At 40.6% G+C, this 135313-nt stretch overlaps 1 protein-coding gene across 2 annotated transcripts; it reads right to left on the bottom strand.

The window, feature by feature from the left end:
- Positions 1–14455: 14455 nt before the first annotated feature.
- gabra3 (gamma-aminobutyric acid type A receptor subunit alpha3) lies at positions 14456–134329 on the bottom strand. 2 transcript variants are annotated; one of them, XM_076889017.1, is made up of 11 exons: positions 133854–134329; positions 101908–102005; positions 66267–66388; positions 60698–60765; positions 40842–41062; positions 32828–32910; positions 31891–32034; positions 29595–29747; positions 27029–27234; positions 19285–19323; positions 14456–19139 (listed from the first exon to the last, which is right to left on the bottom strand). In XM_076889017.1, exons 2-11 carry the CDS (start codon positions 101988–101990, stop codon positions 18831–18833), a joined length of 1428 nt encoding a protein of 475 aa, XP_076745132.1. In that variant the 5' UTR covers positions 101991–102005; positions 133854–134329; the 3' UTR covers positions 14456–18830. The 2 variants fall into 2 exon arrangements, with proteins under 2 accessions (XP_076745132.1, XP_076745133.1); XM_076889018.1 differs by lacking the exon at positions 19285–19323 and having other exon boundaries at positions 133854–134328.
- Positions 134330–135313: the final 984 nt, after the last annotated feature.

Raw genomic sequence — 135313 nt, 5'->3', positions numbered from 1 at the left:
TAAAATCATCCTGTATACTAGAGTGCCATTATCTGATCATTCATTTCTACTCCAGCTCTGTTTTAGCCACATTTATCTATCTTTTATTATTATCGGAAAAGCCACGTAAAAATGTAACTAAGCAGTATGGAAACAGGTTGCTGTGGAGACAGGCTTCTATTCAGGTACCAGAGAAGCTGCTCACATTTGATAAGGCAACTCGGCAGAGCCTTTCTCACAGTGCTGTCCAGGAAAATAAACTGGACCCAATTTTCAACATCGTGAAAAGGGTAATACAGTATGTTCTCTCAGTCCCACGAGGGAAAATGCTCTGACTCAGTTTACAAGCTACAAAGTCCAACAGGCCTCGCTTCAGGATGTGGAGCAGAGCGGAAAGAGGGCTAAAGATCAACTGGCCTCCTTGCACGTGATCTCAAGGGGAAAAGAGTGAAACGTTTTCCTGGCTTGAGATCAGAATCAGAATCAGGATCAGAAAGGGTTTTATTGCCAAATGTTGAGCAGGTTTACAACATTAGGAAATTGCTGCGGTACTTAGTGCAAACATACTGTCATATAACGCTTAAATAGACATAAAAGAATTAAAAGTGCTAAGTAGATAGAGTAGATAGATGCTGAACACCTCAAAAAAGAAAAAGAAAAGAAAAAGAAAAGAAAAAACAGTCAGATAGAAGCAACTTAGTGAATCTAACCCTTTAGGCCTGCTGGAAAGAGATCATTTAGATGAAACTAAGATGAGCAGGAAACAGGGAGGAAAACAGAAGCCTGGCTTTTGTTACAGAGAAAATGGATTTCGGGACTGTTAATGCACCTCTTCTTATTTGATGACTCAGGTTCAAGGCTGTGTGGGTACACACAGAATATCAAAGCTTAGGAAGAAAACTGAAAAGAATATTTTTGGTCAGAAGCTTTTTCAACAAAGCTGCCATTTTAACATTAGCCTGAGATTTACTTTGCACCGCTAAACACATGTTTTTCCTCTCAAGGTTCCCTCCACGATACATTATCTGCAAAAAGAAGAATTTGTGTACCGAAAAGTCTTTAGAATTCGGACGCTTTAGGATTTACATGACAGTGCTGTCACTACTCAACCTCATTTTAAAATATAACACGGACTGTCCTATAAAAGCACATACACAGACACATAACATCCTGTCCCACTCCATGCTATCAAAGCCATTTGTAATGTCCTGGATCTGCGCATATCGCATCGCTTTCTCAACAAAGCAAGTCCTCATTTCAGTTTCACTCAGACTACAGTTTAAACTTCTTTCAAAAAGAACAAGCAGTTTCTCGGTGTTGTCAGTGTCACCAGGGGGCGATGTTACCATTTTCCCTGCTCTGTGTGGATTCACTCCACATGAGGCCCTTTTTCTTCTTCTTTTTTGTTAATGTTTGAAAAAGCCTCACTTTACTGAGAATCCCAACCCTCTTAAAAAGAAAACAGGCCAATTGCTTTTATAGTTCTGGCTCCTTAGCTGGTTAATGTGCTTTAAGTGAAAAGACTGCAAACAGTATTTTGTTGTCTTTGAATCATTTTCACTTTGACAGAGAGAGCTTGGAGCCAACTCCACACTGTGCAGCTGCCAAACCTCATTTTCAACTCCCATTATAAAATTCAATTTATAGAAATAATTGTAGGACATTTCAGTTTAACATGAATTATCATTCCATTTGGATTCTGCTTCCTACATTCTGTGTCTATGTGTTTACAATTCATGTATATATGTTTAAATTAGGCTAATTTCCTTGATGAGCTGGTTGGCATTCATTTCTTGCAGCAGTCTCAATTTTGCATGCACACAGAAAGAAAGAAAAAAAGGGGGATCAGACATGGCCAGCTGTGCCCTCGAGGTGATGGCTTCTACATGAACAACAGATAAACAGTTTTGTGACTCTGTGTTTGTGTTTGGCAGAATAGTGAGAAAAATCAATGGACTCCTGAGTGGGGAGGCCTTGCTTTCATAGGCCTGCTCCTCCTCTTTGCACTGCAGAGCGGGACTCAGTCAAGGATATTAATCTCAACATCAGTCATGCATGGGGAACACCCCACGAGGTGAATGAGCCTGCTCATCCATGCATCTCCTGGGGGGAGGTAGGGGCACTTAGAGGAGGGACTGGAATGGGTAAATGCGTCAGGGTATCATCTCGGGAGATGCCATGTGGGCCGACTTGAGGCGCACAGTCAATGAAACTCAAACCGAGGCAGATGCTGGCACCATCAAAACCCAGCGAGCCACATTATAATGTCAGATAAAGCTGAGAAATGCACAGTTCAAACTGCGAACAGCAAAGAACAATATGTGTGGGAAATGCTGCGCTTTATTTCTCTTATATGTAAATGTAATTCCTCTGCTTGCAGCCTAATCCTCCAGCCATCCCTGAAAAGCCACACAGGTAGCTTCACATATTATAATTCAGGGTTCATTTTCTCATTACCGCCAATATGCCACAGTTCATTTTCTCCTCTCTGCCTCTCTGTTTAAGCCGTTCGAACTGCGTTATCTTTCCAAGGACGAATGCAGCTGTTGAGCTGTTTCCTCTACGAGGATCCTCCACACTGACTGCAGGGCATCTGAGCTTTCCACTCTGCAGTTAATCTAATGTACCGCAACTGTCAAGTGTGCTAACAGCTACAGAAACAGGCCAACATAGTTCATTTTTACCCGCTAATCGATACTAAAACATGGGCAAAAAATCATGGGGCATAGGAGGGGGATTTGAAATGAAACTCCCAGCGACACGGTACAGCAGAGCAGGGGGGAGCTTTCTCACCCAATCCATATTGCTGCTGTGGTATCTGTTCTACAAGATCAATACATTTCTTAAGAAAAGGTAAAGTAATAGCAGAGATTTCAGAAAAGTCTTGTTATGTTTGCTCTGTAAGTCAGAGAGTAAGAACTCACTGGGTATTGTTACAGCTGTCTGCAGGGGTTTGGTTGACTCAGAGCGGTGCAGAGGAGGGGTGGGGGATATACATGCAAGAGCATTCGAGTAAGGGCAATAGGTTTGTGTTGCCTTACATGACAGCAATCTCTGCATTTCTGGCCATTTGATAAATAAAAGTGTCCACTCTGTTTGCATTATAAAAGCACAATTCACACACACACAAAAAAGGACAAACTTTATCACAATGCTGATGGTTTTCCTTTGACTTCAGCTCACGTCTCTTATGTGTCCAGTGTCTCAACTTCATTTAAGACAAGTAAACAAGGCAACTTTTCTCCAAATCAAGTTTTCTTCCCTTATCTTTCCTGTGGTCGTGACATATTTCTTTCCAGCCCCGTTCCTTATAGTCGCTCACAGCGTGCAGCCACGGGGACTTTAACTCGTTTCAGCATCAGCAGAGTGCAGCATCACAAGTTAAAGCCAGATGAACAGCCTCATTGCAATCTTTAGAACAGTCCGTCTGCTTTTATATGCTTGATAAATCATTAGAGATAGCGAGGCAGTCTCTTCCCAGGCAGATAAAATGACAAACCATCAAATGAGACGCCTGAGAGAGAGAGAGGGGGGCTACGTTTTTTTTGGAGGGGGACAATTTTCTTTATGGATAGATTACAGTGAAATGTGTCACACACAGGCATGTAATAGAAAATTACAGCTTGTTTCATGGACATCATAGTTCAGTATTATTAGATAGGACATTGCGTAAAAAAAAAAAATTAATGTGTGCAGCCCATCTGACCTCTCGGGATAAGCTGATGTTTTCATGCTGTGACTTTAGCATATTGATGAAGACTTTTCATACTATCATTACTTTGCAGGGGGTCCAGGCCCTCCAAGAACATAGGAGTGAGTCAGAATTTGGCACAACTTGATACTAATTTTTTCCAGCATATTTGCGCCCTAACGACTTATAAAGTACCGGAGATGTCTGTATAAAATTATCAGGTCTGAAGCAGGAAAGTATTAAAGAAAATTTCAAATTGCACTAGAGTTAAAGAAACAAGCACTGGTAGAAGATCAAAACATAGGTGCAAAAGGAGGCCTTTGAAATGCGGCACCTTATTTTGACCAGCCATCTATGGTGATATGACCCCTGAAAGTTTAGCCAAAATAATATTAATAATTAAAAAACATTTTCACCAGTGAACAACAACTGGTAGCACCTGGTGCTATTGCAGTCATAACATATGACATGATATTGTTGTTAAGAGGTGGCTGGTTTTCTTTTCTTTTCTTAATTTTCTTTTCTTTAATGTGTTTTTCAGCCATGAGAGTTTCATGTGCTACTAATAAAAATTGGGCCACCCATGTACGCTATGAGGGCCTGTAACTTGGACCATTTTCAAAGGCGTAATTTAGCATGGCTTGATTGAAAATACAAAATTGCTGAGCAAAAAAAATCAGCTTATTCAAAGGGAATTTTTAAAAAAAGATTTGACTGATTCTTTATCAAACAACCAAGATCTAAAACAGAAATTCTAAAATTATTCTCTGGGTGATAAATCCTGTGATTTGACTGTGAAGTTAAATTAGTCCTTATGAATCAGGCTAATTCTGCTTTGTACATGCCTATCATGCCACTAAAATGCCTACTACACGTGATGCTTTTCAGTTCCTGTTATGTTTATTTTCCAAAATATTTACTGATTGATGAAACGTTTTCCACAGAGCTGTTTCCACTCGCATGTTTTTTCCAGATTAGCATACTTCTTTTCTGGTAAACACAAACCATCGAACGCTCCATAGTAGAAGAAACTAGGCATGGATAGAGGCAATTCCAGCATTACTATCACTTGTATTGCAAACAAGCAAGCTAATTAACAACAAAGCTACAAGAGGCAGCCCTGAAACAGCCTTCAGGCAAAGTATCTGCCTGCAGGGTTACAGTACCTAAACTAATCACTGAAAAGCACCAAGTGCCAGCGGTGTCTTCTTCAGTACAAACCGACGAGCTGAGCTGACGTTCTGTAACTGAGAAAAATGCTAAAATTGCAAGGTGTGACTGAAGGTGGATGAAAGACATCGAAGCTGATGTAAAGGTTCGATATTTGAGTTTCGCCTCACACGTTTTGTTCACAACCTTTTCGTAGAAAACCTACATAACAATTAACAACAAGTCTTAACAAGTCTTTACAATGACCCACTGCCACATGGTCATATTACTGTACTGTGAATTTTACATAGTATTAGGTATGTATGAAGAATTAGTGCCCTGTATTAGTTACACCTTGCTAGTACCATCTTGGGCCTTCTTTTGGCTTTAATTCTTTGTGGCATGGAGTCAACAAGATGCTAGAAACATTGCTGAGAGATTTTTGTCCATATTGACATGATAGCATCACACAGTCACTGCAGATTCATCAGATGCACATCCATGATGTGAATCTCCCATTCCACCGCTTTGGACTGGATGGGTTTGAGATCTGGTAACCCTGGAGGCCATTTAAGTACAATGAATGTCATGTTACTGTCTTGTCGTCTTCAGGAAACCACTTTGACATGATTTGAGCTGTGTGATATGGTGTGTTATTGTGCTGGAAGCAGCCATGAGGAGATGGGTACACTGTGATTATAAAGGATGGATACGGTCAGCAACAATACACAAGTAGGTTGTTGTTTTTGAATCATGCTCAGTTGGTACTAAGGGGTCCAGAAAGTGCTAAGAACCCCCCCCCCCCCCCCCCCCCACACACACACACACACCATTACGGCACCAACAACAAAGCAAATCATTGATGGAAGGCAGGAAAGCGTTAAATTCTGACCTATTACTATTCAAATATTGCAGCTGTAATCAAGAGTCAGGACCAGATGTTTTTTCCAGACTTCCAACTTCTAGCCTCAGTTTCCCGTCCTTACCTGACAGGAGTGGCATTCGGTGTGGTCTTCTGCTGGTCTGTTCATCTGCTTCAAGGTTCACAGATGCTCTTCTTTTTTTTTTCTTTTTTTTGGGTTTTTTTTTGTGTCCCGTTTGGATCTTTAGCCATCAGAATTGTTGTCTTAAGGCCAAGAAAGATGCCAAGCGGATTTATTTTACCAAGTGGATCATCATGGCCTTGCCATATTGGTCCATTTGATTGACCTTTATTATAATTATGAATTTATTTTATTTTCAGTTACTACAAACAGGACAGACGTGACTGGGGGATAGGACAGGGAGAAAGAATGAAAGAAAGAGAGGGAGAGAAAGAAAACCAAAGGGGAGAAGAGACGGTGAGAAGGGGGGGAAGAAAGAAAGAAAAACAAACAAAACACCTGGATCACCTGTATGGAGAAAAGAAACAGAAGAGAAAGCAAACAACAAAGAGCAACATAATAAAAAACAGCACCATCACAATAAACTAGCTAGCAGTAGATAACAGTAGATACTAAATAATAAACGATATTGTGCAGCACGCAAGATAGACAGCGCACAATGTGCTTTGAGGCAGCAGCCAAGAAAGCTGTAGTCCGCGTCTGTGAACACCCGTGTGTACACCTGTGTGCATACCTGTGTGGATCAGCATGCTTGCATTCCAAAGGTTTCTCCATGTAACGATCTGCTAGGGAGTTTGGGGAGCCATAGCCCCGTCCACCAGGGTATGAAGCAGGTATGGAGGAGATCCAGGCCCCAGATATCCAGAGGCCCCAGAGTACAAGGACCCGAGGAGGACCACCAAAGGGGGGGAACCGTGCCACCCTCCTGGGAAGAGCTGAGTAGAGCCCCAAAGGAGAGGTCACCCCGCAGCTACGGAGCAGAGGCCAGTGGCGTGCCCGCAGGTTCTGCCGGCAGCCAGCTGTGCCAGAGAGGACCGAGCTTCAGGCCCAGAGGCCCGAGGGCATCCCACCCCCCGGAAGGGGCCCAGCTGGGCCACAGGCGCCCGGCCCCGCCAATCGGCCACCAGGAGTGAGCCGGTACATACATGAGCGCCCAGCCCCAGACGACAAGGACCACCAACACACCAACGTCTGAGGGCATCAGCCACCGGCAGGGAGTGTGGTGAGGGGAGATAGGCCTCCGTACTTTAGAGGGCCTGAGATGTACCCAGAGAGGTTGAGTCTAAGACCCAACCTGACATATAGACACAGACGAACAGGCGCACGCGGACACAAACGTGCATTCCCACCCCATATGCACAACCAAATACTCGGCACTCACCCAACGTGTAGACAGACACAAATAGACACTGCACAGACAGTCGCACTCCCCAAACATACTCTATATCCCAGGTCCAGGTACCCCCGCCCTCAGAGGGGCAAGCCGCACCTAGACACAGGAGATGTAACCCTTCTCTCTGGGGTGGAGGCACACGGACCACCTCCTACCATTGATGTTTCTGTTTCAAAATAATTTTTTATAGGATAAGGGTCTTCTGTGTACTTTGGAATCAAGAGGGGGTTTTTGAGCAACTGTTGCCTTTTTATCAGGTCACAGCAGTGTGACAGTTTGTCTTCTGACCTCTGGCATCAACGTGGCATTTTTACCCATAGAACAGCAGCTGACTGGATACTCTTTCTTTTTCTTTTTCAGACTATTCTCTGTAAATACTTGAGATGATTGCACAGATAAATCCCAGCAGATCAACGGTTTCTGGATCCAGCCCACCTACCACCAACAACCATGCCATGTTCAAAGTTACTTAAAACACATTTCTTCTTTATTTTAAGTTATTATCAATTTGATCTTCAGCAGGTTGCCTTGATCGTGCTGCCATGTGCCTGGCTGGTTAGATATTTGCAGTAAAGAGCAGCTGACCAAGTGTGCCTAATAGAATGGATGTTAGTAAAGGTCAACACCAAAGAAAGTACTATACCCTATTGACAGAGCTACTTACATTTCATTCATATGTTGTTTGTAAAGTTTTTTTGTTAGTAAAAGAGAAATGTCACACTGTGCCTGGTCTTCTGCTTGCAGTGGACAGTGAATCATTTTTATACTGATTGTTCCAATCCAGTCATTTTCAACAATTTAGTTCCTTTTTCTGTTCCAAAGTGAGTTGCAGCTAACACCAGTCTTTGCAAAAACTAAAGTTAATACTCATGAGAAGCCACAGCTATGGCTCCAAGATAGCAAGCTAGTACCCTTTATTGTTTCAAGGCTATTATCAGTAATAAAGTTCAATATCTCTATGAGTGTCAGAGACACCACGATAAATAACAGTAAGGAAGATGCTGAAAGCTGATCGAAGTATGTATCAGTCCACATAGATGCTTTTCCAACCGTCTGACAGCTGTGACAGTGTCATTCCCAGGAGATATGTATTTAGCGATAAAAGTCATGCAGTAAGTCATATTAAAAAACTGTTTTTTATAGAACAAATTTGCTGCAGTCACAAACTTGGTTCACAGGCAGTTACTTCAAAAAGTAAGAAATATTTTTGCGAGGTTTCCAGTTTACATAAGGATATCTATGATATCTATTCCTCCATGCATGGCTGAAGGTGTCTAATGCATGAAAGAAGTGACATTTTAACTTGTCCAAACTAATTCATAGATATCTTTAATTCAATAATAGTCATCTGTAGGCTAATGCAAGTAGTGCTAACAATAATTAGCACATTCATTTTTTTAGTTTTTACCCTAAGCATTTGCATTATGGATACGTGGCCTAAATTTGTTTAATCATTGCAGATAGTTCATGCTGATGAATATATTCAGCTTGGATATGTAGCCTGAAACCATTTCATCATTGCAGATATGTCATTTTAATAATCGTATTAATTTGGGATTTTAAGTTATGTCAACTAAATGTAGCATATTTGTGATTCATATGTTGGTTTAAGTATTTTTTTTTTAAATGCTTTAATTCAATTCAGCTTGTTATTACGCATAAAAACTAGGTAACATCACATAAATGACAATCCATAGCATCAATAAAAAATGAAATAGAAACTAAAGGGAAAATAATAAACGGTCATTTTACATTCATAGCCTCATGACAAGAGTAAATAGTTAAAACATATAATAAACTTAGTATAACACATTTGCCTATACTGCAAGTGTGGCATTAGGGTAAGTGACCCATCTGGTGCCATTATAATGTCTATGTTATATGTGAAAATCTGCAAGGAGGTTTTAATAAAGCACCAATTTTCCCTAATTTACTGAACCAGGCAGCAGGCAGGTCTCTGTTCCAGCCTTCCATACTGCCCCTCACTGAGCAACAAGAAGGAAGATAACCAGCTCTGGTTTGAGTCATCTGGATCTTATTAAGCTCTTGGTTTGATACACTGGACCAGATTGCTGAACACTATTCAAGAAAGTGTAAGAGCACGCTCAAAACGCCCCTATTAATGTCAGCTAACCATGAAAATTAAATGTTGACACCCAGTAATTTGGTGTTTTTAACCTGCTTCCACCACATTTAGCAAGAGCGCAGATTTGTTTGAGATTTTAAACTCGTGGATAACAGCTTTAGTGACCAGTGGAAATGATTTTTGATATCTAAAATTCAATTCTATAGATACTGCTATATTTCAGCTATCACACACCCAAGGAAATGGTAGACAACCTTCAAAGTAGCAAACACATATTATTTGGTGCGTTAAATAGCAGTTGGACAAACAAAGCCAAATGTGCTGGTCCCTTTTTTCTTCTCGTGCTTCATTTTATTTATTTATTTATTTTTCTTAAAAAACATTTTAAACCTCTTTTGCTCCCTTTCTGTCTCTCCTTGTCTGTGGTGTTTGTCACTGCTACGTCCCAAGAGGCATGGCTTCTGCTGGTCACGCTGGTTCTCTGGCTGGTGCACCTGCTCTCTGTTAACTGCTCACTCACCCTCTGAATTTAAACACCAGCTCTTCCACCCACTCTTTGCCAGATCTTTCTGCCAGCTCTGTGATTGTATCAGTCAGGCTCCCTGATGTTTTGGGGTTTTTTTCGTGATTCTTTGTGCTTTTTTTTTTTTTTAAATCAAGGGACATGTCTTGTTTTTCGCTGCGCTTCAGATCTCCTTCCTGTGTGTCATCACAAATCCTGACCTCTAGCCCCTGCATCAGAATTATGTCCACTTTTTTTTTTTTTTTTTACTTATTCTCTTAACTAGGGAACTCTTGAATAGGTGTTCTGGTGGCTAAATCATTACAAATAACCAACTTGGAAAAGTAATAACATCTCAAATATATCTGTATCTTAATTTAAAAAGGGTCAGTGGTTGATTAGTGGAATTAAACTAGAGATAATTCGACTGTGTGACTCTATTGTTGCAGAAGCACCATATTTTCGGAGTGTTTTGAAGATGTTTGCATTACTGCAGTTCGACTTGTCTCTTGTTTTAAACAAAAACTTCAAGGTGAGGTTGTAGTTGATTGTGATTGGTTGTTGATACTAAATCCATGCCAGCAAAGGCACCTGCCTCCAAGGATGAGGAGTGCAGACTGTCAAACATTAAGCAAGCAATAACCTCTGGTGCTGAAAAATAAAGCCAAAGCACAAGTGCCAAAAAAAATGCAGTTGTGGGAGTTGCAACTTGAGGCTGTCTCAAAATAATCATGGTTTCATCTCAGTTTCACGTACAATGGGAACACGGCTGCTTTGATTGACAGTTGGCAGCTGCAGTCCATGGCCAGGTCTCACTTATACTAATTTGAGTCGCTAACTGAATGAATGGACAAATATTACAAGTTTCTGTGTTATACATTAAGTATCTGATGAATGGCGTGCGATCCAGGCTGTATTCCGTCTCTCTCCTGGTGTCAGCTCCTGTCCAAGTGGTAAACTTGATGGATGAATGAAAGGATATATAATGTGTGTGAAGAGGGAAAGGACACAGCTTAAGTGAGCTTGCTTGCATTAACTGATAAGATAGCAGTCAACATCTCATCTAAATACCACCCCCCCACCCCTCAAAAAACAATCAAGCAATCCAAAAAAACCCAACATGGTGCACGTTCTCACTTTAATGTGGCAAAAACTCACAATAAGTAGTGACGTGTTGTACACAACAGTATATAACGTTCTAGATTTGGGTGTGTTATAGAGTTGGCTATTCCCCTTTTTCTGGTAAGAACACTTTTTTGTGCCCGTTTTCAGTAACTTTAATTAGCATCCCATTCAGTATAAAGCCTATTCACGTGGTTGCCGTGCCACTTAACAGAGTATGCAGCATGCCGAATTACTCAAATAAACAAATTAGTCCTAAATTGTGAGTCAGATTGCCAATCGTAATTCTATCAATCCTTTGGCCAGATTGTTGAACCATAACTAAACAAGAATAACCTCAAGTGTTGGATTACAGGATTACATCAGCAGAGCTGGCTACTTCCTCTCTGCTTCTTGTTGCTTGGGAGACTCTTCTAGTCTTTTTGGTTGTCACATAATTATGTTTGGGTTAATGTCACAATCTTTTTATACCTTTTTTTTTCTCTGTCAAGGTTAGTTTATGCTACTGCCACACTCAGCTGCACTCATTCATAGCTTCACTCGTATCTGTACTGAAGGTCATTTGCTGTATAATGGTAGAGCTTCTGAAATATTAATATAGTTTACTTAGCATAGAATAGCTCTCGAGTTAAATTTTCCATCTGCCTTTGAAGATCCAGTATTTGTTTAATTATTATTTCTTTTATAAGACTTCTCCTCTTGAATAATCAGGCCTCATTTTATCTTAAAGACCTCAGAGTATCTTATCATCCCAACAGGGCACTTTTCTCTCAGACTGCAGCCTTATTTTTGGTTCCTATTATATTAGCCTATTAGTAGCCTATTTAATAGTAGAATGGGAGGCAGAGCCTTCAGCTTTCCTGCTCCTCTTCTGTGAAATCAGCTCCCAGATTGGATTCATGAGGCAAACACCCTCTCCACTTTTAAGATTAGTCTTAAAACTTTCTTTTGGGATAAAACACATAGCTACAGCTGGACCCAGAATGATCAATGAATTATGCTGCAATAGATCTAAGCTGTTGGTGGACTTCCCATAATGCACTGACCGTTTCATCTTCACTTAACTTTTTTTTTACTCTCCATGTGTTTATACACTAATATGCATTTAATCATTAGTTATTATTAATCTCTGGCTCTCTTCAACAGTGTGTCTTTTCTCCTTTCGCCTCCAATTGGTTGTGGCAGATGACAGGGCCTCCCTGTGCCTGGTTTGCCTGACGTTTCTTCTTGTTAAAAGAGTTTTTCTTTTCCACTGTCACCAAGCGCTTGCTCATGGAGACAATCTATCAATCTATCTATCTTAAACTGAAAATGAATTGAATTGAAACTAATTCTCTGGGATGTTTGGTTGTGCTTTGTTTTGCAGTGGTCACATGTCAGCTGCAGTTGTTCCTCTCTTCTACATAATCCATGTGACTTTGGTCCACTTTGTTTTTGCTGTCTTGCTGTTCTAAACGTGGTGTGTCTGGTTTCAGGCAATGACTAGGCTGGGGTTTACACAAACCCTATTAACCTTGTCCGTTCTGCATTCATATGAATCTGTTCCACGTGAGCTGGCTGGCTGTAATGTTAAGACGTGTTTCTGCACCTTTGAATTACATTAAAGTCACCCCCCTGAGCTAGCTGCATTCTGACGGTATTGTCCCTTGTGCAGAGTTGCACGTCTGTGAGATTGAAGACTCCCCTGAGTGGCTTTTGGTGGACTAGACTTGAGGTTCAGTAGCCTATTCTCTATAATGGTTTTCATTAACTGAAATCAGACATTTATCTGACCAAACACTCAGTCACACTAGCAGAAGCATGAAAGCACTTTAACTTTATTTACTGTAAAGAACAGCGATTCCCGGACAAAAGGATGGAGACAGCTTGTCAGCAGCCCCACACAAACCCTGTGTAATAGAAAGGTGAAAGGTTAAAATAAAAGAGCTTATGCCTAACAGCTTTGCTTCACAAGTAATTAGAGATGAGCGTCCTTTACCACAGCAACCCATTTTTTTTCTTTCTTCTCTTTTTACATCAGTGAGTTCCATCCTTCATCAAACCAACTTCACGTCACAAAAAGAAGCGCATTAGCCCTATTAGCAAGTTAGGTGTCATCATCTACTGGCTTACCATAGTAACTGGTCTCCAGTTTGCATAAATTATACAATAAATTTACTGATGGCATGTGCGATCTATGCAACTTGGCATCTTACTGAAAGAAAAGCATCCTTTGTGTGATGTCAGGTCACTGGTGAAGTGAAAATAAAACTTATCTTTGATGCTTTACTCAGTGTCCTGCTAATTCCACTGGGTTCACAAAACATTTGTGTGTCATCACGTTGTTCCGAGATGTGTGTCGGGACTCTCATTTTAGCAAACGGAGTGGTTATCCCAGTGGAAGATGGTGTTCACTCCACTGAGTGTGAACAGGTCTTTAGTGTTGCTGTAGTCAAAGCCTTTTTCCACGTTTGAGCTCTGGGAGATGAACAAAACAGGCGCGCAGACAATAAAACAAAGAAAAACAAAGCACTTTACGGGCTAAGAGATAGCGTGCACAATATCCTTTTAGTGTTAATGAGTAACTTCATTTATCATTGCACAAGCATGAAAACAACCTTTTGTGTCTATGTCGTGGGCGGGGTGGTGGTCTAATTTTCTCAGGCGTGCGGTTGTAGCTAAATTTAAAGGTTGTAGTTTTACACATGACGCCGTTCCTGTGCAGTTGAAGGCACCTACAGGGCAGTCAGAACTGGACTCCAGCCAGACAGCAACAACTTTCAAAGTCTGTGGACAACAGCACAGCTGCCTTTGTCAAAAACACAAGCTAGTGTTCATCAAATGTTCATCATCAAAACTCTTGTGCTGTGCAGATTTTACTTCATTTTTAATTCTCTGCTGTCACTTCAGTTGCAGTTACTCTTTGTAACACTGATGCCTCCCTCCCCTCTAAAAGCCGTCTGGCAGTTTTTGGCAGTTTACTCATAGTGAAAGGCTCTCGAGGGTTGCATTTTTTTTTTTTACTTTGTAACGTAATGTGTGTAATGTAATGTCTGGCTCATGTGCCTTCTGGCCAATGTGCAGCATTAAATCAAGTTTTACAGGTAACCTCCAGTGTGTGTACATCTACCAACAGTTTTTTGTGTGTAATAGAAAACTGTAATTTCATAAATCCTGACCATTAAAATGTATGGGAATAACACTGCATCTGTTAATTTGGACAATTCATTAATAGCAGGCAGCACATGTTAAATAACCATATAAATGAGGTACAACATTAAATATAGACTATTTATCATGACATATATTAAAATCGTCAGCATACACTTTAAGCCAGATGTTGTGCCCTTGCTGTTTTGTCTGATTTGTGTGTAATCTACAGTGGCTATAAATGTTGTGAAATATAATAAATTTTAGGTGACTGTGCTTTGACTTGAATGTGTGCAATATGTTTGTTCCCTGTAGGATGTCTTCAGGCTGTAACTGAATTTTCCCCTAATCAACCACAAACAAAAAGGACCCGCATGCACAGCACAGACAAACACACAAAGGGTTAAACAACAATAGTCGTCAAATGAGCCTCTAAAGGAGCATCAGGTGAGTCCAGCTTGTTGAAAGCGTGCACCTTTGAGGCTCGGATGTCACCAAGAAGGGCCTTTTAACTCCAAGACAAAATACACGGTCCTTTTAATCCTCATTTCCATTTGCTATATCCCATACAGTAAGCACACGAATGACAGAGGGCAACACAGAGTCCAGTCACTGAGCATATAGAGACCACTTCCTAACGAAAACACAAAGTCCACAAAGTTCCCGGAGCTGTCTTTGTAGAGGAAGTCTTTGATCTCTCAATGCGTAGAGACATGCAGTGAAATTGCTGGAGAGAGAACACAGTGTGTACGACTCTGCTTGCAGACAGCTGCTTATTCACAGTTAGGTTTGAAAAGTGCACACAAGGTACGGATCGTGTTAATAGCTCGATGAGTATTATCTCTACTGTACATCTTTATAATACCATAACACGTAGTGTTACAGAGCTCAATGTAAGACAGCAGTACTTATCAAATGTAAAAATAAATGACATGACATATCAATATTCACAAAAACTATCGGAATTAATTTCACAATATCTACAAATTCACAACTTAGTACTATTCTGAGCAATTATTCTGCGCAATTAGAATTGTTGCCATTTAGTTGAATCATTTGTTTAGTTTGCCTATTTTATCTACAGCTTTCTACGCATCAGGAGTTTTGCATAAATGCTGTTGAGGTTACGTCGTATAAAACATAGAATATTTAATGCTGTACTGAATAGCATAAATATATTAATATAGTAATATAGTCTTAATATACTCTATCTCATATGGATGACATGTTTCTGCTGAAGTTAACTCTGGCCCTGTGAGAAAAGGATTTACCACGTGACTAACACAATCATAGCAGAGCCTAAATGGCAACAGTACAGTGGAGTCCTGCTCATCGAAATCATCCCAGGAATGTTCAAATCAATCAATCAATCAAAACGAAATAAAACAATTACCACAGGTGTACATGCAGACTCTTCAAAACACAGTTTTTTCTTACAATTTCTAGTTTTAAAAACTGCTCAGATTCTTATTTCTGCACTATGACATGTGTTGGCTGCTATGGTCTTTCCAAGCAGACTGGATGACGATGATTACGCTGTAGTTTAGCGGCAGAGTGAAGTGGTCATGGTCTTATAGCTCCGGAAGTGTTTTACCCTTGTTTGCTAGTCACAAACACACAACATATGCGGATTAAAATTTTTTTTATAATTGAAGAGGTGTAGAGAAGTATGTTATTCTGTAAATATTTAACTTGATCAGTACAGTCAGTACAGCTTGGCAGTCACACTAATTTCATGTTGTGAATGGGGTTAGACATGAGTTTATGAATGCTGTAGTACACATGAAATCACAAAGCAAATTGATCTTTGGTTATCACATTATACCAGATCCTGACATGACAAGGGTCTTTGGGCATATTAAGTAAAGTGACTGTTTCTGCTTAGAAGTACGTACCTACAGTACATTTATCCCACTACCCAGAAGAGTCATACACAAACATTAATGCTGTTTAGCAGCAGCCAGCAGGGTTTATAAACCCTCAGTGGATGTGTAAAATGGATCATTTTGTTTGAGACTAAATTCTAAAAAAAAAGAAGAAATAAAGAAGAGGAAACAGGGTGTTTTCATTGAAAAGTGTATAAATCAATGAAATGTATCGGATTAAAAAAAGCTATACCGCGCCGGGATGATGTGTGGTGTTCAGAAATATTTAGAGGTAATACGTATCATTAAGACACAGCGACGTGCTTCACCCTGTTTGTTATTATACATTTAATTTGCCCGATGAAATGAAATGAATTTCTATTCCTCGATTTCAGTGCAGAGGTTAGTATCACGCCTTATTTTGCCATTATAGCCACTGTGTTTCTAATGTCTGTATAAGGTTTACAAAGAAATGCACATGCTGTTGCAATTTAGCTGCATGTGGAAGAGAGAGATAGGGTCTAGCTTTGTGTGTATGTCCACATACATATGGCTTGAAATTAGACGCACTGATTTATTGTAATGGCTAAAAGAGTCAGTGCTCTACAAATAGCCACTGATTACATTTTATAATAATAAAAATGTAAATATCTCATTTGTTCTTCATTTGATTATATATCAGTTTTTAAAAAATATAATAATACATCTTGTGTTAAATTATACACATTATTTGATAAGAATAGCTTGTTTTCATCATGTTATATGTCGGTTAAATTCACAACTTGTTCGATGTACTTAACTTAATTCTTTCAATCATGGAACAAAATTTTCTATTGTATTGTTGTTGTCCTGTATCTTCATGTATGAACTGGCTTAACATTATTTAAGATGACTGCAGAGCCAGTTCAGTATGTGCGAACTGTGCGTGTGTGACCAAATAAGGGTAAAAACACTCCCAAAACTCTGTACCAGCTGTAAAGCATAAACATTGCATTAGTATGCACAAATAGTTGGAATTATGCGTGTTTATACAGATGCTGGGTTATGAGAGGTTATGAGTAACTGGGATGAAGTACAACACATTGATACCAAGCCCTATTTCCTTAGTGACAAACACCAATATTTGAGGCCAAAGACGAAAAAACGTGTACAGACTTCACCATGCATTAAGCTATGACTGAACACTTCTACATGGTTTGTATTAACAAACCTTTACAGGTGCCACAACACGGTTCACTCACTGTCCTAAGCTTACCACTGAAAATGGTAAGCTTAATGTATGAAAGAGTATCGAGTACAGTGGTTGTCAGAGCAGGTATTTAACATGATGAAAAACAGTTTGCTTAGCATAAAAAGCAACAGAAATGGCTTTAGAGTTACACCTGCATAAATGCTTAGCACACATAACACAGAGTGTCACAGGAATACAGACACCGCTAAACAAATCAGAGACAAATTCAATGCACGAGCGATCATCGCTCCATCGTTAGTGGCTCTTTGGCGCGATCAGAACAATTTGTTGTTGTTTTATTATTATGAATTTTGCAATGCAACTGTCGCCAGCGATGGCAGTGTCTCCGAAATGTGTTCAGAAATGCTGCATGACTGTGACTCGACTTTTACTACAAAACACAGTATATGGAGACAATCAAATCAACACCGACCGACTTTACACGATAAAGTATAAAAGGGCAAAAAATACAGCACAAATCAAAACGCTTGTGCATGAGTGTGGCTACGGTGACCGATGGAAACAAAATAAGGGTGAAAAACAAAAACAATAAAAAAAAAGGTTTCAAGGTGCCTGCTCACAGTTTACTTAAAGGGCGAGTGTCTGCTATGATTTAATTTGTGAAACGTGTCACGTTATTTGCATTTGAACGGCGAAAAAAAATAATGTGTGAATTCGACTTCAGTCTGAGGTAATGGCGGTAGTTTGTAATGACTGCTCAGCTCACAGAGATGTCAAAACATAAATGGCACACGGACTATGATATATCCTTTAATATCTTTGCTTCAGCTTTTCACTAGTGCTGAAAGGTCTGTTAGCCTTCGGCACTCATGGGAAACATTTACACTTTATACCCATCTCCCCCGGCGCGGTGCGTGATGCACAGCCCATACTGCACTACACTGCAGAGCATGGATGCCAGTTTGTAAATGTTTGTATGTAATGTAAACACACAGACCGTCGTCTATATGTGTGGAAATGCAAGTGTAAGCATGTCAAAGCCTTTTTTGCTTCGTGATGTGTGTATTTACCAAGGCACGTAGCTTCTCTGTCGTAGGACATAGCCAATTAAACCTCAAAGAGCCACTGAACTAGAAAATGTACAGGCAGCCCAATGAGACGCGAAAGCAGTTGCAGATAATACTGTATTGGGACTGTTGAACTTCACCGCAAGCTGAAGGTCAGACACTGACGATTATTAACGATGTTCCTATGGACCTACACAGGCTGCCCCCAGCTAACAGAATAACAGTAAAGCGACCAGCAAATGGCTCTCTTGGTGTCTTCTGATGCATGTGTTCGTGTGCATGTCTGCATGCATATCTCAACTCAATGCACGTGACAGTCTTATTATTGGTAATGAGCTACAACGAGAACGTTGAACGCATGCTTGCCCTGACTTATCATAAGAAAAGCGCAAACATGTCCAAATTTGGTGGAAAATGCAATTTGACTACTCTACAAAACAGCAAGCCGTCAAAGGTACAGCAAAGATCACCGGGTTACTCACAACAGAGAACAGGGCCAGAGCTAAGTGTGGAGGGGACGAAACTAAAAAGAAATGCTGCACAAACACAGACTGACGTGACAATGTGCTTCCTCCACGGTCCACTACTCTATGTGAATCTACTGTATGGTCAAATTTGCCTTCGATCTATACGGACGTGCAAAATATCAGATGCCTAAGAAAAAACAGACACACAAAACATGCGCGCACACACGTACACACGCACAAAAAAAGATGTAATGGACTTGGCACACCGAAACCAAACCCAATCAAGCCGAGCATTTGGTCAGACTCAGTTTAGGTTGTTTGCCTTCATGATAGCGGGCTTTCTGTTGACATATGTGGCCCAGTAACCCAAGTTGAAGATGAAGAACAAAATTGGGAAAATGATGCGTGATATCTTGTCCACTTTGCTGACGCGGTTGTAGGATTTCTTGGCCTCTATGTAGGGGTCAGGCATATAGGGATGCTTCGCCGATGCTCCCGCGCTCTTGGAAATGGTCGTTAAACCTTGATCTTTAGCTACGTTGATGGCGTAGGTGGTTCCGACAATGTTGAAGGTGTTGTTCGCCTTTTTGGACAAAGTCGCAGATTCTCTTCTCTGAAAAGGAAGAAGGAAGTAAAGCAAAGGTCGTTAGGAAGGGGGGGGCACCAGACTCAACCATACTTCCATTTGAACTCATAAAGAGGAAATAGAAGCAACACCACGAGACACGACACACACAAGAACAAAACAAAAGCCTAACCATATCTTTAATCCTGGCCATGTTAGCCTGAAACGGTTCCTGAAAAGAAAAGTAGAAAAGAAAAAAAGTTTACCAATTATATTAAAATTACCCAACTTACATACTGTATTCATCAGTATCTAGCTGGAACTACTTTTGAACATACCGTCAAATCAAATCTGCATCATACAAATCTGGATTGCAGAACGTAAAGGACCAAGATCGAAAAAAAGAAAATCATGATGAAATTAAGAGTATGGGAATAGGAACAGTTCTGATTTGCATCATTGCAGAACCAGGCTGGACTGGCGTCTGATACTGCTAGCAGTAGCAGTAGCAGCACAGAGCAGGATTAGAAGGAAAAGCAAAATAACAGCGCCTGAAAACATGTCTGACAAACTGTATCAATGAGAGCAGCCAGACCTCTGCAGGCAAACAGATTGCGATACAACAAACACGACAAAGGCTCTGTGTGATAAAGCTGGCTGGAGAGACTGCCGTCTTAGTTCTACTAGAGGGAAATCATTAGACTGTCTTTCATATTGAAGTCGCACAGGGAGCCAGAATTTTATTTGCTAAATTGGTACTGGCTCAAATAGCTAAACTTGCATCACTAGAGGATCCTGTCAGCCTAGCGAAGAACAGTACAGCGCACACAGTAGATGTGGGAGAGCAAGTAGGACACTAAGATTGATTACCAGGCAGAGTTTTAGTTTCCTGTGTGGCATCCAGTGTGCGAGTCTGTACTGTGGTAATTTCCTTCACACCATTCATCCCCACTGTGGCCACTTTAAGAAACTAATTCAGTGCGTGTCTTGTAACAGATTTTCACTTTCACAGCTCCCCCTTTTCACTTTTGCTTTGAGCCCAGTTTTAATTTTTGCTCCACTTTTTTTTTTTTAGCTTCATTTAATTTTCCTTCCTTTTTGCTTCTCTCCATCTTTTTAATTAGCATAACTAATGTCCCCTCTACCCCAAAGTGCTTCACGGTGAATCTCTTACAGCGCACAGCTCATCACCAAATATTTTGTTTGGTCTTTATGCTCAGTGTTCACATATACTCACGAATGGAGGCACAGCAATGGTTTTACACGTGACAAGACATGTGCCGTGGCTATGTTCAGTGTCTCGAGTGCGTGTAAATCTCACAGGGAGTCCTTTTTAATGTCTGCCAGTAGGTTTTGCTTGTTTGTTTTTTTTTTACTTTGTACTGGAGGCAGCAGGATTGAGGAGGAAATATATTTACTGTCATAAGTGTGTTTCCTTGAGTGAGCAGGGCAACAGGATGAGTATGATCCTTCAACCTTGAGGAGAGCTAACAAACTTGCAGGCAGTTGATTGCTTTAAACCGGTGCTTGAAGCACCTGCTATCTTAAGTCAATTTGAACAGAAAAAGAAAGAAAGACAGAAGAGTCACACTCTTGCTCCCAGATAACCAGGTACCTTTCAATGATATTGATTCTAACACAGAATGAGCTGCTCTATTGGAGGTTTCTGTCAGCAGGAAAGGCAAATTACTACAATATCACGCATCAGGGATACATCAATTGTAGTAACAATATAGCTCAATATGGCTACCCGTCACGCATCTTTAAAGAGCAGAAATTCAATCATAAAATTTGTGAAACTGGATCGACTGCAAAATGGATGGAACACAGCAGATAGCCATCAGTCACTGCCAGTGGTGAGTGTCATGTCCGACAGTAGAATGACTTGGCTGATGAATATGTGTATCCGAAGTGGCAAACACCAGTCCTGAGAAATGAAGCCAAACCACAACTTGATTTCCTATAATGGCCACTTGAGACTGGCTCCAAACGCAAGTCCACACAGACTCCTGTGTTTTCATAGCCTGCTACAAAAATCAGTTTTGGCCTCGATAGCTAACAGACACTCAATTTTAGCCTCGATAGCTAATGACCGCTATACCTTTTGCCACTGTACCTGTCAGGCGCTATTGTTTTAGCTTTGATTGCTAGCAGACAGTATATTTTTAGAGTTGATACCTAACAGATGCTATATTTTTGTCCTCAACAGCTAACAGATGCTAACAGATGCTACCATTCTGGCCACTATAGTATCTTCACGGAAATTGTATAAGAGGCCTACGGTATGTATGTTTGGAGAGGGAGCTTCAAATTAATAAGTATGTAGCCGCTTTGAATGACAGGTGGGTGCTAACAAAGGATTCTGTAGTTGCTAACCGCCTGTTTGCCTTCCCCTGAGTTAACTTGAATGGCTAACTTGAGAAAACTCTCAAATGTTCCTGCGGTGCTGCCTTTAAGAGCATTTTTAATCAACAGAAATACTATGTTTAGAGTTCTCCACCAGTCTGGAGAAGAAAGCCTGAATGAAAGTGGTTATTAACCTGTATTTAGAAAACATAAATTGCAATTTTATGGTCGCTAAATTAGAGGTCGTTTATGTCTGTTTATAGTGAAACTTTCAGTGAGTACTAAAAGTGTTTGGCCGTCTCAATTTAACTTGCTGTACATTATGAAGGCTGTGTACCAAACTTCTAAAACCAATTTTCATACTGATCAGTGAATGTTCTGCACTTACACCTCTAAGCTCTAATAATACCATCCCAAACTGTTCAGTCTTTTAGACTATGGATGCTATCTGCACAGTAATGTAGCAAATTTTCTCTTCTTTTTTGCTGTTCCATTGTCCTTGTAGGTAATAATTTATATGGTCTAATTATTGGGGGAACAGTATGTAGCACTGGGCTGTATGCATGTTTTTATGAACCTTATGTAACAGAGCACATAATTCACTAGCAGCCACAGATTCCTGTGTACTATTCAAAGTCATTTCAATAGCTGCAGGCAAAAATACTCCATGAATACAATGCATCTATTGACCTTGTCTTTGTAACTTCTGAAAATTGTTGCATCAGAATTTCTTGATGAGTGTGTTTAAGTGTCCTGGGGGTAATTGTGCCTTGCTGTGTCCTGCTGTTTGGAGCTCAGTGTGTGCATGTGTGCGTGTAACTGAACCTTGTGACAGTCTGTCCCTCTGAAGTGTTGGCGTAATAAATAGCCCCAAGTATGTGAGCATGTGGGTATGTGAGTGTGCAGACTGTCTATAGGGAGCCACGATGTCCCTGTTTGTGTTCCTGTGGACACGTTTTGACGTGAGCATTTAAGTGTGTATTTAGGTAGAGGCACTTGCACTATCAAAATTTGGAGGAACTTGCTAGTTGCATGGGTGGCCTCTCTTAATAATTATGTCATTTAGTTATGATATTATATATAAACATGAAATAGACCTTTCTGATTTCACTTAAGGATGTGTTAATGTACACTATATGGAAAAAAAGGATTCTAACATTTGAATTCAGGTGTTTTCTGTCCTTTTGCCACAGATCTATGAAATCAAACACCTAGCCATGCGGTCTGCCTTTACAAACATTTGTTAAAGAATGAGTCACTCTAAAGAGTTCACTGATTTCAAGTGTGGCACTGTAATAGGGTGCCATGATGGCAACAAGTCAGTTCGTAAAAGTTGCAAGCTATTCCACAAAGAGCTGTGAGAATCTTGAGAACTGGATGAACTCGGGCAACGTAAATTTACAGAGTGGGGCTGCCATGTGCTGAGGTGCATAGGGTGTGAAAGCCACCAACAGTCTGCTAACTCTGGCATTAACATCAGCACAAAAATGGTGCACCAGGAGCTTCATGACATGGGTTTCTTTAGGAGAGCAGTTCCTGTAGGGTCTAGTGTGTAGGCGGCCTATTACATTTGTTAATATAGCATCGCATGGAAAACGCCAACAACAAGGGGTCAGCAATTTAGTGGTATTTCATGCTTGCTACATCAAAAAACTTGTACAAAAGAATGCTTCCAAGTATCCTCCTTGCAGTGAGGAACACAGCTTAACACCCAAGTATCTCTATCATTATTGGGACTGAAAAAGTACAAAAGTGCACCCCTGGCCTCCAGAAATGTCAACTCACCTTTGTTCTTTCCACCTGAGTGCATCAAAACTTCCAGAATACATTCTACTGACATGCAAGTGCTTGTGCTAATAAGAGATAATGAATTATTCTGGTAAAATGTTGATGAAGTTATTATGTACTGCAGGTGCGTAGACACACACATGCGCACACACACGCACACACGAAACCGCGATCACCCCTTGGCCGCAGCAGAGCAACCCACAGCCAGTGCAACCCACAGCCAGTGCTTCTGCCTCTGCTGATAAAACAGCACATGATATCCAACATAGCAGTGTCCAATCATGTGTCACAGAGTGCTGAGAATATGCAGGCTTTTCCAACCAAACTCCCCACCGGCTAATTTCTGTAATAACCTCACCTTCAGCCGGAGAGGGGAGAGCTAATTAGGCAGATTGCCTGTCACAGAAAATGGTCGAATAAAAGCAAAGGAAAACTACATCGATGCTCCATAACCAGTAAAGTAAATTAGTGCGCACACACTCATCTGTGGATCATATCTGAGACCTAAAAAAAGAAAGCAGCCTAAGGGTGATGAAGTCATCATTTGGTTCCGGTAGGAGTGGTGGCTGAAACCCTAGCTCTGATGGCTGCGGGGCTAGATTTTTAAAAAAGACTTACTAGCTAAAACTTCTCTCCTGAAGAAGAGGTTTTGCTTATGTAGCTCGTGCTCATTAACAGTCATTTTTCTAAATTTGCTAAAAAAAAAAGGGAAATATATGCAGTGCCTGATTGCTTTGGATTCCAGTAGCTCGTTCTAGCAGGCAGTGTGTTAGGAGTGTCACGTCTCCCTCTGTGACCCCATTCTATTTTATCTATCATGACAACTGCATGCTCAGCACAGTCCCTGAGAACCCAGTCCAGGCTGTTGCCATTAAGACGAGCCATCAAAGAGGAGGGGCGGGGAAAAAAAAGAAAAAGAAAAGAGAAAAAAACCTCCTCTCTGCAGCAGTGTAACGCAGCAAATTATCCCCACCAACTGAAAAGTTCTGTGGCAGCAATATGCATTTCTGCCAATCGCTCCGAGGACCAAATGTCAAACTATAGAAAAAGCGGGAAAAGGCTGTACTGATTGTGTCAAACAGTTTGTACAATGGTAGCAGAAAATAGATTCGTGGCACTGTCTGTCACAGAAGAAATAACTTTCCCTTTATGTTGTGTCTGTGGCTGTGTTTTTATGCGCTCACAGCAATACAGTAATAGCACTGCCACTATTTACCACTGGCACAGCTTCATAATGTTTCTTATATGAGTCTTATATGTTTTTCCAAGCACCCGAGAAGGCTGTCCTTTTAATATAGCTTTGCTTATAAGCCACAGTTAATACTCCTTTTCTCAGTTTGAAATGGACTGTGTTATACATATATCAGGTAAACTCATTTTAGCTGCACAATTACTAACTTATATTAGTCTTTTTATGCTGGTGTGCTTTGTTTTTATTGTTCTAATGTTCAGTTCTATGTACCAGGTCTGTCCTTATTGAACTTAAGCTACTTCTTCATGCAGCCCCCCCCTTTTTTAGATGAACTCACTCTGATCATAGACTGTATATAAAAGATGGGTGTAGCCACCAAGACCCTGTTTTGTTTTTTTGTTTTTTTGACAAAAACAGGAAAAGTCTGACTGATCACCCCAAAGCATACCCAGCCTTTTGCTCCTTTTTGAGTCTAATGAGGACAGAAAGCTGTAAAAAGAATATCATGCACATTCAGTAAGACTTGAAACTATAGCTCTCATGGCTGGGGACTGCAGAAAAGTGTTTAGTGAAGTCAAAGTTTAAGTGAGCAGTAGGGTCATTTCCCCAAAGAGAGACTTCTTCTTGCATCCAGAGAAGTTGCCTCCTGCTGGCCACAAGAAAGAATCCAAACCTGAGCGACTTTAGCACTTTCACTTTTCAGACCTGGAAGCTACGTCAGTGTTTTATATGCAGTCTATAGTTCTAACTGGCTGACATGCAAAATGCTCCTCCAAGAATCTCTCCATGGTTCCAATGTCAGTGACTCACTATGTAAGTTAAGAGAAATAAAGGTGATGTTCAGTACATGCTAAAGTCTTTTGCTTTTGACTTTCTAGGAGCATTTTTACATATGTCTATCTAAGGCTTTTGTAAAAGAGCTAAATAACATGAGAATCTTATATCATAACAGTAAATGACACAGCCTGATTTTAAACTGGTATTTAGTGCCTGGTGAGATTGATGTTAAAAGAAAAGAAGACTATTTTGATATTTAATGTAAGTTTTTAATCTGACTTAGTTTCTTTCATTTCACTACGTCTGTGTGCCTACAATTGTTTTTGATTTAATGCTATCATTTACAAACACATGAAAAGTCCACCAGAGAGGCTCGCCCTGGGCAGGATTAACTTTTAAGGGAACAGCAGAGTATTTTATGTGGGAGTAGGTAATAGATAATAGGTATGGATTTGTAAATAATTGGATATAATTATTATATTATTATATAATATTATACTACTGTATATATTTTTAACTAACTGAGCAGATTTTGACAATACTTTAAACATACGACAAATAACTTCAAAAAAAGGCAGATGTAAAAGTGAGGTCAGAGGTCAAATGTGACATGACATTTAGATGCAAACTATAGTGTTAATATTTAGAACCTCCATATACTGGCAGCATTTCCTAAATCTTCCAATACAAACAAAGGCTGTGAAATTTTAAGCACATAAAGGTCATTTTATGAAGGTCTGGCCTTATTTTATCACCATTATTATTATTTCAATTATTATCAATCAGTTATTATCACTTTGACCTTCAAATCATTGAGTTAAAGAAGAGGTCAGAGGTCAAATGTGACATGATATTTTAAATCTTTCTATATGTTGACAGCAAACACAACGCTTGCCATACGTTTTAAGTTATAAGGCTTTTTGTCACTCTTCGACCAATAAATCACGAGGGTGACCATGAAGACCGTGGTGGATCTAAGACACTTTTTAATGGCTCGTGCTCTACAACTACAAAAAAGTTTGATCAGAATTCATTGAAAACTTTTCAAGCTGTCGTGATTACAGACGGAATGATCTTTCCAGTAAGGTAATATTGCATTTAAAGGCTGAAGCTGTCATGAGAAACATGTGGCTTGATTTAGGTGTTTTTTTTTTTCTCTTTGAACAACAACTTCTTTGGATACATATCTGGTTGTTCCCTCAATATAAACCATTAAATAGGCTCAGGCACGGAGATCTTTTTATTTTATTTTCTTTGTTTGGCTATTGATAATGTACAAGATGTGATTTATCTTCAATATCACGTGATTCATTTTAAACAATATACTATATAGATGTAAATGCACCATCTTTTCTGGGGAGAATAAGGCTGCATTGACTTTAGGATGAGAGTTGAACATATGCTGCCATCATAAATCAGGGCCAGCGTCTCTGGGAGTTTACCTCTGTTTTTGCTCTCACTGTTCTGCCCCACTGTCTCTGTTCCATTTGGCAATGAATAAATAAAAGGTCTCTTTACAGGCTTTACAAAGTACTCCATGCTGCATTAAGGATACTTTCTATGTGTTTCCAAACTGCAATTTCCCCTCATCACTCCTCCAGAATCAAGTGACATTTTTAGCAACTTCTTTTTTTTGGATTAATTTTGAATTTAGTAAGCAAAGAAAAGTTGCGTGAGCCTTTCCCCTGAACTAGCTGCCTTTCATTCTGTTTTTGTCCTCACATATTGGTGATAGTTAATGTTGGTGCGCTGCGATGAATCGAAAGAGCAGGCGTCACACATCCATCATTTTTTTTTTGATTACATGAAACTGTTGCAAATGAGAATCACTCACCCTTATTTCCATGCCCTCTTTTTTCCCATCCCATGCCCAGCTGCGCTTGGTGAAGTAGTTGACTGTGGCAAACTCAATCAAGGCAGAGAAGACAAAGGCATAGCACACAGCCATGAACCAGTCCATGGCGGTGGCATAGGCCACTTTAGGAAGGGAGTTTCTAGCACTGATGCTCAAGGTAGTCATGGTTAGGACAGTGGTGACACCTGAGGAGAAAATAAAAGATCAGCAGATATTTCATTATTTCTGAAATTAAACATTTGCGGTAATTCAATTCAATTTTATTTATATAGCGCCAATCACAACAACAGTCGCCTCAAGGTGCTTTATATTAAGCGTAAGCAAGTGCCATGTAGTTCCTGTGCATTCAAGAGAAGGAAATTTTCTACCAATGTCTTCAGTCACTGGGAAATTCTCTTCAAAAATTGGATAAATAACAATGTGGCAGTGAACTGTCCCTTTAAAAGAAAGTTACTTACAACTCAGTCATGGTTTGTTTGGGTTTTGCTATCCTGGCACTAAACTCTCACTTTATACTGACCAACATCTCTTTAGAGATTTAAGAGAAAAGAAAGCTGCACTGCAACATAACAATAGTCTGGATTATGGCTAGAAAAAGAAATGTTAATGCGTACTGTCTCTTTAAACCTAATATAGATTCACTTTCCTGGGTTTGGTATTAGGTGTAAGTTATAAACTAAAAATGATGGTGTAGTTCCCTGCATTGCAGAGCTTTACATAATCTACTGTATGAAATCAAAAAGTCTAGCCTCATACAGATGACATAACTCAGTGGTGCATAAACATTCAAAGTACACTGGGTCAGTCTTGCAAGTTCAAACAATGAGAATGTAGAATCTCTGTAATGACCCACTACGGAGGATTTTTCAGGCTATGTTCTTCTGTTCAAACCAGTCTGATGAATGTATTTTCTTACTAGACTTATCTACAGTACAACGAATGAAAATATTGAAAGTGTCCTTTAGCTTATACACAAACAAAGAGACATGCTATTGACCTGCATACATAAAGCACAACCTGTCTAAGCTGCAGGATTGCGTGCAAAGGTAAATCGCTAAATGACACCACTTTTGAAAAATGAGCAGCAGATCTACATCTGCTAAAATTAATTAAGGCGAAAACGATGTCTTAAAACTTTCTAAATTTCGCAGATCATTTCACAACCTGGCCTTTACAGTCAGGGCGAATGGAAATGAAAGGCAGCTCGGACAATGTTCGCCCATCGAAGCGCATCGCTTTATCTGTTCCAACCTTTCTCATCTGATAAAAGACGGATACAAAGGAGGCTTAAAAAGGCTGCAACAAAAGAGTGATACATGGCTATTCATGGGCTGATTGATTTGCAGGTAATGCATTTCTAATCTTGACTTTGTTCCACCATTTACATAAAATTAGAATATTCATCTGTACAAAAAGCAGTCCTCATTACAACAGCAATTAACTGGTGTCAGAGACGAGGACATCCGGTGCTTGCGGTAACAGTGAGTAATGCTCTTATATAAAATGCAGGTATAAATCAAAAAGTATCGAGTCTTAACTAGAAATATAACTTGGAAGGTGACTGAGGATGCAAAAACAAAAAAGATAAATTAGATTACGCAGGTAATGACAGCCACATGCTCTCATAAACCAAGGGACTGTAAGCATGATGGCGAGAAAACTAAAACCAACACAGCTTGAAACTGTCCACTGAGAAAACGGCACTGATTAAAATTACAATCATAATGTGAAGGAAATTGTCCCCTAAAAATTCAACCTCTTATGGGGCTGAAGTGATTCTTAGACGACTGTGTAAGAAAAATCTAATAGTGGGTGTATTTGTGCAGAAGTGAAGGAGATATGGTTATTCAGACTGCACAAAGGGAGCTGGAACAGTTTTGATCTTCTCAGCAACGCTTTGCCTTGCATACATTTTTAAAATCTTTTGCGCAATATATGCTTCTGCATGTACCTGTCTAAATGCAAAAATGCTAACCGTGTTTAGAATTACATAAGACTACTCATATTGATTATGCAGCGCAATAACAACAACTGCAGGAGAAGGAAAATTACATTCCTTATTTGAGTACCTTTGAGTTGATCACATCTGACGCAATGTTCTTAGCATGAATCAAGTTCGATGGACAAATTGAATCTATTATTATTCATGGCTTAAAGGGAGAAAACACAGTCAATTGTCGCGATGGCAACTGGGAAATGTCTCTATATTAAAGAGGAATTGTTATGAAAAATAAAGGAAAAATATGACATGTAAATGCTTTAAATCTTGTTTTATGTTCTCTGTATTAACAGCAGAATAAAGTCAGAACTGATAAAATAAATTATTTTCAGTGCTCCTGTGCACCTGAATGTACTAAGCTAACTAAAGCTAAAAAAGAGAACTTTCATGCTCAAACCTTTTCAAACCGTTTACTTGTTTGCCAAGTCCTTAGACAGTGCATTTCTGTTACCTCATCATTTAATAGCCCTCTGATTAACTAGCTTCTTCAATGAATCATTTAATGCATTTATTTGAGCTGGATTTAAAACACGAGATAGCACTCACCGAATACTGTGCGCGCCGGAACGGATTCTCTGTTTAGCCAGAAGGAGACCTGAGACAGTATGACAGTCATGATGCACGGAAGGTAGGTTTGAATCACAAAATAGCCAATTTTCCTTTTCAAATGGAAATATGTTGTCATCACTACATATTCGCCTGAGGGGAAAAGAGACAAACAGAAAAAGATGGAGAGACACAGACAGGGTCATGATTATTAATATACTTGTTCCTCGCTCAGAGCAACACAAGGAAAAATATTTGAAAATTGATGCATTAATGTTTGAACATTAACGTGCATGTGACAAGACGTGAGCAGTATTGAGACAGCAAATGCTTAGATGCTTAAAATATTCCAAAGATGTTGATGCACACTTCCAAACCTTAAGCTACAAACTGTATATAAAAGATGGACATAGCCACTGTGTCAACACCCATTGGCTAGTTTGGCCTTAATGCCTCAAGCTGAGAATGCTAGGTCCTAATGAGCTGAAGGACTGCATTCTCAAAGGTTTCTATACAACATGATTTGATTTTGGAACAACAGGAGTCGCCACCTGCTGGCTGATAGTAAGAATGTAAGTTTAAGTAACTTGCATTGGCTCAGATGAGAAGCTATGTCCATCTTTTACTTACAGCAAGAGTTTTTAACCGTAAGAGACAAAAAAGTATAATAATAACTAAATAATAAAGACTGTAAACAAACAGACTGGCAGATGACATCACATTGATGTCATTAATAAGACATATACAAAGTGTCACATTCTTTTAAGTGCACATTTACATGTTCCTTGGGATGTTTTTTGCTGTTCATATAAATATGTCAATTATACTAGCAAATGGATAAACTCACATCTTTTCCAACTGCCAGCTCTCAGTGCTATGTTTGCAATCTGTGTTACGAAGATAGGACGAAAAACAGATTTCCATCCCTGAGGTGTTTTTTTGGTTTTGTTTTTTTCTGAGGAGAATCAAACCAGAGCTGAACGGGCTCAAATCCTCCCATCCCCCTAGATCACTATAGTCCATTAGGTTTAAAGTCTAAGGAAATGAGCTTTTCCAACCGCCATAAGCTGAAGTGGTTTATGAAAGAAATCGCACTGACTCTATCATGAATCTTTGGTACTTGTCAGACTTCTGTTGGTCTTCTTCCATCGCTGCAATTCTCCTGACTTACATTCAACCCACCAAACAGCACAAACAATAAAGATACTCTCAAGGAACGCATCCTCTGTAGAGTTAAACAGGTGCAGTTATTTAAAGGAGACACACACATACACACACACACTTTTATTTCTTGGAAAACAGGAGTGCCATCTAACAAAGTGGATTCTTGGTGCTTTAGTCTCCAAAGACAACTGAAGTCTGACAGATATCAGCGACTCTGTGGCTCACCTCTTGAAAGTTTCACAAGCAAACAGCTTGAATGCAAAGGTTAAATCTCTCAAAACTGAGAGCAGCGTGGCTCGCTGGTAAGCTGTTTTACTCTTGTGATTTCCAAATGCCCCACTAAAGCAACTTTTTATTTTTAGCTTTACCATTACAAGCTCTTTGGTACTTTATCTAGTCCTATTACACCATTAACTAAAGCTGCTGATTGATGTTAGCGGTACATGATAGTGACTGATAAGTATAATAAAAATGCAGCACATTCTTGAAGGTGTTTGAACTCAAATGATCTATTACCAGTGAGATGCTGCTGCTGTAAATATTTGCAGCATATGTGAGTACCCTGCCCTCACCGTGCTATTTCATCCCTTTATATTAAATTGCTAACATAAGCTTTAAGCCCTCCAATGGGGAAATAACAAAAACATTTATTTTTGTGTGACAGATAAAAAGGATTCTGCAACAGTTTTGAAGATAAGATTTTAAGATCAAATGAATATGCAATCGAAAGAAAGGGCTAGACGATGGTTATTATAGTTGACTCTTGGCTGAACCCCAAAGGAAAGTGAAAAAAACCAAAAAGAAACTTTCACCTCTGGCAAACGTCTTCATATTATCTTGGTAAATATGCTGAATAGTTTCAGTCATCATTTTCTCGATGGAGCCAAACAATGCAAGATGAATTTAAACTGACAGAAACTGTTGAGAAACTGCAGACTGTTTATTAATTTGGAAGACAAATTACACAAGAGCCACTATATCTCAGTGGAATAGATTATATGCAGTTTATCTTTCAAAAGTGAGAATTCGATCACTTTTGAGTACTCAAAATCAACTTTTTGCCTGTTCCAGACAAACTCTGATTTCCCTTACAGTGTATTGTATGCTGCTGTCTGTACCCAGAATGGCATACCTGTGCTGGAACTGATGGTTTCTTTGCCAATAACATGTCCCAGTAAGTCATATTGGTTCAGCCTGGAGCCGTCCTCTGCCACAGCGACAGACCTCTCGTCACCCTGGGTCCACAGGTAGATCACCTCATTATTTGTGTAAGCATCTGAGCAAACAGAAGACAGCCCCCAAAAAACAGACAGCATAGGTGAGAGCTCAAAATATGGGTGCAATATTTTCTGTTTTTCTCCTACCTCTGCACATTGTAGGATTATCAGCATTTGCTTTGGCAAAAAGTTAACTGCTGACTTCAGGATCTAAAAGACATTTTTCCTAAATTCCAGTAAGTCATTCATGATAATACGCAGCGTCCATCCAGTATTGATCGGGCTGATAGACCTGCGGCCGATAATGATATCAGGTTTCACAAAAAAATTCCTTTTACTGTGTTCACCACCCTGAGATTTAATCCTCACGCTTCAGGGGATCACTGACTTTTCCTCCATTGCCACTTTTTTAACTAAATGTATCCAAAATGAATGCTCTACCTATCAGCATCATTTTATGTTGAGAGATATAAGCATTGATGCTAACACATCAAACTATATCTAATGCTGTGTTTGAAACAGTAAATAGCCTATGCTTGTGTATGGATGGTTACATGCCCCGCACTATGAGCATACTGAAAGTAATTTAAGCACATTAACTGTCGCTGTGGCGATGCCTAAAGGGTGCAGCCCAAAGAGGGAGAAGATCTTTATTAATAAAATTTTCTCTTAACTGCTTTTGTTATATTACCAAACATCATACATCAGTGTAGTTTTAGCCTTTGTTTTGTTTTTCTTCTTTTTTTATAGTTCAGGAAAAGGTTCCTAACACCTGCAGAGAACCATCCCCACTGTTTCAGATGTCTGATCTTATATAAAACACTTTTGTTTTGACCATCTGGACTGACTTACAACTTCCAAACTTCAGAGGACAGGCGTGTGCATCCATCGGGAAATCCTCCAGGTGCATGGGGCACTCGGCATGAATGGTCAACCTGTGGGGGCAGAGGGAAAGAAAATGCATCACTGTTCAGTCTGCAGGATGGTTGAACAGGTCATTATAAACAAATGATGATGCATAATGATGTCAAATATTTCTGCAGAAACATAATTTGGAGCATTTTCATAGAGATATGTGAGACATGTTGGGAAGGTCTTATGCAAATTGCTTTATCGTGCATCAAAATTGGCTTTCCCACAAATCCAAATGTAGACCAAATAATGCTTTAATCTCTGAGTTTATTTCAAAACCAGGGATTTGTGTACGTGTGAATAAAAACTGAAGGAGAACAGATTATATCCTCTCTCTCTCTCCTCCTTTGCATCACCACCCTGTCAGTGGTAATTAGAAGGCAGACATGGACTAAATCTCCAGAGAGCACCCAAATTTGTTTCAGTTGGTCAAATGGCCAGGCCACAAAAGGCACTCTGCAAGTAAACAGAGAAATTGTGCACGTTATCTCACTCATACATGTTTAATCAACATCGGGGCTACATTTGCCGAGTTCAAACAACACAGCAACTAATTAAATGCCATCCTTTGGTGCACTAACTCACACATAAACCCCCCAAACTGGGTTATTTAAACTCAGTTATACCATATTTACCCTGTACATCCATTGAAAACTGGGTTTTTATTGGGTAGATTCTTTTGGTCTCACTGTTTAATGTTGCAGAAAGTCCCACAAGTTTATTTGTAGCCACAGCCTTAAAATGTGTAACATCGCGGGCTGCCTCCACAGACAAACTTTCTGTTTCCAATTAGCTCATTGTGTTGTATTTACAACAATGCCAAGCCTGTTTTTGCCTCTAACTCGCTTCTGTGCTCTCTGTTGCTGCCTCATTACTGATAAGTGGCTCACTATCTACACAAGCTAATGCTTTACAACATAAATGTGAGAATCTTTTGCATCACACGGCACTTAAAATCAACATTCACGCGCTGTACTTATACTCTGACAGAAACAAAGGCTACAAGAAGACAGAATGGTTTTGATTAAAGACAAAAAGGCAAGCTGTCTTCATACAGAGCTTACAACTATATCATCAGCCTTGCAAAGAAGCGCTTGGGCATAGAGGTACCTTACACAGCATGTGTCAGCAATTTATGGTACTCACAATGACAATGCAGACATGCTGGTGTTTTTTGGGGAGGTGAAGTCTGATAAACTTTGGCAACGTTTACAGAACCATAAAACACCAATGAACACACATTGAAACCTCTAAAAAAAGGTTCCTTTTTCTGTCAGCCACTTCTCCTTAGCCACCCTTAGTAACCTAGTAAATGGTATTTTTTATATTCTAGAGGTGTTTACATTTCAGACTCAGGATTGTAATCAGGTGAAATGGACCACATGTTCCAATATATGATAGAGAGAAAAAAATTAACGAAAATAATAAAATTGCAAAAGTAAAATTAGTACTAGTAGTTTTTTGGTAGGGTTGTCTAACATTACAGTGTGATTGCGTCTAAAAATTAAGTTAAATGTATTTTGCTTAATGTTTCTTTGCTGCCTTCAAGCCGCTGAATGGAATTCTTGTCTGAACCGACATTTCTGCCTTTCTTCTCTTAACCCTTCCTCTTGCCTTACAATTTGTTCTGGCATTTTCTCTAAAATAATATATTCCACTTTAATGTATTTAAATAGACCTAGCTTATTATACTTTCAAAGCCTTATTAAACCTTTCATGCCTAATTTTAGTTTTAGCATATATATATTAAAATATATGTATATATTTAAAATCATATGATAATTAAATATATACAGAAAGAATTGGCCACACTTATATGTGCAACCGGACAAAAAAAATAAAATATATATATATTATAAAAAAGTATTATTTCACCCATCACTTATGCTCTGTTTCATAACCCGAGACTTATCAAATCAAACAAAAACACTTAACTGATTGACAGTGACTGATTACTCAAATTTAATTTAACAGTATTACTCCTTCCAGTATTAATTTATTAAAGTACTGCTGATGACGGGTGACAGGAATGGCAGCACTGTTCATAAACCAAAGCACTGGGCAATTTGAAATTGGATCTGATGACTGGTGCAAGTTAAGTGATCGTTATTACAAAGTAAATATTGATGTGCAAAGTGAATGACAATCGACTGAATAGCTGTTAAAACATGTTACTAAAATATTAGTATAATTTGAGTAGAAAGCTTCATTTGGAAAGCATCGTTTTGATCTGCCCCCACAGAAATTCTTAATTTCTTGAAGGGCTTGAAACATTTGCAGGCATATGCAAGAACAGCCAGACTAGAACAATAATAAAGGAAGACAAAGCAAAGAATTAATGAGGCGACTGCTACCACTGTGCTCTTTTGAACAATGTGAGACATGATGGGTACCACCCAACTATTTTCTAATCCAGGACTGTGGGGGCAGCAGTCTAAGCAGAACCCCACCACCTCCTCCACTTCTTGTGTATGTGTGCATATGTGTGTTTCGGATATCAGAAAGCTTCCAAACCACCAGGGAGTAAAAATTTCCCAAGTGTGTCCCAGAACCTCATCGGAATCTTCTCCCTCCTGAACTCCCTTCTTAGAGTGAACCCAGACATCCTTCAGGAAAAGCTCATTGTGTCGGTCCTTTTGTTTTGCTCGCTACTGACTGGTTGTGGCCATAAGGGAGGGTCTGAACAGTTGCTGCCCAGAAAATCAACAGCTATGCCTTGTGGCTGTTTTCACCACAACAGACCTCTATAGCTGCACTGATCCACTGATCAACCTGCTGCTTCAAGGTAGAGTGATCAGTCCACCCTCTTCCAGCAGAGAACCATGTCTTCAGACTTTTAATCCTCACACTGCTTAGCTGCTTTGCAGTGTATTCACTGTGTACAATAATACAACACTTGCCTTCACAGATACCAGTTTTTATATTTGTTTGATGCCTGTCTTTATTTGTTCATGTGGATCACACCCACTGCCATCACTGAAGTCTTTCTTTAGTTAAATACAATTCTTTTGTTAAAGTAAAAATGTATTTCACTCTGGAAAAGGGGGGGGGGGGGGGGGGGGGGGGGACACAGGAGTCATGCTACTAGCAAGCTATAGATCATATAAAACAATCTATTTATTTAGTTTTTTATATACTAAATATACCAAATGTTTAAAGACAAGACAAAAACTTGTGTCTTAGCAGCATTGCTTTTGTATTGTGTTGCTTTTATAGTCACATAGCAGCGTGTTAAGTGAAGCATTACTTCTCAGCTTTGGCCGTGTTGAAAGGGCTTTCTGGCATTGTAAATCCCCAAGTACGGCTGTACAGTTGTATTTGTTTTTGGTGGTCTCTAAGCTGTTAAGTCCACTTAGTAAATGATACATTCGCATACAATAAATTCTTGAAACAGCTTTTAATGACAAATATAAACCTGCATAAACCTCTCTCTCTTTAAAAAGTACACCTGAGTCTTCTCACAAATTAATATTAGTGAGGGACAGAGAAATGCCGAAGAAGAAGCAAGGAGGTTGAGTTAAAATGAGGTGAACTGTAAATGAGTGACAAATGCTTTCACAAAAAATAACCGCAGCAGCGCTGGCAGACAATACCAGCTCTCTAAATTCAGAAATAATGATGCAATCCTGCAGAGCCGAGGCCTTCATAGCATTTGTCAGTTCAGATCCTGTAGACGTGCTGATTAAATGGATTTAAGCAGTTGTTTAGTGAGGAATGTCAATCAAAGCGGGGCGCTATGGTGACGCACTGTGCACTAAACTTCCCGTGAGACAGATTTATATTCTAAAGCCTAATACCTGTGCAGTATGTGGAAATTTAAGGTATCAGTCTCTCCTTGGGAGTGTTTTCCAGTACCTCTAATAACACAGCAATATTTTCATGCAGATCCCCTTCAACTAATCACCCAAAGCTTAAGATAGATGAAAGGTAGCCCTAAAATTGAGAAAGTTCTTTGCCAGTGCTTTCAAAAATACATTCCATATTAAGTTTATGATATGAGTTTTATGATAGAGTCAGTAAAAGTAGGGATGGTCTAAAGAATACTTTGCAGTTTTTCATTAGGGCTTGGCAAGATATCAATATATTTGACAGAATTTTATATAAGACATGACATTATTGATGCTGTACATTGAGCGCGCAGATTTTCACCTACATGCATTTTAGCGGTTCAAAACAGTTAATCTCTCTCGCCGACTGCTCACACATTAGAATTCCAGATCTTAGTGTTTTTACTTTTTTGGCTCAACTCTGCAATGATAGAGGGGGATGCAGTTGTAAATTTGCATGAAGTAAGTGTTTATTTTCTTTATTCAGGCAGTAAAGATGGTTAACAACATTTGGATTTATGTAATAACACTATTTTTACTTGAACTATTCAGTTCATTTCCATTTTATTTATATAGCACCAAATCACAACAGCAGTCGCCTCAGGGTGCTTTACATTCTTAAGTTAAGACCCTTTAATAATGTAGAGAAAACCCCAACGATCAAATAACCACATTTGAACGTGCAATTGGCGACAGTGGGAAGGAAAAACTCCCTTTTAACAGGAAGGAGGGGTAGCCATGTGCTGCAACCATTTGGGGATGATGGGAGGACAAATAGCACACTGCGGAACTATGGTTTTAATGCTAATATTATATAATGTAATAATATTAAGGTCTCTAATGTATAATAGTGTTAATAATATTAAAGTATGCCATACCCCCCCCCCCCCCCCCCCCCCCCCCCCCCAAAAGCATTGCAATGGGAAATACAGAATTCCTATAAATGAGTTTTATTTGCTGGTGTTTATTTTAGCTCCATAATACAACTAAGCTGGTTCCAAAAATGCTTTTGGGCCTCTAAGGATTATCAAGGATGCCAAGGATTATCATACTTAATCATGCAACTTTTTCATCATCTCACAATACATTTCCCTGCTTATTTAAACATGTTAGTCCTTGTAATACTACATCAGAGCTCAGGGATCTTTGTTGGCCTTGGCAGAACTGCCACAGCATCAGATCTACTCATGTGGGAGCACAAAATGATTTTTTCACCATTTCATTTTCACCCCTAAAAATCTATACTGACCTTGTGCACGAGCATCATAAAAACATTTCTGCAGCCTTTTCACGGCCTAGTGCAAAGCTGGTGAATGCTGATCGACAGGTTCAGTGTTTCCAGCCAAAGCAATCACAGAATTATTTTTGCTGTTATTCAGTACATAATGGTATTCAGTGACTATGACTGTCTTGCTGATGCTATTTACAGTGTACTTTACGCATGACATACACACAATGACACTCCTTTGATCAAGTGAGTATTATTCACTCGGCTGTCTGCGTGTGATACATATATGGGCCAGACTGGCTGCAAGTCAGCTATCTGACTCACAGACAGGTAAAAAGCACAATTTTATTCCTAAGATGTTAATTTTCACCCTAGTGCCACCACGGTGTTTGCATTCATGCTTTTAAATAAAATGTCTCTAGCTATTGAATTTGCTGATATACACACATCATCTTGTAAAAGCTAAACTTGGTTCTCTCATAATCTTCTAACTTTTCTTTGGAATCCGGGACTATAGTTTCCAATTTTCTTTCTATCAAATGTTCATGTTCTAACTGAAAAAAATATGACAAACATTCCGATTTCATTTGATGAAGGATGAGAATTTTGTAAATTCTCAGCTTGAAAAATGTTTTCAATGATTCAATATTGACTATTATTGCTGCTGTTCCTCTAATAGCCAGTTGAGGCAAGCTGGGAAAGTGAGTCAATAGACTGCCATGTTCAAATATCTGTATATAATGATTAGAGCATATTTATGTAAATATGCCTCTATGTACCCTTAACATTGGGCCAATCTGAATGAAACTTTGCATGGACATGGTGACACATACAGTAACTTCCAGTAACTTCTATATGATCTTTAAAAAACCCCATTTATTATAAATCAAAACTAAGTTTTTAAAAATGTTTTAATATTGGCGACAGAATTTTGCTTGACTTGACTAAATACAGGATGATGAATTTGAAAAACCATTACAGGCCTGGCAAAAACTGCCCACAGGCTGGAGTTTTATTCGCCCAACAAAACAACATTAACACAACATTTTTACACACTGATACAGAAAATGGCTTTGATCTTTATGGATAGTTTTCCTTTTCATATGGTGGGTCAATTTTGTTTGAATCAACCCATCTACATAAACTACTGGTCAAAAGTTTTAGAACACCCCATTTTTTTCAGTTATTTATTGTGATTCAAGTTGTTTAAGTCCAATGCATAGCTTGAAATGTTACAAAAGTAAGTGCTCAGATTTAAAAAATAAGGTTCAACAGTATGCCATCAAGCAGACGAAAAGGATGGTTCCACAGTGTGTGGCATCAACTGTCAGACATGGAGGAGGAGGTGTGATGGTCTGGGGCTGTTTTGCTGGATCCAGGGTCGGTGACTTGTACAGAGTGAGAAACTAAACTAAAACAGCTACCACAGAATTCTGCAGTACCCACTGGTTGCACCTAGTTGGTCAGGGGTTCATCCTACAGCCAGATAGTGACCCAAAACTTAAGTCCAAGACATGCCAGAACTACCTCAGGAAAAAAGAACAAGATGGTAAGCTTGAAAACATGGAGTGGCCAGCACAGTCTCCGGACTTAAACCTCAGTGAGATCGTTTGGGATGAACAGGACAGAAGAGTGAAAGCAGAGCAACCTTTAAGTGCCACACATTTATGAGAACTTCTGCAACAGATATATGAAAAACTTTCTGAAAAACATTTGATGTCTATTGTAGAAAGAATGCCAAGGGTGTGTTCAGCTGTTATATCTGTCAAAGGTGGCTACTTTGATGAGTCAAAAATTAGAAAAATTGGGGTGTTCTAAAAGTTTTTACTGGTAGTGTATAATACTACTACTACTATTACTACAACTAATAATAATAATCCAGTCGTTAAGTCTGACGTCACTAGCCGTGTCTGGGCCTAAACTCCGCTGCAGGTCGATCACTATGGCATTACTGAGAGTTGAAAAACTGTCTAAAGTCTTTCATCTTTAATAAAATGATCAACGTTCTGCTCTACCAGGTGTAACAATTGAGTTTAACATCCAGGCATCCATGAAAACGGAATTTATGACATTTAACGGAGTTGGAAGTTAGCAGGAAGTTAGCTTGCTAGCTTCCATCGAAATACAATATAGCATGTCCTGACTGCGTGGTTTTGGAAACAAATTAAAACATACAGCTCTGTTATCACTTCAAACATAAATGAAGAAAGAAAACGAAACAGCAGTGATGTTTGTAGGGTTACTGAAGTTTGGCTAGCTGTAGCTAATGATGTGCTACATGACCGCTAGCGACACAGCTATGTTAGTATAATATAAACAAGCTAACTTTTTTTCCACTCGATAAAAGTTAACGTGAGTGCTGAGCTGTAGTTACATCCTAAGGTTTTAAAAACTGAGCTTAAATAAATGATTAGCGGTAATAAAAGCCGAGGGAGGTCAACAGTGATTACTGACTGTTTTAGGAGCTTTTTGAGATTAAATAGAAGAAAATACAAAACATTAAACATGTTAACAACACAAAAGCCATATTAAACACAGACTACTTTAGGCCCAGAAGTAGGATTCGTCATGTCATCACTTAACGACCGGTTAGTGTATTTGAGGCTGAATGATAGGAGAGGAATGCTGTCACAGTCAACTGTATCCCAAGCTTCCTAGCATAAGCTTATAAGGAAGCGAGTCACCCTTTCATACATATGGAGAACTTCTGGCTGTAAAAAGTGCTGAGTGCCAGTGGGTGAAATCTTTTATTATGCTTTCTTTTTTCTTTTAGGAATGTCAAAATAAGGATGCTCTCATGCCAAATTAAGACGGTTAATATATCTACTAAACAGCACCTGCAGATTTTTTTTTTTCAAGTGATGGTGTTGACCTCCGAATCACCACAAAAAATGCTCACCTCATTGTGTATAGAAGCGTGCCGTTGTCGACTAGTCGTAGCAGTTTGTTAGGAGTTGTCATGTTGTGGGCTACAGATTTCTTTCCGTTGTGGAAAAAAGTATCAGGAGTCCAGATCTTACTGGCCAGGAGGTTGTTGAGGGGTAAAACCTGCATGGGCCCATCGAACTTCAGCCGCTCATCCCTCCAACTCTGGCGAAAGAAGACATCGATGGTGTACTCCTGATGGGAAGAGAGTTTGAAGAAATAGTTAGCAAGGCAACAATTCACAAAACTGGGAACATGGCTCTCATTCAAGCCTTACGATGCTCTTATTTGTGAAAGCATACAAAAAAAAGGCTACATGATGTTAAGTTGAGCCACCTTTTTTGTTCCTTTATTTCCACTTTTGCTTTTCCTGCTTTAATGAGTCAAAGTGCATTTCCTTTTTTGTGTGACACGATTACTGCTCCGTTAACAATGTTGTGTTTCTCTCACACTTAAGGTGTTGGAGCCTCAGCGAGAAAGCTTGTAGAACATCTGTTTCATGTTTTATTAATGTGCGACACAGTATTTCTGCATCGTCACCAACACACGAAAGACCAAACAAACTAAAACAAATGCGGGAAGTAGCTGTTCAAAATGAATTTATTTCACATTATTCATTCAATGGGTCTTGGTGTCCTAGCAACTGCTTTTCCTCGCCAGCTGTGTACAGCGGCTTTGCAGACAGAGAGCTGAAGCTTGAACAGAGTGAGATGTGGGGAAGCTATGCCACAACAGTGCGCAACAAAGGCACGGTCCACGTGTTGCTAGCCATTTTGGAGCTTTTTGCTTGTTCACTGAAACAGCTCAGGTACTGTGAACTGTAACTGGCTGCCCCCCTGAGTGACACCTTGATTAAGTCATTTCCCATTGGTTTTAACAACAGGATCCCGTCATGCTCAGTGGGAGAGGGTGTGCAGCTTTCATTCAATACAGCAACAGGTCTCCTCTAAACAGCACAGGATGGACGTCTGTTAATTGATGCGATTGACCTCCTAAAGGCCTGCAAACTTGCAATGCTATACAATAATTACATCGCATCTGTCCTCACAGCAGTGCTCTAAATAAAGCCCACAGAGAGCTTCACAGACTGATAAAAGCCAGAATGTGACTAACGTGCGCAACCCTCAATCACTTTATTTCATCTTTGCCCCATTTATTAATTAACTGCAGTCTCTGGTTCTTTCTTTTTTTAAAATGGTAAATGGTCTGTATTTGTATAGCGCTTTACTTGGTCCTAAGGACCCCAAAGCACTTTACACTATACACAATCATCCACTCATTCACACACTGGTGACAGCAAGCTTCAGTGTAGCCACAGCCACCCTGGGGCGCACTGACAGAGGCGAGGCTGCCAGACACTGGCGCCACCGGGCCCTCTGACCACCACCAGTAGGTAACGGGTGAAGTGTCTTGCACAAGGACACAACGAGAGACTGTCGGAGCCGGGGCTCGAACCGGCAACCTTCCGATTACAAGACGAACGCCCAACTCTTGAGCCACAATCACCTACTAAAGAGTTCAAAAAGTAAATCGTTAACTGTTTTTCCCATTAATTATGTCAGACTGATTCCTTCATGCACTAAGTTCTCAGTGCTGTCATCAAAGGACTCTCCAGGTCACAAAAAAGACTAATGACCAAACACATGTGGACAGTAGGGCAACCATGACACTGATTTATTGTTCTGTCCTGTGCATCTTTAACAAAAACTTTCCTGCACAGTCTAAGAAAGTTTGCTCTATCTTGGCATACAAAAAAGGAACCCTAGTAAAACATTTAAATCCCCATCGCCAAGGTTATCCTTTTGTTATGCATGTTAATCACGTCTTTATGAGATGCCAAATCAGGCCTCAATTAGTGTAAAACATGCAGTGATGTAAACTGACAATAGTGAGCTTGGCCCAGCTGGGGTGAAGCCATCATTTGTTTGTTTCTTTTGGACAGAACCTTCTGTAAACATGGAGAATTAATTTGAAGACTGAAAGACAGAAGTGAGGAAAAGTATAGTCAATCTCCACAAGGCCAAATGGCACAAACCATTCAGATGCCAGCTGGTGTTCCTCCAGGGACTGAGTGATTGATTTCTCCTTGACAGAGGAGACAGAGCGGAGCGTCTACCCAACAGTGGCTGTCAAATATCTTTTTTTACAGCAGTCAGAATCATGAATAGATTAACTATGGCAAACAACTCTAATTTAAAGAACCCCTTTAAACACATGACACAAGTATTGCAACTGCATTCATTATTTGTCTTCACATAATACACAGACCATTTTTACAAGATTGCTGGCATCTTGCCTTTATTAGAAAGATGGATATTTGGGGTGATTGATGTGCCCTGGATGGATTCAAAGTGAAAGGTGCAGATGCTCTGCCTTTTTTTACCCAGACAGCCCACAAATAAGTACAAATTCCATAACTGTAAAAACATATTTGCTAAGGATGTATGTTTATTGCTGCAGTTAAAAAACCAATGACATCATAAAAGTGGCAACTGGATCTAGACTACAAGAAAATTTGTGGAGCATGCTGAGCTGTAAATTAAATCATTTGATTGGGCTCTGATAAAAAAATGTAAAGATTTGCATTTTATGGGTTGAAAATTCCTCAACAGGATGTATAAGCTCACCTTAAAACAAAAAGGTGCCTTTAAATGTTATGTATTGTGGACATGTATATATAACCTGTGAAGGACTGCTGACCTGTACAGGATGTACTCTAATCTGTTCACTATCAGCTGAGACTGAATCTATTTCCCTGGAATCCTAGTTGGATATTCAGTTTTGAAAATGAGCAGATGAAGGGTCACCTTGTAAAGCTAGTGCTGACATAAAGTCAACAGCTTGAGACCAATCAGAGGTGGGTGGTCCACTTCCTTCAGCTGCCCACCCTTCAGTGGCAGGTCTGTGAAACGGCGCTCATTTTCAATTAATCCTCAAGGCTCCCGATTCACAGGAGTGATGTTTGGAGCTATAGTTTAAACTTGGACTTCTGATGTCTGTAGAAGCATCACTGTACATTAACCCTAGACATTAACCCTAACCTAGACTTTTAGATGACTTGGCAAAGGTAGCAGCTGGCAGGATGGGCTCCTTGACTCATTTTACTCCTCTCTTGGTCTCGCATTGACTAAACAATAAAAAATATCCCTGCTTTTGACATTATTGGGGATATAGCAACAACTCTAATTGATAGAGATGTAGTTTTCCGCAACAACCAATTTTTAGCCCACTGTTTGCGAGCAGATCTATTAAAAAATTCTAAAACAATTTGCATGAAACTGTTACTTTTGGAGTTGACTGAAATTTGGGTTCATGAATTTTCAGTAGGATTAATTACCGCAGCAACACAGGAAAAAATGGGAGACATTCTCTTGATGACATACTTCTGGAAGCAGGAACTCAGTTCAGGTATGATGTGGAGGGAATAGTCAGCCTTTGTGTGGGTGTGCAGTCTTGGACTGTTGTTCTTTTGTAATTTAGCAGTGGGGTGAAGTTACAGTTTAATTACTATAGAAAGTAATTATCTAAGGCTACCCTTATTATAGTCATTACTTAATGTGAAAAAGAACTAAAGAAAGGTACTTCACAACAAAATACCGTAAATGACTGCTATAATCAATATTAGAATAACAATTAAACCAAGACTAAAGTAAACTAAGATGAGCTCACTGGCCACTTCACTGAATGCCCCTTTTCTTTCAGAATTGCCTTATTTCTTCATGCCATAAATCCACAAGGTGATAGAAACATTCCTCAGAGATTGTGGCTGCAGATGTGCCAGCTGCATGTTTGTAACCCATGATATGAATCTCTTGTTCCACTAAATCCCACAGGTACTACTGGATATAAATCTGATGGTCATTTAAGTAAAATAAACTTAATATCGCGTTGAAGAAACCAATCTAAGGTGATCTGAGCTTTGTCATATGGTGGGTTATCCTGCTGGGATAATGCGCCTTTGTCAATGTGGTTATAAAGGAACGGACAACACCAATACTCAAATGATGCTGATTTGGTACTAAACACCCAAAAGGTGGCAGGAAAATGTTCCACACAACATTACATCACCGACAGCCTGAATCATTGATACAAGGCAAGATGGATCCATGCTTTCTTGCTGTTTATACCAAATTCTAACTGAATGTCACAAGACTCAGACTCATCAGAAAAAATCAGGACTCGTCATGCTTTTCAAATCTTCTATTGCCCAATTTTGGTGAGACTCGCAAATATAGTTTCCTGTTCTTAGTATACACAAGTGGCAACTGGTGTGGTCTTCTGTTGCTGTAACATATTAGCTTCTGCATACCTTGGTTGTAAAGACTAGTTATTTGAGTTAATTTTGCCTCCATATCAGCTAAAAAACCATTTTCCTCTGACCTCTCGAATTAGCAAGGTGTTTTTGCACAGAGAACTGACACTTAATGGATATTTTCTCTTTTTCAGACCATTTTCTGTAAACCCTATAGACAGTATATGTGGGAAAATTGTAGCAAATCATCAGTTTCTGAAATTTTTAGTTTAGCCCATATGGCACCAACGACCATGTCACATTCAAAGTCACTTAAATACTGTTTCCTCCCCATTCAGATGTTTGGTTTGAACTTCCAAAAGTCATCTTGACCATGATTACATGCCTAAATGCACTCTTACTGCCATGTGAATGGCTAATTATATTTGCATTAAAGAGAAGTTGGACAGGTGGACCCAAAAAAGTGGCCAGTGAGTGTATTTTATGAAAGGATTCAGTCACAGTTACAAAGTCACAAATTATCTTTCAAGCCCTTAGTTGTTTCGAGAAGCAGCAATTTTCAGCTACGGAGCTTTGATGAAGCCTCTGTACCCTCGCTGCTCACCAAAGATAGCAACGAGCTGGGATGGACAGATAGATTAGACTGACATTTTTCTCACATGTTGTGAAAGGACCACAATGTGGCTAAACGGCGAGAAAATCTGGACTTTGATCTGATAAACACAGCGATGACTCCAAATAAATGCTAATAATGACTTTTGAGTTAGATGTGTAAGTACAAACAGTTTCCATTTGATTTTTTTCTCACTATATCATCAACAGATTTATCACCAGCTGCAGATGTTTGATAATAAATGTCCTCTTTTAATGGGCTTAGATGTAAATTAAATTCCTCCTAAACTGCCTGACTGCACCCCTCTAAGACCATAAAAAAATGAAATTTCATGAAGTGAAAGCTTCAAAGGGCACAGCTGGGGTTACAGTGGGGCAAAAAAGTATTTAGTCAGCCACCGATTGTGCAAGTTCCCCCACCTAAAATGATGACAGAGGCCAGTAATTTGCACCAGAGGTACACTTCAACTGTGAGAAACAGAATGTGAAAAAAAATCCATGAATCCACATGGTAGGATTTGTAAAGAATTTATTCGTAAATCAGGGTGGAAAATAAGTATTTGGTCACCTCAAACAAGGAAAATCTCTGGCTCTCACAGACCTGTAACGTCTTCTGTAAGAAGCTTTTCTGTCCCCCACACGTTACCTGTATGAATGGCACCTGTTTGAACTCATCATCTGTATAAAAGACACCTGTCCACAGCCTCAAACAGTCAGACTCCAAACTCCGCCATGGCCAAGACCAAAGAGCTTTCGAAGGACACCAGGAAAAGTATTGTAGACGTGCACCAGACTGGGAAGAGTGAATCTACAATAGGCAAGCAGCTTGGTGTGAAAAAATCAACTGTGGGAGCAATCATTAGAAAATGGAAGACATACAAGACCACTGATAATCTCCCTCGATCTGGGGCTCCACGCAAGATCTCATCCCGTGGGGTCAAAATGATCATGAGAACGGTGAGCAAAGATCCCAGAACCACACGGGGGGACCTGGTGAATGACCTGCAGAGAGCTGGGACCAAAGTAACAAAGGTCACCATCAGTAACACACTACAACGGCAGGGAATCAAATCCCGCGGTGCCAGACGTGTTCCGCTGCTGAAGCCAGTGCATGTCCAGGCCCGTCTGAAGTTTGCCAGAGAGCACATGGATGATGCAGCAGAGGATTGGGAGAATGTCATGTGGTCAGATGAAACCAAAGTAGAACTTTTTGGTATAAACTCAACTCGTCGTGTTTGGAGGAAGAAGAATACTGAGTTGCATCCCAAGAACACCATACCTACTGTGAAGCATGGGGGTGGAAACATCATGCTATGGGGCTGTTTTTCTGCCAAGGGGACAGGACGACTGATCCGTGTTAAGGACAGAATGAATGGGGCCATGTATCGTGAGATTTTGAGCCAAAACCTCCTTCCATCAGTGAGAACTTTGAAGATGAAACGAGGCTGGGTCTTCCAACATGACAATGATCCAAAACACACCGCCCGGGCAACAAAGGAGTGGCTCCGTAAGAAGCATTTGAAAGTCCTGGAGTGGCCTAGCCAGTCTCCAGACCTCAACCCCATAGAAAATCTGTGGCGGGAGTTGAAAGTCCGCGTTGCTCGGCGACAGCCCCAAAACATCACTGCTCTCGAGAAGATCTGCATGGAGGAATGGGCCAAAATACCAGCTACTGTGTGTGCAAACCTGGTAAAGACCTATAGTAAACGTTTGACCTCTGTTATTGCCAACAAAGGTTATGTTACAAAGTATTGAGTTGTATTTTTGTTATTGACCAAATACTTATTTTCCACCCTGATTTACGAATAAATTCTTTACAAATCCTACCATGTGGATTCATGGATTTTTTTTTTCATATTCTGTCTCTCACAGTTGAAGTGTACCACTGGTGCAAATTACTGACCTCTGTCATCATTTTAGGTGGGGGAGCTTGCACAATCGGTGGCTGACTAAATACTTTTTTGCCCCACTGTATGTCTGTTTCACCATCTTGTGAGAAGGTTTACTGGGGAAATCAGATAAGGTTTCATTTTATTTGTTGCGTATAAAGAGCACAGTGCATTATGGGAACAACTCTTAATAAAATCGAACATATTTGTGTTCATGTTTTTTCTGCCTTGGGTACTGCAGAACCAAATGAACTAAAATGAATTAGGTAAAACCAAATCTCTGCCACTCTCTCACATGCCACAACTAAATGGGTCTCTAATGTTTTCAAGTTGGGTTTAATGGCTGAGAAATTTCAGTAGATACTGAAGGGCTCGCCACTGCAGTAAAAAAAATAATTCACATTAGTGAATTATGGAATGAAAGGAAATTAGGAAAATATGAACAGTTGTTGAGGTAGGATGTACACGAGACTGGGCTAAATGAGTCTAGATGTTAAAAAACGAGATCGAGTGTCTGGATCTCTGGTAATGGCAGGAAGGTTGTGTCTAATATCTGATAGAATATTAATGCAGCCTTTTATCATAAATTAATGAGTTCATTAAATTCTAAACATTTAATTATTACATCCTCTTGTAATAATGTCACTATGGCTTTGTTTTAAATTGTTTCTTTTCTTTTTTTCGTTTCAATGAGTTCTTTTTATCAAATCAGTTTTTAGCCAAGCAACCTGAACAAGCCGTTTATGCCAGGGAATTTCCACTCGGTAACCCATGCTACTGTTATTCGTGACTACAACTGGAGACATTTTTTCTTTAGATTAGCAGACTGGTTTGACAGGTTTGATTTAGTGCCTCTGACAAGATAGCATATTGTGCACAAGCGCCGTTTCCCCAATTTACTGTGCAGAAATGCTATGCGTGGTACACAATATGTCATCATGTCTTGTTTTTGACAGTGCACAGCAGCCCAGAGATAAGATACTGGTTCGCTGGTGTGGTAATGATACAGAATTAACACAGCTTTTGGGCCCAGTTCTTCTCTTCTGTGGGCATCGTGTCGATCAGTCAGAGGCTTGATTAATAATTACAATTTCGCCTTTCTCTCTCCCCTTGCCAATTATTCTGTCTCACTTGGATTCTTGTTTGCTGTTCACCTTTCCCTGCTGAGAGTAGAACCTGCGTGAGACTTGCATTGAGTTGTGAATCCCATACCAACTCCAATTATTGTCAGAGCTCACAAGCTTCTGCAGCTCTGAGCCGTAAACATGTTTTAGCACTTCACTGCATCACACTTCAAATAGGAACATTTTGTTCCACGAATATAAAGTCAAGTATGTAGCAGTAATCACATAAAAGCAATATGGAAATGGGACTCATTAGCAAATTATGACTGTTTGGAGCTGCATGCAGTGATGCAAACATGAATGAATTACATTTAGAAAGGAAATTTTGGTTTATCCATCATCACTACTACAAAAATAGAATAAATCCATCCATGCATGTTAAAAAAATGCATACGTAGTGTCCCCTGACAGTGTTTTCACAGTCCGCAGTAGAAAATGCAAGAGAGATTTATGAGAGATCAGGGTTTCCATCTTGTGTCCAATGGAAATCACGTGATTTAGATGGAACATATTCAATTCAATTTATATATCACCAAATCACAACAACAGTTGCCTTGAAGTGCTTTATATTGTAAGACCCTACAATATCAGAGGAAAATCCCAACAACCAGACATCTGTCCCTCTGAGCAAGCACTTGGCAACAGTGGGAAGGAAAAACTCCTTTTTAAAAGGAAGAAACCTCCGGCAGAACCCAGCTCAGGGAGGGGCAGCCAGAACAAAGGACACACTAGAGCTGGGCTATATGGCCTAAAATTCATATCGCGATATAATTTGAAGCATATATATCACGATATATTCTTTTCTTCTGTATAACGTATTTTCTACACTATAAGGCACACTTAAAATCCTTTAATTTTCTCAAAAATCGAGAGTGTGCCTTATGTATGAATTCTGGTTGTGCTTACTGACCTTGAACCGATTTGGGCGTGCAGAAATCTGTTAAAAAATGTTTTAGTACAACTTTGGTAAGCCGCACTGCTTGATGGATTGTCAGAGCATTACGGCTGCCGTAGTGAGGAGCTTCGCGGAGTAATCTGGGTCCAAAACTCCGTCCATTTCAGGTCCCAAAGTCAAACGAACACTGAGAGTTAAAAAACGGTCTAAATTCTTTCATCTTTAATTAAATCATCAGCGTTGCTGCTTTGTCGGGTGTGACAATTAAGTTTTAGAAGTTACAGGAAGTTAGCTCGCTAGTTTACACCTAAACATTTCATACCATGTTCTGAACGAGAGATTTTTTGAAAATAATTAAAACGTACAGCTCTGCTACCACTTCCAACATAAATGAAGACAGAAAACTAAACAGCAGTGGCGTTTGCAGGGTTACTGAAGTTGGACTACCTGGTATATAATGTTGTGCTACATGATTGCTAGCGACACAGCTATGTTAGCATAACTTTAGCACAGTGAAGCTGGAGGATGAACGCCAACTTTTTTTCCACTCAATAAAAGTTAACGTGAGGGATTCTGGTGGTCAGGGACAAATGCAATCGCATAGCAGGATGCTATACACGGGCCAAACTTCAGTCAGGAGAACAACTGAGATTATTCATCCACAATACGAGGTTAGTTATTGATATACTGCAACAATATGGGAATAGAACAGCTGCGAGAGAATTCAACATTAATGAATCAATGTTACAGAAGTGGAGGAAGCGCAGTTTTTGGCTTTCCCCTTATTTCAAGAGTGATTAATCTCTTTGCTATGACTGTCACCCGCCATAATTTGCAGATGATAATGGTTGTAACCGCTGCGATGCTTTCGACCAAAACAGGCACAGCTTGATGACATCATCAACATGCGCTATCGCGATAGAGCGATATAGTCAAAATCTCTATCGTTGGCCAAATTTAGATATACGATTTATATCGTTTCTATTATATATCGTTTCTATCGCCCACCCCCAGGACACACTATGGAATATATGTAAACTGATGTGTGGCATATGTATAAAAACTGAATACCATTATAGTAGATCTGCTATATTAGATTTATAGTGGCTCTGCTGTACTACTTTAACATGGATGTTTTTTTTATCCTTGAACTTCCCTTGAGTTCTAGTCTGTATTTATCTTACACTGCCCTTTGGTGCAGTCCCTTAATTCATCCTGTTTGAAAGAAGCTGATTAGCTTTCCTCTATTTAACCCTCAAGCAACCAAGCACTTAAATGTAAATCTATATGAACACATTTACATTTAATTACAGAATCTAATGCTACTTGTTGTAATACTAATAATATTTCATTTTTAAAACCTGAGGTATGTTTGAATCAGTAATGCATTGCAGTATTCTGGTATTTTAAATGACCAGAATACAGTTTTCTCATCCTTTATAAGTGCAAACAAAGATTTTTTTCTGCAGATTTAACCTATTTTGTGCAGAAAAATTCAAAATATTTAGATTACTGAAATATCTAGAAATATGGAATAACTGCCTACAAGCTCGAGTAAGGTTTCACTGGTCAAGTTCACATCTTGCGTGTATTTATGTTTTAAAAATCAATTGCATAAAGTATGACTTGTTTGTGGCTTTGCTCTGGGCTGCGTTGGTGAAGCGTTGCTCTGGTTCCATAGGCAGATTCTGTGTCAGAATGGTTGGACATCTCAGGGATACTACCTTCACTATCCGGTGCCAACTCATCTCCGTCCTTGAGCTGTGTTCACTGTCACTTTGGGTACTTTCAGCACTTTGGGAAAGTATCCAGTAAATTTTGATACTCTGGGTCTGTCTGAATGTATGAGAACAGGACATTTAGAGCTATCTGAAGCCTGTGCTACCGGCTCACTACAATTTCAAACAATACAATGAGCTCCTTATAACTTTTCCAGTATTTAACATTAGATTTCCCTTAAAAAAAAGAGAAGATGGCTGCAGCTGCAAGACTCAAAAGCATAGAAGCCATACAACAGTTTTGCTTGTAATCAAAAAAACGCAAGCCGCCACTGCCATTTACTTGCTAAGGGATTAGGATTAGGGATGGGAATCATGGGGTTTCAAGTTAGTAGTTCAATTCCTTGGAATTGGTAGTCTGCTAGCCTATCGATCCTGCTTATCTGTTCCACTTTCACTTGCGCTACAATCAACTGATTTCAGTTTGTGTGCTGAAGGACGACTATAGAGTTGCAGTCTACAGCGTGAACATGGACATTACTTTTATTTTTACTGGACAAAAAAACAAGAGTGTTATGGTGCAAAGTGCATCGGGGACAATTGCACTATGCGGCTAACACAACTTTGGCTCTTTGCAAGCATCTGCACAGACATCATGCTAACGCTAAGCTAGCCAAGAACCCAAAGCAACGTTAGCTGAGCCAACCCCCGCCCAGCAGGCAGACCCTAAACCTCAACAGGTATCAAACTGATAAGCAGTCAGACTCCAGCCTGTGTTTCTACCTATTCATGTTTCTAAGGTGAATCGCTGTGGCGATCACTTTATAGTCTCTTTGTACTGGTTTTTGTCTTTGCTTTGTGTTCATACCTAAATACGAGGAGAGAGATCATATGTGTAGCCTCATTCAGATAATGATTTGTCTCGGTGTATAGATCTGTAGCCACATGAGACTGTGTTTTGGGTCATTTTATAGAGAAAACTTTATTCTGGGAGTATTGCTTTAAAGAGTTCTGTTCTGTGGCATATTTGTAATACATTACTTTTTTTGAGTAATGACTCTAATGCTGATCACAACAAAAAGGTGAAATACCTCCAACATTCACAAAGATTTGACCACACAGCATGCTGTCAAGTTGCACCAATGTAATGTCTTGGATATGCTTCTTAGCGATGGTGTGTGGTGACATCGAGGCCAACGAAAACCCAGTGAGAACCGATAAGCAATTGAATGAATAAGTGATATCGATAATGGAACTGGAATAGCTAAATTCTTATCACTTCCCATCCCCATGAAGGATGCTACAGCCTTCTTACTTCTGGCTGCTATTAGAAGAAAAATATAGGCTTTTAGGTTGCAAAAAAGTCTTCCTGTTCTGCTTTCAAGTTGTTCCTGTCCGACACATGAATCATGCCGCGACACTGGGGAATACAATGACCTGTACAGTGAGTGGAAAAAAGCTCTATTTTCAGAGTAAAGTTTTTTTTTTTCACTTTTTTTTTTTATAAAAGGTGGTGGTGATGACCAATTTAAATTTGGTTTATTCTCTAAAAATGGCATAACTGGGTTAGCAAGTCCTTGAATAAGGACAACATGATTGATACAGATTCCAGGAGTTAACCTTCAAATTTTAGCAGCACAAAGATTCATCTGTTCTCTCCAGAATTTTAACTTGTAGGGGGTTTGTTTTTGGAGCAAATTTTTTCTGAATTGTAAACATACAAATATAGGCTGTCATTTTTTCACATAACCCAGTAATTTTTATCCCCAGAAAATTTTGCAGCCCTGGTGAGATCGGGCCATCACTGCCGTCTTTGTCAAACCGAGCCTCAGCACAGTGCATGTGACAGCCTAAATCGCTTCCCATTTCATCAGCAAAGGCCTGTCAAATCCCACCATGAAACAGGTACATGTGCTGTGACACAGCATGCATGTGGATACGACGTGACTCCATTGACTTACCGAAAGGGCAGGAGAAAGACACATACGAAAGACAAAAAAAAATCCACCAGATCGAGTGAGAAAGGGGGAGCTCGGGATAGAGAAACACACCAACCTACTTACTAGAGATCAGCATCAAGATCGTAACCTACATTCTGTGTCTTAGTGTGACAAAGTGCAGAAATCTTCTCTTAGTCAGACACAACTGTACAAAGTGCCCTGCTACTGGCCTAATATTTGAATCAAGCACGATGAATACGCAGATGTGAGCGTTCCTCTTCTTCCAGTATGGGACACTAAAGGTAGATGTGGCGGAAAGGGGTACAAGTGACGTCTAAATGTGTGGCCCCAGGGCGAGCAGACATTTCTAGGACACTTGATGTTACGGAGATCGGTAGTTGGATGTATACAGCAGAAGATAAGATTAAGAGGTCATTGAGTGTGCTCTGACTGTGAATTTCTTGTAACAGTTTGGAGAGAAATATCTCTACAAGTATAGTGTTTGTTTTTTCATGATCCCACATCAACCTATTGCCTGATCTGATTTCATGAGACTTTGTTTGGTGATATTGTTCTTCTTGAAATTGTTTGTTTCCCCTTATACACATAAGAATGAGGTCTAGTATGAGAACGCTTTTTTTTTAGGAGACAGCGTTGCACGATAAGATACTTTAATGGCTAATTCAAAAGATATCTTATGCTCCTATAGAGCTGGTTTGCCTTTTTGTTTCAGTGACTCTGCAGCTGCCTCAAAGTAATCAGTTAAACTGCGGTTAGCTGTAGACAAAACAAAACTCTCTTGTGTGAACACATCAAGGGAATACCTCAAAAAGCTTCTCTCCACCTCTGAAATACCTCCAAGATTAGCCGTTTCCTCTTTTTTAACTGACCTAGAAAAATGGTTCAGGCTTTTGCTTCCCCAGTACTGTTTACTGCAATGCCCTACTCAGAGGCTGTCCTGCTCCACGCTCATTCAGCTTGTTAGCCTGAAAACTCATCATCCAGAAAACACGATCCCGCGACCTCAACCTACTCTAGAGATGCCACCGTCGGCTCTGACGAGTGTCTTCAAAGCTCAAATATACAACCATAAAATAACCCACCCTATAGGATTATATATAAGACAGCACTAATTTTCTAAATTTGAAAGAAAAACTACGCCAACTTCACTTGTCCTAGAAGTCACCCGTCGATGTGGAGACAGGCACCAATTTCAGACAACTCCTTATTAAAATGCACAATGGGGATTTTAACCCAGCCTACTATCCACATATTTTCCTTGTACAGCAGTTGCTCTTGTCTTGTGTTATTTCTTCCTCTGCTTAAAGGAACCGAAAAAGCTCAGAGTGCTGATCTATGACCAACATTTTATTCATGCAATGCTACACAATACCTTTGAAGACAGAATTTAGTAGATAGTGTAGGAGGAGATTACTGGAGTATAAAAAAAAAGAGATGTTAATCTCCATAAAGTTGCTATCTGAACTGGACCCTTGCAATGTATGCACAACAATGCAAACACAACACTTTAAGCAGTTCACTGGTACAGACAAGATGTGAGCAAGCGAGAGGAACAAAAAGAGCGTCGGCACTACATATGCAAAAGATGTCCTATAAACACATTTGCAATGCAGATATTCAGACACTTGACTTTCGACGTCAGTTCCATTGTGGGATGCCTTTTGACGGCTTAAGCCTGATCATCTTTTCAGACTAGGCTGTGGAAAATCTTGAAAGGAAGTACTTGGAGCCGTTATGCAGCTTTCATGGAGCAAGAAAACCCAGTGTAGCCTGGGGCCAAGATGAGTCCTTCTTGGGTAATGACCTAAAACTGACAAGACAATGAAGAAATTAAAATAATAATAATAATATGTTGATGCTGTGTTTCCCACGCTGCTACTCCACATACACTGACAGCAAGACAAAGGTGCCAGCGTGTGTGAACCAGCACTGACCTAGCTAACTGCAGCTCTGACCAAAGCATTACCACAAGTGGGCTTCTGTGTCCCGTGGTGTTTTCTGTTGATTCATGCAACTGCCAAGTGGAGCATGTGAAGAGAATAAAAGACTGGGTCTAGAACTGAGCTCTGAGAGACCCCAAAGGTGACATGTCCTGAAAAAGAGAAAGCACTGTCTTCTGTACTAATGCAACAGAGCCCTTCTCTCAAAGCAGGGAAACTGCTGTCTTTCTCATATTAATAATCATACTCAGCAAGTGTCACATGCAAACATTAAATGAGTAATCACTTTTTTTAGGCTAGTTGTAGGAGGGACATTGATATGTCATTAACTTTTAGTTGACATGGCACAGTTGTTAGCATACGGGTACTTATTCACATATAAAAATTTCCTCTTATTTTGTTTTATTTGTGTCCATATAGTGAACATTGATCCCAGGAAACTCTTCTAGCACTTTATTTGGTGTCTGCCAACACATGAGCCAAGTGTCTCCTTTATTGCTTAATGCTATGTTCACGAGCTAGTTACTGCCTGCCACTGGATTTGGAGCAGGCTGCGTACAGCGGGACAGATGTGTTCTGTGGCAGCTGGAATGTGGCATGTGTGAAAAGGTGGCTGTGAGTGCAGGTGTATCAAAAGGCCTGCGATATGTTGAGAAAAAAAATGCAAAGAACGAGTCCCATATGGAAATGCAGTATTTTACATGTGAATTTGATGATTATTGAAAAGTTATGGGCCTAGAGTTTTTGTTTGAAAGATACAGAGTTGTCAGCAGATCTGCACTTTATGAATGTTCACTTTTGCTCTGTGGTTAATAAACAAGAGTTTGCAGATGAGTCTTCCATGCAAACTAAAGACAACTGTGGCAAACTGCTAGCAACCAAGGAAACGGCAAGGAGGTTTTTGGTGCAAAACCCTCTGTCACTCGGCAACCTTCAGCAACAACTCATCAATTGGCCAGGGAATGCACATTTTTCCCTAGCGATCGGTTGTTGACAGGGGGCACCTGAATGGTCTCAGTGAAACTGAGGGTATTAGCGATCGATATCACAATGTCTGCCTGCAATCTCCAGCAACTGGCAGGGGAATATTCCTGTAACAGTTGGTGGTTGCCAGGCTGTCGCCTCTGATCTCTAAGCCTGTGTGACTGGAGCCATGGATAACCAAGTCAGTATGTTAACAAAGAGCCTCAAGCTTTTCCAAGACGTTTAGAGAAGATTTATCAAGATTTTGATGTGAGAGTGTTCCTTCTTTGCAACAGTTTGTCAGCATGTTCATGTACTGAAATGATGCCAGCACTGTTTGCAAAATACAAAAGACACAGCTGTTGTATCAGCCTTACATGACAGTCACATAGCTCATAGAGCACATACTTATGGATATGCTTATTTAGATCGACATAGAAATAGCTCATGAAATGAACTGTGCTTGATCAGAAGCTACACTATCATTTCATCTGTCAAATAAGCAGTGTGTTCACACTGTAGCTCACATTATGTTGAAATAAATGTTGAAAGACCGCTGTTTGAACATCCAATCAATATGCTGAATATTTATATATTGCGGGGCAGCACGGTGGTTAGCACTGTTGCGGTACAGCAACAGCAAGAAGGACCTGAATTCAATTCCACCATCAGGCCGGGGTCTTTCTGTGTGGAGTTTGCATGTTCTCCCCGTGTTTGTGTGGATTCCCTCTGGGTACTCCGGCTTCCTCCCACCATCCAAAGACATGCAGCTTGTGGGGATAGGTTAATTGATTAATCCAAAATTGCCCATAGGTGTGAATGTGAGTGCGAATGGTTGTCTGTCTCTATGTGTTCGCCCTGCAACAGACTGGCGACCTGTCCAGGGTGTACCCCACGTCTCGCCCTATGACAGCTGGGATAGGCTCCAGCGCCCCCCGCGACCCTGAAAAGGATAAGCGAATGGGTGAATGGATTTATATATTGCCCTTGTTATGTATCCATGTATATTGTCATTTTGTTGCTTAAAAGAGAACAAATCAAGCAAACAAACAAAAAATTACAGCAAAAAGAACAACTGGACCGACCCCTGGATGTGGAAAGGTGTTTTTTCATCATTAGACCACAACCTTTTTTTGACTAGTGACACATCACTATGCCGGCACTATACAGTATATAAATGGGTAAGTGCATTATACACAAATAATTTGTAGTCTTTTCAGGTATCAAATTTGGGATTAGAAGTCATTTAACTACCATGATTACTACAGTGGCAACCCTATTTTAAACACTAATATAATGAAATTATTTATTACAGTTACAATAATTTCTAATTATTAAAAGTCAGGATTATCGCTCAGTCACAGTAGAATAAGAACAGGATGGCAATTTTCTCGTGACTACCAAAAGCCAGTGCCTGCCCAGTTATTGCATTACATTTTCGCATTTGACAATCAAAAGTAAGTAGCTGAAACAACCACAGTTGACTGCAGAGTTACTGAACAGGTAGCAACTGGTCTCCAAACAGTTGAGTCCCGACTCTGGAAACATTTGCAAATAACTGTTGTCTAATTTATAAATGTGGACAGATTTCCAACACATCTGAATCAATCTCAGACCCCATTCAACTGATAGAGAGATAGATTTATTGTTGATTATCGCCATCCTGAGACACCAAAGTTGCTTGAAAGAAAGCGAATGACTGCAAGTGGTTGCAGGCCTGGTCTTTGAATCTAAAGTATTGAGATTGCAAGCTGACTGCACATGATCGCAATAACTTTGGATTGATTTGGGCCATTAGAAAGGTGTGTGTTGAAGCCACCAACCACGTAGACTAATATCAATTCTGACTTGCATGGTGGTACCTCTTTTGTCGTCGGTTGGCTGGTCTCCTCCTCTATTTGTTCTTTTTTCTTTTCACTAATTAATTAATTTTCTGATTCTTCCAACAAATCTCTTCTTTTGTGTACTAATACTGACATTTAATTACTTCATCTCATTTAATTATATTTCATTTACAGTGGGGCAAAAAAGTATTTAGTCAGCCACCGATTGTGCAAGTTCCCCCACCTAAAATGATGACAGAGGTCAGTAATTTGCACCAGTGGTACACTTCAACTGTGAGAGACAGAATGTGAAAAAAAAATCCATGAATCCACATGGTAGGATTTGTAAAGAATTTATTCGTAAATTAGGGTGGAAAATAAGTATTTGGTCAATAACAAAAATACAACTCAATACTTTGTAACATAACCTTTGTTGGCAATAACAGAGGTCAAACGTTTACTATAGGTCTTCACCAGGTTTGCACACACAGTAGCTGGTATTTTGGCCCATTCCTCCATGCAGATCTTCTCGAGAGCAGTGATGTTTTGGGGCCGTCGCCGAGCAACACGGACTTTCAACTCCCGCCACGGATTTTCTATGGGGTCGAGGTCTGGAGACTGGCTAGGCCACTCCAGGACTTTCAAATGCTTCTTACGGAGCCACTCCTTTGTTGCCCGGGCGGTGTGTTTTGGATCATTGTCATGTTGGAAGACCCAGCCTCGTTTCATCTTCAAAGTTCTCACTGATGGAAGGAGGTTTTGGCTCAAAATCTCACGATACATGGCCCCATTCATTCTGTCCTTAACACGGATCAGTCGTCCTGTCCCCTTGGCAGAAAAACAGCCCCATAGCATGATGTTTCCACCCCCATGCTTCACAGTAGGTATGGTGTTCTTGGGATGCAACTCAGTATTCTTCTTCCTCCAAACACGACGAGTTGAGTTTATACCAAAAAGTTCTACTTTGGTTTCATCTGACCACATGACATTCTCCCAATCCTCTGCTGTATCATCCATGTGCTCTCTGGCAAACTTCAGACGGGCCTGGACATGCACTGGCTTCAGCAGCGGAACACGTCTGGCACTGCGGGATTTGATTCCCTGCCGTTGTAGTGTGTTACTGATGGTGACCTTTGTTACTTTGGTCCCAGCTCTCTGCAGGTCATTCGCCAGGTCCCCCCGTGTGGTTCTGGGATCTTTACTCACCGTTCTTATGATCATTTTGACCCCACGGGATGAGATCTTGTGTGGAGCCCCAGATCGTGGGAGATTATCAGTGGTCTTGTATGTCTTCCATTTTCTGATGATTGCTCCCACAGTTGATTTTTTTCACACCAAGCTGCTTGCCTATTGTAGATTCACTCTTCCCAGTCTGGTGCACGTCTACAATACTTTTCCTGGTGTCCTTCGAAAGCTCTTTGGTCTTGGCCATGGCGGAGTTTGGAGTCTGACTGTTTAAGGCTGTGGACAGGTGTCTTTTATACAGATGATGAGTTCAAACAGGTGCCATTCATACAGGTAACGAGTGGGGGACAGAAAAGCGTCTTACAGAAGACGTTACAGGTCTGTGAGGGCCAGAGATTTTCCATGTTTGAGGTGACCAAATACTTATTTTCCACCCTGATTTACGAATAAATTCTTTACAAATCCTACCATGTGAATTCATGGATTTTTTTTTCACATTCTGTCTCTCACAGTTGAAGTGTACCTCTGGTGCAAATTACTGACCTCTGTCATCATTTTAAGTGGGGGAACTTGCACAATCGGTGGCTGACTAAATACTTTTTTGCCCCACTGTACTTATCTAATTATATACAGATATACACCCACTCATTTTATTTGTGTCTTTGTTACCCGGCACACTTAACCATGACAGCATGAATATTTATGTGTCTCTGTACTCTACAGTTGAGTTAGTTAACATAAAGAACATCTGTCATATACCATTAAGGAAGTAAAGCCGTTCACCTTTAACATCCTCTGTAACCGTCTTCACACAAGTTTATGACATCCTCAGGAGATCCTCATCGACTCGCGTTCGAGTCTGACAGTGTGAACACAAGCTGCTGTAGAGGAGCTACGCTTAGAGCCCCAGAACAGAGTGAAGCAGAGCTCCAGTGAGACCGAAACACTCAAAGTTTGGCAAAAACGCACTAATCTTGCTATGTCATGCAGGCTGTCAAGCCAGCTCTGTGCTCAGCCTCGGAAACAAACCCAGAGCTCAAGGCGGTCAATTAGAGCTGCATGATCAAATATGTCAAATGCTGTACAGGGTCTCATGACAACGCATAAAAATTCTCAGGCAATTGCTGCTTAAAGAGGGTCATCTGAGGCTTTTAAAGGCTGTGTTTTACAGGGAGACCACTTTGACAAGGAAAAGCACCATCCGAAAGTTGTCTGCTAGTATATAACATAAATATATGTACACAAAACCATTACTACTACTACTAATAATAATAATAAAAAATGCATGAATAGCTAAGACCAACAAATCCAACATCCTCTACAAGGACCTTGAAGCAAAGATGCTTACACAATCCAAATGCCACACTAAGCACCTCTGCCAAACAGTAACAGGTAAAGGGATGAAAGCCTTCTTAGGTTTGATGATTCTGATCAGAGTGAGGAGGAAGCTGAGGAAACTGATACTCACCATGTCTGTGTCTGAAACGGGTCCAAAACTCGTGACATAGATGTTTGTCCTCACTTCTGTTACGCTCTCTGAGGAAAAGAGACAACGAGGACCAGAACACATTACGGTCATTACTCAGTCTGTACACAAAAAAAGCATTGCTGGAGCTCTGTCTTTGTTAAGCTGATTGTTTGTGTGCATGACAGTGAAGTTTGCTGGTTGGATTTTAACTAAGCTACCTTAGAAAAAGCCTAGAGTATTAAACGGTTAGAGAAACACCTCAATTTGAAGGAAAAAAAATAAAACAAATGCAGAAGACTTATGCATGCTCAGGGAGGAATTTGTGTCCTCCTGGACGGCTTAATACCTGGATTCAAACTGTCTTTATGGATCATTTCATCAAATCCGTGTTCTTGTAGCACAGGCTGCTGGTTTAAGAACATAATGCTACACCAATAATATAAGACATTTTCTAAAATACACACAGCACTGGCTATAACAGTCCTAAGGATTTGGCCCAGGAGTTGTTGTTTGTTTTTTTTCCTTCTTCCTTGACCTCAATTCGGAGGCAAAATGTTGCTGCGAGCAGCTTCACAGATGCTTCTGAAAGTTATCCATTCAGTAAAACTACCATTTGTTTGGCTCAAGCTCGTTTTTGACCACTGAGGCATAAAATTTGCTTTGGGCCACGCCCAAGTCTGTATCTTCAGAGATGAGATTCCCTTTTGACCCAAAATGATTTTAGTCAGCCTTAAAGGACTACTGGCTCAGGAATAATATGCAGCAGCTTAACATTAAGCATTTTTTAACTCAGATAATGTACACATGTTTTGCAGTTACACACACATACAAACACTGAGTCTGATTCTGTCATAACTCTATAAGACTTTCTACTGTGTCTATTCTTAAGGAAGATGTATTTCTTCAGTTTTAATGACATGCATCCTTGCATGTTATGTAACAATAAAAGCCCCATAATTGCTTTTCTGTCATAATGATTTATAGATGATTCCTGAATTTGCAACACCGATCACACTGATCATTATACGGCATGCTAGTGCAGACCTTTAATTGTGATATGAAATATGCGATGTGGAAGGATTGTTTCCAAACACGTCACTAATGATTTTAACATCGCATTAAGTAGGGCATGAGATGAAAGTCATGACAGATCAAAATTTGCCCTCTTCAGTGTGGGCTGAATCAGCTCCTCTGGGGTAACCGTGTAAAGCAGGCTCTTGGGCCGCTGGCGAGACAAATAGCTGCTCCCGGTGGTGCAACGACTAGAGAGTGATGAGGCTTTTCTCCAAAAGTGAATGGATCCTCGCTCTAACTGTGTCCCAGATCTAAATGGCCACCCACAGGTGAGGTCTTTAATCCTTTAGCAAAGACCCCCCCCCCCCTTTCCATCCCAAGGGAGGAGATCCACTTCCACATTAATCATTTCTGTGACTCAAATAGCTCTCACAAATACACGATTATCACAACACCAAGTCAGCAGTTTGCATGGAAGACATAGGCAGGGGAACAGAATGATTTGCCCTGTTTCTGTTTACAACAAAGCACTGGAGCATAGGGCAGAGCTAATAGATGCTGCTGAAAATAAAATGAAATGGCATTTTTCCAGTTTCTGCCCAGTCTGCTTGTCTGAGATGGTCCCACATGACTGTTTTTTCAGAAGGCATGGGGTGGCCAGCAGGAGGAAGATTGGTGCTTTTCTTCTTGTGCAGGCAGCAGCTTTAGACATTAAAGCGTCCCTGCTATACAAAAGCGTGGCGCCTGGTCTGTGTGAAGGGCAGATGCTCCTAATCTAATCTGCAGATTTAAACCTGTGTCAAATAGTTTTACAATATTTTACATTTAAAATACATTTTAAAATATATCATAAAATGTTAAATTTATAATTTATATATTTTATATATTCCTGTCATATTTTTGATGAATAAAGAAATAAGAGGATAATAAATGTCACCACCTTCCTGTCTATTAAATATCAAAGAGGATTTCAAATATGAAAAATTCAAACAGGTCCCCATTCTGTGCCTTCATAAAAAGTAATAAAGCTATGATACACCAGTGCATAAAGCAACTTTAGAAATATGTACAGCTATGGCACCCTACTTACATACAAATAACTGACATATTTTAACCAATCAGAATCATTTCAGCTTCAGTCCTACTATTTGCTTTGCTTAGTGACAATTTTCCTAAAGAACTGTGAGTAAAGAGGTGTTGATAGAATTGTGCTTTAACCTATAGGCAGTCACTTCTGTACAGAGAGACACCTGATCATCTGTTTTGCCTTTGGAGATGGGAATATAACACGAACAACCTATGTTTGGTTCCTTTTCCTGGTTACTGCCACAGAGCCCGAGTCATCCAGCAATGGTAGGCCTGTTGCCCAGTAGGTATGCTCATGGCATGTGAATCAAGCAGTAGAGCAGAATTGGACATTCCAGCTGACTGGCTGAGAAATGGTAAAGCACGTTTGAGCATGTGGGCTTGCTGTTGTCCTTTAGGGCACGGATATTTGGATGAAATGGCATCAATTAGTGGGATTTCCACTGACGTGTGTGCTTATTTGCCATTTGGGCATGATTGAACAAAGATGTTCACCCAAGGGAACGCACTTTTCCACAAGAGTGATGTAAAAAAAAAAAATGCTCCGTATTGTCCACTAGCAGTGCATAGTGTCAGTTTGGTTTCATGAAGCCAAAAACCTTCAGTTGAGAAGAAAATTGAAGTTTCAGCTACACTAGTCTAATATCTGATATTTACACCACAAAGAAAATGTCAGTAGTTTGTTTGAATATATACATTTAGAAAAGAGCAACATGAAAATTGCATAAGGATATATAAAATAACCTGCACCCTGTGCATGTTGGGCCAATGGCACCTGTAAGTATGTGTGCTGATGAACAGGAGTGTGCTACAGGCTTAGAAGTTTATAACCTTCATAAATATGTGTCAGGCACTGCTGCAGCAACTGCTTACTGTGTTGATAAGGGGCCAAATTAGCCTTCCGACCTCACCTAACTCACTTCCTCAAGCACCAGTTTGAGATGTAGAACATGACACATATCAGTTATGTAACAGTTTTTTTTTAAAGAAAAAAATATATCAATTCTATTTATAAATAAATGTGTCTCCTATACATCTGGACTGAACCACAGTGTTCAGTTGGATCAATAAGTGCCTCAGTGAAGCATAGAAATGCTGCTCCTTAGACCTGCTCTTTTGACTAAACATAGTCAAAAGACATACAGTGGGGCAAAAAAGTATTTAGTCAGCCACCGATTGTGCAAGTTCCCCCACCTAAAATGATGACAGAGGTCAGTAATTTGCACCAGAGGTACACTTCAACTGTGAGAGACAGAATGTGAAAAAAAAATCCATGAATTCACATGGTAGGATTTGTAAAGAATTTATTCGTAAATCAGGGTGGAAAATAAGTATTTGGTCACCTCAAACAAGGAAAATCTCTGGCTCTCACAGACCTGTAACGTCTTCTGTAAGAAGCTTTTCTGTCCCCCACTCGTTACCTGTATGAATGGCACCTGTTTGAACTCATCATCTGTATAAAAGACACCTGTCCACAGCCTCAAACAGTCAGACTCCAAACTCCGCCATGGCCAAGACCAAAGAGCTTTCGAAGGACACCAGGAAAAGTATTGTAGACCTGCACCAGACTGGGAAGAGTGAATCTACAATAGGCAAGCAGCTTGGTGTGAAAAAAATCAACTGTGGGAGCAATCATTAGAAAATGGAAGACATACAAGACCACTGATAATCTCCCTCGATCTGGGGCTCCACGCAAGATCTCATCCCGTGGGGTCAAAATGATCATGAGAACGGTGAACAAAGATCCCAGAACCACACGGGGGGACCTGGTGAATGACCTGCAGAGAGCTGGGACCAAAGTAACAAAGGTCACCATCAGTAACACACTACAACGGCAGGGAATCAAATCCCGCAGTGCCAGACGTGTTCCGCTGCTGAAGCCAGTGCATGTCCAGGCCTGTCTGAAGTTTGCCAGAGAGCACATGGATGATACAGCAGAGGATTGGGAGAATGTCATGTGGTCAGATGAAACCAAAGTAGAACTTTTTGGTATAAACTCAACTCGTCGTGTTTGGAGGAAGAAGAATACTGAGTTGCATCCCAAAAACACCATACCTACTGTGAAGCATGGGGGTGGAAACATCATGCTATGGGGCTGTTTTTCTGCCAAGGGGACAGGACGACTGATCCGTGTTAAGGACAGAATGAATGGGGCCATGTATCGTGAGATTTTGAGCCAAAACCTCCTTCCATCAGTGAGAACTTTGAAGATGAAACGAGGCTGGGTCTTCCAACATGACAATGATCCAAAACACACCGCCCGGGCAACAAAGGAGTGGCTCCGTAAGAAGCATTTGAAAGTCCTGGAGTGGCCTAGCCAGTCTCCAGACCTCAACCCCATAGAAAATCTGTGGCGGGAGTTGAAAGTCCGCGTTGCTCGGCGACAGCCCCAAAACATCACTGCTCTCGAGAAGATCTGCATGGAGGAATGGGCCAAAATACCAGCTACTGTGTGTGCAAACCTGGTAAAGACCTATAGTAAACGTTTGACCTCTGTTATTGCCAACAAAAGTTATGTTACAAAGTATTGAGTTGTATTTTTGTTATTGACCAAATACTTATTTTCCACCCTGATTTACGAATAAATTCTTTACAAATCCTACCATGTGAATTCATGGATTTTTTTTTCACATTCTGTCTCTCACAGTTGAAGTGTACCTCTGGTGCAAATTACTGACCTCTGTCATCATTTTAGGTGGGGGAACTTGCACAATCGGTGGCTGACTAAATACTTTTTTGCCCCACTGTAATTAAGATTATTTTTCGCCAACCCTAATAATGGCTAAAGAGCCATAAATATCTGACACCTTGTAACCCATGCATTTAAGTCACAAGTTAAATAGATGGATTCATGCTTCACACACCCCTTGATTACAAAAACGCCAATAATTCAACTTCAACATTTTCTTTAACAGGACTCATATTCTATTACACAACTATGTTAATAAATTTTGCACTATAGCACTTTTTTCCCACTCCCTTAGGAAGATGTAAGTAATTCTATTCTGAAATGAAACAACTCCTGATATTTAAATTAAATGCGACTGTTACGCATAATTCTACTGTACGCAATGATTCACGCATCAGGACGACAGCTTGAGGTTTACATCAAAGTTCTGTCTTTGCACAGCAAACATCACTCTGCAAAACACGATGATAATTTGCTACTTAAATCCAGAACTTACCCAGCACACCCACTCTATATTAACTAATATTAATGGGAAAAAGCCACAACAGTGAAAGAAAAGTATGAAAATAAGTAAAATGACTTAATCTCACTTAATCTGCAAAAGAAGTTCAACTTAATCAAAAATAATCCATTTCATTAACGCAACAGGAAGGAAATGACATAGGACCTAGTAGATTAATTAATGTATTTAATGATTTTCAGCATTTGGGATTACAGTGTGATTAACATTTTTGTGTATCCATCATCAGTACAGCTGTTTAGGAACTAAGCACTGCTTACCTCCCAACCCGGGACGGAGCCTGTTGTCATATCCATCCAACAGCCTGTCTAAGATTCGGGTGAAAATGGTGATGTTGTCTTTACTGTCATCAGGCAACGGCTCTCTGTGTCCAACTACTGCCCTGCAGGGAAAAACAAGGAAAAGAAAGTGGAGTTCAAGAATAACAAAAGCTGTCAGATTTAGCAAAACCACTGATATGCTGACACTGCGTACAACAGTGTGAAAGCCTGCTGTTTGTTAGTATCTCCCACTGTCTCGACTGGGTGGACTCTCCATTTTTAGAAAAAGAATACATTTATAGTAATGAGTTGTTTCCCAAAAAGAAAACACTCAGCAGCATTTTGTTAGAGAATTCATCATATGCTATCAACCATTAGTTATTAATTTACACGACCCACAATCCCCAACATAACAATACTGTAGTGAAATGAAAAGGCCATTATATGTGGAACAGTGATGAGTTAATGAGTACCATCTTTAATTAAGTTAAAATCCCCCTGGGAGCTGACCTATAATATAAAAGTAATCCTCGTCAACCACCCCTCCATGCCCACATGCACTCTTCCACATGCAGCCCTTCACACTTCTGTAAGGAAGGAAACGAATCGTGTATATTCCGTGAAAGATCCTCAAAGGAAATCCCAGAAAACTGGGAAACTGTGTTTTCTCTTGACTTTCTGTAGCTTAATGCCTGCTAAAATAACAAGTCAATATAAAGAGTCCACTGGAGCTACAGCATTATCCATTAAAACACTTACTGGGTGAAGGTCACCTCTTTAAATGTATGCAATTGTAATTATTATCAGCTCGGGGAGTTAGGGATCTTAAAAATGGCCTTCCTACACAAAACGCATCATAATTTTGAGGCATCTGGGCAAGGTACTTCAGTTTAGCTAAGTGGCCATTATGAGGGCATGTGTGGGCAATAAAAAATATCAATTAAGCATCAGGGTTCCTTCGTGTTCTAGCGATTATTCCCTCCATAATGTAGTGGCACTCATGTTGTACAATACACCAAGCATAAATGCTTTTAAAGCTTTACAAAATATGATAAAGTGCTGTTTTTATATTAGGCAGGTTGAAATGTGTAAACTCTGCCAGTTATACTTTATTCGGTGTTAAATTAAACATTAAAACCCTCTGGTTTATATAAAGGATACTGTGCTATCAATATTACAGGGAACTTTGTATTTATATTGATTATAAAGGTAATGTAATGCGGCACAGTTAGCACTTCTTTTACAATGTGTTTTTTTATTGCTTTTAACTTTCTTTTATGTTCTGCATTAGTAGAGAAACCTTGACTGTTTACTAATCGATTTCCTAACATGTACTGGGGGCTGCGTTAAATTGTTGGCGCCTCACAGGGAAAGCATTTGGGTTGGGTGACTTTTACTGTGAAAAGCTAATGAAGCAAGATGGTTATTGCATAAAATGCATGTATGAAATAACATTTTATTTTCTTTTTTGACAGTGGATCAGTTTTAATTATGGACGACAGTAATAGAAGTTTAATGGGGTGAGCTCTTAGATGAAGAGCCGGAGGCGAAAGACGGCACACCTCCACTGTCTGCAAATTACACTTCCAATTATTTGTGATTGACTCTTTGAAACATTGTTTGTTGGACTTCACAGTAAACAGAAACAAGTTGCTCTTGTGTGTTTTAAGTATTTAACTCATCTGAAAGCTGCTCATTTTGAAATAAGAACACTGGGGGCCTTCTACCAGTACATTGCATAACTCTCACACAACACTACTGAGAAAAGTACTTGCAGCACTCAGTGATTTGTGTCTTTAATAACATAGCATTCAACATGTGCTGTAAAATCTTCCACTGAGGTCTCATACCATGTCTACAGTTAGGTTCATACTTTGTTTTCTGTTATTTTGAACATCACCAAATGCTGTGTTTCCTCCCTCGAGGCCTTTACTGCAGCTGCCTTCAGTTGCTGCTTGTTTGTGCTTCTTTCGGCCTCCAGTTTTGTATTTAACAGCAGAAAAGCAAGCTCTTTATTGGACTGAGATCAGGTAACTGACTTGGCCACTGAAAAATTTCTCATTTCTCTGCCTTGAGAAACTCTAGGGTTGTTTTTGCAGATTGCTTTGGGTCAGTATCCATTTACAATGTGAAGTCCTGTCAGTTTTACAGCTTCTGGTTGAAAAGTTCATCTTGGTTTTATCTGTCCAATGAGTTTATTTTTTTCAGAACTTTGAAATGTCTTGTTCGAGAGCTGTTTGAAACCAGTGGTTTCACTTGGGCAGCAAACAGCTTACAGCCAATTGTCCGACTGGTTTTGAGCCTGAGGCTCAAGTAAAAATGGCTCCAATTACTAAACAGTTACTAATTTGTTGTAAACCCTTAAATTAAAGCTGGAAAGTATGCCCTTCAATCACATCTTGGTTGTTTGATTTAAAATTCACTGAGGTTGTGTACAAAAGTTGTGCACCTGGGACTAACTGTATGACCACGACAGGTTCACAGGTTTGGCTGTACCCCCAAGTATTAACAGCACATGCTCAGAAAGTCCCAAGAAAGTCGGAAACTTTCAGAGGGTTCATATCACTTCCCCGGGTGAAAACCTTCCTCAGTTATGAAACTTGTGCTGAAATGCTGCTGGTAATTTTAGCATTCAGGGTGGCAGCAGAGGGACGAGTTGAGACTTCACAATAAAATTAAATAGGGCCCAAAAAAGTTGTCTACCCAGAGGAAAAATGTAAAATGGAAGAAATTGCCTCTGCAGCAATCTCCCTTGATAGACTTGATGATGCCAAGCAGGCGCAAGTACACCGAGTTCACTAAGTGCACGTTTTGTTTGAACAACGACAGTGGTGTTTTTGTGCATTTCTGCTGTAACTGCACAAGATTTAAAAAAATCATTAATCTTCTTCTCGTTTTGTTGACATGACACAACTGGAATTTCTGTTCGTCTTTCCTTTTCATGCCCTCATAAATGGACACTCTTTTCTATGCTGTATATTAGTTATTGTAACAAAATTGACTCTTCTAGTATGACTCATCATTTTACCATTAAAAAAATATTAAAAAAAAAGACAAAATCTGATTACAATGGATTTCTTTTTACAACCGCGTCCATCAAAATGACAGAATCAAAACCTAATGCCACCTCTGCACCAAGGTGAACATGGAAAATAATAAAGAATGCAACTTCCAGAACCGAGGGCAAGTGATAAGACAGATGATGTCAGATGTTTGAGGCTTCGTAACTTGTGAGTGCACTCCACTGAGACCGAGCCTTTTAACTCCAAGCTCACGACTTGAACCCCATCGAGCAGGGCATGTTTTGATATATTCCAACTGTCAAATAAGCACCTACCTCTATAATTATGCTCTGGCAAAAAAATATATTAAAATATGACAGCATAACAGTGTACTCATAAATATTTGAATGAAGTAATACTGGATAATTCTGGATTTTCCATTCACGCAACTTATCAAAAATGGACAGGCATGTGTGTTTGAAGTAGCTCAGACACACCGAAAACACCAAAATACAAAAAAAGCTTTTAGAAATGGCTGGGAAGAGTTTAACTGCAATAGGTGATATCTCACTTAACATGAATCAGATATCAAACAAAAAGCCTCTGTGGCCTCTCAGACGGCACCGATGGAAATTCAAAAATTAATGAGAACCCCTTAGTCGCTAAGAAACCGTTCGAGCAACATCTGCTGCACAAATATCCACTTCAGAAAAAAAACAAAGCAAATGTGTGGCGTGTAGCATCTGCATGTTTAACTGAAACACACACGCTTTCTGTGACACACACACACACACAAAAACACACACTCTTGTAACCTCTTCCAGTAGGCGCCAGCTGTTTAAATTCACTGATGAGGACTAAAGAAATGGGACATTCCCTCTGTATTTGACATCATTTTTATTGAAACACAGAGGTTTTATAATCGTGCCAGCTGCTGTGTTTCACTCCCTCAACCCCCTTCATTATTCACACCATCTCAACACAAGCACATGAATCCAATTTTAAAAGAAGCACAAAGAACCAAACAGCCATTATATCTGCACATAACACGATGTTTGAATTTCGGGGGGGGGGGGAGTTGCAATAGGAGCAAAAAGACCCCCGAAAAAAACAATTACTGCTGTATGTCTTAGTTTCGTGTCAACGCCAAATTTGACAAATACTTTCTTTTATTAAACATTGATATTAGTCATAGGCTCAGCATATAAATACTGTTAATTATTAATGACTTCCAGGATGTCTGATCGCATTATTCTGTGTAGCTACTCTAAAGTTGGACTTTGATGGTTAAAAGTGAATTATGAATATTTGAACATGAGATGAGTGATATTTACCGATGCTGTGTGAAGACAGCCCGGAAAACTATCAGTAAAAGGCCCCAATTCATCATCAGATCAGTTTGCAACAGAATTGTGAGAATTAATTAATTTTCATTAGTGGCTGCAGGAAGACATGGAAAGATTAGTTGGACCTCGTACTTTTTAATTCTTATTGACCATTTTCATATCAAATGAGTGACTAACACAGACTAACACGAGCCACTTGTGACATTGAACACAAGTGGCTCGTGTTTTATTTACTGAGGCAGTGACTGTAAATGAAACCGATATGACTGCTCTAAAAAAGGTGCAGTGCGCTAGCGCTCGGAGCTTCGGCTTGTATTCTTCTCCAGCCTGAGCAGGTTTAATAATAAGGATAAGTGGAAACAGCTGTGTGGGTGTGCAGGACCTTTAAGCTAACAATGGGCCTTTTTCACAGTGGGTACTTGACTTGTATCTAGGAAGAGCACAGGTGTTACAACCAACTTTAACAATGGCTCTGTTATATCGTGCTGCAGAAAACGGCATGGCAGCAGCAGGAGCCTGAAACAGGAGCAGATAAATGGTATTCAATTCAAAAGGATAACAAACGTCTGTGCTTTGTAGTTCTTTGTTCAATTTGCAAAATTATCCATATGAAAAATGCATTTGAAATTCTCGTTATCCATTTTATTTTCCTGGTTGCTTCACTTCATTTGTAACATCGCCACCTGGTTCTTTGCTTTGTTTTGTCTGTGGGAGTGGACTGTACCAGTTTCCGGGGGTGTCTAAACCCACTAACTTGACGAAAATATGACGTAATATGTGCATTTGAACACATGTTAATTTATCAGCAACACTAAGGCATTAAATGTTAACTCATGGACTGGATCCAAAGGCCAGTGAAGTATTGTTGATGAGAGGACACAGAGTAACCTTCAAAGCGCCCACCTTGAGCATGTCCTCTCTTTCCACACCGCAGAGGGTTTGAATATATTGTGTATTTAACGATCCTTATATCTGAGTTACAATGACTAGCTACTGCTAGTTAAATGAATAGACAGAGAAATGTAAGTAAAGACTTGTTAGTTGCAGTCTATTACTGCCTACATGACAATGGTACAGTCCATGTTTTTTTCATGTAAAATATCCATTTGTCTATTTATTTAAAAGGGTGGTGTAAGCCCATTTTTATGTTATTTATTTTGATGACACAAATTAAAAAAAGAATTGAACTGTGAAGTGTTACACTGAACGATTACTTGTTAACAACCATTAACAGGAGTCACTCTGTGCTTTTGGTCCTCTTGATAGCCGATTCCTACATATTTTCCACAAAAAGTCTCAGTTTCCCCACACTGCACAATTGCTCACTTACATGAAAAGGCAGACAGTGAGCTGCTATATCTCAAAATCCAGACAGTAATTAATATTTGTACACAACAGCACTACACTCCCTGTTAAAGTGATGACGACTGACTATTTTCTATAGACAGGAAACAAACTTGCATGGACTTTTGCAGAGCTTTATCCTCGATGTTTAGGAGCAGCAAGCACACAGTGTTGCAGAAACAGATTATAGTAAAGCATTTTACAGCCCTGAAATTAAAAACCCAACGCTGCAGCATTTGTCACCAAATTAATGATATCAAAAACGCCGACTCACTGGAGCGGCGAATGGTGCACGCCGTTAACCTGAGGTTGGTGTTACCATAGTTTTAAAATATTTAAAGCCTAAATTATAATATTTAATCACTTTAATTTAGTTTGGATTTTTGGCTTAGATTTTGACTGAGTACTTTTGCAGAGAAAGCTTTAATTTGGAATTTAAATTGGCTGTTTTGTCACTTCCATGGTTGCAGTACAAGGCAGGAGAGCGCATTAAAACCAAGCTGCTGGTGGCATATTTTCTGATGGCATCATTAGATGGGATAAACACGGGTATTAAATCAAGGGTATTCTGCCTCCTGGAGCACAAGGAAAAGTTTCTTTTTTTTTTTTTTTTGGCCTGTCCCGTTTGGCTCTTTTGCCATCAGAATTGTTGTCTAAAGGCAAAGAAAGATGCCCAACGGATTTACTTTACCAAACTGACCATCCCAGCCTTGCCGTAATGGTCCATTTGATTCACCTTTTATTGTTTATTTTATTTTCACTTACTGAATACGGGACAGACTTGACTGGGGGAAAGAAGGGGAGAAAGAAAGAGGGAAAGAGAAACAGCTGAGAAGAGGGACGGGGGAGAAGGGCAAAAGACAAAAACCAACAGAATGAGCAGAAAAAAAATGCATATATCAATCACCTGGATCACCTGCTGAGAAAGAAAAAAAAGAAAACAAGCAGAAGAGAACAAGAGTAATAGAATAAACAACATCACAATGATATATGGGAATATGACAGTAAATACTAAATATTAAACATTATTGTGCAGCACATAAGATCAACAGAACACAGTGTGCTTTGAGGTAGGAGCCAAAAAGGGTGTAGTTTGTGGGTGTGATCACCCGTGTGTACACCTGTGAGCATGGACGCGCTTGTTTTTTGTTTTTTAAAAGGTTCCTTCATGTAATAATCTGCTAGAGGGTGTGGGGGGGCCACAGCCCCGTCCTCCAGGGCGTGAAGCAGGTGTGGAGGAGATCAAAACTCCAGACATCCAGAGGCCCCCAGAACACAAGAGACCAAGGAAGACCAACAGAGGGGCAGCCGCGCCACTGTCCCGGAAAGAGCTGAGGAGAGTCCCAGATGAGGGCTCACTCAGCAGCCGCGGAGCAGAAGCCAGGGGGAGTTGCAGTGACGCGCCCGTGAGCTCCGCCGGCAACCAGCTGCGCCTGAGTGACCGAGCCCCAGGCCGAGAGGCCGGGGGCACCCCACCTCCGAAGTGGCCCGAGCGAGCCCCAGGCTCCAGGCCCCGATAAGCGGCCGCCAAGGAGTGAGCCGGTGTGTACCTGGACGCCCATCCCCGGACACAAAGAACCACCAACGCACCGATGTCTGAGGGGGTCCGCCACTGGCAGGGGAAGTGGTGGTAGGGGGAGATAGGCCTCCAAACCTTGGAGGGCCTGAGATGTCCCCAGAGAGGTGGCGCCTGACACCCAACCTGACATATAGACACAGAAATACAGGCACACACAGATACAAACATCCATTCCCACCCTCATGCTCTCATATGCACTTACTCCACACTCAACCAACGTGGAGACAGACATAAAGAGACGTTGTACACACGATCACACTCCCCAAGCGCACTCTACAAACCGGGTCTAGGTGCCCCCGCCCCTGGAGGGGGGAACTGCACCCAGACCCAGGTGGTGTTTCCCTTTTCCCTGCGGTGGGGGGAGGCAGACCGCCCCGACTCCGCAGCAGCAGGAAGGCTCCACACTCCAGACCGCAGTCGGACGGCCAACTCCTCCTCCTAGTCCCCCCCCGCTCCAGCAGGTCGCAGAGAATGGGGGTGAGAGAAGACTCCAAACCTCCCTCCACCCGCTCATTGTAATGTTGATGCATGTGTGTTCTAAGGTGCATTTAAAACCCAGGAGGGCATGGAGCTACCTGCCAGAGAGCAGCAGGTAAGCGCATGGTCCCTCCTGCTAGCCCTCAATGTCTACGTGTATTTAAAATTGAGAGGTGGGCAACGATGCCAGGGGTGGGGTGTACACCCTGATGGTACTTTGGACTCCGTGTATCGTGCCCACCCCCAAGATCCTATATGTATGTGTAATGAGAGTGTGAGTAATGTGAATGTCTAAGTTGTGGGATAAAATTGAGGCAGAGGCAGCCAGAAGGGGACAGAGGGGGGGGGGGGGGGGGTAGCCTCCTCTGCACCCTGGTGACATACCCCTACTCCAAGGCCCTGCATGTGTGGGTGGTTGTGGTGGAGCGGGAAGAGGGAGGCAGCTGGAGATGGGGAGGGAAGAAAGGGAGGGGCAAGTTTCTAACCTAATCATATATGCGTAAACTTTTTGGGAAGTTTACTTTCTGTAGTAGACACTATGGATTTAAATGTTATCCTGTGAAAGTTTCTTAATTAGCAATGTTCTGTAAAAGGCGTCTCTTTAATTAATTATTACTTAGTCCCATTTCTGAAGGGCATCCCTGATTTCCAATATTCCTCAGCTGAAATGAAAGGGACTAAACATCAAAGGCCTTTGATACTTTTAGTGGCACACCATATTGTTTGTGAAAGCTAACCTCGATGTGGTCACTTTCTGCTGTAGTGTTAGCGTCTTACATGGATGACTGACACCCTGAGAAGAAGAAGCAGACTCGCTGGGCTGGTGGTGGGAACAAAGTGCGTGTGGGCCCAGCAGTCTGAGTTAGTGGAACGGGCATGCACTGAGTGAGTGGACTGGCGCCAATCCAAGGTTAGTGCACTGAACCAGTCTGACAGGTGAAGGATTGCACTCTTGGCCGGGGAAGAGATGTAGTGTTGGTCTCCCAGGGCATGCTGGTGCCTGCTGGCAGCCAGAAGGTGTGGAATGAGCAGCGAGGCTGGAGGGAAGTGAGCGGTAATGAGAGCTGTTCGGGTGGCAGGAAGAGATGAAGGTGCTTCATGAGCTGACAGAGTGATGGCAAATAAACCTTAGTGAAGAGGAGTAATTGTGGAAGCTAAAGTTCAAGTGTGCTGTTGTGTGCAAATGTGTGCTTCGCTCGGTGACGGATCTGCCTCGTTTTGTGGGGCCAGTTATTTTATCCCACAGCCTCAGGATGCTGAATATATAAAGCAGTTTCAAACTATTTGATTAAATCTTCGCTGTACACACAACAGGGACTGAATTTCATTACCAGCTAAAGGAGCTCTGAGGTTACATCGGGACTGGCCAGAGGAAAAGGTAACCAAATCAGATTTTAGAGAAAAGTTGTGATTGGATTTGAAGATTTACTGCTATACACCTACCACCAACTTAAACGCCCCGTCACTTCCTCAGTGTGATGCATCCTCATTTCAAACAGGATGTCTGTGAAGACAGTGAGGGGCGAATCTCAAGTGTGAGGCAATGAGCTTCGGTGGTTTTATTAGAGAGAAGGGTCAGAAAGGTGAGGCCGCTGGAAAAATTGTGAGGATTTTATTCATTGAACCTTCAGGTTACACCCACTTGTGCAGCATGAGTCACCTCTGAAAATGCTTTGTTCTCCTGAAGGTTCTCAGTAGCTTTGACCTAAACACAGCTAAACAAACCAAATCCATGTTGAACCCCATTTAAAAACAAACAAAAAACCAGCCTTTTCATTAACAAGAATGTGACTTGTCTAGCAATGAAGCAGAGTGCGCTGAAGAATACAAAATAGATGGACCTATTTGCTTTTCCTTACTGTCATCGATTCTGTTACAATGGTGGATGTTCATATTAAACACAGGCAAAATTTAAAGTAGCAGGTTTTTCCTTCCCACCATTCCCAAATGCTTGCCCATAGGGGTTCGTCTGATTGTTGGGGTTCTCTCTGAGTCTTAGCTTTACAATATCGAGTATTGCAATATAAAGGTGGCTGTTGTTGTTTTTTGGAGCTGTATGAATAAAATCTAATTGAATTGCTCTAAGGAACTACTTTCCAAATATTTTTTTCTACTTTTGGCCGTGGCTGATATTAACGGCCAAAGTTTTTGTCTGTATATTTCACAGACATCAAATTCACCCCAGAGCCCAGGAAGCAGTGTGTAGAAACGTTACCTTGCTCAAGGGTACCTCAGGGTAGCCGTTCAGTGGATTTGAACCCTCGAACTTCTGATCATGGGGCAAACAGTATACCTACTGAGCTATTCTGGAATTTTGAGGTAGAAGCAACATTAAATCACTTAAAGACAAATGTCTTGTCTTGATATTCAAACCCAACTGCCAGTCCTGTCAGCTAAAAACAGGAAACTGAGGCTACTGTTCACACAGTGATTCCACCAGAATTGGATGATAGAAGATGTGAAAAATGTTGGTCTGATTTCTGCTGCGACATTGAGATGATAGGGTCAAAAGCCTAGTGTAAATAGCATGAAAGCATAGATCTATCTTGCCTTAACAAACAAATTAGTTGCCAGGAACAGTTTGAAACCTCCACAGCAGCAGGAAGAGGAGCCTCTTTTTCTGCAGTCAGTCAATCAGAAGAAAGTCATCTTTTAGAGAGCTGCATAAAGGGCCAGTATCAGTTAAATAAAAGGTTTTTCTTTTTTCTATCTGCAGCTTTAAAAGTAAATTATGCAAAGCTACTCTAGTGGAGTCCCAAAATAAAAAATATATATTGCTGGAAAAGAGCAGAACGGGTCCCCTTTAACATTTGATGGAACAGGAGGAGGCAACAACTGGAAAGATGTCACATAGATGCTCATTCCTGGTAGATTACATTGTAATAACAACAGTGCAATGCTTTTCACACTAGTACTTGCAATGGACTTCATAAATTGTGTTTCATATGTTAATCCCCAACAGTGTGTGCCCTTGGATTGTTTTTAAATGAAGAAAGAAGGGCATGATTTTTGTTCCTGTGCACATAGTGAATACATACTTGTACACTGGAGAATTACAATATATATTGGACAGTAAATGCAGCACTCTACAGCTCATATTAAAGCAGTACATGTGGATTTGACGCACCTATTGTAGTGCTGCATCATTCGTATATTACCGAGAGCACCCTTTTAAAGTTAGCGGCTTGAAAAGCTGTTGAACCCTGATAATAGAACAGGAGAAAAGGAAGGAACAAACAAACGGTCTCGTTGATTAACTTCCATTCCAACAAATTTTTAATCTCTTAAGCATTTGGCTGCTGCTGCTGTTACTGCTCATGCAGTCTGAATTCCAAGTGGGCACCTCAGGAAATGCCACAGCATCCTCGTCCAACTACCTTGTCTCTATCTCAAATGTGCGTCACCCCATCTGAGTTGACGTGAGAGCTGCCGGATGACTGATAAGAATCCTGATATCCAAAGTGGCCTGACGACGCACCCGCTGAACTTCTCGCTGTCTTGCCGCTGAGAGCCAAAGGCGACTCAAATCGAATGGAGGGGATTAGTGAAGCTGCTTGGAGCTTTGGGAGAAAAGATATACTGGAAGCTGATCATTTTTCTTGACTGCAGCTATGGGAGGGACTGATTAATTAATTAATTTAAACATATGAAGACAAATATTTCCATCTTCCTGGGAAGAAGGCATGATGGGAAGAGATTTCTACAGGCCTTTTGTCAATAAATTTTGAATTTAAAGTTTGCATTTATGCATGAGATAACCTTTACATTATAACTAATCTTCCTCACCAGATCCTCCCACTCATATTCTTGCCACATCTACCAACAATATATTGATAATATTATCCGGCGTGGCATTATGCAGTATATTGTCCCTTGCCTTGTATCATTCATAGCCTTTTCAATGTGACTGATTTTTCTTTGCTTGCGTCTTTATTCTGTCATCCACTCGCCTGGTTTAAGCAGATAATATGCACCAGAGAGAAGCTGAAGTAGGAGGGTGGGGGTGAAGTGCTTTGGGTAATATCAAACGGTACCTTTGCCCGACTGCAAATGTCTCATCTGCAGTCATTCCTCTAGGCCAAGGTTTCTCACATCTTTCACTCACTGTAGTTGAAGTGTTTGAGAGGAGCTAGTCAAAGAAGTTCAGAATCTGTTGGAGTGGAAACTGTTTGAAAATGTGATAAACAGGCGTTTAAACACATCAGAATGACAAAAGGCCTTTTGGCCGTGCTAACGGTGTTCTTGTTGTCCATCACTTTCTTTGGGAGCATTTTTCTCATTGTGATGGCAAGCCACACATGGTAAGCTCCACACCTCACCGCCACTTTAGTTTACTTTGCAGTCACTACTTTAAATATATTCTACTTATTGTTCAAAGTTGTTTCTTTATTAAATTTATTTATTTTTCCATCGCACCTTCCAATGTTTATATGGTGTGCACACATATTAACACTGCAAGGTCAAAGTTCTGTTTTATGTTATATTAATACATCTTTCTTTGTTTGAGTTACCTGGGGTTTGGCTTCTCCTCCTGTCTGGCTAAAGGTGTGGCAAAGGACTGGGAGGCTGAAGTACCACTGACAGCCTAATTGGATAGCACCACATGCTTCATTGCCTGGGGGGTGTTTCAAGTTTGTTTAATTGTTTTGTATTAGTTGGTTATACGGCAGCCATTTTGTTTTCCCCCTGTATGTGTCATTTGGTTTAGCTAAACCAGTATTTATGTTCCCCCTGTGTCATTTCAGCAGGTCAGTTTGTCTTATGTTTGTTTCAGGGTTTGTTAATTGTTATCTTGAGTTTAGTTTATTGAGTTGACCTCTTTTATTGGTCTGCCTGTTTAAGTTTTTTGGCTTTGTTAAATATATTTTCATATTTTGGGGTCAATAAAACCCCTTTTTTTTTTTAAATTAAACACCTGTGTCCTTTATGCCTTACTGCTTGGTCCCTGATACTTATCATTTCAGATGCTGTGAAATTGTTGTGCACACACTCACTCCCTGTACAAAGAATCCATTTTACAATAACACCTTTTTTTTTAATGACATATTTATACTATATAAGTACCAGTTCCTACCATCATTACAGTTATAAGTGCGATCATATTGTGCATCCAGTGCATTGGTTAAGATTCAAAGAAATAAGAATGTCGGACTTATTATGTGCTAAATTCCTAGACTTTTTATACCATGCAGCCTGATAAATTTTCCTCTTACAGTCCATCTCATCCAATCATCTTTCTACTAAACCTTGAATCTTTCCCTATGCAGTTTCTTATGGCGCTCTTCCCACAGGAACTCCAGGCACTCCCCTGGCAGCTGGGCTGGAGTCCCTCCAGTATTTTCTCAGTTAGCCCCCCCTAGGCCTTTTACCAAGTATGCCACACCTGGCACTCTTTTTAAGGCAGGCACCTCGGGGACATTTTTAGTACTGGACATACTTTTCTAGTGTGTGTTTGGAGTAGATGCCAACTTAGGTTATGTGTCCACTGGGAACATTTCCTCTGAGCTTTATATCACTGTATTGACTTATGAGAAACTGCTACAGATTTCATACGATGTCGGGAGATTTACATTGAGTTTTTCACTCAGAGCAGAAGAGTGAAAGAAACCTTTGGAAAAAGGTTTTCAATAATTGTTCAGCATTAATGACAGGCATGTCCAGCAATTCTTCCCAACATCTGTTTAACACTAAAGAAACAGGAGCAGGCCAATTTGGAGCCTCCTCAGCCCATTGATTACCATTAGGCTTAAAGTTGGAGACTGTGGCACAATCTGTTCAGACAGAAGAACAAGAAGAGGAAAATAAAATCAATTGAAAAACGTTAATTTCCAGCTGTACTACCATCAGATTTGTCGAAAATTGTTCTGTCTCTTGTGGTTGCTGTGTCATCGGTATTTTTGGAAGTTTGCAGTCCCAGATTTGCACAGAAATACAGTGGGGCAAAAAAGTATTTAGTCAGCCACCGATTGTGCAAGTTCCCCCACCTAAAATGATGACAGAGGTCAGTAATTTGCACCAGAGGTACACTTCAACTGTGAGAGACAGAATGTGAAAAAAAAAATCCATGAATCCACATGGTAGGATTTGTAAAGAATTTATTCGTAAATTAGGGTGGAAAATAAGTATTTGGTCAATAACAAAAATACAACTCAATACTTTGTAACATAACTTTTGTTGGCAATAACAGAGGTCAAACGTTTACTATAGGTCTTTACCAGGTTTGCACACACAGTAGCTGGTATTTTGGCCCATTCCTCCATGCAGATCTTCTCGAGAGCAGTGATGTTTTGGGGCTGTCGCCGAGCAACACGGGCTTTCAACTCCCGCCACAGATTTTCTATGGGGTTGAGGTCTGGAGACTGGCTAGGCCACTCCAGGACTTTCAAATGCTTCTTACGGAGCCACTCCTTTGTTGCCCAGGCGGTGTGTTTTGGATCATTGTCATGTTGGAAGACCCAGCCTCATTTCATCTTCAAAGTTCTCACTGATGGAAGGAGGTTTTGGCTCAAAATCTCACGATACATGGCCCCATTCATTCTGTCCTTAACACGGATCAGTCGTCCTGTCCCCTTGGCAGAAAAACAGCCCCATAGCATGATGTTTCCACCCCCATGCTTCACAGTAGGTATGGTGTTCTTGGGATGCAACTCAGTATTCTTCTTCCTCCAAACACGACGAGTTGAGTTTATACCAAAAAGTTCTACTTTGGTTTCATCTGACCACATGACATTCTCCCAATCCTCTGCTGTATCATCCATGTGCTCTCTGGCAAACTTCAGACGGGCCTGGACATGCACTGGCTTCAGCAGCGGAACACGTCTGGCACTGCGGGATTTGATTCCCTGCCGTTGTAGTGTGTTACTGATGGTGACCTTTGTTACTTTGGTCCCAGCTCTCTGCAGGTCATTCACCAGGTCCCCCCGTGTGGTTCTGGGATCTTTGCTCACCGTTCTCATGATCATTTTGACCCCACGGGATGAGATCTTGCGTGGAGCCCCAGATCGAGGGAGATTATCAATGGTCTTGTATGTCTTCCATTTTCTGATGATTGCTCCCACAGTTGATTTTTTTCACACCAAGCTGCTTGCCTATTGTAGATTCACTCTTCCCAGTCTGGTGCAGGTCTACAATACTTTTCCTGGTGTCCTTCGAAAGCTCTTTGGTCTTGGCCATGGCGAAGTTTGGAGTCTGACTGTTTGAGGCTGTGGACAGGTGTCTTTTATACAGATGATGAGTTCAAATAGGTGCCATTCATACAGGTAACGAGTGGGGGACAGAAAAGCTTCTTACAGAAGACGTTACAGGTCTGTGAGAGCCAGAGATTTTCCTTGTTTGAGGTGACCAAATACTTATTTTCCACCCTAATTTACGAATAAATTCTTTACAAATCCTACCATGTGGATTCATGGATTTTTTTTTCACATTCTGTCTCTCACAGTTGAAGTGTACCTCTGGTGCAAATTACTGACCTCTGTCATCATTTTAAGTGGGGGAACTTGCACAATCGGTGGCTGACTAAATACTTTTTTGCCCCACTGTATGTATGTGACATTTCTGTCACCAGAAATAAAAGCTACACGTATATTATACTATGATAGGAGTTAAAACCATTAATATGTAATTTCTTTAAGTGTACAGCAGGTGTATGTTTCAGCTAGTAGTTGCTCATTTTTAGAAAAACTAGCTCCTCTTTCCATTCAGTACACACATTCATCTTGCATGGTCATCCCACACACAGTCTGAATTCCCCAGTCCATCGCTGTAAAAGCCTCTGACTTACTTGATCTTGGAATTTAACAGTTTTCGCCTCTCTTGTTGTCCTTGATCTGTAACTAGCTTTAATTCAGTGCCATGACAACCAAGGTTGGCGAGAGGGCAGAGAAATGTCTTTCTGGTGTCCGTTCAGCTCGCAGACAAAAAACTGACTAATCAGAAATGATCGAGTTGCAGCGAAAAAGAAAAGCCAGAGAAATGAAATCTCAAAAATAATGAGAGCAAGGTCAGCATAGTTCAGTATTGCTGTCATAACAGCTATTTGAGTCTAATCAGATTTGGACTCCATGCAGAGATCCACAGCAAGGTTATACCATACTGAATTTAAAGTAACACGTGCTTTAATACTCCAGTAGTGATGAGACATTGCAAGAGGAAAGCCTTGGATGCTTTATTTGGAAGTATGCCACCACAATAGATATATGCTTTGGTGTAACAACTCCTTACAACAGGAGGAAATTATCTAACGTAGAGATATGATCTGAAACGTGTTGCGACACCAATCTGCTTTGGAGGCCCAGAGTTTCACCTGCACTACTGATTTCATCGGGGATTACAAAAGCTCTACCAGCACCATCAGCAGCAATGAAGATATCAATTACAACTTTAACCCTCTCACATCTAAGTAACCCTAATCCCTAACTCTCTGCTTGCAAAATATGTAATATCTGGATTTTGCAAATTACTCTCCAAGAAAAAACATAAACAACTGACAAACTATTAGTCTTCATTATGAAACATGATTACAGCAGTCGTGTGAAAAAGAGAGATCTCGGAGTCTAAGCACATCATTTCTGCTTCCATGGGAATTAAAAACAGTAAGTAGCAGCCATTGCAAAATTCACCTGAACAAATCACAAAGCTTCTGGAACAATGTCCTTTAGGCAAGCGAGACAAAGTACAGCTGTTTGGCCATAATACACAGCACTACAACTGTCAAGCACGGTGGTGGAGGGGCTATGGTTTGAGCTTATTTTGCATTCACAGGAAAAGAGTCGACCATGAACTTATCTGTATACCAAAGTGCAGCCGACTCCCGAAACTTTTGAGGGTTACACTTAGAGAGCACCCGCGGAATAAAAAACGGCAAATTTTGGATGCGTTTCCTCCACTTCCATACCATTGATTCATTACGTTAAATTCTTTCGCAGCTGCTCCATTCACATTTTGTTGTAGTACAGGGGTCGGCAACCCCAGGCGCGCGTGCCACAGCTGGCACGACCATAGCTGGGCTAATGGCAAATGCCCGGTATGCCCAATGGTGATTTTCCGTTTTTATGGGCCGATGATTTTTTTTTTTTGTAACGGTATAAACAATGAAAGGTTGTGGATTGGCCAGATGCTGGCCGGTGTGTAAAAATAACTCAGTTGTTTGGTGGTGGCTATCGCGGAGCTTCCACAGATTCAGTAACATTAGCAAGTGGTGGAGGCCAGCAGGTGGATGAGGGAAAGGGGAGGCAAGAGGAGGAGAGACCCGGGGAGGCAGGAGGAGGAGAGACCCGAGGCGGCCGCTGGTCCGAGTGTCAGGTGAACTGAATTTCAGGTAAGAGGTTATGACCTGCAGTTTATCTGGGTCAGATATAAACCAAGTTTAGGGGTAGTTTATTTTCATTGTGCTGACTTTTTACAGTCAGTTACAATAACTCGTACTGCGTACTAGCTAGCATGATGGAGTTTCTATACAGCTGGGTCGGTGCTATGATGTTACTGATAGTGAACTTTATTTTATTCATAAGGTTAGTTAGTAGAGTTGCCAACCGTCCCGTAAAAAGACAGAATCGTCCCGTATTCAGAGAAAATATTACGCGTTTCGTCTTGACACAAAGCTGGAGTTATTCTGTGTCTTTACACTGCACAGTTGCCTCGTCTTCTGTCATTCTCTCCCCCTCCCTCTCCTGTTTCTTTTCTCTCGTTTGTTTATCGCCCACTTTTCGCCAGAAAGAGGAAACCGCCGGAGGTCGCGTTAAACTACAGCAGCACGTTTAAGCTTGATCAGCTGTTGTTAGAATTTATTTAACATTAATTTCCAGTATCAGTTGATGTTTGCTGGAGCCACAGCTGTAAAAGCTGCTGGTCATGATGTTGGTTTGGTTATCAGGTGGGAGGGAAACATGCAGATGAAACCAGGAGATGTCCTTACTGAATCATCAGAGCTGAACAGGTGATGGAGAAACAGGTTTACCTTTTAGGTGACATGAATGAGTTGAAGGGAAGTTATAAGGGAAGGAAGAAATACACGGATACATCTGTAGATTCGAGACAGAATTCACAATGCGTTTTTGGGACTTTCAGGTGTATGGACCAATGTTTTATTTTCTGATCAAACCAGAAAGCTTTAATGAGCAGCTAGACTTGTCTCGCATTAACTGGCTCAGTTAATGCCAGTTAATGCAACATCGAAGCAGCTGGAATCTACAGCTGTGTGTGCTCATGGAGCTTGCATTTTCACCTGCTGAACATCACTACCTGACAAGTTTAACTGTCTTCAGAGCATTGCAGAGGCCCTATTGACAGTATTTGGCTCTACATATCTGTGTGAGCAGATTTTCTCTCACATGAGTGTCTTCAGGTAGCCGTCTGAATGCTGGACACTCGGAGACCTGTGTCTCTCAGTGGGAGACCAGAGATCCGAGTGTATTAACAAACAGTTTATTTTTCTTATGATTGTTGTGAGGAGACCATAAATAGCATTTGCATTTTCTGTTGTACAGTTCATTTGCTGTTATGGAATTCTTGTTATGGATAAAAAGTATCTTTCTTTTGTTTCAAAATAGCTGATAACTTCGCTGATAGCTGCCAACATCTGCAAATAAATATAATTCTATAAAGTGGTTCTCTATATTGTGTAACTGTTAATATAGAGTGTTATTAAATTTATTGCTAATGCAATCATATAACACACTGACTTCTGAGGAAATTTTAGATGGCACTCGTCATCAGAAAGGTTGCCTACCCCTGTTGTAGTATATTAATGAGTAACCTTGTATTGTGGATGAATTATTTCAGTTGTTCTCCTGACTGAAGTTTGGTCTGTTTACAGCATCCTGCTATGTGATTGCATTTGCTCCTATCTTAGTGAACCCTTATGTTAACTTTTATCAAGTGGAAAAAAGCTAGCTTTCATCCTCCAGCTTCACTGTGTTTATGTTATGCTAACATAGCTGTGTCGCTAGCAATCACGTAGCACATCATTATATACCAGCTAGCCCAACTTCAGTAACCCTACAAAAGTCACTGCTTTTTAGTTTTCTGTATTTATTTATGTTGGAAGTGATAGCAGAGCTGTACTTTTTAATTTTTTTAGAAATCTCTCAGTCAGAACATGATATATCATGTTTAAGTGGAAACTAGCAAGCTAACTTCCTGCTAACGTTAACGGATGTTAAAATTAATTGTTACTCCTGCAGCAACACTGATCATTTCAGTAAAGATGAAAGATGAAAGACTAAACATTTTTTGACAGATTTTTGACCACATAAAATCGGTTTGAGGTCAGTAAGCACAACCAGAATTCATACATAAGGCGCACCGGATTATAAGGCGCACTGTCGATTTTTGAGAAAATTAAAGGACTTTAAGTGTGCCTTATAGTGCAGAAAATATGGCATTTTCATTTTATTTTTAATCCTAGATATGCGTTTGGGTGCCATCTAGGATCTAGATGACAATTCCCACCTTTAAATTCAGAATTACTTCACAGTTTCTTTCTGAATATATTGCAGCTACAAGAGAATTAATTTCATGGGAGCACGCTTTGCAGTAAAGTCTACACCTAAAATCTCGGTCATACATGTCGCAATCCATGGAATTTCTAGCAAAGAAATGGGTGTCTATTTCTTTTTACGTTTCTTAGATTGTCATGATTTACTGATTAGGAATCCATCTTTAAAGAGTATACACAGCAGAATCTTGCAGCTTTTATGACCAACATATGTATCTCCATCTGACGGCGAGGTGAAATCACTGGAACGGCACTTTTTCTCTTCCTTGACAGAAGTGTTATCCTTTCATCGTTTTCCATCTCAGAATCACATGTTCTCCCGCCTTACTCTCTTTTCAACTTGATATCCCCCTCTCTGTTTTTAGCTGCCTCCAGCAGAAACAAACATCTTCCGACCTCTAAAAATGTAAATGTTATTGAACTAGTATATACTATTCACTACTGTGTCATCTATTACAATATATCCAATCATGTGTTGAAGGTAAATGTGTGAAGCAAACATTTACCATCTGACGTGACATTTTTCATGGGTGTTGGCAGAATAGCTCCTGCGGTAAAAGCCTGTGGTCAGTGAGTCAGTCACAGCAGCTACACTGCAACATCCAGGACATTCAACTGACCTTCCATGCGTACAATCGCACATCTGCAGTACTCAGGTCCATTTGAGAATTAGAAATGAAATCATGGACTCTTAATTTGAAAATCAAACTAATTTGTCTTTAAGAGTAAGATGAAAAAATGTCTCATTATTTTTTTCTGAAGGAGGCCATTGATGTCCTGATGTTGGCTGAACTTAAACATGTGATGCGAGTTTTCGAAATAATGCTACACCCAAAGATTATCATCGTTATCATACCTTTATTAATTAAAATATCCATTATGTACTTTTTTTCAGTATTCAATTAATAGATCGATCAAGTCCTGTTTTATTCAGTGTTTGTACCAATAAACTCCAACATTAGAACCACTGACAGCTGAAGTGACCCTGATGATCTCATTAGAATGCCACCTGTCAGGGAGTTTGATATATTACATAGTTTTTTTTTCTCATCTTTGCCGTTTCTGTGCATGAAAGCCTGCAGCATGCCACTAGAGTTATGTTGGCTTGCAATGTGCCTGCAAAGTTTTGCAATCTGTCACATAAAACAGCCAAGTGGGCTGGGCAAAAGTCACGAAGCTGGAAGCAAGTTGGTCTCATTTGTGTAGAATTTCTATGATGTATCAATCCAGGAGCACAGGTAGTAAATTAGGTAAATCCCAGATTTTGTCATGGTCTGGCTGGCAGACCGTGGGGATGTGAGAAATGAGGACCCAAAATGCAGGACTTGGCGCTGAAGGCAGTGCGTTTATTTACAGTGGTGACAATCCAAACAACAATAAATTCCCCGTGCGATCCCAACTCCCGTTCCGTGTCTTCTCCTTTATCCCGTGCTCCGTGCTCTGTCTCCGTTCCCTGTGTACTGTCCGTGTGCTGCCTCCTGGTCGCCACAATTCCTCGGGAAGTCACTCAACGATCCAGCGTCGAGGAGCTCTCAGCCACACTGTTTTGAAGCTCTTCTGACGAGGCTTGATCGGCGCCAGGTGTGTGTGGATTCCTGGGTGGGACCGGTCAGCTGGCAGGGCCACACCCACCAGGCCTAAAAGTGCCTGCCACGACCGCACCCTCACATACACAAGCACACACCCCTAAACACCTGACAGTACACCAACACGGAAAAACAGGACAGCAGACACAACCATAATAACAACAACCACAATAATGATAATAATAATAATAATAATAATAATAACTACAATAGTAGTCCACACTGCTCACGGACCCCGAATCCCTGGAACTGGGTCCGTGACAGTACCCCCCCTCTAAGGGTCGGCACTCGACGACCCAAAAACAAAAACAAAACAAAAACCACACTACAACCAACCCCGGGCGGGTGGCGGGGGGTCCCGGACGGAGGGCCCCAAAACCCCAGTTCAAATGTCCAACCACTGCCATGGTGGGAACAACAGTTCTTGCGGCCGACCCAGTGGACCGCAAGCAGGCAAAACCCGCTACGGGTCAGGCAGTGGTGGGAAAACAGTTCGGGCGGCCTACCTCCAACCCCATGATGGAAGCGGAACGCTTCAGGCGGCCTGCCACGGATCCGGTGGCGGCGGCGCTGCTCCTCCGGCGGCCTGCCACGGGTCCGGTGGCGGCGGAACGGTTCTGGTGGCCTGCCACGGGTCCGGTGGCGGCGGCGCTGCTCCTCCGGCGGCCTGCCACGGGTCCGGTGGCGGCGGAACGGTTCTGGTGGCCTGCCACGGGTCCGATGGCAACGTCGCTGCTCCGGTGAGCAACAGCGAGGCGTGGCACATGGTCTATGACGCGCCGGTCGCTGACGTGGACGCACTGGACGTGGATGGCGTGGAGGCCGCGCTAGACGTGGAGGTCCCTCCGGTTCGCTGACCTCCGGCTGAGCGGGTCCCTCCTCGGCTGGCAGCGAGAGCCCCTCCTCGGCTGGCAGCGAGAGCCCCTCCTCGGCTGGCAGCGCCGGTTGTTCCTTCTGCTCGCCGAGCTCCTCTGCTGGTGGTTCGCTGAGCTCCTCCGGCTCGCTGAGCTGCTCCTGCTCGGGCATGCTGAGCTCCTCCGGCTCGCTGAGCTCCACAGCTGGCGACGCGGGCTCCTCCTGCTTGCTGAGCTCCTGCTCGGGCATGCTGAGCTCCTCCGGCTCGCTGAGCTGCTCCTGCTCGCTGAGCTGCTCCTGCTCGCTGAGCTGCTCCTGCTCGGGCATGCTGAGCTCCTCCGGCTCGCTGAGCTCCACAGCTGGCGACGCGGGCTCCTCCCGCTCGCTGAGCTCCTGCTCGGGCATGCTGAGCTCCTCCGGCTCGCTGAGCTCCACAGCTGGCGACGCGGGCTCCTCCCGCTCGCTGAGCCGCTCCTCCGGCTGCGACGCGGGTATAGATGGCGAAGATGGCGATGCGGAAGCTGCAGGTGGCGAAGATGACGGTCGAGCGGGTGATGTGGATGGTGAAGTCGAGAGTTCTGCGGTCGCTGCAGTCTGATGGGACGCTGGTGGAGAAGTAGCTGCAAAGGGCGGAGGTGATAATGGTGCGGCAGCTACTCGTGGTAGACTGGACAGCGATGTAGAAACAACAGGCGGGTGACATAATGGCAGGGTAGTTCCAGCAGGCATATCAGCCTCCAACTGAGGATGAAGACGAGAGGCTGACTGGGCTGGCTGTGCTACGGCTACAGGCTGGGCAGCTGGCTGTGCTACGAGGTTAGCTTTCACACAGTCCCATGAATAAACAGATGAGGTGAATGAAGATGAATTGTCCATATGACTCACCACAGCCGGCTGTTGGAAAGTTTTAGAGTCTGACTGCGGTGAGGCACGCCGGCGGCGCAAGCGTCGCTTCTTTAACGATGCCGGGGCCAGCGTATCAGGCTGAGGTTCCACCAGCCGGCCGGACAGGAGAGCAGCTGTGTGATTTTGAGCTGCCGGTCCTTGGTCTGCTGACTCAGCAGGTGCCGCAGAGGTGAGTGGAGATGTGGTGAGGTGCAGAGGGCGTGTGAAACGTTTCCCCCGCAATGGAGGGTCCAACAAGCGAGCGGGGAGGCTATCCCATACTAGCCTATGAAAAAAGAAATAGGCAGCAAGGGCTCCCAGGGAGGTTGCCATATCCTCCTCGCCCGGACAGCCCAAACCAAACAGCTCAAAACAGGAACTTTCCCTCAGCGTGGTTATAATCGAAATTAGTCTCTTAATGTCCAAAAAGCTCACAGATGAGGTGATTGATGATAAGAAGGAATCAAAAAATACGACCTGTAAGTGTCTCTGATGTGGATCTGCCGCCTGGATAATGCTCCGACAGTATTTCCAGAGCTGGGCGAGCAATTCCTCCTGTGAGACGGTCCTTGAGTCCGCTGGGCCCATAATGGCTGGATCGTTCTGTCACGGTCTGGCTGGCAGATAATAATAATAACTACAATAGTAGTCCACACTGCTCACAGACCCCGAATCCCTGGAACTGGGTCCGTGACAGATTTAGTGTAACAGCTGTGAAAGAGGAGATGTTCTGCAGAAAACTATAGAAGAATCCCCATAATTGTTTTAGTTCCTGTTTTAACCCAAGTTGAGTGGTTGGTACAACAGAAAATCATTCCTCAAGAAACTGGTCTGGGTGGCAGCACGATCAAGCTCCTTTGGCATGTGCACAAAAAAGCAAGTTGGATCCCTACAAGCCCTACTCTGCTGCTAGCGTCACAAGGAGGACCTACCCAATGTAGCATTGTCCAAAAAACAAACAAACAACAAAATACAACTTGATACCAAAAATTCAGATTAGATACTCATTTGCAGCAGTATTTATACCAACAACTTCTTCACGCCCTCCAGTTGACAACTTCACACACAACCACTGCAGACAGATAGACACACAGCTCCGCCCCTCATTAGCAGCTAAAGTTGACGTCCACAACACTGAACAACATTTTAGGAAGAATTTCAAAAGTTCAGTAACATTGAAGTGTTAAACACTTTTCATGACCTTGATGGAATACTGACCTTAGTTGTTTAACTATTAGTAATAACCTGGAGCCATATTAGTTTTCTATTAAGTCATCTTTAAGGTACTAGGTACTGGTTAGGGGCTTTGGCTAATAATAAAATGATAATGTTTGAGTTATGTTATCAAGCCTGAAAATGCTGCATATTGTCACCTGTAAAAAAGTACTTCAGATACTATGAAAACTTACTTGTATAGTAAGTTTCTGTTGATTAACTTACTGAATTTGTTAAGAACGTTAAATAACTATGTAGGTTAAATCTGCACTATGAGCTCTTGAATGTGATAGGAAAAGAAGTTGTACATATCTTGGTTATAGAAAATATTCAGCCAAATAAAAATATTTATATCTATATGCATCTATATCCACGCTGTAACTGCGCCACTATTTTCCTCCCCTGGGACCCAAAGTAAAATCAGCTGATTCTCTATAAGAACCAGATCTTGATTCCCATCCCTCTAAATGAATTATGAAGAAGTCTCTATTCTTTTCGCTTAATGCTTAAAAAACAAAAACAAAAAAGTCTGTTTCCATCTGCTGTACAAAGTAATTTGTACAGAAATATGTTACGTCTGAAGAATGGGCACCAGCTGGTTAATGAGAAAATAAAAAAAATGGGAAGTGGACTGTAAACCCAGATCAACTGGCACACCTGGATGCTGTCTAAAGCTTCCAGGCAACATTGTGCTTGCCGATTTCAATGAGATGTGACAACCTGGTGGTGTACATCACACCACCACCTGCGACACCACATGTGCTAAAGCTACCGGTACAACTGCAGCTGAAGGAAGGAAGGAAGTGCTATGTAATCGATTAATAATCTAATAGTCAGCAATATGTGTTTTTTCACTCTTTAAGGAAAAATTGCTTCCTGCTGCACAGCTTTAACTAGCCAGTCACTGTAATTTCCCATATAGTCATTGAGCCCATCATGTGGATACAAAATCTTGACCACATTTAAATCTGCAAGTCATTTAAAAAGAAATTCCTAAAGACATGTAGTCTCCCATAGCTAATTATAACCAGAACGACACCGGCTCCCATATTTTATGAATCTTTTCCTGTGATATAACAAGAATAAATGTGCACAGCTCTGACTGAACGGAAAACTGAACACACAGATGTTCTCGTCTTAAATTCAATTTCAAGTGTCGTATCGTATCAGCCTTATAAACAGTCAATATATTGAGATGTCTTGAAGGTGTAGGGCTGTGGTAAAAATAGCACTTTATTAGTGGTAAATAGATGCAAGATTTTAAATATTACACACCTTACGCACATTCTGTTTGCCCCCTTGTTGGCTGTTAAAACAGATTTCACTACAATACGTAGAAAAGACAGACTCAAAACACGAAAAAATATGTACATTTATAAGGTCTTCATGCATCAAGTCCAACCCACATATCAAAAATGCATTTGTAAAAACCACACACTGTTCTCCAAATATACAACTGTAATGCATAATGACAACATAAGGCACCTTGGAATAATATTTCCACTTTATTCCAGATCAACATGACCTCATCCAAAACATTATAGTGATGCTCATGCATAAGACCTAGTAGCACCATTGTATTTTGTTCATCTTTCTGCAGACTGTGTTAAACATTTTTACCACGTTTAGACCAAAATTCAAGTGAGCTGCAGGAATATTTCAGGAACACTAAGGCTACGTTCACACTGCAGGCCTTAATGCTCAATTCCAACTTTTTGATCAAATCCGATTTTTTTGTCTGGTTGTTCACACTGCAAATAAAATGTGAAAGCAAACAGCTCTAGTGTGAACGGTTCATGGCCCTCAGAGCGGCCCCGCATGTGCAAAAGAAAACGTCGCAGACAACGCGCTCTGTTTCCGGAAGTAAAAATGGTGGCTACAGAGCTAGTAGGTGTTGTTGCAGCAGTCTATCGATTTCTGCACAGTCGTAACCGACAGAATTTTGACAAATTAATTAGAGAAAAAAGGACACTGAGAAAAAAAGAGAGCCCGTGCTTTAACAATGGCTTTGTTTGGAGTAGTGGCTGCTACCTCCGTGCAGAGGCATATATGGACACAGAGTTGTTTAGCTTGAATAGAACTGTCTCCCCACATGCTAATCAAGTCCACTGACTCGCTCCGTCTCCAGTGTCCGCCGCCATGCTTTCTTGTTTGTCTTCTCCGGCGCTGATAATTGCCTTTTGTCTTGTGTCAGTGACGTAAAAGACGGATTTAATGTTGACCATTCAAACAGCAGTCGCTTTCTAAAACATCAGATATGTATCGGATTCAGTACCACATATGAAAGTGACCCAGATCGGATTTCAAAATATCAGATTTGTGCTGTTCAAACTGTCATACCATGATCGGATATGGGTCGCATAGGGTCAGAAAAGCAGGATTTGATGCACTTTCGCCTGCAGTGTGAACGTAGCTTAAGTTTTACTATAAGGTAAATATCACATTAATATTAATGAGAGTAAAACTTAATATGTGAGCAAGTTATGAGCTTGCTGATAATTATTTTTAGATAATTAAAAATGATTCTGTGGTAACTGAATTTGAAAGCAAAAGATACTGTGCTCCCTTTGATTTTGTGATAAAGAAATATCACAGACATCCTCACCACCAAACTGGACCACCTTCAGATCCCCCCGCCACCTGATCCTGGATCAAGGACTTCCTAACCAACTGGCCTCAATCGGTCTGCCCTGACTGTACACCAACCCATCCAACCAACGTCATTGTCAAGTATGCCGATGACACCACTGTGGGTGGGCTCATCTCCGATGGGGATAAGACATCGTACATGGAGGTAGAGAACTTGTCCCACTGGTGCTTAGAAAATAACCTGAAGCTGAACGTTCTTAAAACCAGAGGTGTGGACTCGAGTCACATGACTTTGACTCGAGTCAGACTCGAGTCATTAATTTTATGACTTTAGACTTGACTTGAAAAAATGTTCTAAGACTTGTGACTTGACTTGGACTTTTACACCAATGACTTGGGACTTGAATTGGACTTGAACCGGTTTACTTGAAAAGACTTGATATTTCACCCCAAATATAAAATTTAACATGCATATTATATAGAGATTGAAAATGTGACGTCATTCAGGGGTAGAACCGCAAAGGATTCTGGGAACTCGTGGCAAGAGGTACTAGCGCACGCAGGCTTTCAATTGAAATCAGTCACACAGCGATAAAAAGAAACACAAAAATGTCAAGAAGCCGTTGTATTATTAACTGCAATAGCCGGTCGCATGACAGCCACAGGAAGCCGACGGGTAAAGAGATCGGTTGTTATCGGATCACGTCGTTGAAGAGAAATTGTTCGAGCCATGTTTCCGAAGTAACAAAGACGCGACGGATGGCCTGGATTGCAGCCATTCAAAGATCAAATATAACGTCCCAGAACACTCCAGCTCACAGGTTAGTCTGCTCCAAGCATTTACACGAAGGTCAGTGTTTTTTAGTAGTTAATACGTCATGTTCTTAACATAATTGGTGATATAGGTTACAAGCAAGTCTGGCGCTGAACAGAAATTGTCGCGCTATGCTCCTTTATTTATTGTGCATAAATAGTGAATTGTCCTGACACAATATTGCGTTTCGCTTCTGTTATTATGGATATCACAGGATAAAACAGGTTTTTTGTATCACTAATTGCCCAGTACGATTACAGCATACAATATTATTGTCACTGCTACATTTCTGTAACGCGTACCAGAAATTATTTCCACTACTAATTAATTACCCTTGAGCTCAAAGGTCCTATTAATAAACGGTTAACGAATGTGTATTTATGAAGACAATTTGTGAGACTGGTAAACTTATGATAGGTACGATCAGAAACGGCCCTAACCAATCTGGCGCCCTAGGCAAGATTTTAGGTGGCGCCCCCCTACATCAGCAGTGTAGTGTAATGTTGTAACAAATAATATTTCTATTAAATAAGCTTTACTTTGCATTTTCATTAACGTGGGATTATTTTTTGTATTTAGAAATAATAGTACCAACTTTTTTTTTTTTTTTTTTCAACATTTGTGGCACTGGCGTGGCGCCCCCTGATGGACAGCGCCCTTAGCATTTGCCTATACGGCCTATGCCACGGGCCGGCCCTGGGTACGATGGTCTTTCGTTCTACACGGTGCATTTCAAGGTCCTGCACCCATCCGGCGGTAAACTGTACCTGGGCTTGTTGCAGTGACCTGAAGTTACTAAACTTCATGAGTGTATGCACTCACTCCAAGAACCGTATAATTATAAATATGCATATAAATATGCTACAATGAGATAGCTGACTTCATCTAACTAGCAAATGTTTTCCAGGCTACGTTGGTGATGCAGTTTTTTTAAATATGTATGATATTTTTGTCATGCGATTTTAAAGCCGGTCCTACAAGCGCATCCAAGAATAACATGCAGCTTATCTCAGAACTGTCGGTGAAAATTATTCTTGGAGCTAGGTTTAATTCAGCTGCATTCTAAAGAGGTGCAATTTCACAATTTGTGTATATTTTCTAAGTTCACTATTTTGTCATGTGTTGAGAAAAACACAGATTTAAAAATTACATGGTCTAATATTTACATTTAGCATAACTGCAACATTATTTTTTCGTTTTTTTTTTTAAAGACTCGAAAGGACTTGAAATTCAAAATTTCAGACTTGTGACTTGACTCGGACTTTTACACCAGTGACTTGAGACTCGACTCTGACTTGCCTGACATTACTTGAGACTTGACTTGAGACTTGAGGATAAAGACTTGAGACTTACTTGAGACTTGCAAAACAATGACTTGCTCCCACCTCTGCTTAAAACAAAAGAACTCATAATGGACTTCAGGAGGCACAGACAGGTTCAATCTCCTCTCATTATAAATGCCCTGGTAAAGAAAGCCCTCTGCCATCCCTGGAGGCCATCGCCAGCTCCTCCTGTCTTGTTTGCATTTCTCTTGTTTTGTATATATGTATTTCTCCCGATTGCTATTTATTCCTGCCTCGTTCACCATAAACTATTCTTTGCATTAGGTTTTTTTTTTTTTCAGTAAAATTTTTCCCTTTGACTTCCACATACTTCTCCCCTGGTAGCCAAACCCTAAAGCTGCTCTTCTTGTATAAAGTCTTTGGCTGTTGACCAAACAGCTATTTGAACCTGTTTGCTTGTTAAATTTCAAGCAAATAATGTGTAATTCAGTATGTAAACTGTAATACTTCTACTGTGTTTTCAGATGAAGAGTAAAATAAAAAAAAATTAAAAAAAAATAAATAAAAAAAACAAAAATCACTTTCAAACTGAAACAGCCCATGTACTCTGAGGAACAGAGTTCACAGATGCAGTTATGATGATGATCTAAAAAATAAACTTTGATGCATATCACTTGATGAAAAATACAAATTAGCTCATAAGATGTAAAAAAACGTTTTTATACACTTTTTTTTTTGTATATCTACGTCTATATAGTCCATGAAAACCTATTGCAATCTTTTGTTCACAACACTGGAGTCGGCGTGACAATTTCAAAGGCACCGCTACGTTTAAGTATTTTAATCTGTACGGCTTGTTTATCCATAGCTTTACTGACTCAGACTCAACTTCAGAAGGGGTCGGGGGTGGATGTTGCTGGTGGCAAAAAATATGGGATGCACTGAAAATGATTGTGCTCCGCTGAAAGTGAGTCAGAGCTTTTCCCAAAAAGAAAGGAACAGAACCCACAGAGTTATGTTAAAACAACAAAAGCAAAATTGAATCCAACAAGTCTATAAACTGGTAATATCTGAGGGGCCATTTTAACAAGGATCACACATTATTTTCAACATTTGTGCATTTTCAGGAATGAGCGGTCTGTGTCTAACACCCAGCTGCACAGACACTGGGAAATCTATTCTGTCTTCATTTTGATTCATGCCTGCTGGGGATGTCAGCTAATTGGTTGCTTGGAACATTATTGACCAGATCTTCAGTATATCAATATAAAATTGACTGAAACTTCAAAGTAATTAGAGCACGGATCAATAAAATTTTTTCCCTTTCATGCTGTACCTGATCTAACTGTATATTTTGTCCATGATCCCTGTTCAGTTCTATATTAGCGTCTTGCTGGTGCTCTTAAAGGACCCAGTTTGGCACGGTTTGTGGTTGAGCTGGTTTGTGGTCCAAGTGACCTACAGCCCTGCCCCTGCAATTTTCTCTCTCTCCCTCTTGAGCCACGCCTTAATTTTTTATATTTTGCTAGGAAAACTGGAACTAGGTGAAGAGATTTTCAGGAATAGTTCCCCAGGCTTCTAGAAGGACATTCAAAACTCGTCTTTGGATGCTGTGTGCTTTTTGTTCTGTTCTCCATCTAGATGATCCACTGTGTGTTTTTCTATGTATGTATCTATGCTTTTAGTGCATTGGCAGTATGTTTGCGATCATTGTCATGACGGAGCATGTATTGTATCTAAATCTGTATTCAACATCTATTACAGCTGTAGACACTCACTTTTGTACCTCTCTTTTGACCTCCTCCACATATTTTGACAATGATTTTAAACCAAAAGGTTCAAATTTGGAGTCATCACTCCATAAGACCTCTGTCACTGTCTGTCAGTTTAGTTCTTGTATAATTTATCATACATTTTTTCCCTGCTTCCTTTCCTTAAGTATGGCTTCTTGACAGCCACCCTTCCCCTGAGACTACTTTTGATGAGGTTTTTTCTGCATGTTAGATGGATCTGCAGAAGGCCAAGTTACACCTGTCAAGTACTATTGGTGGCTGTAGCTCAGGAGGTAGAACAGGTCATCTACTAATTGGAAGGTTGCTGGTTTAATCCCTGCCTGCTCACGTCTACATGCGAAGTATTCCTGGAGGCAAGATACTTACCCCAAAATGTTCGTCTATGCATCCATCAGAGTGTGAATGTTAGATAAAAAGAACTTCTGTGAATGACGCAAGCTGTATAAAGCGCTTTGATTACCGTAATTGTCGGGCTATAAGCCGCTACTTTTTGCACAAGCTTTGAACCCTGCGGCTTTTAGTCAGGTGCGGCTTTTCTATGGATTGTCCATGATTTTTGTGATATCGTAAGACGATTTGTTTTGTGTGTTCCGCTGTTGTACGGCACTACGTTGCCTGGCGGAAGGATCGGGGTTCAAGAGTGGTATGTTAGTCACATGTCCGTCCGCCAGGCAACGTAGTGCCGTACGAAGTAGCTCGAAAAACAAACTTCAAAGTAGCGCTACGCGTTCAGCGGGAGGCGTGGATGATGAGCGGCGATAAACTTGCGAAAAGCAAGTTATGCCCAACTCCACCGGTGGATTCTGACAGCGTGGAAAAGTGTGAAAACATCCACGATCACCAATTTGAAGGGCTGGACTGCTGCATGATGGAGAGGACACTGCCACGGCCCTTCTGAGGGTGTTCGACTCTGACACTGACAACGAGGATTTCTTTGGTTTTGAAAGTGACAACGAAGGAGAGAAGCTGAGAGTGGATGACGAAGCCATCCTGAGCCTGTTTGTATCCGACACTGGAGGAGAGGACTTTGGTGGTTTTAGTGCGCAGGAAGAAGAGAAAGATGATGGTGAATGACTGACTTTTCTTCTTGTTAAAGCTGTGTCACTGCACCTGAGCCTAAAAGGTAGTCCGAATCTATTTTTCTGGTGTGCTGTAGGCTACTGTTATGTACTACATGTGCAAATATGTACCCATAACTTGTTTTTCAAAATATTAATAAAAGTGATGTCTCCAAACAGCCATCTCTTTCCTGACAATTCCCTTTGTGCATATTCTCTTACATATGATAAGTCAACATTGAAACACCTGCGGCTTTTAGTCAGGTGCGGCTAATGTATGTACAAAACAGGATTTTCCCCTGATTTTAGCTTGTGCGGCTAATATTTAGGTGCGCTTTGTAGTCCGGGAAATACGGTACTCAGCTAGAGTAGAAATGTGTTTTAAAAGGACCAGTCCATTTATTGTACCATTTATTTCAGACTTGAATTTTTCATATTTCTTAACAACATGACTTTCAGATACCGTTTATCTGCTGTACATTGTGTTTTTTTTGGCCTGACACTTGTTTGTCCTCCATTTGTTCAGTTTCCTCATATTTTTGGAGGATGCACTGCATATCATGCTGAGATAAATCAACTTCTGGGAATCAGCTTGGTGCAGAATTACTACTTCATGTCAAACTCTGCTATTTTTCCCCTTTTTAAAGCTTCAGCTAAAGAAATTGGAAAAGAACTTGTGTGTTGCAAAAAGGCTTCAGGTAAAAAGTGCCTGAGACGTCATTGGTTCTTTGCCAAGTTTTCTATTATGTGTAGACACAACACTGTTTCATCCCATAAGTGCCTTTTTATGGTCGAAACTTGAATGGCTCATAGGTCAGTGTTAAGTTGCTTAACAAACAAACTAAAAAAATCCCCTGAATGTGAAAAAGGACGTTAATGTTCAATGAAAAACTTGATTGAAAAAAGATCTGTGTGTGTGTGTGTGTGCTCTTTGACCACTTGACCAGTGACTCAATTGTTCAAATGATTGAGGCCCCTATAACACTGGCTAAGCCAAAATAACTGATAAGCCAACTAATTAAATCAAATTAGAAAGGAAACGCGGTGTATACAATTGGCAAATCTTGACAGGTAACCTATGATTTGACATTAAGTAGATTCTCAAACCTCTGACTTTCTATTTCTTTTGACTCCTCTGAGAAACTATTTGGCTGGTCATTCAATCAGGAAAGCAGTTCCGCCATGAATACTTTACCCTTGTCCAGACCCGTGAAACATTAACCTTGACAACACCACTGAAACAGAATGTTAACTGTTGACCTGGTCACTTCTCAAAGTGATGCCCCTCTCTGCCCTGCTGTAAATAATTCATGTGGGATGAGCTTACAAAGCCAGCAGAGCCTGGGCAACTTCAGAGCCAATATACAGGCAAAGTGTACATATAGCACTTTCATTCTTATAGCTATTGATTATGTGCCATGTTATCCAGAAGCTTGGCAATAGATTACAAACAAAACAGACAACAAGATGGCCTGACTGTCGACACTTGTTAAGCGTTGACTGTATAAGTGGAAGGCAGAGTGGAAGCGAGGCAAGCTGAAGGACTGATGGACCTTCGCCATTATGCAGACTTCTCATTTATATGTGGTCCATGGATTGCTGGGAATAACAGCTTAATCATGCCCTGACTTTCAGTGTGGGGTGAGGAAATTTGTTGATGTGCAGAATGACAGATCCTTATATAGAGGATTTGTCTGTTACACCTTAATCCATTAGGAAAGTCTCCTGCTTCAACTGTAGTAAAGCCGATTTGGAGCTTGTTGATAGCATCAGTGGGCATCAGGGAAGTGGCAGTTCTCAGAGAGAAACAGCTTTGCTGATATGCAGATATTCTGGGAGCATGTGCAAGCTCATGGTCTGAGGATTATACCCAAAGTTTGATGGACAATTAAAATATACTTTTACTTTCAGATGCAAAAAAATCCATTTTTCAGTTTAGGTTTAGATTTCAGGAGAGGCAACACATAAAAAAAGTCTTTATTCAAATAAGCAAATGTGAAGCCTCATGTAGTACAAGTTAAACCAAAGAAAAATGTTTTAAGCAGAGACTGCTGTGCTACATTGCGTCTGAAATAACTGGAAGATGATTTTTAGTGAGTCCCTGTCACGTGTCACATCAGGCACATGCATTAAAACCTTCTCTGACTGCTCGGGCAGTGCTGCAGCAGCATGTGGGTAGGGCTGCTGTGCTCAAAGCCAGATGGCCATGCAAGGGATATGTGCTCTCATATCAGATATGTTAGAAACTAAACGTTAGCATAGTCTGCAGCCTGAGCTTTTGGATCATAGAGATATGGCTGCCATCACCAGATGCTTTTAAACTGAAGTAAACCTTAAAATTAGATCAGTCTTAGCCAAGTACTGCAGATGAAGGGAACACCTTGTTTTCTAAGACCAGGGGAGTTTAGTCAAAACCTCGAGAAGAAAAGGTAACACTCTTTCTAAAAATGTGTGTTACGCCGGCGTGCTCCTGTTTGACTGAGTTATGGTACGGATACAAATTTTGATGCAAACTCTAGCTCGAGGTAGTGTGACACCTCCAGAGATCAGCTGTGAAAAACGTTCAGTGAAGTCACTGAGACACTGTTTACTGGAGACAATAAGTTTGCAAAATAAGAACTGTGTGCATGCGTGTGTGTTTGGGCCGGCTGAAAGAAGTAGGCTCCAGAGCTTCATGAAGAAGAAGAATGTCTTAAATAAAGTAATTTGCCTGGTTCTGCTGCATCTATTTAGATAAATGTCAAACTTTTTTTTATAAATACAACAATGTGGCACAAGTGCAGCTGACTGTTAGAGTTAAGTTCTGTCTTATATGTCTGGACGCTTTTTCAGTCAGTTTAGTCTGTGTTCATCACTGACTAAAGATCTGTTGATCTACATACACTGTATGAACCTGGCTGAATTGAAAGCTACTTTAAGACCAGGGCACAGGTTCTTGTAAAAAGATGTCTTGCCAGGCTTGGCCAGCACCTTCCCCTGGTCCCACATTTCTATTTAATATATGTAATTACAAGCACTGTGTGCTCCTAATAAGCAAGAAGAGCCAAGTGGCACAGTGACAAAGCAAACTGGGCTAATCCCTGTCACAGTGTTCTGATTTCCTTCCCTGACCGGCTTTCTTCCAGGTTCGGCAAGCCTTTCCTAGCGTGTAAAATCTTAAAGTGATTTACACTCCGTCGCGTCTGCCTGCCATAACATCCTACCTTATCAACAATGCAAACAAGGCAACCTGTGCAATCTCTGCGTTTGAAATTACAAGGAGTATGATTAAAATGACTCCTAGACATGCTGGAGTTTTCTTTTTTCGCTGACTCGTAACACGCAGCCTGAAAAAATATGCACAGGATGCAGGAGTGAAAATGCTGTGAATGGACAATCATAGCTATGTTGTGCTGCACAACGCAAATTAACTCAGCAGTCAGTGAAATTTAGACGAGTGGTGAAGACAGCACTAGGTGCATTTAGATGGGAGGATAACTCACTTTATGTCTGTTCTGTTCTTGAGGACACATGTCATGTATTCTATTTTAAGAGTCACAGTGCTCTGAGGTCCTTGGGTACAAAAACTTCAATATGTGCAAGAACAAAAGAAGATGAGTTTTTCTCTATACACTGAATTATTAAGCTCTTGCAGAACTATATACACAAGAATTGAGCCATAATTCTTAACATTTCAATTCAGGTGTTTTCAGTCCCACTGTCACAGGTGAATAAACTGAGCATCTGGCCTTGCAGTCTGCCTTTACTGTAAAAATATTTGGGAAAGAATGAGTCGCTCTGAAGAACTCATTGAACTCAAGTGGGGTGCTGTAATATGATGCCACTGTTGCAACATTCACTTTGTGAAATTTCTGCCTTCCTGGATGTTCCACTACAATCTCAAAGTGGTAGTATTGCAAAATGGAAGCATTTAGGAACCACAGCAACTCAGACCACGGAAAATTAAATGAAGACTCAACAAGTTGCCAATGCTCTGCGGACGGAATAAGTGCAGAGTAACAAATCTCCTCTGGTGTTAACATCAGCACAAAAACTGTGCAACGGGAGCTTCATGGCATGGGTTCCCATGGCAGAGCAGGTGCAATGTATAGGTGGTTCAGTAATCCATACAGCATTACAGTTATTGCATCTGACAGTCACAACTAAGATTCTAATTTCATACATTTCTTAAATTTTCCATGCAAATAAAAAAAGTTGGTTAGGCTGCAGAAGCGAGCCTGATCAAACAGGTCCTAAAAAAAAACAACCCCACATCAGCAGCAGACACCCGAGTACTGAACTTGAATGGGCATTACAGCGTGACATATATATTTTTGTGTACCTGCATTCAGGAATGAGGCTGAGGAGCAGGAGGAGCCAAAAGCCAATATCCACTGACTGAGGCTTCCAACGTGCAGCAGCCATAGTCTATGCGCAGGTCTGCAGAAGGAAAGAGGAGACATAAGTGGATGGTGTTATGTTTGGAGACTCAACCAAAATATCCAGTTTTCCATTCCTTATTTATTCCATAATTTATTTCATCTTCGCACTCTGCACCACTGCACATATCAATATAAATATGCTATACATGTTGTTATTGCGACCTGTCCAGGCTGTATCCAGCCCTTTCTCCCTATGGTAGCTGGGATAGGCTCCGAATTGAACAAGCGGAAGAGAATGGATAGATGGATGCTGTTCTAGTCTGTCTACTCTGCAAAATACATTGAGAGCAAAGAAAATAACAAGGCCCAATTCCCTGTATTTGTGCACATACTTGGCCAATAAATGTGATTCTGAATTACTCAGACTTCTGAATGTATTACTCACAAAATGTTGTCCGATCTAAGTCACGATTATAAACAAACAACATGACTACGCTATGATGAAATAACACAAACAACTGGACTAAATATAGTAACTCAGAACCTCTTTTAGTAGAAACCGTCCTCATCAAACTACACCCTTTTTGGCTCCTACCTCAAAGCACACTGTGTTCTGTTGATCTTATGTGCTGCACAATAATGTTTAATATTTAGTATTTACTGTCATATTCCCATATATCATTGTGATGTTGTTTATTCTATTACTCTTGTTCTCTTCTGCTTGTTTTCTTTTTTCTTTCTCAGCAGGTGACCCAGGTGATTGATATATGCATTTTTTTTCTCTGCCCGTTCTGTTGGTTTTTGTTTTTTGCCCCTCTCCCCCGTCCCTCTTCTCAGCTGTTTCTCTTTCCCTCTTTCTTTCTCCCCTTCTTTCCCCCAGTCAAATCTGTCCCGTATTCAGTAAGTGAAAATAAAATAAACAATAAAAGGTGAATCAAATGGACCATTACGGCAAGGCTGGGATGGTCAATTTGGTAAAGTAAATCCGTTGGGCATCTTTCTTTGCCTTTAGACAACAATTCTGATGAAAAAAAAGAAAAAAAAGAAACCGTCCTCATCAGTGTTTTCTTGTAGCTGTTTAAAAGCTCCGGATAATAATGTTTTTTAAACCTTTTAATGATTAAACAGCCCTCTTTAAAACAGACCTGGGCTATGTCTATGAAGAGTTAGAGTGGCACCACTTATTGGAACAGGCAAATGCAATTTAACATATTTCATAGGATATATTAGACCCCTTACATACGACATAAAATTGATAGTAATTATTGCCCCAGATGCTTGAGATGTAAGGTCACAGATGGCAATCTCCTATACATGCTGTGGAATTGCGCAGTGATAGAAGAATTTTGCAGACGGGCCATTCAAATAATCTCAGGGGTAATGGGGATCCAAATTGAACTGGACCCAAAACTATGGATTCTAGGTGACAGAGGTTCTATTAACGTGAATTACCATAGGTGATGCCCCAATATCTAAGTTGGATTATGTTCAGGAGTCTTGGTCTGAATTCCATTCTTTCTCAACTATTCGGTTCTTTATTTGTGTGCCTTGGGTTTTCTTTATTTGTAGGTCCCAGACTGCCCTGACATACTTCTGTAACACTGTAACACTGTTTAATTCAATTTACTTTACAGTCTATTGCAAACTGTTCAGCCCTTGAGGTCAAAAAGCAGCTCCAAACCAAGTTGCTCCCTCCACCTTGCCTCACAGTTGGGGCTAGTTCTTGATGTTGGTGCGCAAAGTCTCCTTTTTCCCCCACTCCAAAAAACAAAACGATAGCAGTAAATGTATTTGATGAGGGCCACTTAGGAGAACTCTTTTGTCTGATCTTTTCAGAAAGGCTCTTGAGGCAAAATTGAGAAAATAGAGAAGATACTTCTAAACTGACAAAGCTTGTCTTGCAATTTGGACACAAACCCAAATCTCCTTTTTAAAATTCTTGCATGCGATGCACCAACAATCGACACCAACAAGCAAAAATATTTTCTTTAGGTTTGTAATAGCAATTGACTGATTCTACTGTGAACAAATGTTTTAGCAAGTTGTAGAGATTTCTGCAGGTGTTTATTCTTTCTATTCTTTCTGTTACGCTTTTAAAATTACACAGTGTGCTCTTGGTGTGCTCTTAGTAGGACGCCCACACCTAGTAGCTCTACTGAATTTCATCCATTTGTTGACAGCTTTTCTTATTGTGGATAAAGAAACACCAAAGTCTTTAGAAATGCTTTTGGAGGATTTCCAGCTTCTTCTAAGGTGCGATGAGAGCGTTCGTGATTGAAGCATGGCTGCACGAGTCATTCTTTCTCAAGAAAAGCAGACTCAGCAACTGGGTTTTGCATGGCTGAATTCACAGGGCAGGGCACCTCTAAAACTCACACTTCTAATCTCATCTCCTTAATTTGAATGCCTGACTTTAAATAGCTTTAGCACAAAGGTTCACTTATTTTTCCCAGCCTGCCTTTTGAATCATTACAATTTATTCAGTGAAAATGTGAAAAGTTCAAAATTTTTCTTGCAACTGTAAGTACAGAATTGATTACTGATCAAACCAAACCTAAGACTGCTTTTCTTTTAAATTACTCACCAAAGCCTCAACAATAACCTGCCTGTTCTCCTGTGCTCGATAAGTTATATTCATGGTATTTATGGTGTTTTTCAGTCTTAAACACATAATCCTGTGAGTCTGTCTATTATGTGGGTTAAAATCAAAAGACGCTTTATGTCCAACTCAGTGTTTAAATGATCAGTGTGGAAGAAAAAAATGACACATTGTCCAAATAATACTCAGAAAAGCAATGTGTATAAATTTCCTCTGTGCTTAACAGGGATGGCCTGACTTATTTACGAGAGCTGGCTTCATTTATTCTGCGCCTTTATTTTCTTATCATAATAGAGAATTTCTTTTAGGACACTAGTGATTTGAAATGACATGGGCTTATAAGGTTCTTTTGCATCACCACAAAAACAGAACAGCAATGAAGACAAATGTGTCAAAAACAGTTAGATTTCACAGTATTTTTGCATTTTGCATCTCCTTGCATCAGCAGGTGATCTCAAAAGACACTCTTTGTATACATGTGTAACCTTGCAGAAGTTTTGCAGTTTAATGCACCAACCACACAAAACTGCAGCTTACTGGTGCACAGAGTAAGAACACAGACAGTAAGTAAGTAAGTAAGTAAAATTTATTTATATAGCACATTTCACAGATAAAAATCACAAAGTGCTTTACAGTAAGATCAGACATACAAGTTAAAATTAATTAAATTAGTTAAAAGCCCGTTTGTATAAAAATGTCTTCAGCTGCTTTTTAAAGGAGTCAGTAGAGTCTAGACAGCGTAAAGACAACGGCAGAGAGTTCCACAGCCTAGGTGCCAGTGCCTGAAAAGCCCGATCCCCACGTGTTTTAAATCTAGTACGTGGGACCACCAGTAGCCTCTGACCTGAAGACCTAAGTGCTCGGGATGAAGCATGAGGTTTCAACAGGTCAGAGATATACTGGGGAGCTTCACCATGCAGAGCTCTAAAAGTTACAACTAAAATTTTAAAATGAACCCTAAAATTTACAGGCAACCAATGAAGAGAAGCCAAAACTGGAGTAATGTGTGACCTCTTGTTTGTACCAGTTAAAAGTCTTGCCGCTGCATTCTGTACAGACTGAAGGCGATCCAGAGCTGATTTGTTAAGACACGTAAAAAGACCGTTACAATAATCCAAACAAGAAGAGATAAAAGCATGAATAATCATCTCAAGTTCTGCCTTTGACACCAGTAGCCTGAGTTTAGAAATGTTTCTTAGATGATAAAAACAGTTCCGGACAAGTTGTTTAGAGTGTTTCTCAAGAGACATTGAACTGTCAAATATAACACCTAAGTTTCTGAGACTCGACTGAAATGAAGGGTCTAAAAAACTGATATGCTGCCTAATTTCTGAGAGCATGTGATCAGGTGCAATAATCAAAGTTTCTGTTTTATCTGCATTTAACTGAAGGAAATTGTCATTTAACCATTGTTTGATTTCTGACAGACAATTATTTAAACAAGACAATTTATACAACTCAGAAGCTTTGAAAGAACAGTACAACTGAATGTCATCAGCATAGAGATGATAAGAAATATTATTGTAACGTCTGATAATGTGGCCTAGAGGGAGGATATACAGCAAAAAGAGAATAGGACCTAAAACAGATCCTTGAGGTACCCCAGAAGACAGAACTGATGTTTCCGACAGCACATGATTTATACAGACAGTAAAGGATCTCTCAGATAGATATGACATAAACCATTTTAAAACAACGCCAGTAATCCCAAACAAGTCCTTCAGCCTATTTATCATGATGCTGTGATCAACAGTATCAAAAGCAGAGCTGAGATCCAACATAACCAGAACAGTGTACTCTCCAGAGTCTGCTGCCATCAGAATGTCACTAGACACTTTAAGCAAAGCGGTTTCAGTGGAGTGCAATTTGCGGAAACCAGACTGGAAAATGTCCAGAACATTGTTCTTTTCCAAAAAGTTTATAAGTTGTTCTGCAACTATTTTTTCCAAAATCTTTGACACCAATGGAAGTTTTGATATTGGCCTGTAACTGCTTGGAAGAGATGGGTCCAAATTTGGTTTCTTTAATATTGGTTCAACAATAGCTTGTTTAAAATAGCTGGGAACTGAGCCAGTATAAAGAGAAGTATTAATTATTTCCAGAATACAGGGGCCAATAGAGTCAAACACACTAATGAAAAATGATGGAGGAAGTACATCAAGGTGGCTTGAAGTCAGTTTCATTCGACCAAGCAGAGCACTGATGTCCTGTAAGGTAACAGGAGTAAAAGAGGACCAGGTATCAGAGGTAAACAACGTGTCAATGTGATACTGAGAGGATGATGGAGAAATATTAGACCTGACAGCAGCGACCTTATTAACAAAATAGTTTAAAAAGTCATTACAGTCAGATTTAGTATAGACTGGTACATGAGGAATATCAGGAGAGACAATGTTTTTAATTGTATCAAACAATACTCTGGGATTTTTCTTTTTTGAAGCTATTAAATTAGCAAAATATTCCGTTCTGGCATTTTTTATCATGTTGTTAAGTGAGAAAATTGATTCCTTGAGATGTACCCTATGGACCTCAAGCTTGGAAGCCTTCCATAAACGTTCTAATTTGCGACAATATCTCCTAAAATTTCGAATACTTTCATTTATCCAAGGACAGAAATTTGAAGAATGGACAACATTTAGTTTCAGAGGTGCCACCGTATCTAAAATAGATTTACATTGATTGTTAAAAGACAAAATAAGTGAATCCATATCATTTTGAGCCATGCGAGGGACAAACATGGCAGAAAACCTTCTAGCAGCATCCTGGTTTATAATCCGCCTTTGGATCATCAATTTAGGAGGTGAAGGATCCACGTAAAATGACAAATTAAAGAATATACAACTATGGTCACTCACATGGACATCTTCCACACATACATCATATGCCTTCAGACAGCTGTTCCCCATCAGCAAAGACTTCATTTTCTTCCGTGCTGGAAACAGTCCCCTCTGAGTTTCCGTTTGCTGATCCAAAACGAGCCTGGTTAGCACACCAGACAATGAAATAAGGCACGACTCTTTGCTAAAGATGTACACTTATGGAACTGAAATTGTAACCAGTAATAATTATTTTTTCTACATAATTATTTGACTACAATAGTCAGTAATAATACTGTTTATACAGCCTTCAGAATCCCTTTAAGCACATGCTTATTGTAAACTGCATGGTTTAGTACTTAATATATACTTTACTTTAATTAATGATTAGACCTTATCTCTTTAACAAGCATGCATAGGCTATATAAACAACTTCGCATACTGTGCGCTAATTAATGGTTGCCCAAGGGTTTTGGCTATCTGGGAGAAGAACTCAGGCCATGCAGTAAAACTGTGGCTGCCAGTCTAAGTGGGGCACAGGATGGGGAAAAACGTCTTCAAGACATTGTGTGCATGAGAGGATAACCTAAACGGCTCTGTGGCAGCCTTCATCCTCTCCTTCATCTTCCTCCCTTGGGTTCTGCAGTGAAGTCACATCATCTTCCTGACTTCAGCAAAGTTTAAAATGTAGCTCCATAGGCTCAGCTGTGAACACGCAACATGCACTTGTTAGAAACTTGCTTTAAAATAATCTGCCGGAAAATGTGATGAGGTTTAGATAAAGACTGCTGTGGTAATTATCAAAGACAGCTTGTTAGTTTGTTGTTTTGCCACCACAGGTTTATATTCTACTTGTTCTGCAGGTGTGCAACACGACAGAGAACAGAGTTTAACACTCAACTCAGGTTTCAAGTGTTTGCAAATTGTTTGCAACAATGCTTCACTTTATCAAGAATTGTTATTGACTGAAATTCTATTATCGCAACAGTAACATTCATTTAATTTTCTGAATGTCTTTTTTATCCCTTACTCCACATCCAATTTACTTTATGATTTGAGACCTGGCTGGAATGATATTATTGGGCTCAAGCCCATCTGTAGACAAAGAAGTGATGCATGTGCTTAGTTAAAATTCAATTCATTGTTTTATTGTTTGTCATGAATGTCTTTGGTGGCAGATATTGAAAGTAATAGTTCATAATTGGATTAACAGTATATAAACACATGGTTTCCAGAATGAGCAGGCCCATTAATTCTGCTGTAAAAATGTCCAAACATCAATTTTACAAGGACATGTCTAACTATATTTATCCATAGTGTTTAACACAGCACAAACTAGAAATGTACAATGACGTGAAAATGATTTTGTCCCCTGTTAATTTCTTAGATTTGTTCATATTTCTTATACATTAATGTTTCAAAATGCAGTCTTCAAATGATGATTTCATTTATAAAGGAGGAAGAAGTCCATCCAAATCTACCTGAAAAAGTAACTGTAACTGTGATTAGTAAATTCGTTTTTGGAAAGCTGAGTTCAGTTTCAGCAGCCACACCCAGGTTTGATTACTGCTACACATGTGGAATCAAGAAATCACTTAAACAGCCTCACAAAGTGAAGCTGGCTTAAAGATCTCAAAAAGAAACAGATCGTACCACAGCCTAAAGGAACTCAGGAACAGATGGGAAACAAAGACATCATCTGTGGTTATAAAGCCATTTCTAAGGTCATCGGACCTCAGCAAACCACAGTAAGAGCCATTATCACAAATGGAGAACTTAAAATAGTGGTGAACCTTTGCAGGAGTGGCTGGCCTACCAAAATTAATCTAAGAGCACATTCACGACCCATCAGGAGGTCAGAAAAGAACCCAGAACAACAACTAAAGAACTGCATCCAAAAACCAAATAAAGGACTTGGATATGCATGTAAATAAAAGCTCAAAAATGGAGATCTCTTCTCTCTGGGCCTGTCTGTGAGGGACATCATATACACTATATAAACGCAACTTCATAGTGAAATCACGCACATACTGTGACTCTTTCCACAGCTGTTAGGCTAGAGTAAAAAAACTAACCTTTATTTATGCCTTCATGTCTATGTAACTATTACCTACAGCTAAACTGAAACTAAATTCATAAAATTCTAAATACATATTCTCAAAACAAATGATGCTGAAAACATACAAGCTATTATTACCACTCACTGCATGACACACATGTTCAGTTTGTTGCTTCATGTTAGGATCTTCTGCATTTGCTGTTGCACTCAAACAAACATATTAGTACATGCACCTACATAAAACAGTTTCCTTTATACAGTATATGCGCTCTCTTTATGATGCAGAACAACTGCTATCTTAAAATTAAAACGGTCATTAATAATGCAGCTAATAAGAAGCGGGGCAATTTACAGAAAGGTATTACCTTGCATTAAAAATGAATGCATTCAAAAATTGGCAAAGCTGCTACTGAATGCAGTCTGAAAACACTGAGAAGATGAGAAACAAGAAGCCCGATGACTGGGGTACAGCAGTCACGCAGTCACATGAATGCACGCACACACGTGAAGCAGGCGTGTGGCAATTTCAAGGCTTTCATCATGCTTTTGTGAGATTCAGCCCTCCCTCTCCATTGCCACCGTACAGAGAGAAGATCAAACCCTTTCCTCAGGGGAATCACTGATCTCTATGTTACCTTAGAGCACTGATCATTACAGGAGGAGTAAACAAATGAGTGGATGCAAAAATACAACTCGGGCTGGTGTTCAAACATGCAGTCGCATTAACAGTGTTCCAACCTGTGACTATCTTCCTACACTATATCTGCGATGGAGCTGAGGTGAAGCCGTTTCAATAAGGGTGTCTTAATATTGACTGAAGTAGCTAAGCACCAAGATAAGCCAAGATCCACATCTACTTTAAGTCTTTATACTGGCAGCTGTGCTTGCGAGAATTGGCAATTATTTTAAACAGTCTTTGATGCTTCTTGGCAGTTTGTCACCTAAATTTTTCCAAGACCCGAAGTAGCAAATAAAGAGATGCCTCAGTGTTGCTGCTGGTGGCATTTAGGACAAGCCTTCACAATTTCCTTGTCAGATTAAATAGCTAAGACCGCATCACAATGCAAACTGCAATGAACAAACTGTTTGATAAGTAGCACTGCAGCTCTTGTGGGATGTTCCCGGTCTGCAGTGGTCAGTATCTATCAAACGTGGTCCAAGGTAGGAATAGCGACAGGGTCATGGGAGACCAAGACTCACCGATGCACATGTGGAGCAAAGGCTGATCCGTGTGGTCCAGTCCAATAAATGAGCTACACTACCTCAAATTGCTGAAGACCTGCAAAAACTGCTGGTCTGATAGAAAGATGTCAGAATACAGTTTGTTGCCTGCAGAAGAGACTGCAGACCAAACAGGGTGCCTATATGACCTCTGTCCAGTGACGAAAACGCCAACAATAAGCACGAGCATCAGAAGTGACCCCTGGAGAAATGGAAGAACATCATGTGGATCGCCAGCTGCGTCGCTTACCTGGGGAACACCTTGCACTAGCATTGCCACAAAGCAAGAATGGCTCAGGGATTGTCTGAGGAGCACAACAAAGAGTCTGAGGTGTTGACTTGGCCTCCAAATTCCCCAGATCTCAATCCTATTAAGATGACAAGATGCCCCACCTTGAAACTTACAGGACTTAAAGGATCTGTTACTAACATCTTTGTGCCAGACACCACAGCACACCTCCAGTGGTCTAGTAGAGTTTATGCTTCGACTTCTCAGGGCAGCAAAAGGGGGACCAAAAACAATATTAGGAAGGTGGTCATATATGCCTAATCGATGTATGCTTACAGTCTCTGTTATAAACCAGTGGCTGTCATTGTTAAATAAAGCATCACGTATACCTTTGGATGAGAAATATTACAGTGGGGCTTTTTTCTAACATGGAAACGCAATCCTGATGGTCTCTTTAAAGAAGAAAGAGACGGGATCTGAACATGTTTCCATGCCCACCTATCACATAATCTTATCAGGACAACTGAACCAGAATTCAAGAGCACTCTCATTATTTCACATGAATTCACCTAAAACTGGGTTACTTGAGCAGCCACATTAGGAGGTGAATTGTAAATGTAGCCATTTGAATTGAGCATGGTTCATGCAAATCAGCTGAAATGCTACTTTTAATCATTTCAACACATGTCATGCTTGAGGCCATGCCAAGACCCAGTGTCAAATTATACCAATCTTGTGCTTAAGAAATGCTGGTCAAACAGAAAGCTGCAGTCTGCCATGCAAGATTTTGTTTTATTCTTTACACACATCACATTCGGTTTCCAGGCTCTGCCTCTCTCTTTCATTCCCTTCTGCGCTGTGTTTTTGTTAAAAATAATCCTGGCTCGTTAGCCATTAAAGATTTTATGTTCCCATAAAAGCTACTTGATGCCCTCTGGTACCAGAGGTATCATTTCCTTGTCTTCTAACGTCTGTCTGAAAATTGCATTGCTAATTTCCTGACATATTACCACCTATTCGAGTCACTTCCACTCATACTCATCACTGCATATGTGTCATCTTTAAGGCTTCAAATGTCCGGGGTGAATAAATCTTTTGAAAATATGTAGACATTTCTGTGCCCTTAGGCTCAGTCATAACACGGTTTCACCACAAGTAGTCTTTGTAATTTGTGGCTGAAAAAGTATTTTCTAGTTAAAAAGATGAAAATACAGAATATTGACTATTTCAAATGACTACGTAAAAAAAAAAAAAAGATGACCTAATTATTTTCATTAGTCAGCCCATAAACTCCATAATCTATCTGTTAATTCATCTAGAAAGCATACGAGACATCACTCTTATTAAGTGTCCTTAAGTCCTTTCCAATAAAAAAGGCAAACAGACACTAAAAGGCTGGCTTCTATTCACTGTATACAATTCTGCACCAGATTTACCAATACCTGTCATGTAAATGAGGGCTCCAGCCGTCCCTGGGGCTCAGATTGGGCTTGAAAAAGAGAAAACGAAGGAGGGGGAATAAAGACATGGTGCTTTTGTTGGCAAATTAAAAATAGCTCGCCTAAAGTGACAGTAGACCTAAACCACTTTCCGTTTCCTGCTCTTCTAACATTTGTTTTCAATTCTGCTGTCAGTCTATTTTTTTCCTGGGGATAAAAGCATATGTTATGAATAATGCAATCACATTTTACAGAATTAAAGGCTGTAAATGCCTTTGACGCAAAGGAGGTGAATTATCTGAATGGGCAACTATGCTGAGTGATAATAGGTGGTAAAATAAAAAGTGTCAGGGCCTAGTTTCCTACAAGCGAAGTGTCACTCTGAGACAAATTTGTTTATTGTTCGTAGTTACACTGCCAGTTGAAACATAAAAGAAAGTGAAATTCAAACTGAATGTATTATACAGGCCATTTCACGGTGTGCAAAATACTACCGCTGCAGCTACTGCACAGCCGGGACGACGAGGAACATTTAATAAAAACAGGAAATCTAATCAGCCAATAAATACCAATCACTCCAGTAATTGTTGAATTCAGGGCACAGCTCTATAGCTATCTAATCCATGTGGCTGTTAACTAAAAATAGCCCCAAATCCTGTCATATTTGCTTTGATGCAATGATTATGCACTGTGCATCTACCAGCAGTCTATTATTTACAACATACATCAAAAAAGACTCATTGCTTCAAAGTTGAGGGAATCACTAGTGTTCAGGATAGCAGGACACATTAATATCGTGGGGTTTGTCTAAAATCATATTAAAGCACAGAGAATTAAAAGCGTACATTCATGTGGAGCTACTCCCAGCTGCAAAACCGAGTGACAAGTTAGGAATTGAAAATAGCTTCATTCAGTGTAGTTAATACAGAGAAACCCACAGATTTAGAGTCGTAAGAAAGCACAAGTACTGAAACTGAATACGTTTCTTTCTCTTGAAACAAATCATTGACTAAATAAAACAGTCCTAAAGTAATGAAACAAAACAATCATGTCATTGGTAATTAATAGTAATAACATGAATACAAACACGAACAATAATTAGAAAAGATCAAGAAAAAACACATCGATTGGTTTGCTGAAATAACTCCCTACAGTCAGACCAGTGAAAACATTAACTGGTTATCAACTGCTGATATCACCAAGTGCAATGAACTCATGATCTTGTTGCCTTTGAAATGGTTGCTCTGGAAATGGGGACCAAGTCTGCACTCACTTTCAGTCTGTGACTGTTTTCAAAGTTGAAAGGAGGCTGCCAACGTACTTTTGCTGTAGTGTGATTGAGCTATTAAGAAAATAAATGAACAGCTAAAATAGCTTAAAGTAAACAACAGGTGTTTAAGTAGCTTAATGTAGCCTCCTGGATAAGGAATTCAAATAGCAAATGCTAGTAGACAGTTGGAAAGTTAGCAAAAATAACTTGATAAATAGTTCAAAGCGTTAGCTTAAATAAGAGCTGAAACAGCGTGGTCATTTGAAATATTAATGGTAAAACTTTCAAACATTTATGCTCTTTTGGCAGCTAAAATACTAAATAACGATTAACTGTATTTGCAAAATATAATGAATGGTTGAAAAAGTACAGTGAACAGTGAAAAATGGGTTTTGGTTATTATTTGCTATTAAGTGGCTTGAGAGTATGAATCCAGCTAAATGCAAAATGTGAAACTTTATTAGATATTGTGAAATATGGCTGAAATTTGAAACTGGAAAAACAAAAATAAAAACCATAAAATGCTTGAGAGTAAACTTTGCTGTGCAATCAGAATCAGAATACTTTATTAATTCCTAGCAAATGATGTATTATGTGTATTAATGATATGTGGTCCAGTTCATAATAACCTATTTGGAACGTGGAGTGAGTTCATCTGTCTGCGGCCATGTCTGACAAATAAAAAAGTCTGGGAACCACCATTGTAAATGATTCCTTCTACAAAGCAGACAGGTGGAGCTCTAATAAGGGAAGAAGCATGATTTTCCTCTCTGCTTTGGGACTGTGTGTGATATAATGATCATCAGACTGTTCTCAACCAAATGATCAATGCATTGGGCTGCAAGGCAAAACAGTTTCTACTGGGACCCATCACGATTATGTTACGCCAGAGATAATTTGTCAAGATTTGGGTTTCTTCCTCACAGACATGTAATGAGAGTAAAATGAATCCATTATGAACACAGCGCCACATGACAATAAGTCTATGTTGCTGTTTTTAGGGAGGAGAGAGAACGATATATTTCATTCAGTTATTTCCATCTCACTGCTAAGGCTTGGCTGACTCATTTGCAGAGTTGTTCACAAGTGGTGAAAGGAATGATAAAATTATGGCGTGAAACAGCTAAAGTGGCCTGATGGTCCAGTTTAATGAAAGCTAAACATATTTAATCGTGTCTGAATATAAAGCGAAGTGACTTCGAAGAGGTTTTATTAGTGCTGAACTTGGCAGGAATCGAAGTCTCTCACTTCCTGCTTTTACCGAGATCTACTTAAGGAAACATCCTCTCCTGACTGAATGTTAACAGGGCCAGAAAAATGTATGACATCAGTGGTTTATTAGCATAAAGGACATAATAAAAAATATATAACAGATGGAGTTATTTTTATAGAGACGGATTTGGACTTTTCATGCCGAGCGCACACATTTACATGACAGCAGAGAGGGAAAAACAGATATCTGGCTTCCAAAAAAATGAGACCAAAGTGGTTGAAAGCAAAACACTGTCACAGCCCTTAAACCTTTGTCATTTGATGTTCAGAGAGTACTTGAAACTTTTTCGGAAATAAAATGTACACAGTGTGGTGACAGTACGTGCATGTGACATCAAATGAGATTTGATATTCCACAAGGCAAAGCTTTCATGGGATTTAGCTTCTCTCGAGGAAACAAGTGATAAAACAGTGAGAGAAAGTGCAAATTCCTGTACATACTTGCAGCTACCGCACTGTTCAAATGCACCAGTGAGCCATATAAGGCCGCTCCCCGGCCAGTTTGATCAATTACGACCCATTTTTACTTCCCCTTTCACATGTAAGAGTGAGAGAGCAGAATACATTCACAGCCAGATTGATCCAACAGTCCCTTCGGTCTGAATAAAGCCGATTTGGCTAACACCTTGATTCAATATTTCTATACACCATCAAAAGTTCTCACCTGTCAAGCTACAAATGGGAAAGATCTGCAGCATAAAGCTTACCCAGTTGAGCACATTTGCACACATGGAGCACAGCTTCTCTATAAATACTGCTGAGTCGACTGTATTTGAGATCCATTTATTAAATCTGCAAAGCATACAATAAAGAAATGGCTGGAATTTGATTCCAACAGAGCTCAACAAAATGCATTCCCACTCTAACCCAGCAAAGCGAACAAAGCTAATATGTCATAGAGAGCATCCCATTATTCACAATATTTTCCAGTCGCTATCAATTATTTGTAAAAGTAATTCCTATTATAAGAGTGGAGCTGAGAAAATAAATGCTGAAATCAAACATGATTATAAGGATACTGTAATGGGGCAATTTTGCCTGCAATAACATTCATTACTCTGCTGGGAGGAAGAGATTTCATCAGATAAATAGAATAATCATGTAAATCAGTGCGACTTTTACAATTATAACTAAACTAGTGCGGCTCTGCACACAAGTCAGCGCCGCCACAGCTTGAAAAACTGGAAAGCAGATGTTAAACCGGAGACAGGGTGGCTGCCTCGTAGGTGTAATCTGTCAGAGTTCATCAAGGACTCCTGGTGAAGAGCATTACCTTTTCTAGCACTGACCACCTGTGCACATGCGTTAACGCTGGCCTTGTTACACTGTGTGCAGCTCAAAGCCTGAACAATCCAGAATGAAGACCTTGAGTCTTGACATTTCCATTCTGCACCTTTGATAGAATCTCACTGATACGTCTGCTCTATCACAGATATATTTATCGCCATGTTGTCCAGAATCTGTTTATGTTTTTTACTTTTTACAAAAGGCAAAATATTTCTGTCCTCTATGGTATCGTTGAGGATGTAAATGCTTTGTGTGAATAATAGAAAAATATGAATGACAGAAAAAGTTAATCAGTCATCCATCCAGCCATTCATCTTCTTAACCACTTAGCCGATTCAGGGTTGCGGAGAGGCCTATCCCAGCTGTCAGCTGTTGAGAAGCAATCAAGTAATTTTCTGCTAATGCAGTTTTAACACCATCATAAAATAAATAGAAAAAAGTCTTCACAAAGCTTTTTGGGATAACGAAACCAAGTCCCTGTTTGTCCAAGATCAGAGGTTGTTTAAGAGAAAAAATAACTTTAGATCACATAAAGAAATGAAATTTCCATCTGGTGTCCTTTCAAAAATGCATGAAATGCTACATGTTTTGATCACTAGAAGACTGATTGTCAACTAATATTTCCTTGAGCATTAATTTATCAAGATGAAAAACAGAAGATTTTGTCTGAGGCACAAATTTTAGATCTACTAACAGACATCGAAAGTACCACATTTGGATCGTTTATAGTTCCTAATAAAAGCCACAAATTTTTTGCATGCTACTGGAAACGAAAACACGCGAGCTTTAAATGTGCTGCTCATTGTAAATAAGAGATGTTTTTTCTCTGACCATTAGCACAAATATATTCTTAGCAGAAAATAGATGTCAAATGGAGTATTTTCACACGGCTTAAGTAGGCAAAATTCCTTCAAAGCTGAAAGCATTACATGGCCAGCAAAGCAGGTCCCCACATGGAGGGAAAATTAATATCCCAGTTCAGACTGTGACAAGTTCTGCATCTCCTCAATGGATTATGATTACAGCTGGAACAAAGTCTTTGCCCAGTAGGAGGCGAATCAAATTGGCTGACAATCAGAAGAAGTAGGCACCAGAAGGAAAGGATTGAGAAGATGAACAGTTTAAAGTATTGACTGTTTACAGAGTTCCCCCACTAATGGTAGATTTCTATTAGGCTGGAGACACTTTGATCATCTGTTTTTTGTGTGTAAATGCTTTATTTTAAATGCTGCCTTTTCTTTTCCTTACATATTTCTAAATTTTAAAAAATGGTCCAGTCGCAAAAATGGAGAAACCAATTTCATCATGGTGGCAGTCCACATCTGAGACTGTGTACGTCTTCTACTTCAATTAAAACATCCTTGCAGAAGCCATTATTGACGGTGCAGTAAGAAAAAAGAACATATCTCTTTAGATGTACGTGAAAGCCGGACTGATAGATTTGCCGTCATCTTACTCTGAAGCTATATTGATGCTGCTGCACAGAACTAAGGCTGAACACAGTGAGACATGTTTAGCCAATCAGTTAACAGTGACATTGCTATGGGAATACAAATGAGCGTTGCCTGGCAAAGCGTGCAATAGATACGCCATGTACTGGCTCGCCAGAGAGAAAGGACATGTGAATTCAGATATAATGAAATGGGGAAGATAACGTATACGGTAGAAGATAAATTGCCCTGAGGCAACTCTGGGCTAATAAAAATAAGCAATAAGGCTCAAAGTCTGGACCCAGTTTCGTTACTATAAATCATTTGCATTTAAATTATCACGTGAGAAATCAGATTTAGGTGACGATGCACCCTGCTAACTGGCCTGGGGTGGGGGTAACCTGCATTATTCATGTCACAGCATGCTCCACTTGTTTGGATGGCAGTAATTGTTATATGATTAACCTGCTGGCTGCTCGCTTGATACATTTTCTTAAGCACCTCACCGATGTCTGATTGTTGGAGCAAACCAATCCTTTTATCGCGGTCCTTTGCCAATAAATTCAGGGGAAAATGAAATCGAAAAACAAGTAGATACAGATACATTGAGACAGCGCTCGCTCACCTTATTACCGTCTAAAGTGTTGGATTTCACAGCAGCCTCAACACACTTGGTACCTGGAGGGGATGCTTTCAAGGCTTTCATCACTGAAAGAAATTTCACAATGAATCCAAGTTCATTTTTCTTCTCCATAACCCATATTAAAAATTACCATGCTAACAGCTGTCATCAAAGATTCGAAGAAATCAGATTAATCTCATGGTCATGTTATGAACTCAGAATAATTATCTGTAAAAGGCTTTCGAGGAAAGAATATCCATTACTCAGCTATGAACAGTCAGTTGTTCACCGTCAGATGCCAAGTCACAGCTCCATCGAATACGCTTCCCAAAAGAGCAATGGCTGCAAGCCAGAACACAATAAATCATGAACAAGGAATCACTCTGTACAGAGTAGCTCACAATCCCGTTAATTTTTATCTTTCACATCCAATAAAGTATACAGCTAACAAGACAATTTTAAGATGAGGCCAGGAGCAACAGCAGCTCAGCCTCTCACACTTTCACATCGTCTAGTTTTGTTAATGAGCTGTACCATCCATACCATATTGAAGTTTTCAGGCACTATGCAAAATGCTTTTTCCAAGTGCTACTTCAATACATTCTGAAACACTAATGAACCATTACTTTAATCTGCTGTCATATCACAGCGGATTTCATTTTGCCGAGCTAGGTGTGCTTTACTAATTGGTGAAGGGCTGAACGGCACCCACGGCCTGGTTGCCGCAAAAAGGTTAAAAGAAATCATACGGTCACTATCACCGACACCTAAAACGAGTCACAATGTGCCACCTAGGAAACTTTTCTGCTTTATTTTTAATTATAACAATAAACGTGGATTGTCCAGTCTAATGGCTATAAAATAATGACATCGCCTGCATTTAGACTTGGCTTTAAGTCTTTTACACCAGCCTGTTTTACATACCTGGGGAAATGAAGACGCACAAACACGAAGAGGTAAGTGCTTTTATTTTATTCTGTAGGCTTTGTTTGGTAGCTTAAATAGCAGCTAGTGGAACAACTGGTGTACCTGTGAAAAAGAACCTCATTATCTAAGGAGACAAAGAAGGTGAAGAGGGAAAGTGAAACAAGAGTGAGTCTTGGACAGGCTTGCACTCACTAGAGAGAGGCCCTAGCCTGCAAAGGCTAAATGAAATTCAGACAGCATTAAGTTGACTAGTTATGTAAGGAAAGGTGCCTACTTATGAGCCTAATACGACTGGGTGTTTTAAAAGAGGACGTGACCTGGTCTTTTAGACAGCAATACTGACAAGTTGTCTGTTACCACTGCAGAATCATTTATTTGTTGGTCCATTAACCTAGTGCACCCTGACTTACATCAAAGCTTTCTAGGACATAAAGTGAGTCTGGAAAATGCAACAGCATTAATATTTCAACATAAAAGACCATTCATAAGACTGACAGATAGTCCCCCAAAGTCATCAGTTAAACAGGGTCTGAAGAAGCAGGGCACAGCGCAAATATCTGTCCAACTTCATTTTGTCCGTAGAGTTGTGTGGTTCTTTCCATGTTTTCAGGTGCATGAGTGCAAAAACACGACTCGGGCTGTTAATTCTCCAGTGGGTCTTCCATGTCATTGCCATCAATCAAATGCTCTGTATGTCACTTTGAATCACTATTGTAGGAAAGACGGTCCGTGCATTAACATGTCAGGGATTCTTCACTGCTAGCTGCAGGGTTTTCGGTGCGGCAGCGTCAGTTTGTCAGACAATTTGCTGCTCCGGACCAGACCAGAATATTTCAATAACTGTCCGATGGATTGACGTGAAATACTGGACAGGCATTTGTGTTCCCAGAGGAGCGAGGCTGACTTTACACATCTTCTGACATTTCCTCTACAGCAGCAGCAAGTCAAAAGAGCAAATTTTGTACGGACGATGAACTCTAATGACTTACAAATCCTAAAGCACAAACATTAGGTTGGCATTTGTGATTTGGAGCTAAATGTCTATTGAACTGGTTGCCAAAAATTTTGAAAGCGTACATGCCCCGTCCTCAGGATCAAGTCCGAAAAACTGTGCTAAAGCTATGACGTAATAGAGCTGAATTATTATATTGAGTCATCAAATTTAGATGCCAAAGACAGATGGTTGTGGTGAATCCAATATCGAGATAGACCTCAAGGTAAATACTGACTTCTGCAATGAAAAGAAGATCAATTTGGAACATACATAGCAAGGTTTACAAATTAAATCCCACTCTTCTTTGTTTTTTAAAATAATTTTTGAGAGCTAAGTCTTGTAACTTAAGAGTATCATCGATCATACTGAAAGGGAAAGTACTCACAGGCAGGGTTAAGATTCAGAGTAAGTAGAAGCTATAGTCATTACTAACATGAATGACAGCTATATAGCCCAACTGTAATTGGAATGCAAGGTTTCACTCCCAGGTAATAGCCATACAAAGAGCAGGAGAGTTCAGTACACGCACTATACTGGCCCAACAGAATAATTTGAACCATAAATCAAAAATCCATGCAGCAGTTCACCTTGAAGCTCTACAGGCTTGTCTTTGCCACTTAGTGCTAAATTGTGTTAAATATGAGTTCTTGTTTTTGTATCCTACCTAAACAAGGATATACTGTAAGGATTCAAGGATGTATTATATAACAATACACAATATAAATGTGCAGCAGAGTGAATGGGGATAGTTTCAAAGGCGAGACAGTTGTTTCATTTGCGGAAATAAATTGAATGTGATCTGTTGTTCCAGTTAAGATCGACCTAAATTTCAATTTGAAAAGAGCATTTTTAACATTAGAGAAAGTCTATTAATATCTTGCAAAGAATTAATTATAAAATAAGAAAGGAATAAAACATCAGTCACAACGCTTTACCTTGATGAGTATTTGCAGAAATATGCAATCTTAAAAACTCAACAATTTCCACTGAAACCTGAATAATTACCTTAATCTGATACAGATTACCCAAGTGAGCAAGAAGAATATTATTTCAAATGGTAATGTATTTAACAAGCACCGTCATCGGACTGAATTTTAAATAGGCAATTCGTATTTAGACTTATCGTCAGTCAGCCGAATACATTATGTAGGCTCTGGCTCTGCCATAGGCAAGAGCTGGCCACCCATTTCTCCATATGACACAGAGAGATATTACTGATGGTGTTCTTCCATGGAGTACATCAGGCTTGCAAGAAATAGCAAATCTTATCTCAAGAGCAGATGCGCTGCATCAAAAAAAGGCCTTACGTTGCAAATGTGGATCCCACAAATCTAAAGTTGCACACTGAGTTTCATTGCCTTCTTATTACACCACACAGATGGATGGAAAGACAACTTTGATCCAGAGACATTGCTACAGTGCACAAACGCATGTACAGCAAGTTATTCGCAGCATTTCCAGTGTCCCCTACCACTCCATGTTGTCTTTCCCCGGACTGGATAATAACTGTTTTTCTCTTCAGCTGGATGAGGTGCGTGTGAATCTGAACAGAGCTGCAATCTGCTTTGGGCCCTGCTGTGAGTCTCTGTGGATGAGCTGTTTACTGGCGCTTTTTGTGTGGCCAGTAGGATCCCACTTAGTGTGAATGATGGCAGCTGTGAGGGTGCCTCTGGCAAGTGTGATTCCGACTATGGCTGCTCGGTCTCATGTAGAGTATAACGCCAGCTGCTCAGGCTGAGTAGCACTCCAGTGAGCACGACCAATTGTGGCTGAGGTAAGCACGTCTCTGGCGAGAATGATGCTGAACGCAGCAAGGGGTGAGCACAACCCTGACTGTACCTCACCAAAAACATCATCTTGGTGCATCTGGATGCTTGAGATTGTCACTGCATTAGTCCAACTGTGGCAAGTGCGACTGAGTTTCTGTGGAAGGCGTAAGTGCAGGCTGCTGCCACGCAAGCTGGCAAACTGGTGAGGGTGATTTTGTGATCACGGCAGCTTTGACTGCTGGAGCAGCAAGTTATCACTCTGGTGGAGTTTGCTGGTTGGGCAGAGGCTGCGATGAACACAACAACAACAACAACAACAAGTGTGACTGCAGCAGTGGTGAATGCGACTCAGTAGAACATGGTTCAAGCTACACTATTTCAAGCACAAATGGAGTGGTGGACTGTTGGGCTCCAGCACCTTCAGTCTGGACACACACAGTTGACTATTATTGTGGTTACAAAGGTAGAAAGCATCCATTAATTTACATGTGGCCTAGATCACTTGAATTTAGTTTTAGGATAAAACCAGAGGTTAATGTAGCTATGGCAACTGACTAGAAGATAGTTATCCTGACTTTGAAACATGTAACTTAAATAACAGATACAAGTAATTCATAAAGAACACTGGCTTTAATGGTCCTGGAAAAGAACTTATCTAATGCACACCAAGGACATCTACACAGGGCTCAGTTATCACATATAACATCACTACACTTCATAATCTTTGACTGGGACTTTAATCTTAACAGAAGTAACAGCTAACCTGTTTTTAAAAAAGGCTTATATATTTTTTTTTCATACAGAAAGAAGACTCCTTGTACTCTTGCTTTATTCAGGGCCCCAAAATGTACACAACTAACTAAAACAAAAAAAGAACAAAGTTTTTCACCAGCTTCATAAATCTTGGACAGCACCATGGTCGTAATTTCCTGACTTGTATGGTTGCCTTCTTTTCTTTCTTTCTGATAGAAAGTAAACTTGTGAGGTTACAGTCTGGTCTTAAAATAAACAGCAGCCAATGTTCCCAGCAAAGCTGTCAGTGCTTCCAATTCCCGAGGCACCGCTCACAATGACTAATCTTTTCACTCGTCTATCAGTTCAAAGATGTAAATGTTTCAAAGTTCATCTGCTTCACAGAATGCACCTGAGATATACATAGTAATCGTACTATCAGCATTATGGAAAATGACAGTATAAAACACCGCTATTTCTGTCTACATTACCTAACATCATCAAAATAAAATATAGCTTCTACGTGTAATTCTTAATAACACTCAAAAAACCCATCGCAACAAAAACGATATCGTGATTGAGCGTGATTTTCCGCTCCTTCCTTCCTGCCTGCATTATTTGGTTACTGCAGCTTACTGCAGTCAGTCCGTGTAAGGTCACACCGCTTTAGTCTTTTGCTTTCAACACTGAGCAATCTAATTCACAAAAGCAGCCTTTTATCATGAAAAGTACTTAAAAAACATTTGCTGCAAAGTGGTATTTACCCATCAATAGAAAAATCCAGCTAAGCACAGAAACATTCAATCAATTAGTCAAGTGGCAAACAATAATTGTAAGCATTGATTACTTGGCATTTTTTAAATTATAGCTCAGTAGCTGCATTTGAATTGACGTGCATCTTGAGTACATACAATTTATTTTTGTGCCCTCTCTCTGAATAGACTTCAAGGCCAGCAAAACTCCCAACAATGGCTTCCAGTGAGTTTGTATTCACTAAAGCTCCCCTGCTCTTTTTTCCTGCTTTCCTCATCCATAATTGAAAACTTTTAGACTTACTTCTTGAAAACTCTGACCGTAACTCGTCACACAACACTAAACACAGACCACTGGGCCGTTCCAGTTTATTGTGTGTGTGTGTGTTGCAGGTAAAATTCAAGTCAACTACATAAAAAAAAAAAAAAAATAGGAGTGAGCTCATGAGGGCAGGAACGGGCAATATTAAGAGAAAAAGACGGCATTCTTTTTTATGATACGCAAGCTTCCAATTTCACTTCATCCTCATTTCTTTTCTACTGAAAATGTAATAAACCTGACTAACATCTGAATAAGCATGTCATGTCATTCAAATACTTGTGTAATACACAAATGTATAGAATAAAAGACGAAGCCTTTGTTTCAATAATAATTATGAAACTATAGTCAGTTAATAACTATGAAGAGGATAGCTCAAAAGGTCTGAAATTTGAAAATGCAGATTAAAAAAACATAAACATTCTGCATTAAAATCTACAATATACAGCAAGCTGTGGGTAGAGAGAACCGGTGAGGCCAGATAACACAGTGCACCTTTAGAGCTCTTTTCAGTCCAGACTTAGGCAGCGTGTTGACCTTTCACATGGAAGCATGTGAAAGGTCAACAGCACATTAGATATGGATGCTTTTGGCTCACTGGAGTATGTGATTCATAGAACTTCATGGCAATAAAATATAATGTGTCAGAGGTGTTCTATTGGATTGAGGACAGGTGAGCCTGGTGGCTAGTCAATGGTATCCATTCCAGGAACTGTTTGCACTCACCATAAGAGGACAGGCACTGTCGTGTACCAGGAGGACCCCGGGACCCAGAGCACCAGGTAGGATGTGTAGGGACTGACAGTGGATCCAAGATTACATCCCAAAATGTAATGGCAGTCACAGGGCTGTGGCCCAGCCTATAGAGGTCTGTGTCCCTTCATGGATATACCTTCCCACACTACCACTGTCCCACCATCAAACCGGTCATGTTACCACGTCCTCTCTGGACCCTTTTTTGTCTGTCACATGTGCTCAGGGTGAACCTGCATTTATCTGTGAAAAGAACAGGGCACCAATGGTGGGCCTGTCAGTTCTTGTATTTTCTGGCCGAATGCTAATTGAGCGTCAGGATGCTGGGCAGAGAGCACAGAAACCAATGGAGGATGTTGTGCCCTCAAGTCACCATGTTTGTGGTTTTTTTTTTGTTAGACACATTTACATCAATGGTCTGCTGGACATTGTTGCGTAGGGCTCTGACAGTGCTCATCCTGTTCCTTTTTGTACAAAGGAGCAGATTCCAGTCCTGCTGATGGGTTAAGGTCCTTCTGTCCAGCTCTGCTAGAGTAACTGTCTGTCTCCTGGAATCGCTTCCATGTTCTTGAGACTTCGCTGGGAGCCACACCAAACCTTCTGGCGATGGCATGTATTGTGCCAGACTACCTGTAGAGCCTCTGTACGGTCCAGGCATCACCTTATGCCACCGGTAGTTACACTGACCCTAGCCAAGTGCAAAACTAGAACAGTCTGAACAGTCAAAAAAGATGTGGAGGGAAAAAATGTCAATGGCCTCCACCTTTAAAACTATTTCTGTTTTGTGATTATTTCATTGTTGCCCCTCTAGTGGACATGTTTTTAATTTCATTAACACCAAAGTAGCTGAAACTGATTAACAAACCCCTCTGCCAACTCTATCCCACAAGTTTAACTGACGTGACGCTAAACTGTGAATATGCATCAACAGCCCCAATTTGCTTAGACAATATCTTGAGAGGAAGCTGTACCTGGAAGAAACCTTTGCAGGCACAAGGAGAACAGGAGAAAACTCAGCCTGGTGGGGTTTGAACCAGGAACCCTCTAGGGATGAGGCAACAGTGTCCTCTCCACCACTGTGCCACCCAGTTAAGACAACAGAATCATTGAGCTATATAATTCCACTGACAGAAAATGTACTGCATCTTTGCAGGACTGCCAGCTCTTCCTATTTTAAACACGTAGCAGAAATGACCACGTTATCTGGGGGTCACTCACGACAGGTTTTACAGGAGGACAGAATCACCACAGCAAGTCATTCTGTCCTCCCAGGGAACTGTGTTCACATTCTTGGCAAGAAGTCAGGCCTATTCAAGGTGGGCGTCTCAATCCAGCAAAGTTGTCACCTTGCCTGTCTGCGGTTTTCATGGATATGTGTCGAGGCAAAGCCAAGGTCTGACTCCACAGCTCAGGGACATTACAGTGGTATTCTTGCTGATTACAGAAAAACATCATCTTTTCATCATCTTTTCCACAGTTGGGTTTGCTACTCACATTTGTGCACATCATGTGTTAAAGGCTTTGTTTTATATAAATATCACTACCCTCCCATCACTCTTAGAGGACAAACTGACACTGCTGACAGCTGGGATTGCTGTTTGTATAGCCCTAGTTTCACAGTGAATAACCCTTCACAGGTCTCTCCTTTGGCTCTTGTATAAAGGTTTCATAAAAGTGTTTTTAGTGTAGTATATATTTTTTATGCAAGATGCACTATCACATCAATAAAAGCTTGTGGCAGGCTGCAACCAAACAGCGAAAACCTGAGATATAAAAGATTTTGTTTTTGATGTATATTGTGTCTACAATGCACTTTCATGGGCAAATACAAAATCTAATAAAGTGGCACTGTCTCTTGATAAAAGTGTTTGTGAAGCCATAACATTTTAGAAAATCCATGCTTGCTTTTTTGTTGCCTCTCAGTAAGTTTTGAATATTTATAGCTGCAATAAAAAACACAGTAAAATGATCTTTCAAATATCTAGATAGCATTTTAAGTGCTCACAATGACTGCTTTAATATTGCAGCGCCTGCTTTGTCTAAGCTGCTTGAAAGCTTTTCACTAAAGTGAAAGGACAGGAGCATCCCCTCTGTTTTACCATCTCACTGGACGCCTGTTTTAGCATTGATTTTTTTTTAGAGCTCCTAATGTTTAGTAGTCTTTGAATGACCTAGCCCTGGCTTGTCTCTGAACTTAAGCTGCCTTATGGCTCGGTGTGCAGCCTGAAATCCTCAGACAGGAGCAACCTGACAGTTTTTCTGTCAAGGTTAAAGACTAAAGGTGACCATGCTGTTGTTGTCAGAGCTCCGAAAACTTATGAGCCACTTTCCAGCAAGATCGTGTCACAATTAAAGCTTTTTTCTTAAAAAAAAAAAAATCATCTTTGATATTTATTCTTCTTGCATCCCTGCTGCTTTGACGGCTCTCAGGATGTCGCATTTCTTATCCCTAAATGACTCCCTTTGTTTAAGGCATTTATGTTTGTCAGGCATTATAACCTAGACTAACAAATTTCCTGTGGCGAATGGCGAGAAATCTCATAGTCACAGTTGTTGACAGGAACACTTTATGTTGTAATATAAACTGTAAAATCCCCTTTTGCATCTTAAAGATATGTTTCAGCAGCTATAATGACACCTACTCTATGTTTGCGCACAGCAATGCAACAGTGATGTAAAATAATCTGTGAAGAATACATTTTTACTGTGCGGTACCTGGTGTAATACAGTGTGGGTTGAGATGACATGAAGGTGGCCAAAAGCTACACACATTAAATAAAACCAGACACAATCATCTGGCAGCTTGTGATAAAAAACAATAAACACTATGGTCTCAGAGAGCAAAAAGACAAACTGTCTGCATGCAAATATGCTTTGAATCACATAGAAATCTTTACAGTACTTTGCATAGACTATGTCTTTAAGGGACAGTTCACGGTACCAAAATGATTTACATATTTTCCCCTCGCCTTTAGCGCCATTTATCCATCGAGATTGTTTCGCTGCAATTTGCCCAGTTTTGGGTCTATCTGTTGTACAGATATAATGGGATGTGATGGCAGTTGCTTGGGGAGCTCAAAGCACCAAAAAGTTAAATTTTTAAAAACTCAGCAACAACGTCTCTTTCTAGAAATCTTGACCTAGTTTCTCAAAAGACCACAAAGTTGCAGTGAGTACTTTCATGTATAAACTACTGAACTACAACACTTTTGCAAACAATATTGCTCTGGAGAAGAAAGCAATCATCAACCAATGACAAGATGCTCATGCTTCGACTACTCTGACAGGATGTAAATGATGAGTGTGTCTCCTTTGACTGAGCTTTAATGTTAGCTAAGTGTAAGCTCTGCTTGACTGCCAGATGTAGCTCCATTTAAATAAAATAGTTCTCACATGAAACCACCCATGGAAAGGTTTGTGGACTTTTTGAGAACCTTGATCATAATTTCTAAAAAACAGATATTACTGCAGTTGTTGCTTCTTTTTTAAAAACTTACGAACACCACAAAAACATGGCACCCAGTTCCATTATAGTCAAGAAAGATCCTTACAGCCACTGTCTCCTCAATAGGGCAACACACACCAAAACAAGCTACAGAGACAGGCAGAGACAGGCTACAGAAAAGAATAATGTGTATTGGACAGTGAGATGGCTGTGTGAAAACGTCATGAAAACTTTTGAAAATGGATGATAAGTAAAGATTTACTCTTCAACTTTGTTATGAGTTTTGATTAGTCGCTACCTAAATAATGTTTTACATATTACTCCACATTTAATGCAATAAATTACTTAATTACTCAGCAGAAAAAGTCATTTGTTACACTAGTCATTGGATTACTTACACATTACTGCATTATTTAAGTATTAGTTGATATATCTGATTTTTTAAAGGACCAAATATCGGTATAACTTTTAAAAATCTTATATCAGTCGGGCTATATATTCTTGATAAATCAAATTTTAGTGACACCTGAATGAAGCACGCTGTATCTTAAAGCCCAAGATGTCATCTTAAAACTGCTTGTTCTGCAACTCGAAGGTATTTTACTACCACACTAAACACAAGCAAAAGAATTAAGTGAGAGGATAAAATACTACTGTTTTCCATGCTATTCAATATTCCAGCTGAGGCCTACAGTAAGTGTTATCTTAAGGGCAGTGCCAAGCCTCGAGTCAGCGAAGGGTTAGATAAAACGTCTGTGGGTCATTTGCACGTACACATTTTTGGTAGATAATATGAAGCCATTTAAATTGGTTCAAAGCCCAAACTCAACAGGCACCATCTAGATGAAAGGGCACAGTCAGATTTTGCCCTTGCTCTTGTGTGTTTGATTATTCTGCTTTTATTTTTTATTTTTTATTTAACAGCTCAGTCAAAAATATGCATAAAAGAACTGCCAGTAGAATTACAGCAGCAAACACCAGGATGTTACATAATAATGAACAAACATGCATGCCCCTCACATTGATCTCTTGTATCTTGATGTTCCACACACAGTCCCACTTGATACAATAAAAAAATAGTCAAATACTTAAATATAATACTTAAAAGAAAGAAAGAAAGAAAGAAAGAAAGAAAGAAAGAAAGAAAGAAAGAAGAGACAATTAAAGCATCTCTCTCTCACCCCTCAGGACCTTTGGTTCCCAATAATCCCCACTATCTTCAGCCGAAAACACTATGTTACCAGGGCAACAGCTGCATTGATGGTGTAGCTTCATGGAAGCGTGTGTGACAAAAGCGGTACCTGAAGCATCACACTTATAATTGCAATCAAGGCAGACCTGTGGCAGAGATGACTGGGGCTGAATTATTTCTGTGTCTCTAAGTGTGTGGTTTAAATTCCATACATGCACGACAGGAGACAAAAACTAGTGTGCAAGAAATTTATGTAGTCATGTAAATCTTTGCCCGTGTGCCTCCACTCCCTCTGCACACATTACACTTCACTGCATTTTTTACCAAGCACCTTGATTCATGAAAAGTACACTTGCCGTCTTTGCCAATAACCTTTAAGCAATGTTTCTCAGCTTATCTGGATCATAACCAAAAATCAGGCTACTCAATGTCTTTGCTTTAAAAAGCCAAAAATACCTTTTAGTCGACTGCCAGCCTCGATCAAAAGCCCCGATTTAATACTTTAAATCCCTTCCACTGATAGATGATGAAATAAATGCATGACTTAGGTAATTTCTTAGCGGACACACGCATTTTTAAAGTTATAAAGAAAGAAAGTATCCTTCTTTAAACACCATTTCAGATCCTGAATGTCTATAACAATCGCTGACATTTTATGAGTATCTCAGGACCTGCAAAGACAGTCTGCCTCTCAGGAACAGGCGGTCCCAATATGAAGCTTTAGGCTCTTAGAAGATTCTGACATTTGAAAGATTTGACTGTCAATCTTAAGGGTCATTGACAGTGTGAAAGACGCGTGGGGTTTTGAAGAGTGGGTGAAAATAAGTCAGAGCAAGGTGACGCTATATGTTATACAACCTTCAGCTTCTTATGCATTCAAGTCCCTAAATGACAATTTTATTTCAGGGATTACAGCATACAGATTATATAGAGACTCCAAAGCTGAAGAACGTTTCATTTAACAGTAACCGTGTGCCTGACACAGACTTCATTTGGGTACACTGCTCAGATAAATTAAAGATCACTCATTTGAATGTTTTGTGTTTTTAGTATTTTCTCTGTCTTGTTGGCCGGGTTGATGTTGCAGCTGTCCTGATATCATTCGAATATTTCCTCAGAGAAACATACTCCAACTTCAGCATCTTTGACTGCAGCTGGTGATAGCGATCCTCCACTCATAGTTGGAGAGCCACTTTAAGGCCAACCTGCAGCAGATGGGTGAACTGTGGCGAATATCATCACCAGCTGCAGTCCAACATGGTGGAGGTGGAGTCCATCCGCAAGATAAGAGACTCACTGGAGAGGCAGCTGATTATATTGATTTGTTGTGTGTACATCTATATCCACCACCCCACCCCACCAGTACAAATCCATTCAGCTGAAAACACTGAAAAAAATAATGAATTCATTAAAGATAGAAGTGTACCGAATCCTGCAACATGCTGAATGTTCGTCTAAAGGTTATCTTAGCCTTTATGAAAAACGGCTCAATTGAAAGAAAAAGAAATCATCCAAAAAATAAAACATCAAGTCTGACTTCTGATGATCTAACAAGAAAGGTTGGAATTGTTGTTGGCGCGTTGCGCAACTACAGTTCGGGCTCCTGCAGTCTTTTATCAAACAGCAGATGATAATTTGCTCTGCTCATAATGCACTTGTTGAAAATGCTTTATGCAGCCTTGGCAGGCGGTTCTCTACTTCCTAAATAAATGACTGGGATTTGCGTTCCACACATGATCATCCTCGTCAGGACTGTTCTGTCTCAGCCAAAAATACAGTAATAAAAGTCACCGCACTGGCGGAGGCTTTAACATAAACTACATTTAAAGGAGCAACTGCTCGCAGGGTGAAAATCAGTGACAATCATGGGAATTAGCATAAATCAGCGGGCGTCTGGTGGTAACGTTATTCCTGTGTGAACGGAGCTTCTGTGATTAATCGTCTCTCGTGCACAGAAATGGGGAAATGATTGGATCTCACATTAAGGGAAAAAGACTAAGGCAAGTGCAATTCTTGGAAGCTCCAAGTATGCAGACAAAGAAAAAAAAAAGTTAAGACAAAAGAAGTCAGCAGCTTCAACATACTGCATTTCTTGACTTCATCCAAAACAACAACATTAGGCTTTTCCGGGATGAGGAGAGCATCCAGAATCTGTGTGCTAACCCTGCTCTGCCTTCCCATGGTCCTGCTTTGCTCCACCTCTCATCATCACTGTCACTCTGTGGAGCCAAGCTGTAAAATTTCCCCTCAGAGCTTATTGGTCGTGACTGACACTGTCCTGGTCGAGGTTTCGGTGTATGTGGATGGCTCTGATGATTACCTCTTGTCAGCTGTTTTCATTATCATCCTCTGAGCGTTGCATCATGCCTGACTCCTGTGCCCACTTGACCTGTGTGGTGGAACCTCAGAACACACTGCCATCTCAAAAACAAGACTAACTTGTACGGAAATTCAGTGAAGTGGAGGGTAACGCCATTATTTATGCAGGAATTATTTTCTTTCTGCTCACAAAATACAAACTCACAATTATATATGTATATATATGTATATACATATATATAAATATAAACACTTATACTACTTTTCCCTGGGAGCCATTACCCCCATTTATTTTCTAATCACTCAAGACTCAAGATACTTTGCATTTTTACTGCATCACGTCTTACGGTGCCTTGAGTAACAATAATGCAAATCCCTGCAACAGTCTGCCTCTGTCTTTTATTTGCCTGCATCTGCACGCTGAATCCCAACAATAGCAATTACAAAATAGATTCTCTAATCACTTCAGATGCGACGGGTTCACACAAGTCTCACACAAGCACGGCACATCCATCTGTAGCTCTCGGATGAGACAGCACCTTCTCCTTCAAACAAAATCTGCTCTGGCTGACACATTCCCTGCTGGACAATAAATCTGAGTTTACTTCCTTTTTCACCACACACCCATGCACTGCGAAAAGGGTTCTGTGTGTGTGCGGAGACTCTGTCTCCGTATGTCTCAACAGATGAAGAAACTGGCTGAGAAAAGTAATTTACTTGTGGTCACACTCACGGGCGTCATCGCATTACGAGCCCTGTAGCTTGCAAGACTGAGAGCCGGATGACTGTGCATCACATCAAAACATGAGGTGTGGTAGGAAGAAAAAAAACATTCATGCATGATGTTGCAGAGGAGCAAACGCCTGAAAAAACGTGGCAACATCAGGGTGAGGGAGGGAAAGGATGAGCACCATTCAGTGCTGTGCTTGAGCGACGCCTCCCAGGTCTGGCAATTAAAACCAGCTCCTGGCCTCTGACACAGGCTGGATTCAAGCGTGGAAAAGATGAATGCAAGGATTCATGCAGGTGTACCACAGCTCTTCCTGACGTGTGTCTGCATATGGAGCCTGCTTGTTAACCTTTTCACCATGACACTAAAAAAAAAAAGACATGCAGGAGCAAATGTCTGAAAAGGTGCCACACTGTCTATTACAAAAAAGGAAAAGATCAGAACCAAAGGACTACCCTGTCAGGGACTCCATTCAGCACTCTGACAGCATGGATACCATTTGTTGTCACCCTTGTCTCAGGCAGCAAACAAACAGGAGATGCAAATTCTCTAATTGTGTCTTGTTTGTGTGTGTTGACCCAATTTCACATGATTTTAAAGAGGGGTTGGGATTGCTGGATTTACTTGTGCACTTGGGAAGCTCATGTCATTATTACATTTGCATCATTCCAGCTGGACATCGCTCAGCTGACACTCCATAAGCTACACCACGCGTGGCTAACTGACAGAGAGGATGACGAAAGAGATAGTCGTGTTCCCTCTCGTGTTGCGCTACGGCAAAAGCACACAACTACGCCGAATTTAAATGATTAAGAGCAAGAAAATCGTTTAAATAAGAAATAAAAAACGCGCATGCACATGGAACTGTTTTTCCACTGTCGTCATCTCTTAATCTGCTTTTTTTTTTGGTAAACTTGTCAGTCCCGGTGAATTAAAGAAAAAAAAATACTGATATTAATAAAAGACAAACCGCAGTGGTGTTTATTTCACTGGCGGTGGAGTTGAGACCCTTCGCTTTAATGGAAGACGGTTTTTAATCCAAGGTTAAGTTAGCCTGTGCTCAACAGTCTTGTCACAGGTTGCGGTAGCTCGTTCCGAACACGATTCCCAGCACGCGGGGTCAAAGCACGAGCCCGGAGTTCCTGTGCAGGTGCGGCTTTTTTTCCCCCTTCTTTTTTTTAATCATTACCAGAAACGTCTCGCGCGTCTTCACCGCTAATTGCCCATTAAGGGAAAGTAACAGCCGCTCAAGCAGTAGTGTCGCATTGTGCTGCTATTTTGACTGTCCTTAGAAGTCGACCTAAGCTTTTAAATAAACAAACAAATAAATAAAATTCAACCACCCCTGTGACAGGTGTATCTCCACAAAAACAACCCCCTCACATTTGTTGCTTACTACTTTAATTCGCGGGCGAAATCGTCGCGGTTGAGCAGAGCCAGAGCTAGTCGCATGCAAGCCGCGCATCCCCCTCACCGTGCATCTTTTCCACTTCAGCATGCGAGGGGAGACCTGTTAAACCATCAATTATACTGCGGTAGCTACACAAACAGCAGTTGTTGCATGTGAATGAAACATTGCCGCTGAGCCCATTTGCAACCGTCTCCGGCAATTATCCTGCCGGCGACGTGTGCGAGATCTTAACAAGAAGAAGAAGAAGGAAAAAAAATCGCATCACAGAAGACACAGCAGAGGTAATGACTAATAATAAGAAAAATAACAACAGTCTCACCAGCAGCAATGAGGATGATGTTCCTGCTGTTGTGTGTGTGTGTCTTCTCTCTCTCTCTCACTCCTGGCTTTCCTTGGAGTTGATGAGGTTCTGCCGTTTGGTCCGACTGATTTCTCCCTCAACTGTTACCGGCCACTGGATTTGGATAATTTTTCTCTTTCTTTCTTTTTTTTAATCCAGCGGTGAAATAACGGGGGGAAGCGGCGTCCTCTCGCAGAGCTCTGCCCTCTTCAAACTAACCTTCCCGCCCCCTCCTTCTGCCCATCTCAGATTGGCGCTGGGCGGGAGGGGCAAACCTTGAACCCGGGGGCTGGTTTAGGAGGGGTGATCTGTCGCGCTGATCAAATCCCGCGTGGATGTTTGCGGGAGGGCTCACTGTTAACTGATCAGCTCGTCACTGATGTTCCCGACAGCTGGAAGGGGGCTCTCCCCCCCAGCCCCCCAAAACACACACCGCCCCCCACCGCCCCTCTTGTGCAGTTATTGCACAGCAACCTCCCAGGCGAGAGGCAGCAGTGAGTGGGCCCACTTACTCCGGCGGATTGAGCACTGACGCAGGTGCCCAAGGTCCAACCGCGACAGACAAGAGATGCCAAGCCTAAGAGCTGCTGCTGACAGTGATACAGCAATCTCATCTGAGTCATTGCAGTGGTAGGAAATGGGAGCAGATCATCCCCACTCTGTGACCTTGGAGGGGGGATGTTGTGGTCTGATCAAGGAGTGGAGATGGGAAAAATCTGGGCAAGGCAGTAGGAACACAAGACGTCTCAACCTCTGTTTGAACAAAGTGCCCTTTTTGCATGGCGCGTAATGCCACCTCTAACCTCTGCTCAGTCAGCAGCAAATAGTACAAGACTGCTCTTGTACTCTGCAACTCCCGGGTGTGCCGTGCCATACACAAATCTGTCAAGAACAGACAAAACTGCTGCAAGTGACCTGCCAGTGAAGCCTGCATTTTAAGTCTGCAGGCGATATAAGAACCTTTTTTTTCACAGTTCACAGTACAAATCCGCACACTTGTGTATTTCTGTCAATAAAAAAGACCACAAATTGTGCCTCCTGTCAGTCTTCATCTACTATCTGTTGCTTACATCAACAGTGCAAAATGGAAACAGTGCAACACCAAGTCAGCAAATTGTTATTATTATTATTATTTTTTAAACGAAATACACTACACAAACTTTCACTACATCCACCACTGCTTTCCTGGAAAGAGGGGAATTCCTCGCTGTGTGGTCCAGCCTAAGGCATCTCGCATCTTGTCCCTAATTAGGTTTCGTTGAAAGGCTTTTCTCCCCGCTCTCACTGGGGGTCTAAGGTTGGGGTGGTGTGCCTTTTTCATTTATCATTTTCATTTATTGTTTCATTGTGAAGCCCTTCGAGACTGTAATTGTAATTAGAGGCTGTAATAAACTTGATTTGCTGGGAGCTGCTGTGGGCGAGGGGAAGGAGAAAGAGAG

This window comes from Maylandia zebra, linkage group LG10, assembly GCF_041146795.1.
Source record: "Maylandia zebra isolate NMK-2024a linkage group LG10, Mzebra_GT3a, whole genome shotgun sequence".
Lineage (NCBI taxonomy): Eukaryota > Metazoa > Chordata > Actinopteri > Cichliformes > Cichlidae > Maylandia > Maylandia zebra.
This window is presented reverse-complemented; position numbering and strand designations above follow the sequence as displayed.

Excerpts from the sequence above, each read along its gene's own strand:
- gabra3 (XM_076889017.1), bottom strand. The coding sequence starts at position 101,990 with ATGGCTGCTGCACGTTGGAAGCCTCAGTCAGTGGATATTGGCTTTTGG. Across the intron at positions 60,766-66,266 it reads GCTCCGTCCCGGGTTGGGAG|AGAGCGTAACAGAAGTGAGG; the intron begins GTAAGCAGTGCT and ends TCTTTTCCTCAG. Across the intron at positions 41,063-60,697 it reads CCGTTTCAGACACAGACATG|GAGTACACCATCGATGTCTT; the intron begins GTGAGTATCAGT and ends TCTTCCCATCAG.